This window comes from Salvelinus alpinus, chromosome 9 (genome assembly GCF_045679555.1).
Source record: "Salvelinus alpinus chromosome 9, SLU_Salpinus.1, whole genome shotgun sequence".
Taxonomy (NCBI): Eukaryota; Metazoa; Chordata; class Actinopteri; order Salmoniformes; family Salmonidae; genus Salvelinus; species Salvelinus alpinus.
Window position 1 is genome coordinate 60,999,058 of NC_092094.1, and position 144,179 is coordinate 61,143,236.

The 144,179-nt window shown below is 43.2% G+C and overlaps 2 protein-coding genes across 2 annotated transcripts in view; one reads left to right on the forward strand and one right to left on the reverse strand.

The window, feature by feature from the left end:
* Window positions 1–640: 640 nt before the first annotated feature.
* On the reverse strand, window positions 641–84,626 carry LOC139530424 (SITS-binding protein). Its single transcript, XM_071326827.1, has 10 exons — window positions 83,566–84,626; window positions 74,148–74,319; window positions 29,450–29,657; window positions 28,839–28,989; window positions 19,996–20,202; window positions 19,269–19,513; window positions 19,048–19,184; window positions 17,673–17,794; window positions 9,149–9,328; window positions 641–8,212 (listed from the first exon to the last, which is right to left on the reverse strand). Exons 1-10 carry the CDS (start codon window positions 84,034–84,036, stop codon window positions 8,036–8,038), a joined length of 2,070 nt encoding a protein of 689 aa, XP_071182928.1. The 5' UTR covers window positions 84,037–84,626; the 3' UTR covers window positions 641–8,035.
* Window positions 84,627–141,149: 56,523 nt separating this feature from the next.
* Window positions 141,150–144,179, forward strand: part of igf2b (insulin-like growth factor 2b) — a 5,229-nt gene continuing 2,199 nt past the window's right edge. The window contains exons 1-2 of the mRNA XM_071326828.1: window positions 141,150–141,356; window positions 142,323–142,473. Of these exons, the coding sequence (XP_071182929.1) occupies window positions 141,282–141,356; window positions 142,323–142,473 (226 nt within the window). The 5' untranslated portion in view covers window positions 141,150–141,281. The remainder of the gene's footprint in view (window positions 141,357–142,322; window positions 142,474–144,179) is intronic.

A 144,179-nucleotide genomic window follows, 5' to 3' on the forward strand; every position in this document is an offset into this window, starting at 1 on the left:
TTGAAAAAGGAAGCACACAATCATGAATATGAGCACACAGAAATACACAAGCAAGCAATAGAAACACACACACACATTTGTTTTGCTATCCTTGTGGGCACCAAACGATTGATTCCCATTGAAAGTTATATTTTAACCTTAACTCCTAACCCTAACCTTAATTATAACCCTAATTTTAACCCTAACCCCTAAGCCTAAAACAGCCTTTGTACTTGTGGTAATCGACAAAATGTCCCCACTTGTCTGAATTTTCCATGTGTTATTTTTCAGGACTTCTGGTCCAGGACTTCTGGTCCCCACAAGGATAGTAAAACCACACACACGTGCACACACACACACACACACACACACACACACAAATATAAGGATGACTGCATCAGCACACACATACACTGACAAATAAGAAGACAAGCATGCACATGAGCACAAAACACAACACACAATCACACACAGCCAAGCATACAGAAACAAGTAATCACACATTATTTTCTGTCCAAAGGCACAGATGAAAATACTATAATCATGCAATAACTACAGACAAGCGCTCTGACAAAGAGACACACATTGACCATGTACATAGTAACACAATCTTGAGATATCATGATCTGTCTTGTCATCGTTTAACAAAGTCAAAAACAGCTTCTGTAAGAAAATGTAAACTTTATTGCAGTTTTGTCGATTCTATTTCTCCAATTTACAGAAGAGAAAAATAAAACATGTGATTGCACAGTCATTGAAATATGTACATTGCTGATGTGGTTATAGTAATACCCGGTCCGTCCCCCTACTGTATAAGAGAGGGCTGACAACAAAGTACATATGATCACGCTTGCTCAGCGTGTGGTGGGAAAAGTGTCTCCAAGCTTTTCTTAGCAACTTACATCTACAGTACCATTTAACAGCATACACTGAAAAACATAAGCAGGAAAAAAGATAAGCTCTTTACATAAACAGTTAGTTTTACTGCATTGGGGCCATAACGGTTAAGTACATTAATCTCTAATAGGGTTTAAGACGTTTAAGACTCATGCTCACAATGTGCTGTGGCACTAAGACATTGTGTGATTTGATTAGCTACTGACAGTAGACATTGTGTGATTTGATTAGCTACTAACAGTAGACCTGAGTGTTCTTTCTGTATACAGTAAACAAGTCAAATTAAAGTAAATCAATTAAGTTGTCAAAATTAAAGGTGTAATTAAATGACGGAGTTCAGGTCCCAGAATGGCAAACAAACCAGAGAGAATCCGTACCGAGGTTTGATTTGTTAAGCAACGACTGTTTTTTGATTTCTTACGAAGGAAACTTTTTTATTAGAAAATTACATCACCGGAAGTAATTGCTGAAAACCTTTTCTATCTTTCTGACTACAAAACTTAGAAATGTACCGTTTTCACATACACTGGTATGGTGCTGGATATAAAGAATGAGGTTAAAAATCGGTTTGTGAACTGAGGGTATAGTTACAGTAAATCAAATAATGAATGCACTAACCAACTCATTTAGCAGGTCCGTAATGTGTGGAGACATTGCTTTGCTTTGTTTGGACAGTCTCTATACAAATCACATGCTTTCTAAACCAGATTGGCTGTCTATCTAACTGTATAGCAGGTCACTCTGACAATTCAGTCAAATGTTAATACAAAATCTTTACAGTAGATCCTTCTTTCAATTGCTGTGTAGCCTTCAAAATATATTTGAGAATATTAATATAAATATTATCTTGATAAGGGCACTGATGCCAATTCATGGATCCAATGAATGGTTCCCACCGGCCCTTTATGTTAGACAAATATGCTATCATATTACGAAATAATAATACAGAAACACTGAATTTCTACTATGAGCAACCAAGATGTAGCTGTGTGAACTATCTCTTTAAAGGGATAGTTCAGTGAAATTACATATTTAGAAATTCTTACCTTAAATGACCGCAATCCACAATTTGGTTTTGTTAAACTAGCTACGGGTAATATTAGCATTTTGGGACCAAATAGTATCCCCATTTGAAATGTTCTGCCAAAATCATCTGAACCATTGAGCAACACAATCCATTTAAGAGATGATTTGGATTGCAGTGTGGATTGCAGTCACTGTACCTAGACTGCTTTCAAGGAAACATATCTAAATATGTCATTTCCCTGAACTATCCCATGAGAGTTAGGGTCACTGGAAAGAGAGAGAGAGCGCACACATTTGTTTGAGACTGAATTGTTTGTAGAAGAAAGTTAAGTTTAATAGGCTGGAGTCTATTTTGTTTAATATATTTTTTTGTATTTGGTGTATTCATATATTGGGCCTATTTACCGACGGCCTGTATAGGTCCGGAAAATCAGTTATTGTCTATTTTATTACTCTGCCTAAAATCGCTATCTCTTTAGTTCCTATGTCTCTTTCCATGGATGCTTTCCCGTTCAGGGAAAAAAGCGAGCATTATTTACTATGCTCTCTTCCCGGAACAATGTGGACTGACCGGAGTTTCGATGCAACAATTGTTTACTTGCAGAAGACTATAGGAAAGAAGTGACTACTCTTAGCAAACAGATTAAAAACTTGCACAATCTACTGGGGAAAGTACCCATGCCTATCTTCTCCACACCACAGGCTGGACGTCGTTTCAATGTGTTGAGAGTATCACCACCATGTCAACACTCCTTGACTGAATGGCCAATGCCTTTCAGGCACCCCTCCCCAAAGAAGCCTCCCACTCCCCTGGGAAATGGAGCAGGAACGTTGCTTCACCAATTCTGCTGCCCAACCATGGAAGCAGGTCACCCACCATAGGCCAAATGGAGGGAAGTGGCCTGTGGCAAGTGTGGTTTCTTTGGTGCTGGGAAGCCCGACCCAAATCCAGTTTTCAAACAGCTTTTACCATCTTGGCTTCCCGAGACTCCAGCGCCATCGCCCCCTATCCGGACTCCTTCCGAGGGGGATCCTGCCTTGGATCCTGTAAGTTCCCGAGGGGACTCTGTAACAGACTCCGATCCGCTGCGCTCCTCCTCTCACCGGACCTCAAGGGTGTCTTGACGCACCGGCTCCTCCGTCAGCCATAATGGGTTTTGTGGCCGGCGGGAGGCACAAAAACACTCCGGACCTCCTCTGCCATCTCACAAGCCTTTATCATCGCCAGCTTATGGTGTGAAACATCTCGGTTCCCGGGGCAAAAGCCTTGTGCTGTCCTGGGGCTTGGCTTCAGGACATTACTAGGCTGCATCCTACTGTTTTATGCCAGAAAACGGGGGTTGTCGCTGTAGTGGTCCATGTAGGTTCTAATGACATTAGGAAGGCAAGCTCAGAACTGCTGAAACGGAATTTCAAAGAACTGATTATTTCAGGCCCAGTGCCATCATGGAGTCATGGCAGCGAAAGATTTAGTAGGTTGCTAGCACTGTACGACTGGCTATGAGTCTATTGTAGCTCTGATAGGCGGAAAGATATCTGCATTGAGCTAAATCTAACTCAGTTGATAACTGAACAAACTCACCCCAACTTTGAACACCCTGAAAAATCTATTCTTTTAGATATTATTGAGAGAAATGCCCCTCATAAGCATAAAGCCAATTTTATTTTTGCTAATGAGTTCAGTGACCATTGTCCCGTTGTCTGCATAAGAGATGCAAAGCTACCTACATCCCGCCCTCGCATTATTTCAAGACAAATTATAGGCATTTCGCATCAGGCCCTAAACTGTTTAACTTCTTTGCTCTACTGCAGATAAGCATGCTCCGTTCAAGAAACGAAGGGTAAGGGATAAAGCTAATCCCTGGTTCACGCATGAACTATCAGAAATACTTCTGGAGAGAAATGTAGCTTGGGCTAAGGCTAGGATGACTGAATTTAAGTCTGACTGGCAGTCCTTCAGACGCTTGAGAAATATGCCTATGTCTGGTTAAAAAGGCAAAATCGACATACTTCTTGAACTGGTGAGAATCCAGCTGCTGGAAGGTAGTCAAATATCCTAAACAAAACTCCATCCCCTCATTACTCCAGCGTGTTACGACAGCCTCTGTTCCCATAACAGATAAGATGGACATTTTTAATAACCACTTTGCCTCAGTGGGTCACCTATTTGATAAAATAGCTTCTGAAAACTCTGATTCCAACAGAGGGAGCCTTTTACTCACCTCGAGCCAGGTTGCAGAGAACAATACATTCCCAGATACACATTCCTCATTTTCATTTCAACCACTGGATGTCTACAGTATGTACTAGGTGCCTTATTGAAGATCGATGTTAAAAAAAATATCCGCTGGAGCTGACTCACTTGATCTCTTTTTGCTGCAGATTTCTGCCCCACTCATTGCAGAATCCTTTTCCCATATTTTTTAACTTGGCAATTGTTTCTGGAGTTATCTGGAAAATGGCATAAGTCCTCCTCCTACACAAAGGTGGAGATCCTTCTGACTTGGATAATTACCATCCAATTTCCAAGCTATCTTGCCTTGCCGAAGTTTTAGAGTCCCTGGCCAACTCTCAGCTTAAAACGGTTTTGACTTCTCATTCTTTTCTTAATGAACATCAATCTGGTTCTATACGCGAACATAGCACTGTTTTAGTGGCTACACTTGTCTTAGATGATGTGCTATATTGTTTAGGCCATAAAAACATGTGTACTGACTTATTTATTGACCTGTCGAAGGGATTTAATACGGTCAACCATTTTTTACTTTTACTTGTTCAAAGTTTGTCTGAAATAGACCGTGATCGGGCGTCTTGCAATTAGTTCACGAACTATCTAACGGACAGGACACAATGTGTGCTTACTGACGCTATCAAATCTAGTTTCCTTAATATTACGAAAGATGTGCCGCAGGGGTCGATTTTGGGCCCTGTTGTCGACTATTTATGTAAATAATATTGGTCTATCTGTTAAGACCTGTAACATTCATCTCTACGCGGATTATAGTTATTTACTTCTGTGCCCCTTCATTACAGCAGGACATTCAAGACCTTCATCATGGTTTTGACTCAATTAAAAAATCACTTAGTGATCTTAAATGAGTGCTAAATGCTAATAAAACCAAATGTATGTTGTTCTCTAGGTCTCGTAATATTGACCCTGAGGACTTTCATATTTGCTAATTGAATGGAGCGCAAAGTTACCCATTTAAAAATACTTGGTTATTTGGATTGACGATAAGCTCTCTTTTAAAACACACATTGAAAAACTGACAAAAGAGTTGACAATTTAGATTGGTTTCTTCTATAGAAATAAATCCTTCCTCACTTTGGAAAGTAGAAGGAAGATTGTTCAAGCAACGCTTCTCCCAGTACTTGACAATGGTGATATAATCTACATGCATGAGCAGCCTTTGCTTTAAACCCTTTCGATTCAGTCTATCATTCATCACTGCGTTTTATCACTGGGGACAATTTTTTTTACACATCACTGCATTTTCTATAGCTCTGTTGACTGGGAGTCTCTGACTACCAGAAGGGCCCAGCACTGGCTACTTTCTGTATATAAAGCGGTTCTTCTAACTCAGCTCACGTATTAATTGGAGATCCAGCCATTTTCAGACCCACTCTCTGGACTGGCTGGTTCAAAGAGGTCCCGTGGGTCTCCACTGACCTGGGTAAAAATGCCTTTAGTTTTTATGTCTTTATGCCCCCAGGTCATGGAATAACCTTCAGGCCACCTTGAAATTTGACTCACTTGTCTGAAATGGACAGTTTAGATGGAGTTTAAGGGAGGTGATATGTGAGTTGTTTGTTTTGATGACTCTTATTGTATGTATTGTATTGATACTATTTATTGTATGTTCCTGTTCCCCCGGGCTCCCTTGCAAATGAGACCCTGGTCTCAATGGTGATCCACCCTGTATACAATTGGGGGAGGGGCTTGCATTCTTTGACAACAGTCATTCTAATCTGCATCCAAACTGCGCTGCAACAGTTGCTTTGACAGCCAAACAGCACATAGGTGTTTCCAACCATTTGGGGGGGGGGGGGGGGGGTTATAGACCCAGAACATCCCTGTCTTATTTTAATCTCCGTTACAACTGGCGTCCACCTTAAGAGCTTCCTCTGGCTATCATGAAAGAGCACACCAACACAGCAGCAATGCCAGTAAAAAATGAACATCCTATTAAAATATTTTAAGACAGACAGCATATTAGAGTAGGAGGTTTGAGTGGGCTAAGCTGCTATAAGCAATATCTGTTGCGTACGGTGCATGCTATTACTGGGACAGTGGTGTAGGTTCAAGTTCATGTATAAAAAAGGCACTCAAATGGGTTGCTTATACCAGAGTAGAGCTTGAAAAGCTACACTATATATATGAAAGTATGTGGACACCCATTCAAATTTAGCAATTTCAGCCACACCCGTTGCTGACAGGTGTAAAAAATAGAGCAGACAGCCACAGAACGGAACCACTGAGTGCTGAAGAGCGTACAAAAACGTCTGTCCTCAGTTGCAACACTCCAAAGTTCCAAACTGCCTCTGGAAGCAACGTCAGCACAATAAGTGTTTGTCGGGAGCTTCACGAAATGGGTTTCCATGGCCGAGCAGCAGCACACAAGCCTAAGATCCCCATGTGCAATGCCAAGCATCAGTTGGAGTGGTGTAAGGCTCGCCGCCAATGGACTCTGGAGCAGTGGAAACGGGTTCTCTGGAGTGATGAATTACGCATCACCATCTGGCAGTCCGACAGACGAATCTGGGTTTGGCGGATGCCAGGAGAACGCTACCTGCCTCAATACATAGTGCCAACTGTAAAGTTTGGTGGAGGAGGAATAATGGTCTGGGGCTGTTTTTGAAGGGAAATGATAATGATACAGCATACAATGACATTCTTGACAACTCTGAGCTTCCAACAATCGGTTGGGGAAGGCCCTTTCCTGTTTCAGCATGACAATGCCCCCGTGCACAAAGCGAGGTCCATACAGAAATGGTTCGTTGAGATTGGTGTGGAAGAACTTGACTGGCCTGTACAGTTCCCTAACCTCAACCCCATCGAACACCTTTGGGATGAATTGGAACGCTGACTGCAAGCCAGGCCTAATCGCCCAACATCAGTGCCCGACCTCACTAATGCTCTTGTTGCTGAATGGGAGCAAGTCCCCACAGCAATGTTCCAACATCTAGTGGAAAGCCTTCCCAGAAGAGTGGAGGCTGTTATAGCAGCAAAGGGGGGACCAACTCCATATTAATGCCCATGATTTTGGAATGAGATGTTTGACGAGCAGGTGTCCACATACTTTTGGTCAAGTAGTGTATGTTAAGGTTGTAAAGTACAATAAAGAATATTAGCATTATATTCTGCATATTGTTTGAGCATGAGTTTAAAAAATAAGTGCTTTAAAGGAGAGTGGTGTCTCGAAGTCTTGAAGTGTGTGTTGATTGACAGACTTGTTAGCGTAGTAAAGCAATGAAAAACTAAAGTTGAGGTACATTCATCATACATCAGCTCTGAGCCTAGGTAAGTTCAAGTAAAAGCTTTTCCAAAGAATGAGAGAGACATACCAAGCTGCTTCAGCCTCTTTCATATTAAGCTAACATCTCATTCATCTCATTCATTTCTTCCAGGCTCTCCGTTAGCAGAAACCATATCCTTCTGTTTCTTTTCCTTCGTTTGGTCTTCTTTAGAAATTCATATGTTTTGTTTTGAAGCGAAAGAGGGGGCTTGCATTGGTACTCCATGTCTCCATGAGAACCGGCAGCAGTTAGAAACGTTAGAAATGAATCATATGTAAACACACAGGTTTCTTTCTTAGATACAAAAAAAGCAAGAACAGCAATGATTAAAATAAACAAAAAAGAAGTCCTGAAACAATCAGCCGAGAGGTACAACAGATTAAAGTTTAAAAAAGGAAGAAGAGAGAAGAAAACGACGTCGATAAAATACAAATCGTTCTGAATTGTAAAGTGCAAGTATAAAAATATTCACATCTAATCTCAAGAACAAGTCTCGAGCCTCTGTCAATTGTCTTTGTGGAAAAGTGCAACTTGAGAACAGCACGAGTCAAACAGAAAATAAAGGATTCAAAACTAGTATCCGGATAGGTCACGTATAAATCACGTGACTTGAGCCTCAAGATCTCCTCCGTAAGAAAATGGCGACCTCCTCGAGGGCGACAGGGTAGTCCTCCAAGAGAGTTCCCCCGTCGAACACCTGGGCGTTGCGGCTGTCCTGCCACTGAAAGCCCCCGTCGGGCAGGTAAATATTTCTCCGTACTGTCCCCCTCTCTATTACCGGGGCAACAAGGACCTGGAAATACATAATAATAACAACAACACATTATAGGAAAAGTTCAGGATTTTAAAACTTAATGTTAGATGGTTCCCCACCCTGAAAGTAGTTTATCGGCCTGGAGAAACTGTACTCCATGGTTTGGTTTCCATTAAACAGCCACTAGAAACATTTGCTAACTTTAGCCACCGCTAGCTACAAATCTATGGGATTGATAGGAGCATGCAACACTGTCCCACTTCTGACATCAACTGTAATAAAGAGACCTAGGGCCTCAGTCTTCTAGAATGGCATTGGCCACTAGTTGATGTTGGTGTTAGAAGTGGAATCCACGCAGGAGACTCTCTGGGATGAATACTGAGGCCCTAGGCCTCTTTCTTACACTTGGAAACCGGGGGGTCTCATTCAGTAGGCCCCAAACGGGATATTTAAAAATAGATATTTTTATTGAACCTTTTGTTTAAACAGGAAAATCTCATTGAAACCCATTCTTCTTTTACAAGAGAACCCTGCAATCAATCATACACATTTACAAACAATTTAAGAAAAGTAGCTTCATGAAACGACCATAATTTTTTTTTAAACTATTCTCAGTTTAAAGGTGCCCTAGCGGTACCAAAACAACCAATTTGAGAGAGTTCTGGAGATCACTGAAAAAGTAAGGTTTAAAAAAACTAAATGCAGATCTACCTAACTCCCAAAAGGATCTCCAGAGTTGGCCATCTCTGAGACCGGGTCTGGTAGCTCGTACGTCTGTAGGTTAACAATGAAGTAAGGTACGGCTGAAGTTCGTGCAAGAGGGCTTTATAAACGGAGGAGGTTGTACCAGAATTTATGCAATAATAATGTTTATTATCGGTGTGCGTCCTTCAATTTGAACCATCCACTTCAATCTTAACCAGCAGAATCAGAACAAGTATAAAACAATGCCACGTCTGAGTGTCATTCGGTCACCTCGTCTCCGATGAGGAACTGGTCATCAATGGTGAAGGTCACGGGGTCATCAGGGCTGAGCCACCACAGTGGCCGGTAAATTGGGCTCCCCGAGGTCATCCAGTCCTCTGCATACCTCGTCACCAGTGGAACCACAAAGTCCTGGTGCCACGCGATGAGAGCCCGCGTCAAGTTCAGCACCTAGGGTGGAGGGACAATTACATAGAAATACACAGAAACAACATACTTTTGAACAATCATTGGAACTGCCAAAGCTGTAAGCAGTGTACCTACTGTACACTGAGGGCCAGTCTTAAAACAGATTAAGCCCTTCCCACTGGGCAAAAACTGATTTGAATCAACGTTGTTTCCAAGTAATTTCAACAAAAGAAATATAATGTAATGACGTTGAATCAACGTGGAAAACTGATTGAATTTGAAAAAAGTAATTAACGTAAGGGACTTAAATATTTTTTTCACCCAACTTTTAACCTAAATCCAATGACATGGTGACATGTTTTGTTGATCTCACATGAATTCAGGTTAGTTGACAACTAAATCAAATGTAAATCAAAAATAGAAGTTGAACACGTCTGTGCCCAGCACTTTCAGTGGAGATTTTCCATTGAGCATGTATTTTAGTCCAGGGGTGAGCTTAATCTGGGTGCAGAAACTGGTCCTCATTGTCCATTAAAAGACCCGTAAATGCATTTGAGTTGAGAGAGAGGTGGGCCAAGTTCAGCTGTCCTTCTCAGACATGCAGGAATAAAGAACAGAGCATTGTTAACATTGTGGTCCAACAGTGTCCGTCTCCTCTGTCCGGCTCGGGCCAAACCTCTCGGACATTCCAGGAAGGGTCACACACCCGTGACGGAAACAAAACCCAACCACAACCATAAAACTATGTATTTTGACAAGGGGGGGAAAACATTTGTCGAAATGAATGTGGAAGAATCATAGCCTGGCTATGACTGGGGCTCTAATTGAGAAAACAGGCATGTGGTTTAAACCATGGTTGTATTCCTATTTGGACTCAAAACGGTGATTGATGTAACAGTCTCTGAAGGGTGTTGCGCGCACACACACACACACACACACACACACACACACACACACACACACACACACACACACACACACACACACACACACACACACACACACACACACACACACACACACACACACACACACACACACACACACACACACACACACGCACACTATGATGGCCAATGCCAATACACCCAAACACACACGCACACTATGGAAAATGAAGGTAGTCCAAGGTATTTCTCACGACAACACAATAATAGCAGTCTACTGTAATTTGTCATGTGTTATATATCCAGCAGAACAGCACTTCATTCAAGCTCTCTGAGACACAAATGACACCCTACTTCCCATACAATGCACTACTTTTGACCAGAACCACATATGGAGGAATAGGGTGTCATTTGAGATACAGCCAAGGACCGACATGGAAAAACTGCAGTCCCTCAATCACTAACTGACCAATATTTTCACATTTCCACATTTCTCCATAATTGTCATGCAAATGATGTTTCTCTCTGGATATTTTCTCTCTCTCTTCGCTTCCCAAAAGTGGAAAAATTAGTTGATCTCCCTCAGCCCTGTCACACTAGTCAATTACACATGGGAACCTTAATGACTGTAATAAAGTATTTTTCCAAGACTTGTCCTCAAATTCATTATCATTCCTGCCGAAGTGGCTCGCGTCATGGCCCGAGAGTGAGAGAGTCATAAATCTAGAGGAAGGCCCTAATGTAGACCAGATGGACTGCTAACCACAGGTGATACTGGGCCGGAGGGAGGGAGGGGGCCAACCGATTGCTCCCATTGACAGAAGGGGGAAAAACACTCTTTCACCACCATCATCACCTCACCCTCTATCCTCTCTAAAAAGACACTGTGCTTTGCTTAAGGCAAAACCTACCCACCCAATCCAGACAATTCCACCCCCTCGCTTCCACTACCACAACCCCCAAACCCCAACACTATCACCCCACCCACCATCATCTCCGAAAAGCCACTGGGCCTAGCTGAAACCCCTTACTTGCATTCTAAATAGTAGGCTCATTGGGTATGAGAAAACAGAACGTTTTATGAGATGTCATTTTTTTTAATGGAGTATGTTTTAAATGCCAGGATGTCATACTCATTTTGGCTTTCATCTAGTATGAATTCGCTGCACACTATTGAGGAAGATAATCTTCTTTTCAGATCAATGTGTGTTTGACAACAGCTGATAATCAAATAAGGGGACGTTCCAGAATGAATGAATTGCAGGGAACAACCCAGTTGTGCATTATATGACAACTTCTTAGTATGGATAAGCAATAGTGTGTTGACCATACCCTATTCAAAGGAATTTAAGTATTTCGTCTTGCCCATTCCCCCTCAATGGCACACATACACAATCCATCTATCAATTGTCTCAAGGCTTAAAATTCCTTCTTTAACCAGTCTCCTCCCCTTCATCTACACTGATTGAAGTGGATTTAACAAGTGACATCAATAAGGGATCATAGCTTTCACCTGAATTCACCTGGTCAGTCTATATCCTGGAAAGAGCAGGTGAGTTATTATTGTTTTGTATACTTTGTGTATTTGTTCCGTTTTTACTAAACAGTATTCTGAAATATAATGAACAAAAATAAACGCAACATGCAACAATTTTACTGAGTTACAGTTCATATAAGGAAATCGGTCAATTGAAATGAATTCATTAGACCCTATGGATTTCACATGACTGGGCAGAGACACAGCTATAGGTGGACCTGGGAGGGCATAGGCCCACCAACTTGGGAGCCAGGCCCACCAAATGGGGAGCAAGGCCTAGCTAATCAGAATGAGTTTTTCCCCACAAAAGGGCTTTATTACAGACCGAAATACTCTTCAGTTTCATCAGCTGTCTGGGTGGCTGGTCTCAGACGATCCAACAGGTGAAGAAGCCGAATGTGGAGGTCCTGGGCATGGTTACATGTGGTTTGCGGTTGTGTGGCCGGTTGGACGTACTGCCAAATTCTCTAAAACAACGTTGTAGGCGGCTTATGGTAGAGCAATTAACCTTAAATTCTCTGGCAACAGCTCTGGTGGACATTCCTGTAGCAAGCATGCCAATTGTACGCTCCCTCAAAACTTGAGACATCGATGGCATTGTGTGACAAAACTGCACATTTTAGAGTGGCCTTTTATTGTTCCCAGCACAAGGTGCACTTGTGTAATGATGTGCACTTGTGTAATGAAAATTATTCAACCAGAAATGTAACTTGTCAATTACGATAATTTAGTGAATACATTTTTAATTGCACACCAATTTTTTGTGGTTGCAATTAAGAAAAATTATGCCTACATCAAAGCTACTCTTCTGCAAAAGTAAAGTTATTGAAGACTAACTTGTATTTCATTTCCACATTGTAAATGAAAGTGATATGGAATGCCGCATCGTGTGATAGACAATTTAAATATCATTATAAAACAAAGCACTTTGCAAAGCTTGATCTTGTTCATTATTTGAATCAGCTGTGTAGTGCTAGGGCAAAAAAACTAAAACATGCACCCATGGGGTCCCCAGAACCAAGTTTGGGAAATGCTAAGTTAAGATAACGACTTCCAAATAACACGAAAGTACTCTCCCATACCACATTTCTTTCCAATTCATTGTTTCTTCAATAAAGTACAATTTGTGCAACTTCATGTGCAACTTTAAATCCTTAAGTGTCTATTGACGCACCTGTGCATCAATCTAAGTAACATAATGACATCAGTTTAAGCTAGAGCTTGGGCTGCGTCTCAATCCACTGCATCCGCCTATATTGGTCTTCCGCATCTGTGGTGGAAGGTGGCTGAGCTACAAACTCTATTTTGCTCTACAACCCCCACAAGTGCCTTAATAACAAACTTGTATGTCATCTGTTAATACAAATAAACATTTTAAATTACGAGCCTAGTTGGTTTAGCCACAGAAAAAGGAAGGAATCTTCCCGCTAGCCATGACTGGACGAGATAATGGCTTCTGTCTATATTGAGCTGCTCCACTTTCTGGAGGACCGAGTTTTAAAATCAGGGGAACGCCCGTTGGAAGCAGAGTATGATAGCTAAGGAGATGGAGAAAATATTCCTCAACACAGGGGGCCCCTCAGGGGTGCGTGCTCAGTCCCCTCCTGTACTCCCTGTTCACTCATGACTGCATGGCCAGGCACGACTCCAACACTATCATCAAGTTTGCCGATGACACAACAGTGGTAGGTCTGATTACCGACAACAATGAGACAGCCTATAGGGAGGATGCCAGAGACCTGACCGTGTGGTGCCAGGACAACAACCTCTCCCTCAATGTGATCAATACAAAGGAGATGGCTATGGACTACAGGAAAAGGAGGACCGAGCACACCCCCATTCTCATCAACGGGGCTATAGAGGAGCAGGTTGAGAGCTTCAAGTTCCTTGGCGTCCACATCACCAACAAACTATCATGGTTCAAACACACTAAGACAGTTGTGAAGAGGGCACGACAAAACCTATTCCTTCTCAAGAGACTGAAAAGATGTGGCATGGGTCCCCAGATCCTCAAAAGGCTCCACAGCTGCACCATCAAGAGCATCCTGACTGGTTGCATCACTGCCTGGTATGGGGACTGCTCGGCCTCCGTCCGCACGGAACAACAGAGGGTAGTGCGTACGGCCCAGTACATCACTGGGGCCAAGCTTCCTGCCATCCGGGACCTCTATACCAGGCGGTGTCAGAGGAAGGCCCTAAAATTGTCTAAGACTCCAGCCACCCTAGTCATAGGCTGTTCTCTCTGCTACCGCACGGCAAGCAGTACCGGAGCGCCAGGTTTAGGTATAAAAAGCTTCTTAACAGCTTCTACCCCCAAGCCATAAAACTCCTGAACAGCTAATCAAGCTAATCAACAGCTAATTTTACGCTGCTGCTGCTACACTCTGTTTAATATCACTTTAACTCTACCTACATGTACATATTACCTCAATTGCCTCCACTAACCTGTGCCCCCGCACATTGATGCTGTACCATTTGATAATCTAGTGGCCAATCTTCGTTGCAATAGGCCCATTGATATCAGTGACCAGCAATGGCGGACTGGCCGTCGGGAGCACCGGGACATTTCCCGGTGGCCCGAGGGTCGTTTTGGCCTGCGCTGTGAATTGTCAACTTGACCAGCAATAATATAGCAAGCAGGAATGAGTTGACGGAGAATCCACGCATCAGGCGCGACTCTCACTCACTCGCTGCAGTGTCCCCGCGCGAGGGTGCGCGCACCAAAAATGACACCAGGTCTCTCCGCGACGCACATAGCAACCGTCTACCTGCCTCTCTACGGATAGCATTTTAGACAAGTCGCACGGCGAAATGGACAGTCAGAAGAGGAAAGGTGAAGCAGAGAGGGAGAGAATAAAAAAGAGAAAGGCCCTCACCACAGACGCTGCAAAATAAGCGACATGTTCGCCAGTAAGGGACCAGGTCAGTCAAAAACACTAGCTAAACCACACACACTGACACACACACACGACACCCAGCATGGCTAGCTAAGTAGCCTAGCTAATAAAAGTGACACAACGGCCGGTAGGCTAAACAGTTTGCACGTCTTCCACGTCGTGGAGGAATTATATTATAGCAATGAGTGCAACATAGCGATCATAATATGACATTGAAGGCAATATGTTTCAACGAGTGAAAAATAGTAAACCTAGACTATGGACTTGCCAGCATTCGGTCATGACTCATGCCATATAAGCTGGGGAAAGTGCACGTGCACTGTACAGCGAAACAGGCTACAGTAACGTAACCATAATACATCCATGAACGTAACACAGTAGCCTGTGTGACACAGCACAGGCAATGACAAAGATAATTAGCACCATTAGTACCAGCATGACAAGTTACTACAATAATATACAGCTCTGGGAAAAAATAACAGGCCACAATTAAGAGACCACTCCAAATTAACAGACCACTCCAAATTAACAGACCACTCCAAATTAAGAGACCACTCCAAATTAACAGACCACTCCAAATTAACAGACCACTCCAAATTAAGAGACCACTCCAAATTAAGAGACCACTCCAAATTAAGAGACCACTCCAAATTAAGAGACCACTCTTAATTTTTCCAGGGCTGTATTAATGTAGCCTACTGATACACTAATGATAGTGAGTATGATAATAGAGTATTTTCTTTGTAAAGGTGGAGAAGGAAGCAGCAGCAGGACTAGAGTATGTCTTGCAGAACTGGAGATGGTGGTCAGTTCAGAGTCAGACTCAGAGCAGGAACCTTCAGGTACAACTTCAGAGTACAAACCTAAACATGTAGGCTATGATTTTAGATTAATATGTACTTTATTTATGAGATTATCAGTAGGACTGTAATCGGGGGGGCATACAATCGATGACTGTACAAGTGATACAAGTTTAAATTTAGGTTATTTACAATGTTAATCTCATTCTGCAGAGCAACCAGAGAGAGAGAGAGAAGTTCAGAGCCCAGTACAGAGAAAATAGAAAGGGACAGCGAAGGCACTGAAAATCCATTTGATTATTTTGCCCGTCCTCAGTCCAAGGATTTTGACTTCTTTTTTCAGTACCACCCAAAACAACCCCCTCAAAGAGTCATTCCCAATGTATTCCACTCCAAAGATGGCACAAACAGAAAATGGCTGACCTACAATGAAGTAACTCACTCCTTGTTCTGCTCAGTATGTCTTGCATTCGCAAAACCTTCAGCCAGTGATAGTGCATTTGTCAAAGGAGGCATGCAGGCCTGGAAACATGCCCATCAGAAAGTACAGGAACATGAGACAAGCAAGAATCATAGAGAAAGTGCAGAAGCCTTTTTCCTCAGAGCCAGCAAAGCAGACATCCGTACCTTTCTGAGTGATAAGCAAATGTCAGGTCAACGAGACCAGGTCAGAAAGAGGAGGCAGGTCACGGAACGTGTGATTGATGTAGTTAAAGTTATTGGTAAATGTGGGCTTAGCTACAGAGGACACAGACGCCGCATATAACTTGGAAACCATGGCCGACAAGCATGGCTAGTTTTTTGAGCTTATATTGTTACTAGTGGTAATTACTTCCTGGTTACTCTGAAGCAGCTATGCTATGACTCTTCCTTAACAGGCTGACATGGGGTGAAAGAACATTTGCTGTGAGTTAAAACTTTTGTACAGAGGCATGTTTTTGGACATATTATACTTGCAGTTATGCAGCCAATGTTCAATTTCATTGACTCAGTGTATAGTTGTGTTTATTGTGTGCTGTTGGCTATATGGGCACCAGTGAGGGAACATTGTAATCTAGTAGAGGCGTGCTTTTTTGACTTTTGTATTATACTTACTTACATTGTTGTAGCTTATGTTCAAGTTCTGTGAATGTGTGCGTGTGAAGTTTTTTGATACTTTTGATATGCTTGATGCTTGAATATAAAGATAATCATTTGAACATTTGAGCCAACTCTGTATATCTCATTCTCTTTCTAAAAAGTGTAGGCTAATTGTTTTGTGTGTCTAGCCTTGTACAATTGTATGTGCTATGATTGGTGTATTCCTAGTGAGTTTTTGAGGGTGCACCCATAGCCATAGCATACCTTGAAAACTCAGTGTTCAGATAGGCTACTTGTTGGTCAGTCCCAAATGTTTGTATTTTGTAATGTGGATAACTTTCTTCCCAGATGAACATAGTGGCCAAATGTATAACTAGTTTGGAACCCGTTACATCAACAAATAGGGTTAGCCTACAAAATTAGCGGTCTGGTGGTTTGCGTGAACAGGGTGGCCTGGGATGGAGTCAAATTCCCGGCCTGAATTATTGTTTCAGTCCGCCCCTGGTGACCAGACACCCTGAGACTACCCTTGGAGCCCTAATCCCTTGTTTTCCTTGCCCATTAGGTGAAGTGTATATTTCTGATGTCCATCAGAGAGGTGAGGATGGGGAGTGATCCAGTATCATGCAGGGAACGCGAGAGGGGAGAGAGGGAGGGAGAGAGAAAGGCCTAGGTTTGGATAGACCCAGAGACAATGTGCTCAATGTACTCTAAACACTTCCACAATCACACAAAAGTGACTGACAAAAAGACAGACAGATGGACTGATGGATGAACGCGGTGGGAAAAGCGCTGAGTGACCCAGAGGCAAAGGGAGAGGCTGCTGGATCAATAAACACACTATCAGAAAAGCAGAGCACACACACCGTAACCCTAAACACACTAGCTAAACTATCCTATAAGAATGAAAGAACATCTCTCCAGCACATCGAATTGGCCAAATTCACTCCCCACCTCTCCACTGTGATAGGAATGTGTGGTGGTGAGTATGTAAAAAGGTCTTTGGTCTAAAGTCCCAAATATTGTAGTCTTACAGGAGGTCTGACCATTTGGGGTGTTTGTGTGTATGACGGTTCAGGGTTGCATTTTCCAACTAGGAGTTTTGAAAACCCTGGGAATGTTTTTGAAATGTTGAAACCCTATTTGGAGTCTTTGTGGTGTCTTGTGCGGGTGGTGTTCACTCACCCGGTCCTCCCCACAGACCCAGGGAGGCGTCTCAAAGCTGATGACGGGGAGGAAGGCTACAATCTGCAGCCACCTGATGAACAGTTCCTCGTCAGTCACCAGCTCCCCAGATAGAGAACCACCTGGAAGAAAGAAAGAGATGGGTGGGGGGGGTATGTAGGGGAAGGGTGTGGGGGGAGAGAGAGAGATAGAATTTAGCAAACCAGCTTGCTATGCCCATATACTGTAGAGGTAGACGGATATTTCGCTGGAGGCGTGAAATCCAACAGTTATTAATATAGCCTTTTAGTCTGAGAGGGTGATAGAAGTTAGTGTGATTTCCAGCCCATCTATCCTTCCTCTCTCTGACAGATTTCTGTTTTCTCCACATCAAAGTAAATACTTGTCTGATATGTTCCCTAACCGGAATTCAGAGTATTTTGGGAATATGTTTTTTTTGTTGCCAAAGCCCAAGGATGTTTCACCTTTGGGAATATGCAGTCGTCCAAAATATCAAAGGTAGTCCGATGGATGTTCATTTAAATAGAATCAGGTCTGACTGCAGACTTTATGGCAGAAATAGCAGTGAACCCATGACCAAATCATCTCAAAATAACTTCAAATCAAGTCATTGATCAACACAATTCATTCAAGAGATGATTTGGGCGGCCTCCTGAGTGGCGCAGGCATCACTACAGACCCGAGTTCGATCCCAGTGTGTCACAGTGTGTCACAGCCGGCCCAGCGTCGTCCGGGTTAGGGGAGGGTTTGGCCGTCCAGGATGTCCTTGTCCCATCGCGCTCTAGCAACTATTTGTGGCAGGCCGGGCACCTGCAAGCTGACTTCGGTCACCAGCTGTACAGTGTTTCCTCCGACACATTGGTGCGGCTGGCTTCCGGGTTAAGCGAGCAGTGTGTCAAGAAGCAGTGTGGCTTGGCAGGGTCGTGTTACGGAGGACGCATGGCTCTCGACCTTCGCCTCTCCCGAGTCTGTACGAGAGTTACAGCGATGGTACAAGACTGTAACTAAACTAAAGTGTGGATTGCAGTCCCTCCCTGTCCATAGACTGCTTTCAGGGCAAGGAAACAAATATGATAACATGTACTTTTGCTGAACTTTCCCTTTACACAGGACTATCCAAACAATGTAAAAGCAGTGAGCATCTGAATCAGACTTACTGTATTCTATAGACTGACTATCTCAGGGTATAACTGACTGATAGTTCTGCTTAAAGGCATGGATTGATAAATCGATTGATGAATAGAGCGAGCGAATGAATGAGTGAGTGAGTCAACATTCACTCGTTTGCTTGCTTGATCACGAGCAAGAGTGTGAGTGTCTTTGGTACAACAATCTGAACCGAAGGTATAGTGATGGTGAGTAGCTGTGGTATTACCTACTGCGTCGGGAATGAGTAAGTTGTACCCCAGCAGAGTGTGGTGCAGCAAGGAGGGAATGAGGCCCTTCAGTCCAGAGGAGCTCCAGTCAGACTGCAAAGGAGGCATCCGCACAAACACAGGCTTGTGACTCGACCTGGGGGAAGAGAGATAGATGATAGTTATGCATTTTGTCAGTGTATTGCGAGTGTGTGTGCGTGTGTCCTCCCTCAGCCCTCACCTCGTCCCTGCATTCATGATAGCCGACTCTTCTATCCTGGCTGCCACATCTGCCAGTTGGCCAATATACTGGTCTCCCCCGCCCAGGTCAAGTGGGTTCCCCTCCGCCCCCTCCAGATGGATGTACTCCATGCCCAGACGGGCCTGCAGCAAGCCCACCCGGTCCAGGAACCAGCTGACCGCCTCTGGGTTGCTGATGTTCAGTTTCACGCAGAACTGCCCTCGCCACTGGGTCAGCACAGGCACCTGGAAAGAGAGAGAGTGGATTGGGCAATATGTCATTGTATGGCCTTTACATACTTAAAACATTAGAACATGCCAGACTTGGACATTCCCTGAAGAAGACAAGCAGGAAATAAACACCACAATAAATATCAAATGCAAAGATGCCATTTATTTTATTTTTTCTTCTTTTTATCATCCAGATAACAACCTCCCGCCACCCCATCACAACGGACACCTCCCTCAGGTCCAATGGATCTCCCATTTACACTCATCGGGAAAAATAGGTGCTAAGTAGAACCATATAGCGTTCTTCGGCTTGTCCCGATAGGGGAACCCTTTACAAAAAAACCTTGTCTTCCAAAAAAGGTTATTCGGATGAAAACGGTTCATGATAAAAAAAACCTATCCCTTCGCAAAGAACCCTTTTGTAATCCTTTTTTTCTGAGTGTAGAGGTCCACCACACCCCAGGGAAGGTGAGGGTTGGCTGGCCTAGGCTGCTTACCAGTCGCCCCTGTGGGGCTACGGGGAGGCTGAGCCAATAGGCCTCAGTGCCGTCCAGCAGGGACTTGTGGAACTGGGTGGTGTCCACGCTCAGGAACGGGGACAGGGTGATGGAAATGTTTAGAAGCTTGATCAGTGAGAGGTCCCTGAAGTCCCTGGTCTGTCTCTTGGATGTCCCCCTTTTCCTGCTGGTGCGGTAATCATGGTCCTGTAAGGAGAGAGAAAGAGAGATATTGGAGCAGAAGACTGGAAAAGAGACAATGCAGGATATGAACTGGGAACTGAAGAAGACCATGTCGGTCAAAACATTGTGGTCATATCACTTCATTAAAAAAATTGCGTTTGGGAGCTGACTTTTTTTCTCTTCCTTTTTCTTTATTCTTTGAAAATTAGAACCTGATTGAAAACAAGAGGTTGCCGCTTTGCTTGCTGACAAAGTTTCCGTTTTTTTTATTGAAGTTACTTGTTTAAGGTAGACCTTATTTTCATCACTTCAATGAATACATTTCAAAGTAAACCATGTACAAGAACTGCTACAGTATCAAATAATAATAATAATACGGTTGAAACATAACCAAGAAAGGGACACTGAAGGACAGAAAAAAGAACAGAAATTCCACTATTCTAAATTCTACTATTGAGTAAAGTAGCTGACTCATGCTGCCTTTGGACTCCGTGGCTGCTATAACTACTAAGTAAAGATGTAACTATGGCAATATGACCTCTGCCACGACTGTTTAACATCTCATTTAATCATCTGGTGATTAGACGTGAGAAAAAAAGGGCGAAGGGGATTTCTGCTTATGTAATGGCATAACTAAGAAAGCCTTTTTTTTTTAAATAAAAGTTGACCTTTTGAGCTTGACACCATGAGGTCAACCATTACACAGTAATTATTACACTTTTGCCTATTTAGACACTTCATAAGCAAATATCACGAAGGGTGGAAAAAGGGTTGTACCGCATTTGACAGAGCAACAGATGTAAGGACTGAGTATATCCCCTTTAATGTAGCTTGTAAATTATTTGAGAAACATCTACCGATATGTAGTGCTTATAAAGACTTTATGAATACTCTATAAAGTCTTTACAAGTTGTTTTTCATTTAAAGGGAGACCAATAGTCCCTTATAGTATTTATCATACTAGCTAGCTGTAAGTCGCTCTGGGATAAGAGCCTGTGCTAAATGACTAAAATGTAAATGTACCATTGAATAATGCTTATCTAACAAAAATGTATGATCCGATTGTATTTTGTTTGGCCAACCTTACATTGGACATAGTTTTTTCAGCAATAAAAGGCAGAAACCTGGCAGTCCTATTTAATATCCCAATTCGCTCTACGCCAAGTTGTTGTTCCAACTCAAGAGTCCGTTGTATAAAAGCTAATATGGAAACTAGAAAATAAAACGTGTGGCTTGACTGATAACTCATGAATACTTGTAAAAATATAACGAGAGAGAAGCACAGTCCTTGCAGCAATTCATTGTTGCCGTTCACATTCACACTTACTCTACTTTGCCAATCGTGCCAAAGTTTCCATACGCTGACTGTACCCTTGGATTATTTTACGTTATTAGCAAAGTGAACTGGGTGGCCCTCGGCAACTGTAGAACGCCCTTTGATCAAGTTGAAAAAACTTTAAATCCGCTTAAGAGACGCTCTTGTTCTGAATCTAACAAAATATTATCCTTCTCTTTCTCTCGCAATGTTTCTTTCTCCATTATAATTATTTTATTTCACTTCTTGGTCTATCTCTCCGTCCCTTACTTTCTCCACCTCTGTCTCCCTCTCTCCCTCTGTTTCTGTCTTTCCCATCTCACACCCTCTCTGTCCCTCTATCCGCTCCCTCTCTCTCTCTCTAATTCTCTCTCTCTCTCTCTCTCTCTCTCTCTCTCTCTCTCTCTCTCTCTCTCTCTCTCTCTCTCTCTCTCTCTCTCTCTCTCTCTCTCTCTCTCTCTCTCTCTCTCTCTCTCTCCATCTCCCTTCCATCTGTGGGAAAGTGACTGGAGATGGAATGCGAACCTGGTGTGTTATGATAGACAGTGAATTTAGAATAACAGGAGATGAACTGGCGACTCCTCTCCCATGTAGCTGAGGCAGATCACTGCACTAGCTAGGTGTCAGGTTCACCTAAACTAGTTTCTCTTGGCTCCCTGCCCCGCCTAGCCCAGCCTCAGTCAAACATCTCGGCTGTCCGACTATCAGCCGGGGGCATAGGACTATTTTTCTTCCTACAGATGTATTTGTTTTAATGAGATGTCAAAGTATTGCAGACACCGGGGGGTAGTACCTGACCAGCACAACTCAACAACTAAGCCGTTACACCAAGATATCAAATCAAATACATTTTTGTCACATGAAATGCGTACTTACAAGCCCTTAACCAACACTGCAGTTTTAAGAAAATCGAGTTAAGAAAATATTTACTAAATAAACTAAAGTAAAAATAATAATAAATAAAGTAACACAATAAAAGAACAATAATGAAGCTATATACAGGGGGTACTGATACCGAATCAATGTGCGGGGGTACAGGCTAGTAGAGGTAGGGGTAAAGTGACTATGCATAGATAATATGAGTAGGACTGTTGGACATCTCTTATGACCGAAAAGAGCTTCTGGACATCAGAACTGCGATTGCTCACCTAAAACTGGACAAAGAGTTCTTCTTCAATGAGTCGGACGGGAGGGATATAATACAGACACCTGACCAGGCCCAGATCTCGGTTATTCGCTGGAGAAGGAAACGCAGATTTCGTGGAATGAGATCAGGGTGCCTTGTGAGGATCAGGCAACGAGTGGCTAATCTGCCCATGCCTCCAGTCCTGCTAGCTAACGTTCAGTTGCTGGAAAATAAATGGGACGAACTGAAAACACGTTTATCCTACCAACGGGACATTAAAAACTGTAATATCTTATGTTTCACCGAGTCGTGGCTGAACGACGACATTAAGAACATACAGCTGGCGGGTTAAACACTCTTTCGGCAGGACAGACGAGCAGCCTCTGATAAGACACGGGGCGGCTTTTATGCTTTTATGTAAACAACAGCTGGTGCACGATATCTGCACCAGCTGATTATGCACGATATCTAAGGACGTCTCGAGGTTTTGCTCGCCAGAGGTAGAGTGTCTCATAAGCTGTAGACCACACTATCTACCTAGAGAGTTTTCATCTGTATTTCTCGTAGCTGTCTACATACCCCCACAGACTGATGCTGGCACTAACACCACACTCAATGAGCTGTATACCGCCATAAGCAAACAGGAAAACGCTCATCCAGAGGAGACACTCCTACTGGCCGGGGACTTTAATGCACGGAAACTTAAATCAGTTTTACCTAATTTAAATGTGCAACCAGAGGTTAAAAAAATTACTCCACACACAGAGACACGTACAAAGCTCTCCCTCGCCCTCCATTTGGCAGATTTGACCACAATTCTATCCTCCTGATTCCTGCTTACAAGCGAAAATTAAAGCAGGAAGCACCAGTGACTAGATCAATAAAAAAGTGGTCAGATGAAGCAGATATAAAGCTATAGGTCTGTTTTGCTAGCACAGACTGAAATATGTTCCGGGATTCCTCCGATGACATTGAGGAGTACACCACATCAGTCATTGGCTTCATCAATAAGTGCATCGATGAAGGTGTCCCCACAGTGACCGTACGTACAACCAGAAGCCATGGATTACAGGCAACATCGGCACTGAGCTAAAGGCTAGGGCTGCCGCTTTCAAGAAGCGGGACTCTAATCTGGAAGCTTATAAGACATCCCGCTATGGCCTCCAACAATCCATCAAACGTCAATACAGGAATAAGATCGAATCGTACTACACCGGCTCCGACGCTCGTCGGATGTGTCTGCAAACTATTACAGACTACAAAGGCAAGCACAGCCGAGAGCTGCCCAGTAACACGAGCCTACCAGATGAGCTAAATAACTTCTATGCTTGCTTCGAGGCAAGTAACACTGAAACATGCATGAGAGCATTAGCTGTTCCGGACGACTGTGTGATCACGCTCTCCGCAGGTGATGTGAGAAAGACCTTTAACCTCTCTTGGGTAGGGGGCAGTATTTTCACGTCCGGATGAAAAGCGTGCCCAAAGTAAAGGATAGGATATGCATATAATTGGTCGATTTGGATAGAAAACACCCTAAAGTCTCTAAAACTTAATATTTTTTTTATCTGTGAGTATAACAGAACTGCTATGGCAGGCGAAACCCCGAGGACAACCCCCCCCCCCCCCCCCCCCAAACAAATTCAGCCTACCACTGTTTTCAATGGCTGTCACTTTTATTATAAGGTGAAAACGTCCCAGATTGCAGTTCCTAGGGCTTCCACTAGATGTCAACAGTCTTTAGAAAGAGTTTCATGCTGGTTTTTGGAAAAATTTGCCAGAAATTGTAGTTCTTCTAGGTGGCTCCCATTTTGGCTGTAGTGTTTCCAAGCGCGTGGAAGAGATTGCGTTCTTTGGTATTTTTCTCCGGTAAAGACAATAACGATTCTCTGTCTTAAATGTTATCATTTATTTACGTATTAGGGTTTGATTATAAACGTTGTTTGACTTGTTTGGAAAAGTTTATTAGTAACGTTTTGGATTCATTTTGTATGCATTTTGATGGAGGGAAACTGGGTGGATTATTGACTGAAGCGCGCCAGCTAAACTGAGGTTTTATAGATATAAAGAAGGACATTATCGAACAAAAGAACCATTTGTGATGTATCTGGGACCTTTTGGAGTGCCAACAGAAGAAGATCATCAAAGGTAAGGCATTTATTATAGCGCTATTTCTGACTTTCGTGGCGCACCTGCCTGGTTGAAATATGTTTTTCATGTGTTTGTACACGGGGCGCTGTCCTCAGATAATCGCATGATGTGCTTTCGCCGTAAAGCCTTTTTGAAATCTGACACAGCGGCTGGATTAACTTAAAGTTAAGCTTAATTTTGATGTATTACACTTGTGATTTTATGAAAGTTAAATATTTATAATTCTGTAGTTTGAACGCTACCGTCGCTACTGTCCCACCTGCCCATAAGAAGTTAAACAGGTAATAATTCACAAGGCCGCAGGGCCAGACGGATTACCAGGACGTGTACTCCGAGCATGCGCTGACCAACTGGCAAGTGTCTTTACTGACATTTTCAACTTCTCCCTGTCTGAGTCTGTAATACCAACATGTTTCAAGCAGACCAGCATAATCCCTGTGCCCAAGAACACTAAGGTAACCTGCCTAAATGACTACCGACCTGTAGCACTCACGTCTGTAGCCATGAAATGCTCTGAAAGGCTGGTCATGGCTCACATCAACACCACTGTCCCAGAAACCCTAGACCCACTCCAATTAGCATACCGCACCAACAGATCCACAAATGATGCAATCTCTATTGGACTCCACACTGCCCTTTCACACCTGGACAAAAGGAACACCTATGTGAGAATGCTATTCACTGACTACAGCTCAGCGTTCAACACCATAGTACCCTCATGGGTCATCACTAAACTAAGGAACCTGGGACTAAACACCACCCTCTGCAACTGGATCCTGGACTTCCTGACGGGCCGCCCCCAGGTGGTAAGGGTAGGTAACAACACATCCGCTACGCTGATCCTCAACACGGGGGCCTCTCAGGGGTGCGTGCTCAGTCCCCTCTTGTACTCCCTGTTCACTCATGACTGCAATGACAACAACCTCTTCCTCAACGTGATCAAGACAAAGGAGATGATTGTGGACAACTGGAAAAGGAGGACCGAGCACGCCCCCATTCTCATCGACGGGGATGTAGTGGAGCAGGTTGAGAGCTCCAAGTTCCTTGGCATCTACATCACCAACAAACTAACATGGTCTAAGCACAACAAGACAGTCGTGAAGCAGACAAAACTAAACCTATTCCCCCTCAGGAGACTGAAAAGATTTGGCATGGGTTCTCAGATCCTCAAAAGGTTTTACAGCTGCACCATCGAGAGCATCCTTCACGATTAAATGTTCAGTAGTCTTATGGCTTGTGGGTAGAAGCTGTTAACCTGTTGAGGACCAGAGGGCGCTGTTTTCACTTTGGGGGAAATCATGCCCAATTTAAAAGGCCTCGTACTCAATTCTTGCTCGTACAATATGCATATTATTATTACTATTGGATAGAAAACACCCTCTAGTTTCTAAAACCGTTTGAATTATATCTGTGGGTAAAACAGAACTCGAGTTGGAGCAAATGTCCTGTGAGGAAGTGAGAGATCTGAAATCGGGCACTCTGTTCTGGGGTCAGTTAAATAATTTGCAATTATTCTATTGGTCGACAAGCACCGCATACGATTTCCCCTATATGTCAGCAAGCGTTGAGAATTTGAATGGTGTTGCTAGGCAGATCTGAGGCCCTATAAATGGGCTTGGCACGAGGTGCGCACCCTTTTCAACATTCGCCATGACGCGAAACAGACCTCAGGATGGCATTCTGAAAAGCTCACTTATCGGCGTTAGATATATCCGGCTCTGATTTTATTCGATATAGTTGTTAGAAACATCATAACGTAGTTATTTTAAACCGAGTTATATCAGTTTACATGAGTATATTGCGTATATTGTGATTTCTGAGTATATTGCGATTTTCGAATCGCGATTTTGTCTTTGTATTGCGTTATGAACGGTTGGACACCTGCGCAACATAGCTAATGTTAGCTGCTACTTCCAAAGATGAAGAGGACATTCTACAGCCGAGCAACGATTATTATGGAGAAAGGACAACTTGCCCAAGATTCTGATGGAAGCTCATCAAAAAGTAAGAAGTCTTTATGCTGTTAATTCGTATTTATGTTGAAAAATGTGAAACAATAATTCCGCCATTAATTTCGGCACGGTCTCGCTGTAACGCACGCTGTATGTCCAGTAACGTTAATTTAAAAAATCTAACACAGCGGTTGCATTAAGAACTAATGTATCTTTAATTTGCTGTCCAACCTGTATTTTTTAGTCAAGTGTATTGATTAGTTATCGATTAGATTAGGTGCCTCTCCAAGATGGCGCTGGACAGATTGCTTGACGTTTGGCTACCTATTCACATTGTATAACCACGATTTGTGCCGCTACATATGCACATTTTCGAACAAACCCTATATGCATTGTGTAATATGATGTTACAGGACTGTCATCTGATGAATTTTGTCCAGGTTAGTGAATTTTTTTTAATATTTTGCTGGTTTATTCGCTATCGCTAACTTTGCCTTGACTGAATGGGGTTGTGTGGTAGGCTATTGTAGTAAGCTAATATAATGTTATATTGTGTTTTCGCTGTAAAACACTTAAAAAATCGGAAATATTGGCTGGATTCACAAGATCTTTGTCTTTCATTTTCTGTACACCATCGATTTTTCAGAAATGTTTTATGACGAGTATTTAGGTATTGCACGTTGGTGTCTGTAATTACTCTGGCTGCTTCGGTGCTATTTCTGACGGTAGCTGTTATTGTAGCTGCAATGTAAAACTGATTTATTGTAAAGTGGTTGTTCCACTGGATATCATAAGGTGAATGCACCAATTTGTAAGTCGCTCTGGATAAGAGCGTCTGCTAAATGACTTAAATGTAAATGTAAATTTATAGCTCAAATATGCACATTTTTCGAACAAAACATAGATTTATTGTATAACATGTTATAAGACTGTCATCTGATGAAGTTGTTTCTTGGTTAGTTTGGTTGGTTCTTGGTTAGTTAGGTTGGCTTTGTGCATGCTACCTGTGCTGTGAAAAATGTCTGTCCTTTTTTTGTATTTGGTGGTGAGCTAACATAAATATACGTGGTGTTTTCGCTGTAAAACATTTAAAAAATCGGACATGTTGGCTGGATTCACAAGATGTGTATCTTTCAAATGCTGTATTGGACTTGTTAATGTGTGAAAGTTAAATATTTCAAAAAAATATAATTTGAATTTCGCGCTCTGCCTTTTCAGTGGAATGTGGGAGGAGTTCCGCCTGCGGAACCCCAGAGCCAGACAGGTTAAGGAGCCTTTTGGACTTAGACTTAGCGCTCCTCTACCACTTACCGTGTGGTAGCAGAGAGAACAGTCTATGATTTGGGTGAATGGAGTCTTCGACAATTCTTTAGGCCTTCCTCTGGCACCGCCTAGTATATAGGTCCTGGATGGCAGGAAGTGTGACCCAGTGATGTACTGGGCTGTACACACTACCCTCTGTTGTGCCTCATGGTCGGATGGCGAGCAGTTGCTATACCAGGCGGTGATGCAACCGGTCAGGATGCTCTCGATGTTGCAGCTGTAGAACTTTTTGAGGATCTTGGGACCCATGCCAAATATTTTCAGTCTCCTGAGGGGGAAAGGCATTGTCGTGCGCTCTTCACAACGTTTTTGGTGTGTTTGGACCATGATAGTTTGTTGGTGATGTGGACACCAAGGAACTTGAATCTCTCGACCCGCTCCACTACAGCCCCATCGATGTGAATGGGGGCGTGTTCGGCCCTCCTTTTTCTGTAGTCCATGATCATCTCCTTTGTCTTGCTCACGTTGAGGGAGGGGTTGTTGTCCTGGCACCACAAACACACATCCGAACCTCTCGACTTGTTTGTGAGGTGCTGTTGGGCTAATACAGTTTGCTATACTACCCCTTATTTTGAAAAACCTTTTTGGGAGTAGCCTCGAGCAGGACTCAAACCTGGGTCCAGCAACTGTCAATCAAACACCTTGGAGGGTCAAAATGAAGACGAGAGAGGAGGCGAGGGTAACACTTTATTTTTCAGGCCGCTGCTTACCAGGTAGTTAATTAGAAACTGCTTGTTATAATGGTAACCATTTGGGTTGAATTCTTTGACGTAAGGAGAGGAGAGAAGGGACATACCATGTCGGCAAGGAGGGCGGTGGAATGTTCGTTGAGGCTGATGGCCCCCTCTCCCAGCTGGTGTCTCCTCAGACGGTTGGAGAAGGTCCTCAACTCCCTCTCTACCTTTGGCCCTGAGTCCACACTGGCCAGAAGCTTCCAGAAAGGCAACCTGGATGGGGGACGGATGGACAGACAGATAGATATTTGGTCAATGAGACCAAAATTCTAACTTGAGATCCACATGCATACGTTTTTGACATCAATTGGTTACGCATCAATTATGCGACTGCTGAGTTAAACACGCAGGCATCTCAAGTTAGGATTCCAACTGAAATGGACATTTGTGTGATCTCGTTGGGTTTCAATCAATCCGCGCTAGCTGACACCCACATAGCTGGTGTCTTGGCAGTGTTGGAAGTGGAACTGCGTTAGAACTGTCATATCCAGAAGCGGCAACCGGCGTCATACCGATCGTAGACATTGCCTGTGGATGCATCTAGTCGCGTTATGAATAGGTAATGATCTCCATCCATAAGTTATCACACATAGCTAGATTTTATGTTAAATGTCCACTGTCATCTAAATTAAATGTAATACAATTCAGGAAGACGAAGATGAGGGAGTTGTACCATAAGACGTCCATGTTGGGCAGCTCCCTGCTGGGCGATGAGAGCTGCTGCAGCACCTCCTGGTGTACAGCCCTGATGTTGTGGCCCACGCACACAGTGTACTGAAGCGGGGTGCGCTCCAGGCTGGAGGGAGACTGCAGGCAAAAATGCTGTCGGCTCTCCATTCCCACCTGAAGAGGAACATCTGGGGACACCAGCACTGCTACACCTGGAGGAGAGAGAGAGACTCAGGTTAAGATCTATAGTAAATATAGTAAGTTAACCTATCTCTTCTTTCTGGGGAGGCTCACATTGCTTGGAAGGCAGCCACGGTTTGTCCTTTATTTAAAGGGGGAGATAAAGCTGATCCTAACTGTTATAGGCCTATTTATATTTTGCCCTGTTTATCAAACGTGTTGAAAAAAACTTGTCAATAATCAACTGACTGGCTTTCTTGATGTCTATAGTCTTCTCTCTGGTATGCAATCTGGTTTACGCTCAGGTTATGGATGTATCACTGCAACCTTAAAGGTCCTCAATGAGATGTCACCATTGCCCTTGACTCTAAGTAACGTTGTCCTGATATTTTTATTGACTTGGCCAAAGCTTTTGATACGGTAGACCATTCCATTCTTGTGGGCCGGCTAACGAGTATTGGTGTCTTTGAGGGGTCTTTGGGCTGGTTTGCTAACTACCTCTCTCAAAGAGTGCATTGTATAATGTTAGAAATTCTGCTTTCTCAGCCACTGCCTGTCACCAAGGGAGTACCCCAAGGCTCTATCCTAGGCCCTGTGCTCTTCACAATTTACACCAACAACATAGCTCAGGCAGTAGGAAGCTCTCTCATCCATTTATATGCAGATGATACAGTCTTATACTCAGCTGGCCCCTCCCCGGATTTTGTGTTAAATGCTCTACAACAAAGCTCTCTTAGTGTCCAACAAGCTTTCTCTACCCTTAACCTTGTCCTAAATACCTCCAAATCAAATGTAATGTGGTTTGGTAAGAAGAATACCCCTCTTCCCACAAGTGTTATTCCTACCTCTGACGGGGTAGAGCTTGAGGTAATCACCTTATACAAGTACAGTCGTGGCCAAAAGTTTTGAGAATGACACAAATATTAATTTTAACAAAGTCTGCTGCCTCAGTTTGTATGATGGCAATTTGCATATACTCCAGAATGTTATGAAGAGTGATCAGATGAATTGCAATTAATTGCAAAGTCCCTCTTTGCCATGCAAATGAACTGAATCCCCAAAAACATTTCCACTGCAATTCAGCCCTGCCACAAAAGGACCAGTTGACATCATGCCAGTGATTCTCTCGTTAACACAGGTGTGAGTGTTGACGAGGACAAGGCTGGAGATCACTCTGTCATGCTGATTGAGTTTGAATAACAGACTGGAAGCTTCAAAAGGAGGGTTGTTCTTGGAATCATTGTTCTTCCTCTGTCAATCATGGTTAACTGCAAGGAAACACGTGCTGTCATCATTGCTTTGCACAAAAAGGGCTTCACAGGCAAGGATATTGCTGCCAGTAAGATTGCACCTAAATCAACCATTTATTGGATCATCAAGAACTTCAAGGAGAGTGGTTCAATTGTTGTGAAGAAGGCTTCAGGGCACCCAAGAAAGTCCAGCAAGCACCAGGACCATCTCCTAAAGTTGATTCAGCTGCGGGATCGGGGCACCACCAGTACAGAGTTTGCTCAGGAATGGCAGCAGGCAGGTGCATCTGCACGCACAGTGAAGCGAAGACTTTTGGCCTGGTGTCAAGAAGGGCAGCAAAGAAGCCACTTCTCTCTAGGAAAAACATCAGGGACAGACTGATATTCTGCAAAAGGTACAGGGATTGGACTGCTGAGGACTGGGGTATAGTCATTTTCTCTGATGAATCAACTTTCCAATTGTTTGGGGCATCCGGAAAAAAGCTTGTCAGGAGAAGACAAGGTGAGCGCTACCATCAGTCCTGTGTCATGACAACAGTAAAGCATCTTGAGACCATTCATGTGTGGCGTTTCTTCTCAGCCAAGGGAGTGGGCTCATTCATAATTTTGCCTAAGAACACAGCCATGAATAAAGAATGGTACCAACACATCCTCCGAGAGCAACTTCTCCCAACCGTCCAGGAACAGTTTGGTGATGAACAATGCCTTTTCCAGCATGATGGAGCACCTTACCATAAGGCAAAAGTGATAACTAAGTGTCTCGGGGAACAAAACATCGATATTTTGGGTCCTTGGCCAGGAAACTCGCCAGACCTTAATTCCATCGAGAACTTGTGGTCAATCCTCAAGAGGATTGACCACAACTCAAAAACGCACAAATTCTGACAAACTCCAAGCATTGATTATGCAAGAATGGGATGCCATCAGTCAGGATGTGGCCCAGAAGTTAATTGACAGCATGCCAGTGCGGATTGCAGAGGTCTTGAAAAAGAAGGGTCAACACTGCAAATATGGACTCTTTGCATCAACTTCATGTAATTGTCAATAAAAGCCTTTTTGACACTTATGAAATGGTTATAATTATACTTCAAATATAATTATGTTTGAATGTTTGAATTATATATTTCTGTAAATATACATCAGTATTCCATAGTAACATCTGACAAAAATATCTAAAGACACTGAAGCAGCAAACTTTGTGGAAATTAATATTTGTGTCATTCTCAACACTCAACACGCTAGATGGTGCACTGTCCTTCTCAGCACATATCAAAGCTGCAGGCTAAAGCTAAATCTAGACTTGGTTTCCTCTATCGTAATCGCTCCTCTTTCATCCCAGCTGCCAAAATAACCCTCATTCAGATGACCATCCTACCCATGCTAGATTACGGAGACATAATTTATGGATAGGCAGAAAAAGGTGCTCTCGAGCGGCTAGATGTTCTTTACCATTCGACCATCAGATTTGCCACCAATGCTCCTTATAGGACACATCACTGGACTCTATACTCCACTGTAAACTGGTCATCTCTGTATACCTGTCGCAATACCCACTGGTTGATGCTTATTTATAAAACCCTCTTAGGCCTCACTCCCCCCTATCTGAGATATCTACTGCAGCCCTCATCCTCCACATACAACACCCGTTCTGCCAGTCACATTCTGTTCAAGGTCCCCAAAGCACACACATCCCTGGGTTGCTCCTCTTTTCAGTTCGCTGCAGCTAGCGACTGGAACGAGCTGCAACAAACACTCAAACTGGACAGTTTTATCTCAATCTCTTCATTCAAAGACCCAATCATGGACAGTCTTACTGACAGTTGTGGCTGCTCTATGTGATGTATTGTTGTCTCTACCGTCTTGCCCTTTGTGCTGTTGTCTGTGCCCAATAATGTTTGTACCCTGTGCTGCTGCCATGTTGTGTTGCTACCATGTTGTTATGTTGTGTTGCTACCATGCTATGTTGTCATGTGTTGCTGCCTTGCTATGTTGTTGTCTTAGGTCTCTCTTTATGTAGTGTTGTGTTGTCTTTCTTGTTGTGAGTTTTGTCCTATATTTATATTGTATTTATTTATTTATTTTAATCCCAGGACCTGTCCCCACAAGAGGCCTTTTGACTTTTGGTAGGCCGTCATTGTAAATAAGAATTTGTTCTTAACTGATTTGCCTAGTTAAATAAAGGTTAAATAATAAATAAATAAAAACAGAGAGAGAGAAAGAGAGAGAGAGAGAGAGAGAGAAGGAAATACATTCCTGGTTCTATGCACATGTACAACAAGCCTGAGACCGGGGTTTAATCCCTGTGTCTACCCTTCACTCTGCATCTCCTGCTCACCTGAATCTCCATTGGAAACTCATCTGATGATAGAGAAAGAGAGAAGGAGGATGAGAGCGATCGTCAAAGGGAGTGAGGAATGAGGGAGGGAACGAGTAATGGGGTTAAGAGACCCACAACATATAGAGCACTTATACACGCAGTCTAAATCAGCCACAGCTAAAGTATTTGACATAATGTGTTAGATGCAGGTCTGCCGCTGACAATGCTTCTCAAATGGTGCATCGTGTTTAGTTCCTATTCGGGGGCACCTGTTTGCGACTGCCTATTCACATTTGATTTGTTTACCTGACGGGTCACCAGAGAACTGTGAGTCACAAATCACGATGCAGGAACATTTGAGAGTCACAGGCTCAGATGCCAGTGAAATGACATAGTGTGAGAGAGCGAGAGGGGTGACATAATGTGTGAGAGAGAAGGGAGAAAGGTGTTGTGGCAAGGGTGGGGGAGCGGGTGGTAGAGTCAGCTGATCTCAGTTCGCGGTAGTGGGAAAAGCATCTTTAGGATGATATCTAGGGGCTCAATATCAATCAAATCCCCATTGGGGTATTCACGCTTGGTCAAATATACTCAAATACTGGTCTTGGGTACTGTGTAAAAACATACAACTACTACCAGTTACACTCCCCTACAGTAGGTGCCCCATCATACATCCTTTCATAGTGCTCAATTCTGCTCAACTAACCAAGCCATCACAATCTTAAACCCCCCAAATTCGATGCCACGCCATCAGTGAGATATAATTAGCATAATCAAAATCTGTCAGTTTAAGCTAGAGATCAGTTTTTTTTGCATTGGATGAGTCTCAGTCCACCGCATCTGCATATGTCGCACTTCTGTATTTACAGTGAAAGGTGACAGAGCTAGAGCAGTGTTTGTCAGACCACGAGACATCCCGAAAATCGGTCTTCTCACAAAACCTTTTCCTCTATGGAAAGAAGAGACTCTCACAAACACCATGGTGTTCTGTGTTTTGCTCTATGACCCCCACAAGCGTCTTGGGACTCGTCTGAAGTCGGTATAGCCGATCTGCCAACTTCTATCTGTAGCATAAAACAACCGTCTCACTGTACATGTCAGTTGTTTTGCTCTAAGATGCCCACAGGCCTCACAAGACTCATCTGAAGGTCCCCCGGTACCAGTTGAAAAAATGAATGGAAGTATATATGGAGACTGTTTAGTTCCACAAATAAGGGGTTTAAATACATGTGTAAAAAAAAAGATATATACATATATATACTTGACTGGTTTCAGGCATATGTCACGTGTAAAAATTTGTTTTTTGGCAGAAATACCTTCTGGAACATGTGAACTTTCATGTACCTTAATAACAAACTTGTATGCCATCTGTAAATACGAATACAATTGTTAAATGACGCGCCTACTTGGTTTAGCCACGGAAAAAGGAAGGAATCTTCCTGCTAGCCATGATTGTACGAGATAATGGCTTCTGTCAATAATGAGCTGCTCAGTTGTTGTAGGTAATCCTTTCAAACTGGGATTTTTTTTAAAGATATCTATCCACTTTCTGGAGGACCGAGTTTTAAAATCAGTGGAATGCCCATTGGAAGCAGAGTATGATAGCTAAGGAGATGGAGAAAATTCAGGCGTTTGATTGCAAATGTGGAGGGAGTCGAAAAGAGAACACAGACGGCTGTTGTATAAAACACCTGTCTCCGGATTACATCTTCAAACTAAAGGCAACCATGGCATCCACGACAGAGAAGGAGAAGCCTTCATCCATGTTTAGAGGAAAAAGAGCAAAATGTTCAGATATTATAAGTTTCTAATTTTGTCAGAAAGTCATTTTTAATTCATGCGTACTGTTAGCTAACTTTAACTGGCTGGCTCGCTAGCTAATGTTACATGTTTGATCTGTGTAGTAATATTATTTGTGTCTCAGAGCCATTTGCATTGCTAGTTATAGCCTAATGTTAGCTAGCTAGCTAACATTGAACCTAGTTTGTTAGCATTTAGCTACCTGTAGATTCTTGCAGGGTAGGAGTTTGGATTATGGTTCATTGTTTAGCTAGCTAGCTACATGTCTATACATAAGACTCCACTATGCAAGTGACCATTTCTCTGTAACGTTTACATCTTAATCCTGTCCATGTGAGAAGTAAACTTTGATTTTATTTGATATAGTGTGTGTTTACCAGAGACAGTAATGTGAAGAACAACATGACCTGCACCAAATTCAAATTAGGATATAACGTTAGGCCAACGACACAGTGTCCATGTTCTAAAATTCTCTGTTAGAATCCCCTGCTATGATTTCTTCACACTCACAACTGTAAGATATTTTCTTTAATATTCTGTAACTTGTAAATAATGATCTTGTTGTGGGTTTATTTTCCTGTAATAATGAACTGTATACAGACATGTCGATAGACGTAGTATAAACCAGCCTTTAGTCTTGAAATCTTTGGTTGTTTAGTATGGCCTCACAAAGAAGAGCTCGCCAGTAGGTGTACCAAAATATTCAAGCCATTTTCTCAAAAGTGGGGTTACACGTTTATCAACTGTCAAAGCAGAATTACTTTCCCATTGTTACACAACTGTAGTGTATGATACACAATTTTCTTGCTCTTGGTCTCTACTTTTATTCAATTTAAAAAACACAATTTCAAATTTTGCTACAAAGACAGAATGGAGCTGGTCGGTCACATATATGTTTCCTGATATTTATTATATCTTTCAGATATAGGACAGACACGCCAGAACAAACTTCCTTGTGATTTTTGGGCTGTCTATATGTTGTTCCATGCAAAATTATCCTTGGTATAGCTTAGTAGAACCCCCCCCCTCCCAAGACTGTTTTGTCACTAAATGCTTCCATGTAGTGAATCTGTTATTCAATGTGTTTGTATGGGCTAATAGCAGGAAGGCCCCATTAAAAAATATATATATATTTGTATTATTTGTTTTTATAATTCTAAATTAAAAATCAAATAGCCAAATTATCCTTGGTATGGCACTCCATATAGCTTAGTAGAACTTCCCAACTTAGACAGGGCTTAAACTCTTATGGGTTTTAAGGGATAGTTAACTTTAGTTGAAGTTAAATCTTATTTCTGAATTAGTGTTATTTCTAAACCATTTTGGCGTTGGAAAGCAGGTTATTTTAACTCGTTTCACGAAGGCAATTCACAAAAATGTTTGCAGAGTGGCCGATTACCTTCGTAATTTCCATGAACAAGCACGAGTGGCACAAGTTCGTGGCACAGGTTTAGCCATTTCTTCTTGCCCATAGCAATTTTTGTGAAACGAGCCCCATAATCTCCTGGCTAGAATTTTTGCAAGTGGAAATGGACTGTATCCTTGCTTGTCACATGCACCGATAACTGATACAATCTGTTTCCACTAGCGTTGCAATATTCTTCATAAATGCTAACCAGGAGATTCTGGACGTTACTAAATAACCAGCTAACGAACTTGGTTAGCAAAAATTGGTTTGCTGCCACCTAGGCAAATAAAAAATAGAAACGTTCAGTTTTTAAGAAATCCACAACAAAGTACACGTTAACAGACCATTTTTCTACACAGCAAAATCAAATCTACTTAACTTCGCAATTGTTTTCTTGAGACAGTTAACCTACAGCATATCTTTCTCTACTCTCATATCCTCTCTCTCTCCCTCACTCCTGTTTGTATTTATGCTGTTCACAGCCTCCATGTGAAATTAGATTATGTGAACCAGATAATTGTGTCCACAGATGTAGCTGCCCTACCAGGAATGCCTCCTGCCTCTCAGGTTACCTCCCTCCTCACCTCACCCCCACCAACCTCCTTTCCACCATCCATGTCTCTACCAGGTCTCTCTTATGAAACTGTCCCATGCCCTGCCCCATACACCAGGACAGAATCCTATATAGTTACCCCTATAAACACTGATCTATTTCCCCACCATTATGGTTTAGGTTACAATCATGGGAGGGAAGGCTAATCCTAAATCTGTGCCTAACTAAGGTCAATTTGGGCCGTGTCCGAGAGTCCGAGAACCCTGAGAACCGAGCTCCTTGTGGGTCTCTCTTGTTTCAATGGCGTTACTGTGATCACACCGGCAATTGATCACAACAAGATCAGATGAATAGTCTGCTGAACATGCTGTACTATATAAAGTCTATTATATGCCAGGTGATCAGAAAAAAATAGCAGTGCCTCTGATTGTTCCTGTGTAACAACAAGGACTATTCTCTCTAACTCATAACATGACTATGCTGATGGATTTTTCTCTGTCTTTATGCGTACTCCAATAACACAGTACCTTGACATATATTTTTTACTTCATTCACAAATTCTAATATCAAATTGCCAATAAATACATGAATTATTCTGTCCAGCACCTCATGAGAAGTGAAACGCCTCGGACCACAAACATTTTCAAAATGTGGTCCGAAAGCACGGTACAAAATTAGTCAACACATTTTCAATAAAATAACAGTGATGGTGCGAGCATGTGTGTGCAATGGAGAATGTCAAAGGGATAGTGGTAACACTTCAGCCGCCTTTCCCAAGGTATTAAGTCACCACCCCACTCTTAATGACCAAATACATTGCATTTTTTAAGTTTTAATTGTGGATCAGCATCTAAATATAACGTGTACAGGCACCCAAATTGATTATGGGTAACTATTTCAGTCCACTTTAAGCACTAATGGTACTCACGTTAACTATAATGTTGTCACGTCCTGACCGTAGAGATCTTTTTATTCTCTATGTTTGGTTGGTCAGGGTGTGACTCGGATGGGAAACTCTATGTTCTTTATTTCTATGTTTTGGCAGGGTATGGTTCTCAATCAGGGACAGCTGTATCTGATTGGGAATCATACTTAGGCAGCCTGTTTTGCCACCTTAGTTTTGTGGGATGTTGTTTTTTGTTAGCTCTGTGAAGCCTGCAGAACGTGACGTTCGTTATTCTTTTGTTGTTTTTGTTTGGTGTTCTGATTAAATAAAGAATCATGAACACGTACCACGCTGCACCTCGGTCCACTTCTTCCGACGAGCGTTACAACTGTAATTGGGTTCATATTTTAAACTGATACTTAACGATATGACGTTGCAGGATGAAATGCTGATGAGCAACATCGCTCATCAGCATTTCATCCTGCAAAACACTTGCAAAACATATCTGCACATGTGCATGGGTGCGCTTCACACTGCTGCAAAGTGATAGCTGTGGGACCAAAACAGCAGAGAAAGTTTAGCGTTGTGATTCATATTCTTCATTGTTGCAGAAATCAGATGATATTACTATTTACTTCATGCATCGCTGACTCTACCTTTAAAACAGGTATTATTTATATTCGTCGTTGTTGCAGAAATCGGATGATATTACTGTTTACTTCATGCATTGCTACCTTTAAAACAGGTATTATTTAAGTATCAGTACTCAGTAGAAAAGAGGTGGCAATACTCTGTACCGTTTAGCTATGACCCACTTCAACCACCTGAAAAGAGTTCACTGTTGAAAAGTATGAACTTGAGTCACCGACAACAAACACTGGCAATCCGTAAACTTTGCCACTTCCAAAGCCTTGCATAAAAATTCAACATAAAAATTTAACCGAGAGCATTAAGATAGAAAGGAAGAGGAAAGGAGAAGATGAAGTGTAAAAATATGTCACACAACTGTGTGTGTGTGCGTGTGATGTCATCTAGAGTGGCATCCACATACAGTGCCTTCAGAAAGTATTTATACCCTTTGACTTATTCCACATTTTGTGTCACAGCCTGAATTCAAAATGGATTAAAAAAAGATATATCACCTTTCTACACACAATACCTGTAACGCTCGTTGTTAGGTGGAAGAGAGGAGGACCAAGGCGCAGCGTGGTAAATGTTCATGATGTTGAATTTTAATAAATATCCAACAAAACAGAACACTGACAAAATACAAAAACAACAAAACGACGTGAACAGACCTGAACTTGAGAACATATAAAACAACGAACAGGAACAAACGAACGAAAACAGTACCGTGTGGCGAACAAACACAGACACGGCAACAATCACCCACAAACAAACAGTGAAAACAGTCAACCTTAATATGGTTCCCAATCAGAGACAATGACAAACACCTGCCCCTGATTGAGAACCATATTAGGCCAAACAATGAACCCAACATAGAAACACATAACATAGAATGCCCACCCAGCTCACGTCCTGACCAACTAAACAATACTGAACAAAATAAATAAGCTCAGGAACGTGACAGTACCCCCCCCCCCCCCCCCAAGGTGCGGACTCCGGCCGCAAAACCTGAACCCCCAGGGGAGGGTCTGGGTGGGCATCTGTCCACGGTGGCGGCTCTGGCTCTGGACGTGGCCCCCACCCCACCATAGTTAATCCCCGCTTCCGTGGCCTCCTCCTAATGGCTATCCTCCATATTAACCCCACTGGATTAAGGGGCAGCACCGGACTAAGGGGCAGCACCGGACTGAGGGGCAGCACCGGACTGAGGGGCAGCACCGGACTGAGAGGCAGCTCCGGACTGAGGGGCAGCTCCGGACTGAGGGGGAATTCCGGCATCACCGGCGTGACAGGTAGCTCTGGCAGCTCCTGGCTGACTGACGACTCTGGCATATCCTGGCTGACTGACGGCTCTGTCAGCGCCTGGCTGGCTGGCGGCTCTGGCAGATCCTGGCTGGCTGGGGGCTCTGGCAGCTCCCGGCTGGCGGGCGGCTCTGGCAGCTCCTGGCTGGCGGGCGGCTCTGGCAGCTCCTGGCTGGCGGGCGGCTCTGGCAGCTCCTGGCTGGCGGGCGGCTCTGGCAGCTCCTGGCTGGCGGGCGGCTCTGGCAGCTCCTGGCTGGCGGGCGGCTCTGGCAGCTCCTGGCTGGCGGGCGGCTCTGGCAGCTCCTGGCTGGCGGGCGGCTCTGGCATCTCCTGGCTGGCGGGCGGCTCTGGCGGCTCCTGGCTGGCGGGCGGCTCTGGCGGCTCCTGGCTGGCGGGCGGCTCTGGCGGCTCCTGTCTGGCGGGCGGCTCTGGCGGCTCCTGTCTGGCGGGCGGCTCTGGCGGCTCCTGTCTGGCGGGCGGCTCTGGCGGCTCCTGACTGACGGACGGCTCTGGCGGCTCCTGACTGACGGACGGCTCTAGCGGCTCCTGACTGACGGGCGGCTCTGAAGGCTCAGGACAGACGGGCGGCTTTGAAGGCTCAGGACAGACGGGCGGCTCAGAAGGCTCAGGACAGACGGGCGGCTTTGAAGGCTCAGGACAGACGGGCGGCTCAGACGGCGCTGGGCAGACGGGCATCTCAGACGGCGCTGGGCAGACGGGCAGTGCAGGCGGCGCTGGGCAGACGGGCAGTGCAGACGGCGCTGGGCAGACGGCAGACTCTGGCCTGCTGAGGCGCACAGTAGGCCTGGTGCGTGGTGCCGGAACTGGTGGTACCGGGCTGGAGACACGCACCACAGGGCGAGTGCGTGGAGGAGGAACAGAGCTCTGGAGACGCACTGGAAGCCTGGTGCGTGGTGTAGGCACTGGTGGTACTGGGCTGGGGCGGGGAGGTGGCGCCGGATATACCGGACCGTGCCGGCGTACTGGCTCCCTTGAGCACCGAGCCTGCCCAACCTTACCTGGTTGAATGCTCCCCGTAGCCCGACCAGTGCGGGGAGGTGGAATAACCCGCACTGGGCTGTGTTGGCGAACCGGGGACACCATGCGTAAGGCTGGTGCCATGTATGCCGGCCCGAGGAGACGCACTGGAGACCAGACGCGTTGAGCCGGCTTCATGGCACCTGGCTCAATGCTCAATCTAGCCCGGCCGATACGTGGAGCTGGGATGTACCGCACCGGGCTAAGCACACGTACAGGAGACACCGTGCGCTTTACCGCATAACACGGTGTCTGCCCGTACTCTCTCTCCACGGTAAGCTCGGGAAGTTGGCGCAGGTCTCCTACCTGACTTCGCCACAGTCCCTTTTAGCCCCCCTCCCAATAATTTTTTGGGGCTGTCTCTCGGGCTTCCTACCGCGTCGTCGTGCTGCCTCCATTCGCCGGTATCCCTCCTCACACTGCTCCAAAGAATCCCAGGCGGGCTCCGGCTTTCTCCCTGGGTCGATCGCCCACCTGTCGATCTCCTCCCACGTAGTGTAGTCCAGACTCTGCTCCCATGTCCATTCCTCCTTGCGCTGCTCCTGCTGCCGCTGCCTGTTACCACGCTGCTTGGTCCATTTGTGGTGGGTGATTCTGTAACGCTCGTCGTTAGGTGGAAGAGAGGAGGACCAAGGCGCAGCGTGGTAAATGTTCATGATGTTGAATTTTAAGAAATATCCAACAAAACAGAACACTGACAAAATACAAAAACAACAAAACGACGTGAACAGACCTGAACTTGAGAACATATAAAACATGAACGCACGAACAGGAACAAACGAACGAAAACAGTACCGTATGGCGAACAAACACAGACACGGCAACAATCACCCACAAACAAACAGTGAAAACAGTCAACCTTAATATGGTTCCCAATCAGAGACAATGACAAACACCTGCCCCTGATTGAGAACCATATTAGGCCAAACAATGAACCCAACATAGAAACACATAACATAGAATGCCCACCCAGCTCACGTCCTGACCAACTAAACAATACTGAACAAAGGAAATAAGGTCAGGAACGTGACAATACCCCACAATGACAAAGTGAAAACAAGGAAATACAGAAATATCTCATTTACATAAGTATTCACACCATTGAGTAAATAAATGTTAGAATCACATTTGTAAGCGATTACAATTGAGTCTTTCTGAGTCTCTAAGAGCTTTGCACACTGGATTTTACAATAACGATCAAATAAATAAATACATTTAAAATTTAAACATGACAAGGCGACTGGTAATATGGCAGAATATAAACAGAGTAGTTATTCACTCCGCAAAGGCAATCAAACAAGCTAAACGTCAGTATAGAGATAAAGTGGAGTCGCGATTCAACGGCTCAGACACGAGACTATGTGCCAGGGACTACAGACAATCACCTAAAACCCTCACAAACTTTTACAGATGCACAATTGAAAGAATCCTGATGGGCTGTATCAACGCCTGGTACGGCAACTGCACCACCCACAACCGCAAGGCTCTCCAGAGTGTGGTGCTGGTCTGCCCAATGCATTACCAGGAGCAAACTACCCACCCTTCAGGACACCTACAGCACCCGATGTCACAGGAAGGCCAAAAAGATCATCAAGGACATCAACCACTGCCTGTTCACCCCGCTATCATCCAGAAGGCGAGGTCAGTACAGGTACATCAAAGCTGGGACCGAGAGACTGAAAAACAGCTTCTATCTCAAGGCCATCAGACTGTTAAACAGCCATCACCAGCACATTAGAGGCTGCTGCCTATAGGCATAGACTAGAAATCACTGGCCACTTTAAGGAATGGAACACTAGTCACTTTAATAATGTTTACATACAGTGGCTTGCGAAAGTATTCACCCCCCTTGGCATTTTTCCTATTTTGTTGCCATACAACCTGGAATTAAAATTGATTTTTTTGGAGGTTGATTTATACAACATGCCTACCACTTTGAAGATGCAAAATATTTTTTCTTGTGAAACAAACAAGAAATAAGACAAATATATCTCTATAAGCTTGGCACATCTAGCCACTGGGATTTTTGCCCATTCTTCAAGGCAAAACTGCTCCATCTCCTTCAAGTTGGATGGGTTTTGTTGGTGTACAGCAAACTTTAAGTCATACCACAGATTCTCAATTGGATTGAGGTCTGGGCTTTGACTAGGCCATTCCAAGAAATGTAAATGTTTCCCCTTAAAACATTTGAGTGTTGCTTTAGCAGTATGCTTAGGGTCATTGTCCTGCTGGAAGGTGAACCTCCGTCCCAGTCTCAAATCTCTGGAAGACTGAAAAAAGTTTCCCTCAAGAATTTCCCTGTATTTAGCGCCATCCATCATTCCTTCAATTCTGACCAGTTTCCCAGTACCTGCCGATGAAAAACATCCCCACAGCATGATGCTGCCACCACCATGCTTCACTGTGGGGATGGTGTTCTCTGGGTGATGAGAGGTGTGGGGTTTGTGCCAGACATAGCGTTTTCCTTGATGGCCAAAAAGCTCAATTTTAGTCTCATCTGACCAGAGTACCTTCTTCCATATGTTTGGGGAGTCTCCCACATGCCTTTTGGCAAACACCAAACGTGTTTGCTTAGTTTTTTCTTTAAGCAATAGCTTTTTTCTGGCCACTCTTCCATAAAGCCCAGCTCTGTGGAGTGTAGGGTTTAAAGTGGTCCTATGGACAGATACTCCAATCTCTGCTGTGGAGCTTTGCAGCTCCTTCAGGGTTATACACTGCTCAAAAAATAAAGGGAACACTAAAATAACACATCCTAGATCTGAATGAATGAAATATTCTTATTAAATACTTTTTTCTTTACATAGTTGAATGTGCTGACAACAAAATCACACAAAAATTATCAATGGAAATCAAATTTATCAACCCATGGAGGTCTGGATTTGGAGTCACACTCAAAATTAAAGTGGAAAACCACACTACAGGCTGATCCAACTTTGATGTAATGTCCTTAAAACAAGTCAAAATGAGGCTCAGTAGTGTGTGTGGCCTCCACGTGCCTGTATGACCTCCCTACAATGCCTGGGCATGCTCCTGATGAGGTGGCGGATGGTCTCCTGAGGGATCTCCTCCCAGACCTGGACTAAAGCATCCGCCAACTCCTGGACAGTCTGTGGTGCAACGTGGCTTTGGTGGATGGAGCGAGACATGATGTCCCAGATGTGCTCAATTGGATTCAGGTCTGGGGAACGGGCGGGCCAGTCCATAGCATCAATGCCTTCTTCTTGCAGGAACTGCTGACACACTCCAGCCACATGAGGCCTAGCATTGTCTTGCATTAGGAGGAACCCAGGGCCAACCGCACCAGCATATGGTCTCACAAGGGGTCTGAGGATTTCATCTCGGTACCTAATGGCAGTCAGGCTACCTCTGGCGAGCACATGGAGGGCTGTGCGGCCCCCCAAAGAAATGCCACCCCACACCATGACTGACCCACCGCCAAACCGGTCATGCTGGAGGATGTATTGCAGGCAGCAGAACGTTCTCCACGGCGTCTCCAGACTCTGTCATGTCTGTCACATGTGCTCAGTGTGAACCTGCTTTCATCTGTGAAGAGCACAGGGCTCAAGATTTGCCAATCTTGGTGTTCTCTGGCAAATGCCAAACGTCCTGCACGGTGTTGGGCTGTAAGCACAACCCCCACCTGTGGACGTCGGGCCCTCATACCACCCTCATGGAGTCTGTTTCTGACCGTTTGAGCAGACACATGCACATTTGTGGCCTGCTGGAGGTCATTTTGCAGGGCTCTGGCAGTGCTCCTCCTGCTCCTCCTTGCACAAAGGCGGAGGTAGCGGTCCTGCTGCAGGGTTGTTGCCCTCCTACGGCCTCCTCCACGTCTCCTGATGTACTGGCCTGTCTACTGGTAGCGCCTCCATGCTCTGGACACTACGCTGACAGACACAGCAAACCTTCTTGCCACAGCTCGCATTGATGTGCCTCCCTGGATGAGCTGCACTACCTGAGTCACTTGTGTGGGTTGTAGACTCTGTCTCATGCTACCACTAGAGTGAAAGCACCGCCAGCATTCAAAAGTGACCAAAACATCCGCCAGGAAGCATAGGAACTGAGAAGTGGTCTGTGGTCACCACCTGCAGAACCACTCCTTTATTGGGGGTGTCTTGCTAATTGCCTATAATTTCCACCTGTTGTCTATTCCATTTGCACAACAGCATGTGAAATTTATTGTCAATCAGTGTTGCTTCCTAAGTGGACAGTTTGATTTCACAGAAGTGTGATTGACTTGGAGTTACATTGTGTTGTTTAAGTGTTCCCTTTATTTTTTTGAGCAGTGTATTTTGTCTCTTTATTGCCTCTCTGATTAATGCCCTCCTTGCCTGGTCTGTGAGTTTTGGTGGGCGGCTCTCTCTTTGCAGGTTTGTTGGGGTGCCATATTTTTTCATTTTTTAATGATGGATTTAATGGTGCTCCGTGGGATGTTCAAAGTTTCTGATATTTTTTTATAACCCAACCCTGATCTGTACTTCTCCACAACTTTGTCCTTGACCTGTTTGGAGAGCTCCTTGGTCTTCATGGTGCTGCTTGCTTGGTGGTGCGCCTTGCTTAGTGGTGTTGTAGCCTTTCAGAACAGGGCCTTTCAGAACAGGTGTATATATACTGAGATCATGTGGCAGATCATGTGACACTTAGATTGCACACAGAAGGACTTTATTTAACTAATTATGTGACTTCTGAAGGTAATTGGTTGCACCAGATCTTATTTAGGGGCTTCATAGCAAAAGGGGTGAATACATATGCATGCATCACTTTTCCGTTTTAATTTTTGTTTTTTGAAACAAGTAATTTTTTTCACTTCATTTCACCAATTTGAATTATTTTGTGTATGTCCATTACATGAAATCCAAATAAAAATCAATTTAAATTACAGGTTGTAATGCAACAAAAAAGGAAAAACACCAAGGGGGATGAATACTTTTTCAAGGTACTGTATCTGGCATTACTCATTACTCATCTGCCCTGATACTTGTCACACCTTGATCTGTTACACCTGTCCTTGTGATTGTCTCCACCCCCTCCAGATGTCACTTATTTTCCCCGGTGTATTTATCCCTGAACCCGCCTGCCTGACCATTTCTGCCTGCTCTGACCTCGAGCCTGCCTGCCACTCTGTACCTCCTGGACTCTGACCTTGTTATGATCTTTTGCCTGTCCACGACCATTCTCTTGCCTGCCCCCTTGGATACTAATAAATATCAGAGACTCAAACCATCTGCCTCCCGTGTCTGCATCTGGGTCTCACCCTGTGCCCTTATAATACTGTATTCTATACTATTCTACGGTATTTTAGTCATTTAATGTTTACATATCTGGCATTACTCATCTCATATGTATATACTGTTTCTTATACTATTCTACTGTATCTTAGTCCGTTCAGCTCTGACATCGCTTGTCCATATGTATATAGTCTTAATTCCTTCCTACTTAGATTTGTGTGTCTTGGGTATATGTTGTGCAATTTGTTAGATATTACTGCACTATCGGAGCTAGAAGCACAAGCATTTCGCTACACCCGCAATAACATCTGCTAATCACATGTATTTGATCACGTGTATGTGGGGGGTGTCCTGTCAGCATGGGACGTAATGGGGTGGAGTGTGATACAAAATGTAAAAAAAGTAAAGACAACCTTGTTGTTGTGTGTTCTGTAGAGTCTAGGACAAAATATTTTCAAGAAGTCAGTCAGCAAAACAATGGGGGAGGGGGAAAATAAAATTTTAAACAACTTTGTTGTTCTGTAGAGTATAGGACAGGTGGTGAAGAGCAATGGCACTGGCTAGGTTAGGTTTAGGAGGGTTGAAGTCAACTGAAATCAACTCCATATTTGTTTTGATGTTCCTTAAAGGTTATATGGCCACAACAAAAAACATGCACACATGCCCCTAAAGTTAGCTGAAGTTTGTAGTGGCGTTAAAAGAAAATCAAAACATGGATCACAGAATTTCAAGGCCAAATCATGACCAATTCAACCCCATATTTGGTTTGATACGACTTAAAGGTGATTTTAACATTAAAATAACATGCACACATGCCCCTAGCAATCACTTCAATTGATTGTTAGCTAGGTTTGGGTAAATTTAGAAAAAGTTTGTGTTGGCTAATTATAATTTTTCCTGGCCCAGAGACTACTTGCAGCATGTGGATCCATCTAACATGAAGTTGTAAAATCCTGAACTTCCCCTTGAAGTCAACCAAAAGCTTTTTACTCATAGTTTTTACATTGCCAAACAGAATCAACTGAAATGCTCGACTGTATTAAAATATGGAAACAAACCCTGTTCTCCTTATGTGAATGGTGTAGTTTCTTTATACTGGCATCATGCTCTTATTTGGTCCATACGTCAAGTAGATGTTTAGGTGCAATACTTGACGGCAAACTATTTCAACATTATTGATTATACAGATTTTTTTTATGGCTTTATCCCGCCTTATTCCAGCTGTAGCTATACCCGTCCTCGTTAATGCCAATTTACCACAGTCTTAGATACACTATACAGTTTAAGTCGGAAGTTTACATACACTTTAGCCAAATACATTTAAACTCAGTTTTCACAAATCCTGACATTTAATCAAAGTAAAAATGTAAAAATGTAAAAAAATCAAAGTAAAAATGTCCTGTCAGTTAGGATCACCACTTTATTTTAGGAATGTGAAATGTCAGAATAATAGTAGAGAGAACAATTTATTTCAGCTTTTATTTCTTTCATCACATTCTCAGTGGGTCAGAAGTTTACATACACTCAATTAGTATTTGGTAGCATTGCCTTTAATTGTTTAACTTGGGTCAAACACTTCAGGTAGCCTTCCACAAGCATCCCACAATAAGTTGGGTGAATTTTGGCCCATTCCTCCTGACAGAGCTGGTGTAAGTGAGTCAGGTTTGTAGGCCTCCTTGCTCGCACACACTTTTTCAGTTCTGCCCAGAAATTCTCTACAGGATTGAGGTCAGGGCCTTGTGATGGCCACTCCAATACCTTGACTTTGTTGTCCTTAAGCCATTTTGCCGCAACTTTGGAAGTATGCTTGGGGTCATTGTCCATTTGGAAGACCCATTTGCGACCAAGCTTGAACTTCCTGACTGATGGCTTGAGATGTTGCTTCAATATATCCACATAATTGTCCTACCTCATGATGCCATCCATTTTGTGAAGTACACCAGTCCCTCCTGCAGCAAAGCACCCCCACAACATGATGCTGCCACCCCCGTGCTTCACTGTTGGGATGGTGTTCTTCGGCTTGCAAGCCTCCCCCTTTTTCCTCCAAACATAACGATGGTCATTATGGCCAAACAGTTATATTTTTGTTTCATCAGACCAGAGGACATTTCTCCAAAAAGTATGATCTTTGTCCCCATGTGCAGTTGTAAACTGTAGTCTGGCTTTTTTATGGTGGTTTTGGAGCAGTGGCTTCTTCCTTGCTGAGCGGCCTTCAGGTTATGTCGATATAGGACTCGTTTTAATGTGGATATAGATACTTCTGTACCTGTTTCCTCCAGCATCTTTACAAGGTCCTTTGCTGTTGTTCTGGAATTGAGTTGCACTTTTCGCACCAAAGTCATTCATCTTTAGGAGACAGAACGCGTCTCCTTCCTGAGCGGTGTGACGGCTGCGTGGTCCCATGGTGTTTATACTTGCGTACCATTGTTTGTACAGATGAACGTGGTACTTACAGGCGTTTGGAAATTGCTCCCAAGGTTGAACCAGACTTGTGGAGATCTACAATTTTTTTCTGAGTTCTTGGCTGATTTCTTTTCATTTTCCCATGATGCCAAGCAAAGAGGCACTGAGTTTGAAGTTAGGCCTTGAAATACATCCACAGGTACACCTCCAATTGACTCAAATTGTGTCAATTAGCCTATCAGAAACTTCTAAAGCCATGACATAATTTTCTGGAATTTTCCAAGCTGTTTAAATGCACAGTCAACTTAGTGTATGTAAACTTCTGACCCACTGGAATTGTGATACAGCGAATTATAAGTGAAATTACCTGTCTGTAAACAATTGTTGGAAAAATAACTTGTGTCATGCACAAAGTTGATGTCCTAACTGACTTGCCAAAACTATAGTTTGTTGACAAGAAGTTTGTGGAGTGGTTGAAAAATGAGTATTAATGATTCCAACCTAAGTGTATGTAATCTTCCGATGTCAACTGTATATACACAAGTATGTGGACACCCCTTCAAATTTCTGGATACGGTTATTTCAGACACACCTATTCCTGACAGGTGTATAACATTGTGCACACAGCCATGCAATCTCCATAGACAAACATTGGCAGTAGAATGGCCTTACTGAAGAGCTCAGTGACCTTCAACGTGGCACCGTCATAGGATGCCACCTGTCCAACAAGAAATTTCGTCAAATGTGTGCCCTGCTAGAGCTGCCCCGGTCAACTATAAGTGCTGTTATTGTGACGTGTAAACATCTAGGAGCAACAACAGCTCACTCGCGAAGTGGTAGGCCACACAGTTCACAGAATGGGACCGCCGAGTGCTGATTCGCGTAGCGCGTAAAAAACTTCTGTCCTCGGTTGCAACACTCACTACCGAGTTCCAAACTGAATCTGGAAGCAACGTCAGCACAATAACTGTTCGTCGGGAGCTTCAAAAAATGGGTTTCCATGGCCGAGCACATACAAACCTAATACAAACCTAAGATCACCATGCACAATGCCAAGCGCCGGCATGAGTGGTGTGAAGCTCACCGCAATTTGACTCTGGAACAGTGGAAACATGTTCACACTTCACTATCTGGTAGTCCGACGGACGAATCTGGGTTTGGCGGATGCCAGGAGAATGCTACCTGCCCCAATGCATAGGACCAACTGTAAAGTTTGGTGGAGGAGGAATAATGTTCTGGGGATGTTTTCATGGTTCGGGCTAGGCCCCTTAGTTCCAGTGAAGGGAAATCTGAACTCTAAAGCACATTCTAAACAATTCTGTGCTTCCAACTTTGTGGCAATAATTTGGGGAAGGCCCTTTCCGGTTTCAGCATGACAATGCCCCTGTGCACAAAGCGAGGTCCATACAGAAATGGTTTGTCGAGATCGGTGTGGAAGAACTTGACTGGCCTGCACAGAGTCCTGACCTCAACCCTATCGAACACCTTTGGGATGAATTGGAACGGCGACTGCAAAACAGGCCTAATCGCACAACATCAGTGCCCGACCTCACTAATGATCTTGTGGCTGAATGGGAGCAAGTCCCCGCAGCAATGTTCCAACATCTAGTGGAAAGCATTCCAAGAAGAGTGGAGGCTGTTATAGCAGCAAAGGGGGGACCAACTCCAAATGAATTCCCATGATTTTGGAATAAGATGTTCGACAAGCAGGTGTCCACATACAGTACTTTTGGTCATGTAATGTAATTTATAGTTTTTTGGGGGGGGGCATGACATATAAAGCATACTAAAAGGGGGAAATTGACTTTGTTTGTAATTAGCAAATGCTAATATTAGCTAGTGGATTGCTGTCTCTACTGGTTCATAGAATGCAGAGTCTAACGTTTTGCGTACATTCAAATAGCATGGACAAATTTGCTATCAATGCATATCACTTTTATCCTGGTCCTTTATACGTCTGGGCTGAGCTGCCATCTCTTATGTTAAAATGTCACCGATTATGTTCATGTAAGTAAACAGTTTTATTAGTCATATGTACAGGATACACATGGTATACACCATCCAACAAAATGCTTACTTGCAAACTCCTCGTCAATGCAACAACAATAATAATTAAGAAAATATAATAATACGAACAAAGTAAATGGCTCAGTAGAATATCATTTTTTTAGCATAAGTATATTACAGAAAGGCACAATTTATAGAAAAAAATATTACACGTGTTTTTTAGAAGGGGGGATATAAGTACACTCTTATAATTAGTGGTGGAGTTCCTCAAGGAACCATTGCTAGTCAATGGTTCATATTTGCACCTTCAGTTAGTTGAGGGGTTCTTGGAGGATCCTTTTAATGGTTCAATGTAGCAACGGGTTCCTGGAGGAACCCTGGAGTGAAGGCGTGGCTTAGTAGGGGCGTGACTTTAAGATATCTTTTTGAATAAATGTCATTCCTGTTCATCTGTTCTGTTCTGTTGTATTGCCATCACGTTAGGGTTGAACACTGACAGTTTTGTAGCCTCGATGAGGCTAACAGAGGCGTATGAGTTTCTCAAGAGCCTATGCAAATCCCAAAGTTGGAAAAGTTACCACTTAATAACTATATGTGATTAGCAATGTTAATATTCTTCGCATTATATTAGAATATGTTATATGAATACATATTTTTTTGCAATGTCCAAACTTAACATGATGAACAGGAATTACATTTACACTAAAGGGTGGCCCAAAATAACTATCTCAGAGCCACACCTCCAATAAGCAACGCCTCCGAGGCTGCCATCTCTACAATATATTACCTTTTTGAACTGGAAAGGTTCTGCCGATGTAGCAAAACAAAAGGTTCTTCCAGGCATCTTTCATTCTAAGAGTGTACTGAATATGTACTCTATAGGGCAGTACTAAATCTAAACAGGTGACCAGGTTTTCAGGTCAGGTCTAAATACAGACTTGCACTAAATACAGACTAAAGACATGCACAACAGAGCTGTTTGAAGGAATATGAAGTTAATCTGGTTTTTCTGTCCACACAGCAAATAACATTTTCATGGTGAAATAAAAACAGATATATTTTTTTACCTCAACCCAAAGTGTTTTCATACCGCTTGCTGGAAAATCTTGTCTGCGTTTTGGATTGAACAGTGGCCTATGATGCGTGTAACAGACAGGAATCCAACCAATAAGAGAATCAATAACTGTCATTTGTTGAAATGTAAGAGTTTTAGGGTTTGAGCCACGTCCAAGGTGGCTTCCTCAGGAGTTTAATGGTATATTGGAGGGTGCTCAGGGGTGTCTTATTTTTAGAACAATTCCCTAAATACTACCAGATTCCATGAAATATTTTCCACTAGATCTTAAAAGAAAAATTGAATGTCAGACTGACCGTATCCTTTTACCTTCAAAGCCGGCAGACGCATAGAAGTAAAAATAAAAAATAAAGTGAATGAATTTTATTGAGCAGACGTGAATGATATGGCACTCACACATGTATCGGTTTTACAGCTGTGGAGCTAGAACATAAATCAAACACCATCTCTCTGTCTCTCACAACGATTCACTCATTGCACACATGTACACACACATGCGCACAAACACACACACTTTAATGCTCTCCCAGTGTTTGAATACAGCTTTTTATAACCCTTGTTCACAGGTGAAAGACTGCAGCCCATCTGGTCCACAGCAGCAGCAGGGAGTCAGGCTGGAGCATTTGCCCCCAATTCCCCCATTCATCGGTGGCTAGCCACCACTGTAAAACCCACCTAACCCTTCACAAGGTGCACAGGGTCACTTCAAATGTCACCTTTTAACTTTGACCTTTCACTACAGAGGGACAGGAAGTGAGGAGTGAAGAACGTTTACTTTTTAATGAGCCTTTCTTGTTTTTCTTGGATGGCTTCGGCATCCCGTTAAAATGTGTGTTTGTGTGTGTGTCTGCATGCACTCTCAAATTTACAGTGCATTCGGAAAGTATTCAGACCCCTAGACTTTTTCCACATGTTGATACTCTACAGCTTTATTCTAAAAGTGATTAAATCCTTTTTTTCTCCTCATCAATCTACACACAATACCTCACTATCACAAAGCAAAAACTGTTTTTGCCAAAAAATTAAAAAAAATACTGAAATATCACAATTACAGTGGCGATTTTAGCATGTAAATCTTGGTGGAGCAAAAAAAAGAAGAATTGATTTCATGCATGCCAGCAAGGCCACTACACAAAACTATAACAGTGACAAACGGTGCCCGCAAACTGTTAGGGCCTACATAAAGCTGTCTCATCAGCAGTCCCAACACCTTACCACTGCTACACCGGACCGGAGCCTTGTCTGGCAGCGAAACAGTTCATTCAGCCTCATTTACAGCCTTTTTAAAAAATATAGCTGATATGGCTGATTTGTTTAAATAAATGTGGTTTCTACTGACAATGGAGATGTACAAACTATGGCATAAGGGAACGATGAGCGGATATAAGGCGATCCGTCATTTTGATTAAGACATTAATGAGCGAGCTAGGACGGACGTTGTCAATATAACTTTGTTCAGCAAATGTACAGAGACAGAATTCAGAACGTGGGTCATTCTTACAGTATTCTCCCTGTACACCAAGTCAGAACCGTAGGATAAATAACAGGGGCATATAAGCAGACAATGAAAGCTCTTACAATATTCAATGATTACATTTCTCTAAAACAGGCTATAGGCTACATGTGCACGTGCACCGCAAAGTCAGAAGAGAAGGCAAAATTAAGAGGGGAAAAGGGACCAAATTATTAGCATGAGGCACATGGGCTACTAACAGCTTACTACACAACATACACCTAGTATTACTTTCTTAGCTACAGTACACATATCTCCCTGGCATATTACATCATTTATGCAGCAGTATACAATACATTTTTAGACTCATCTTGTTGTGCTATGCTCGCTTTCTTCCAAACCACTCATTGTTGAATTTGCGAATTCCAACTTACATTTACATTTAAGTCATTTAGCAGACGCTCTTATCCAGAGCGACTTACAAATTGGTGCATTCACCTTATGATATGAACTTGCTGTGTAATGTTTATGTCCAATGGCCGATGAGCACCGATACGTTTTATCTATAATTTCTCTTCATTATTTATCTTCATATGACAAGGATTCAAAAGGATTTGCCAGTAGATCGTCTACTTGATTCATGATGATGACTGTTAGCTAAGATTTTGAAAGTATGATGTTGACATGATCAGTCCAATCAAAGCTACTGTACATATAACGTGATTTGACATCATTTTATCTGTGGCCAATGACCTTGAGCCTTCTTGGATGGGCACTTCTAATGTAACTCTATGTCAGCACCCAAAGGGCTAGAATTTTTTAAGTCTCCCCTTAGACTTCGCGATGAGGTAATGTCCCCTTGAGTGACAGAATCACTGAGCCAATCATGGCGCAACGCTCCATATTTTCTGCTGGCTTGTCCCACCACCACAGAAAGCACTGAGCTTGGCTGAAACACCTACATTTTGGAGCTGCCTTACTCAAGAAAACAAAAAAGAGATCATGATTGTATGCGGCCTTATTAACCAAATGATACATATATATTTTTTACATTGTTTGCATGATATGTAACACGTATTAATGCCAAAATAACATGCCAAACTTTAAAATGTAACATTTTCTTTACATTTAAATGTGGGGCTCAAAACAAGTGGTGCTCTGCCCCAACTGCCCTGAATGACGCGTCGCCACTGCACATTTACATAAGTATTCAAACTCTTTACTCAGTACTTTGCTGAAGCACTTTTGGCAGTGATTACAGCCTCGAGTCTTCTTTGGTATGACGCTACAAGCTTGGCACACCTTCTCTGCAGATCCTCTCAAGTTCTGTCAGGTTGGATGGGGAGCGTTGTGGCACAGCTATTTTCAAGTCTTTCCAGAGATGTTCAATCAGGTTAAAGTCGGGGCTCTGGCTAGGCCATTCAAGGGTATTCAGAGACTTGTCCCGAAGCCACTGCTGCATTGTCTTGGCTGTGTGCTTAGGGTTGTTGTACTGTTGGAAGGTGAACCTTTGCCCCAGTCTGAGGTGCTGAGCGCTCTGGAGCAGCTTTTCATCAAGGATGTCTCTGTACTTTGCTCCGTTCATCTTTCCCTCGATCCTGACGAGTTTCCCAGTTCCTGCCGCTGAAAAACATCCCCACAGCATGATAATGCCACCATCATGCTTCACCGGAGGGATGGTGCCAGGTTTCCTCCAGACATGACGCTTGACATTCAGGTAAAATAGTTAAATCTATGTTTCATCAGACCAGAGAGTCTTGATTGTCATGGTCTGAGAGTTTTAGGTGCCTTTTGGTAAACTCCAAGCGGGCTGTGATGTGCCTTTTACTGAGGAGTCGCTTCCATCTGGCCACTCTACCATAAATGCCTGATTGGTGGAGTGCTGCAGAGATGGTTGTCCTTCTGGAAGTTTCTCCCATCTCCACAGAGGAACTCTGGAGCTCTTTCAGAGTGACCATCAGGTTCTTGGTCACCTCCCTGACCAAGGCCCTTCTGCCCCGATTGCTCAGTTTGGCTGGGCGGCCAGCTCTAGTAAGAGTCTTGGTGGTTCCAAACTTCTTCCATTTAAGAATGATGAAAGCCGCTGTGTTCTTGGGGACCTTCAATGCTGCAGAAAAGTTTTAGTACCCTTCCCCAGAGCTGTGCCTCGACACAATCCTGTCTCTGAGCTCTACGGACAATTCCTTCAACCTCATGGCTTGGTTTTTGCTCTGACATGCACTATCAACTATGGGACCTTATATAGACAGGTGTGTGCCTTTCAAAATCATGTCCAATCAATTGAATTTACCACAGGTAGACTCCAATCAAGTTGTAGAAACATCTCAAGGATGATCTATGGAAACAGGATGCACCTGAGCTCAATTTCGAGTCTCAAAGCAAAGGTTCTGAATGCTTATGTAAATACGGTATTTCTGTTTTACATTTTTAATAAATTAGCAAACATTTCTAAAAACCTGTTTACACTAAATGGTGAGCCTATCATTGTCTGATGTATTCGTGACTAAACAAAATGTTCTCATGGTATTTCACGGAAAACTTTCATTGTGCATGAACGACTCATTTGTGAAAGGTTCAGTTTGGTGGCTATTGAACACAACCCTGGTTTCCAGTGGTTTAGATTGGGGTACCCTAGAGCAGTGTTTCCCAACTCCAGTCCTCGAGTACCCGCAACAGTTTGTCCGGGGCTATAAGACACGTGTGCTGTTGGGGGTACTCGAGGATTCGAGGAGTTGGGAAACACTGCCCTAGAGGTAAACCTGCTTCTGAAAGGCATTGAAGACAGCAGACCTGAGAAAGAGATTTGAGACCACTTCTATGTATGACCACTCTGTCCTTACTCTCTCTGAGCTGTGCTTGGCAAGGTCTTCTAGAAAAACAACTAAAGAAGGAGGAGAGTATCTCTTTCTCTAGGATCAACAGATGGAAAGATATAGTTTGAGAGACAGAGAGAGTGAGAGAAAAAGAGATGGAGAGAAATAAAAAGATGGGATGGGAGAGAGAGAGAGGGAGAGAGGGAGAGAGAGAGATGGAGAGAGAGGTACAGAGAAAGAGAGGGACAGAGAGCGGGGAATAGAAAGAGCGAAAGAGGAGAGCAGGGAGAAGTGGAAAAGTCTCACAGAGTTGATCTGAGGTCTTGTACATTGTCTAGAATTAATTTCAAACGCTAATCCCTGATAGCAACTTCTTTAAAGAGGGAGAAGGAGGGAATGGCGAAAAAAAAAAAACAGATATCAGAAGAGAGCCGAATGAATTACTTTTATTGGTTCCAGACTGATTCTAAGACAGGTGATCTCTTTTGGAGGAGCTATCAGGCCATCATTTAGAAGAGCCTGCTAGGAAAACAACAAAGGACAGGATCTTTTCTGGGCCTAATTTGTAATGATAGGTTGTGGAAACTTTGAGGAGAGCCAAGCGATCTGTCTTATTTAGGTATGTCAGCATAAGGGGATTTGAAGAGAAACCCTTTGTCTGTGAATTATGGACCTCCAGAAAAAAAAGAGAATGGAAAATAAACTAATTATATTTGAGTGGAAAATAGTAGGCTATGATATTATGTCTCCTAAATGTACGATGTTCAAGTCAAAGCTAATAAAACAAATGCAAACGCACGCACACAAACACACACATGTGCATGCACATGCATGCGTACACACACACACACACACACGCATGCACGCACGCACACACGCACACACCTACACACATTACTTTACTTATCATCTGACAATCATTAACAATCATTAACAGCGTGATCTGCACAATCGTTGTCACACTTCAGAGTTTCAAACACATCAAATATGAAATATTGCAAGATTAACCAAATATCTGATTGCTCTCACAGACAAAAAAACTTTACTTGGCAAAACATTCATTCTTCCATTCAATAATAGTCTTTTCAATAATATTTTGTTTTCCCAGCTCTAGCCCATCTGTGAAAGTTTACCTTACCAATCAGAGATGGACTTGAACTTAACTAACAACCTGAGGGGCGTTGTAGAGCAGTGCGCAATACAGCCGACAATGCACCTTTTAAAGGCAATGTTCCCTGATGTTCACAGAGATCACATTCACAGGCAATGCTGCAAATGCCGGCTAAATCGCAATCACACACCTTTTAATGTCACGCGCTCTACACTACAATGCGCCTTGGATTTAATCCCAGCCTTAGTGAGACCAAGTTCGTGAATCACATACGAGTAGTGAATCACTAACGAATCACATATGAGTAGTGAATCACTAGTGAATCACTAATATGAATAGGTGACCCTGTTTACGTATCATCAACTGTTATAAACCGGTAGTATATCACCTATCCTATAGTATACTTTACACCAATAATGCTTACGTCTTGGTTGTGGTAACCCCCTGTAACGTGTATCTACATTACTTAATGACGTGTAAATATAGGAATAAGCCTTTGGGCTTCAGAAGGCTCGCGTGATAGCTCCAAAAAAAAAAAAAAGGTATCTTGCATCTCAGCGATATCTAATCTGCACTCCAGTACTTCCAGTTGTTCTGTACAGTTTAAGACAGGTGGGCATAGGACAAGCTCCCCCAGTTGGCAACTAGCTCAAATGTCACTTTCCTGCTCTCTCTCTTTCCTGCACTCTCTTCCTCCTGTACTCTCTATTACCCTCTCTTTTTTTCTATCTCTCCTGCACTCTATTTATGTATTTATTCTCCTCTGTGCGCTGTCTGTCTCTTCCCTGTATGCTCTTTCTCTCCTGCACTCTCTTTAGGACTATCTCTATCTCTCTCCCATTTGCTCTCTTCTCTCTCTGTTGCTCTCTCTCTCTCTCAGAACTCAGAAGGAAGCATTACCCACCAAAGTGTCTCAAGGCCAAAGCCAAGCCTGGTTCGGACCAAAGAGAATACTAGGCCACAGTTGACAGGTCCAAGGTTAGACAACTCAGAAACAACAATAGCCCACTGCAACAACAACAAAAGAAAACACACCCCTCGACTGTCCCAATGTCTTAATATGCATGGGGTACCGCTGCAAGAGTTACAAAGGTTACCACTGGGTCGAGGGAAGCTCATTTTACCAGCCAAGACAAAGACATGGTATTAAGCTGCTGCTGGACAGACGGACGAACAGACAGACAGAAGTACAGACATAGAATTAGAAATGAAAATACTAGAATGGACATGAACCTTCTTATGATGGTCCAAAGGTCAGCCATCTTGGTCAACCATGGTTTGCCAGTGCTGTGATAAGTTAAGATATTGTGTGAAACAATGAATGTTTAGAATGTATCTGCACTGTATGTGTAGTATCTAGATGGCCAGACAGTTTTAGAGGAATGATTGCCTACATTTGTTCAAATGAACTGCCAAAATGACAACATTCCATTCAAACAATAGAGAGCTTGCAGTTGCATCACAAATCACCTAGCAACCGCACCAGGTGCCATGTCGGAAGACCAACCGTCCACATGGGTGGCTGCGTTTTGCTATCACCGGAAACCTCAGGAAGATTGCCCATTATTTCGTTTTTCTAAGGACCCAGAAAGTGGAGGCATTTAGAGAACCTATTCAAGTAAGTAAATATATTTTGAAAATGATAGCGACAGGAACTTTGTGTGCAAGCTAATTCAAAAGGGCTGCTAACGTGATGTTCGCTAGCTAGCTAACTTTACATACTGTATAGCTAGCCAAGTTAATTAAATATCACCAGCTAGCTAACTTCATATCAGCTAGTTAGCTACCTATCTTGATGTATTTATTGTTGTAACTCGAAATGCATTCGTAGCTACCTAATAGCCATGTGAAAGGATTAGCTAGCAGTTCCAGCTGTCATAGAAGGGAGAGTAGGCTATTCTAGATAGAGCAGTTACCTTTGTGGGAGGACATTATGAAAAGATGATTCAGTTCCAGTCCCTAGCGAGAAAAACTATGAGGACAGAGCGATATAGCAACATAATATTCAGTGCTGTCTAATTTGAGTATAATAAGAGAGCCATGAAACCCTATCTGTAGATTAAGAGGTCCCAATAAATGTCCCAAGAGAATAAGGGTAAATCCTTGTATACCATGGATTATATGTGTATTATATTATTATATGTGTATTATATGTATTATATGGTTTATGGATTATATGTGGCTGTTACGGTGACCGTATTACTGCCACACCGGCGGTCACGAGTCATGATGGCAGTCAAATTCCATGTGACCATTTAGTCACGTAATTAGGCTTCTCCAAGTTCTGTTGCTGCTGATGGTCATTAGTATCCTACCAAACTTGCTAACTGCCTGGTATTCCAATCTCTATTGTCCCTCTAATAACTCTGACATCAATGCAAATGTAATGGAAAATCTAATCTAACACTTCATGAGAGCCCATGAGCTAATGTTGCGCAACATTTCAATAGGCTATGCAATTGCGTGAGAAAACAGAGTGATGGCCTCTATTAAAAAAAGGAGGATCCCATCAGCTTTGTATAGGCTAGGCCTACTATATTTATTTCTCAACCTTCCTCCTTCCTAAACAGGAGTATAGCTTACCTGGCTGGCATGAAAATTAACCACAGGAAAAACGTCCTCCATTCGGTATTTAAGTGCATAGAATACATGTATTTTTTACGCTGCCCCTGTTTCGAGACAGGTGCATGATAATGGTCCATTCTAAATCAAAACAAATTTCACACATATACTATTTAGTATATGTAAAGACATGATTAAATCAAGAATAGTGTGATGGGTGACAATATTAGCCTATCACTTATGAATGACATTATCACCAGCTTAAGGCAAATAGAGCAGGCTTTTTTGTTGTTGACTTTTTCAAATCATAGTCGCACACCTCATGTAGGCATATATGTTTTGATAAGGTTTGTATCACAACTAAAGTGGCCAAATAACTTCTTAAAATTAAGCACATTAATCCGCTTTACAATGGGTCTAGAGCCTAACTGGCATAAATACAGTGCCTTCAGAAAGTATTCAGACCCTTTGACTTTTTCCACATTTTGTTACGTTACAGCCTTATTCTAAAATGGATTTAAAAAAAAATCATCCTCAGCAATCTACACACAATACCCCATAATGACAAAGTGAAAACAGCTTTTTATATTTTTTCCTGAAATGTATTAAATATTAAAAAAACTGAAAAACCTTATTTACATAAGTATTCAGACCCTATGCAACTCGAAATTGAGCTCAGGTGCATCCTGTTTCCATTGATCATCCCTGAGATGTTTCTACAACTTGATTGGAGTCCACCTGTAGCAAATTAGAATTGACTGGACATGATTTGGAAAGGCACACGCCTGTCTATATAAGGTCCCACAGTTGGGAGTGCATATCAGTGCAAAAACCAAGCCATGAGGTCGAAGGAATTATACGTAGAGCTCGGAGACAGGATTGCGTCGAAGCAGAGATCTGAGGAAGGGTACCAAAGCATTGAAGGTTCCCAAGAACACAGTGGTCTCCATCATTCTTAAATGGAAGAAGTTTGGAACCACCAAGACTTTTCCTTGAGTCCACTTGGAGTTTGCCAAAAGGCACCTAAAGACTCTCAGACCATGAGAAAATAGATTCTCTAGTCTGATGTAACCAAGATTGAACTCTTTGGCCTGAAAGCCAAGCATCACTTCTGGAGGAAACCTGGCACCATCCATATGGTGAAGCATGGTGGTGGCAGCATCATGCTGTAGAGATGTTTTTCAGCGGCAGGGACTGGGAGACTAGTCAAGATCGAGGCAAAGATGAACGGAGCAAAGTACAGAGACATCCTTGATGAAAACCTGCTCCAGAGTCCTCAGGACCTCAGACTGGGGCAAAGGTTCACATTCCAACAGGACAACGACCGTAAGCACACAGCCAAGACAATGCAGGAGTGGCTTCGGGACAAGTCTCTGAATATCCTTGAGCGGCCCAGCCAGAGCCCGGACTCTGGAGAGACCTGAAAATAGCTGTGCAGCAACGCTCCCTATCCAACCTGACAGAGCTTGAGAGGATCTACAGAGAAGAAGTACAGGTGTGCCAAGCTTGTAGTGTCATACCCAAGAAGACCAGAGGCTGTAATCGCTGCCAAAGGTGCTTCAACAAAGTACTGAGTAAAGGGTCTGAATACTTATGTAGATGTGATTTTTCATTTTTTTCTTCTAAAATCCTGTTTTTGCTTTGTCATTGTGGGATATTGTGTGCAGATTGATGAGGGACATTTTTTGAATAAGGCTGTAACTTAACAAAACGTGGAAAAAGTCAAGGGGTCTGAGTACTTTCCGAAGGCACTGTATGCAGCACATGAGTTTCAATTTTGGGGAAGATAATTTTCACCATAGAAATGCCCCTTTATAATAAAAGCATTACATGCATAATTGCATTTGTGGTCACTGTTGAGAATGGTGTTTTCCTGCTAATGGAACATTCGCGCTTGTAGCCTACTGCCGTGTGCACATTGCTGTGCTTATGATGTGAAAAAATAGCATAATAGTTTATCAATTTTAAGCTAAATGTTCTCATCTGCTGCATCAGGCTCATTGCTTAAAACAGGTTTTTTGATGCTAGCAGTTGTATGAATTTGGGATGTATCGCATCCCACAACTGTCCCGGACTATGTTTGGAATATTTATTTCTCGCACAGAACAGAATAAGTCAAATTTTGTACTATGGGGGATAGTAGATTGACATAGGCTAATGCTTTTGCTGTTCGTTAGGCCTACTCATCTTGTTGGCTGATGAAAAGTAAATGTGGACAGTTCTTCCAATATCTTCAATGTGCGCCTCGGAATTGGATAAGGACGTGCGCAGTTGCATCTCCGATGTGTCTTTCTTCACAAAGAACTGATCATGTGACTGAGAGCCATGTGAGTGAGACGTGCTTTGATTAAAAATCAAAACATATAGCTCAACATTTTTATCACAACTAAAGTTACATCAATAACTCTAAATAAAGCATAGAAGAGTACCTGTTCCTTTGTTAACCGGCTCAACACAGAACAGCCGCATGTGCACACCCTCAAATCGTTTGGAGAAAATGTCCTTTCTATTTTATTCAGTTATGTTCAATTGTATTCTTCATACTATAAAATAATGCCACAGAATTCTAAGCAAATGTTGTCTGCTAAATGAACTACTGTAACCCACAGCCATTTGGCATTGCCAGATCAGGGCCTAACATACACTCTAAAAATTAGGGTTTCAACAAGGGTTCTTCTAAGATCCTCAAAGTTCTTCGAAAAACCGTAGGGTTCTTGGTACTGAAAATTGCCCCCAAAAGGTTCTTTCAAGAACCCCATAGTAGGTGGGGTTCATCGAGGAACCTCCTTAGTTGGTGGGGGTTCTTGTAGGAACCTAACTGCCCAACTGAAACATTTGGATTTGGATTTGAAAGGACAGCAGGTGCAGGTACTTAACTGAAAAATGTAAAGTTCTCCTTAATTTAAGGTAAGGTCTATCCCTTGTATGATCTAAAGTGATTTTGTTTTATGACGATACCATCTATTTTTTCATATTTGTGCAAATCTTTCTAAAACAGAAAATGGACACAATTCAATGGATATCAATCAACAAAGAGGTAAGAATATGTACTGTATGCTATGAGAATATGTTGAAGGCTAGCTGTATTGGGTGCAGATGACTGAACTGCTCACTTTTGTGTCTGTGTCTGCAGGTAGCGTTCTCCTGACATCTGCCAAACCCAGATTTGTCTGTCAGACTGCCAGATGGTGAAGCGTGATTCATCACTCCAGAGAATGCGTTTCCACTGCTCCAGAGTCCAATCGCGGCGAGCTTTACACCACTCCAACCAAAGCTTGGCATTAAGCATGGTGATCTTAGGCTTGTGTGTGCCTGCTTGGCCATGGAAAACCATTGAAGCTCATGAAGCTCTTGACGAACAGTTCTTGTGCTGACGTTGCTTCCAGAGGCAGTTTGGAACTCAATAGTGAGTGTTGCAACCAACGACAGATGATTTTTACGCACTAAACGGTTCAGCACTAGGCGGTCCCATCCTGTGAGCTTGTGTGGCCTACCACTTCGGGGCTGAGCCGCTGTTGCGCCTAGACGTTTCCACTTCACAATAACAGTACTTACAGTTGACCGGGGAAGCTTTAGTAGGGCAGAAATTTGACGAACTGACTTGTTGGAAAGGTGGCATCCTATTATAGGATGCCACTTTGAAAGTCACTGAGTCCTTCAGTAAGGCCATTCTCCTGCCAATGTTTGTGTATGGAGATTGCATGGCAGTGTGCTCGATTTTATACACCTGTCAGCAAAGGGTGTTGCTGAAATAGCCGAATCCACTAATTTGAAGGGGTGTCCACATTCTTTTGTATATATAGTGTACTAAGCATTATACTAGAACTAGATGTTGCCTTGTGCTGACAGGAAATTGTTTAGTGTAAATCCAACCCTTGTAATCTAGCTGGTGAAATGTCTGGAAGCAGGAAGTGATGGGATCCGTAGCTTAAAAATCTCCAAGGATTAGCCCCTTTTTTACAATTTTCACCTAAAATGACATACCCAAATCCAACTGCCTGTAGCCCAGGCCCTGTAGCAAGGATATGCATATTCTTGATACCATTTGAAAGGAAACACTTTGAAGTTTGTGGAAATTTGAAACTAATGTAGGAGAATATAACACATTAGATCTGGTAAAAGATAATACAAAGGAAAAAACATGTATTTTTTTGTACCATCATCTTTGAACTGCAAGAGAAAGGCCATACTGTATTATTCCATCCCAGGCACAATTTAGATTTTGGCCACTAGATGGAAGCCGTGTATGTGCAACTTTTTAGACTGATCCAATTAACCATTGCATGTCTGTTCAAAATTTTGTATTAAGACTGGCCAAATGTGCAAAATTGGTTTATTAATACATTTTCAAGTTCATAACTGTGCACTCTTCTGAAACAATAGCATGGTATTATTTCACTGTAATAGCTACTGTAAATTGGACAGTGCAGTTAGATTAAAAAGAATTTAAGCTTTCTGCCAATATCAGATATGTTTATGTCCTGGGAAAGTTTCTTGTTACTTACAACCTCATGCTAATCGCATTAGCCTACGTTAGCTAAACCGTCCCGTGGGGGACCCACCGATCCTGTAGAGGTTTAAAACATACACACTACTACTACCAAGTTCAATTCCAGATACTTTTCTCACAGAAGGTCTGAGTGGCACTTGGAGGTGCCACTGTGATAATATCATTTGCAAGTCTTTTACATGTTGTTCCAAATGACATTTTATATATTTATACTGTTTATTTTGTCATGAAGACAAGGTGAAGGTGCTCTACTCATATGGCACAACGGAATCATTCAGATTAACCAAAGCACAGCATATAACAACCATCTCGTATAATTGAGGGATGTCTCCTTTCATATTTGGAAAAGGACTAAGTATTGTACAATTTGTGTCTCCCCTTTTCATGGTCATGGCTAGAAGGGATCCATCTTTTGTCAAATTAACGTCATTTACGCTGCAGGCTAGGATAATTAACGTAGCAGGTTAGGATAATTAGGTTAAGATAAGGAAAAGGGATAGGGTTAGCTAAAATGACAAAAATGTACTTTTGACATTAATTTGACAAAAGCTAGATCCATTCTAGCCATGACCCTTTTTCATAGGCCTATATTACATGGTTACATTCAAGACAAAGTCGTTTTTATTGATCTGTTGTCAGTGTCAGCATGGTAGGCCTAGGCTACCATCAAATAAAAAATGATTCTGCTAATGTCTTCAGTCATATAAAGTGTAGTAAAAGTGTATGACATTTTTATCAAAGGCCATATTTTTCCTGTACAAAGGAAAGAAAAGTCTCTGATATAGCCTTTAGGTCTTTGCCACTAAGCGCTCGTTAATAGCCTAAATGATGACTATGCAATCTACTCATCACATTAGGAATAGTAGGCTTACATTAGTCTGCAAATGTGATGATAGACGCATGTGATCCTTTGTTATAAAGGTGCATTTTTATGGTGAAAAAATTGCTTCCCCAAAACTTGAGACTCATGGGACACATACTAATAGCTAGACTACCAGCTATCTAGCTAGCTAATTTTAGCTAACTTACTGTTGTTGTTAACACCTGCTTAGCATAACAGCTAAACTACACTCAAAATCGATCAGACTTGACATACCAGTGATGCAATTATCGTAGCAGACCTTGTACTGACAGCTGTCTGGGTTCAGGTCTTGACGGGCAAAAAAATTTTTTTCTCACAATTCTGACAGATCTTGAGACTTATCTTCTTGATGTCACCAATGGTGTTTCATGATTGCGGGGAATCTGTAAACATGTGTTTTTCATATTTTCTTTCCTGCCTTGTTAGAGCAGCCACATACTGCACAGAAAATGACCGTGGTAATAAATCAACTAGTTTAAGGCACTGTTATCATGCTGTTTGGGGTTGTTGCCGGGATAATTAATGCGGTGGTCTTCCAAGATGGCCGCCAGGAGGCATCATACGTCAACTGCAAGCCTTCTATGCAGTCAATCCACAGCCATACACTGGCTCAAATCAGTTGATGATAGGACGTAGACAAGTTGCAAATGCAACAAGTACTGAGGTTGTATCATATAATAGCACTCACAGCTTTCCTGAGACATTTAAGGTCTGTTTACATATATTTTAAAGGCTTTTTATACAGAAAATGTGTATAAAACCTGTATAAACTGCATTAATAATTATATTACAATATTTTAAGTTGACTATAATTCCATTACACCATTTCTGATACATCACGTGCCTTACTTTTATTGTCTTGCATAAGTAAAAGCAGGAAATGCATCACCTATGCCTCTATTGCCATTAATTCCAATTAGACTGGTTTTGGATTTCCATTCTGGAACTTTGAGGATTTATGACATAGCCCCTCTAGTAATTTAAAATAATCTTTATGAGTATAGACACACACACAGACAGACAGACAGCCACACACACACACACACAGACAGTATACACACACACACACACACACACACACACACACACACACACACACACACACACACACACACACACACACACACACACACACACACACACACACACACACACACACACACACACACACACACACACACACACACACACACACACACAGAGTCTCTCACAGCCAATGCCTGAGTCTCAGGGCCTGTTTGAATACCTTTAACATGCATTCTGACTTCCCAGCTGGCAAACCCCATGGCACACGCACTGTAAAACCTAACAGTATATCTTGCTAAAAGAATTAAATACAATTTACTCAAAGGTTACTAAAAGTTAAATTTACTCACTTTCACTCAGTAGTTATTTCTCAATTATTAGTTATTATAGATTGCCCTCAATAAGATTGAGTGTATTTGATAGAACAAATGAGTTAGATGCAAGCTCTTTCAAGTGTGACCTTGATTACGTCTGACGTCATGCACGTTGACGTTCCAAAGGCACATTTGTCAAGTTCCGAATTTTCTTTCCCAACATCGCAGCAAAATCGCCACGATTCCTTAAATTGGTATTATCTCCATAGCAAGCTGTTATCAACTATTGCCGGCAACAGTGGATACTTTCTCAATGGTATAAAGTTATTAATTGTTAATTTGTATCATGTGTGTTAATTTGTAAATTTTAAAGCATAATCTGTCAAGCTAGTATTCAGGCTGCTAACTGGCATGCTAGGGCTAACGTTACGTCGTAATAGCTAACATGACGTCATCAGATCCTCTCTCCTCGCCTCCTTCTCAAATCCCATTGGACGAGAAGGTAAGAGTTCCCTCCCTTCTGACCTTCTCGCCCAATTGGTTTTGAGATGGAAACAAAGAGAGAGGAAATGCAATTGAGAGTCTCCCCATGACACTCAGAACTTCAAGAAGACATTGACAAACAGAATCCAGTACACGATGGACTATCCTTATCATCTCAAGTATAGCCTTGATGCAGATCACATTTGCTCTGTGGCGTCACCTACAGCCCACCTGTAAAGGAGTTCCTTGATCTTTGGCCTGCTCTGCGCATGGAGTCGAAGGTAAAATTGCACAGTTGTTTTTTTACACAAATATAACAATTGTTTTGCTGTGCCAAACTTGTGATAATATTGCTAAAAACTGTCCTTTGCCGTCTGTCATTTCCAAATGCAGGCGTATGCAGTTTCTGCAAATAACGAACCAGGACATGCCGAACACCTTCGATGCTGAACTCGACCGTCACACCCCTTGTTTGATGACCTTGTACTGACAGAGGGCATCAAAGAATGGAAGGATCGCTGACGCTTTGGTTGACATTCTGAGGTGTCATGATCTAGGCTACAGGTAAGACGGAGGACTCAGATCTTTAGGGCACTGCATATAATGCTGGAATCAGATCTGGTTCAAAGGTCAACTACTTGTTATACCTTGAAAGTATAATAATAGTATTTGAAAGGTAGCAAAGAGTTTGCCTTTTTTCTAAATATTCAATTTTTCCAAGCACAAGTGATTTTAGGCGAAATATACAAATGTTTCTCTGGTGGATATTTTGTCAATTTTTACCAATGATATACTGTTGATGTACCAGGTTATATTAGTAAGCCTATGTCAGTGTTTCCCAACTCCAGTCCTTAAGTACCCCCAATCAGCTGTGCTTTTTGTACCCCCTCTCCGGAGGACAAAAGTAACTTTGTTTTACATTACAGTTTTTTACAGCTATTTTGTTTCATATACATTCATTTAATAGGTTTAAGGCAACCGGTTTCCTTAAACCACTTAAGTAGCAGGTTTTCACGTTCAAGTGATCTTAACTCAATTGTGTTTACGTCAACTTCACTCACAAGGGTTACATGACAATAACATAGTATATTTAAGTAAAGTCAACAGCATAATTTAAGCACTTCACTCAATTATTCAAGTAAAGTCAACAACATAATTTAAGTTAGCTTCAATCAATAGTGTTATATTACATTTACGTTGTTTATTCAAGTACAGTTAACAGGAACACTTGTAGTACATTGCTTACTCAAACATTGACAGTACAGTATAATCAAATGATTCATTTGCCAACTCAAATGGCTCAAGGCAATCGGTTTCCTCAAAACCATTTGATCAATTTACCTTATCAGGTTTTAGTGTGACATCTTAATGAGGTCATTGTCTGGTTGTAAACGTCTTACACCATATTACAACCCTCTGGTCTTAACAATGTAACCAATGGTATTTTTAATGACAAGATCAAGACATTATGGGAATGACGTCATATTCTGGTTGTTATTTGTAGCAAAACATCTTTATACAACCAGTATGTAATCTGACCATGATGTCATCTTTATACAACCAGTATGTAATCTGACCATGATGTCATCTTCATACAACCAGTATGTATTCTGACCATGATGTCATCTTTATACAACCAGTATGTAATCTGACCACGATGTCATCTTCATACAACCAGTATGTAATCTGACCATGATGTCATCTTTATACAACCAGTATGTAATCTGACCATGATGTCATCTTTATACAACCAGTATGTAATCTGATCATGATGTCATCTTTATACAACCAGTATGTAATCTGACCATGATGTCATCTTTATACAACCAGTATGTAATCTGACCATGATGTCATCTTTATACAACCAGTATGTAATCTGACCATGATGACATCTTTATACAACCAGTATGTAATCTGACCATGATGTCATTGCTACCAGTTTTGCCAGCTGGGTACCTCTATTCCCATAGAGATGATAGACCACTGATTTGTAAGTGAGTGGATAGGTAAAACCATGGTTTCCACCCTTTTGCTTTCACCAATATCACAGTGACAGATCACTGATTTTCCCAAGACCGACTGCGTTTCAGCTAGATCAGCTTCTGCTATTATCACGTTCAGTAGATACAGTAGAACAATGAAACCTGCTCATTGTTACCGTGGATTCACTCTACAAAATCACTCATTTTCAATGGAGGGCAGAGACAAAGGAGCCAAAGAAATGGATACAATGCATTTAATGTAAAACAAATAGAATAGAGAACCACGTGGGCTCTATACATTATGGTACGCTTTCCTAGCCCTGGACTAAAAAGAAAGATGGCGCCGACAGACATGGCAGCTCTGCTTCTAGCTCCTAAGCAACTTTGCAGTATTTCGTTTTTTGGTGTGTTATTTCTTACACTATTAGCCCAGAACGTTTTTTTGTCTTATTAGATACTGCCGGAAATAACTTTTGGATATCAGAGCGGCGGTAACGCACCAGCACTACGACCAGGAATACGACTTTCCCGAATTGGATAATTTGTTCGCACCCCCCAGGGCAATTGAACTTATCCCAGAGGCTGCTCCAAAACGCAGCCGGCGAAGAAGAGGTATTCGGAGTGGACTTCTAGTCCGACTGAGGAGGCGTGCACACCATCCACCACTTCCAAGTATATTACTCGCTAATGTTCAGTCTCTGGATAATAAAGTAGACGAGCTCAAGGCAAGGATTTCCTTCCAGAGAGATATCAGGGACTGTAACGTACTCTGTTTCACGGAATCATGGCTCTCTCCGGATATACTGTCCCTGTCCATACAGCCAGCTGGGTTCTCAGTACATCGCGCAGACAGGAATAAAAAACTCTCCGGGAAGAAGAAGGGCGGTGGTGTATGTTTCATGATTAACCACTCATGGTGTAATTGTGATAACGTAGAGAAACTCAAGTCCTTTTGTTCACCCGACCTGAAATACCTCACAATCAAATGCCGACCGTATTACCTCCCTAGAGAATTATCTTCAGTTATAGTCACAGCCGTGTATATTCCCCCTCAAGCCAATACCACGACGGCCCTCAAGGACCTACACTGAACTTTATGCAAACTGGAAACCACATATCCTGAAGCCCCATTTATTGTTGCTTGGGATTTTAACAAAGCAAATTTGAGGAAAATGCTACCGAAGTTCTATAAACACACTGACTGTAGAACTCACACTCAATTACTGCTATTCTCTCTTCTGGGATGCCTACAAGGTCCTCCCCCGCCCTCCCTTCAGCAAATCATTTTGCTCCTCCCTTCCTATAGGCAGAAACTAAAACAGGAAGTACCCATGCAAAGGTCTATTCAATGCTAGTCTGACCAATCGGAATCCATGCTTCAAGATTGTTTTGATCAAGTGGACTGGGATATGTTCCGTGTAGCCTCAGATAATATCATTGATGTACACAATGACACAGTGACTGAGTTCATCAGGAAGTGTATAGGGGATATTGTTCCCACTGTGACTATTAAAACCAACCAAAACCAGAAACCGTAGATAGATGGCAGCATTCGCGCTAAACTGAAAGCGCGAAGCACTGCATTTAACAATGGCAAGGTGACTGGGAATATGGTTGAATACAAACAGTGTAGTTATTCCCTCCATAAGGCAATCAAACAGGCAAAACATCAGTACAGAGACAAAGTGGAGTAGCAATTCAACAGCTCAGACACAAGACATGTAGCAGGGTCTACAGACAATCACGGATTACAAAGAGAAAACTAACCACGTTGCGGACAACAACGTCTTGCTCCCAGACAAGCTAAACACCTTCTTCGCCCGCTTTGAGGATAACACAGTGCCATGAATGCGGACTGCTCCCAAGGACTGTTGGCTCTCCTTCTCCTTGGTCGACGTGAGGAAGATATTTAAGCATGTTAACCCTCGCAAAGCTGCCGGCCCAGAAGACATCCTTAGCCGCGTCCTCAGACCAGCTGGCTGGAGTGTTTACGGACATATTCAATCTCTCCCTATCCCAGTCTGCTGTCCCCACTTGCTTCAAGATGTCCACCATTTTTCCTGTAGCCAAGAAAGCAAAGGTAACTGAACTAAATTACTTTCACCCCGTAGCACTCACATTTGTCATCATGGAGAACTTTGAGAGGCTAGTTAAGGATCATATCAGTTCTACCTTAACTGACACCCTAGACCCACTTCAATTTGCTTACCGCCCCAGTTTGCTTACGATGCAATCACCATTGCACTGCACACTGCCAAATCCCATCTGGACAAGAGGAAAACCTATGTAAGGATGTTGTTCATTGACTATAGCTCAGCCTTCAACACCATAGTACCCTCCAAGCTTATCATCAAGCTCGGGTCCCTGGGTCTGAACTCCGCCCTGTGCAACTGGGTCCTGGACTTTTTGACGGGCCACCCCCAGGTGGTGAAGGTAGAAAACAACACCTCCACTTCATTGATCCTCAACACAAGGGCCCCACAAGGGTGCATACTCAGCCCACTCCTGTACTCCCTGTTCACCCATGACTGCGTGACCACACACGCCTCCAACTCAATCATCAAGTTTGCAGACGACACAACAGAGGTGGGCTTGATTACCAACAATGACGAGATAGCCTACAGGGAGGAGGTGAGAGCCCTGGCGGAGTGGTGCCAGGAAAATAACCTCTCCCTCAACGTCAACAAAACGAAGGACCTGATCGTGGACTTCAGGAAAAAGCCGAAGGAGCACGCCCCATCCAAATTGACGCTACTGCAGTGGAGAAGGTGGAAAGCTTCAAGTTCCTCGGCATACACATCACTGACAATCTGAAATGGTCCACTCACACAGACAGTGTGGTGAAGGCACAATAGCGTCTCTTCAACCTCAGGAGGCTGAAGAAATTTGGCTTGGTCCCTAAGACCCTCACAAACTTTTACAGATGCACAATTGAGAGCATCCTGTCGGGCTGTATCCTCGCCTGGTACAGCAGCTGCACTGCCTGCAACCGCAGGGCTCTCCAGAGGGTGGTGCGGTCTACCTAACGCATCACCGGGGGCACACTGCCTGCCCTCCAGGACACCTACAGCACCCGATGTCAGAAGCAGCCCAAAAAGATCATCAAGGACATCAACCACCCGAGCCACGGCCTGTACACCCCGCTATCATCCAGAAGGCGAGGTCAGTACAGGTGCATCAAAGCTGGGACCGAGAGACTTCTATCTCAAGGCAATCAGACTGTTAAACAGCCATCACTAGCCAGCTACCACCCGGTGACTCAACCCTGCACCGTAGAGGCTGCTGCCCTATATACATAGTCATGGAATCACTGGTGACTTGAATAATGGAACACTAGTCACTTTAATAATGTTTACATACTGCTTTACTCATTTCATATGTATATACTCTATTCTGTAAGAACCAACGCTGGAAATGAGAAGCAGGTACGGAGATTGAACATTTCATTTACACAGACATGGAACAGAACAGGAACAGCATCAGAACCGGGTAAAACAGAGACATACGACAATCAATGCGGAAGCGGGGAGCAGAGCTGGGGGACAGACAAGTATAGGGAAGGAAATAATACAGGTGATTGAGTCCAGGTGAGTTCAAATGGTCGCTGATGCGCGTGACGAGGGAAGCCGGTGTGCGTAATGATGGTGTCAGGAGTGCGTAATGCAGGAGAGGGAGAGGGGGAGCAGGCGTGACTGTATTCTATTCGACTGTATTTTGGTCAATGCCACTCCGACATTGCTCGTCCTAATATTTATATATTTCTTAATTCCATTATTTACTTCTAGATTTGTGTGTATTGTTGTGAATTGTTATATACTACTGCACTGTTGGGGCTAGGAACACAAACATTTCGCTACACCCACAATCACATCTGCTAAATATGTGTATGTGACCAATACAATTTTATTTTTATTTGAAAAGTGCTTTCAGTGGAGAAGCTTTTTAATCCAGGACTAGGCTTAATCTGTGTCTGGGAAACCGGCACTACATTTTATTCTGAGTGTTAATTTTGAATGAGGAAATATTACCTGCAAAATGTTAGCATTAGTATCACATTAGCATGTCTGGCATGGTTGTGGATCAGCTTTGCTATGCCCAGAGATAGTGGCAGTAGCTTCAGCCCAGAGAACTTTTGTTATTTGTCTTCAAAGCACAGTGATAGATAGTGGGTTAAAAGGTCCTGGACATTACTGCTGCCCTCTCAGAAGGTGGAAAAGAGATTTAAGTCATGTGACAGTTAAGCCCCTGCTACTGTGTTATATAAGACTCTGTGAGTGTGTGTGTGTGTGTGTGTGTGTGTGTGTGTGTGTGTGTGTGTGTGTGTGTGTGTGTGTGTGTGTGTGTGTGTGTGTGTGTGTGTGTGTGTGTGTGTGAGTGGGGAAACAATGGTCTGATGAATCACAAAGGGCCTTTGTTTGTATCACATGATGATAATTATGGCTTTTAGTTGATGTATTGCCCCATGCTCTGATCTGGACTGGCAAAGCTGTCTGGGACAAAGATTAGCATGTTTTAGCTCCAACAAACACACACAGTCATGGTACACTCTCTCACTCACACATGTGTACACAACACAGTCACACGCGTGCACACGTACACACACCTACAAACCTTGACTCACACACATTGCATTGAGATGTCTTTGTATTTTGTACCCTTTTCTCATTGTGTGTGTTTGTGTGTGTGTGTGTGTGTGTGTGTGTGTGTGTGTGTGTGTGTGTGTGTGTGTGTGTGTGTGTGTGTGTGTGTGTGTGTGTGTGTGTGTGTGTGTGTGTGTGTGTGTGTGTGTGTGTGTGTGTGTGTGTGTGTGTGTGTGTGTGTGTGTGTGTGTGTGTGTTTGGCGTGTACATATGGCTCACTTTAAGCAGAGACTGGGTTTGGAGCTCAGAAGCCCTGTCACACATGCCACACATAGCAGGCGTGGTGGTCTATAGTCCCCAGGGGTCATTGCAATACCCCTCATCACACACACACACATTTACATCCGGCTGGGACCACTAGCATGGCATTCCCCACACTCCTATCCCGATCAAACCGACACCCCCCAAAATAACCTTTCCAATAAAGTAATCTGTTGCTTCTAATAATAGAAACAAAAGGCAATTAGTGCTGCATCCCTAGGAGTTCACGTACAATTGGTGGTTTGCTGCCCTTTGTAGTATAATCTCTCAATGAATAAACCCAGGGACAACCTGTATTGTGTTACACTCTATTTACAGAGCATGTGTCCCGTAGGCCTGTAAGTGATACAGTAAGTCGACAGAAGAACAACGACAGGGCTTTCCCCTGTCCCTGTGACTCATCAAGTCACCAATAACCACAGATGTTGGAATCAGATATCCCTGCCCCTGTCCTAACCATAACCATTAGAGGATGGAATATGTATCAAACCCTGTAACAGTGAATAGAGGCACCTTTTAGCGAAATCAATCTGGCTCAACATTCTCATTCTGCACCCTTTATTAAGCTGACGGACCAGATATTGCGCTCGTGTGTCAAGGCGATGACCCCTTACCTGACGAGCCCAGGAAGTAGCGTTCGAGGACTGAGCCAAAGCCAGAGGGGTTGTCCCTGAGGTTGCTAACAGTGAACGGCTGCATGGTGACATTCTGCTCGTTGATTGGCCAACTCTGGTTCTGGACGCTGGCGCCACCGTACCACGACATGTTAGCCATGGAGAAGCAGTCCTGGGGAGGGGGGAGATACACACACACAGTTAGAGAAGACGCGGTTAAAGAGTGAGTGAAATAGAAGGAGGAGAGAGAGAAGTAGATGGTTGGAGAAGACAGAGGAGAGAGGAGATGAATACACTGACAGGAAGAGGGAGTGAGAGATGGACAAAGAGAAAAAAGAGACTGGGCTTGTGACAGTGGAAGTGGAGGAAGAGAGAATATTCCTCTAAAGAAACAGAACGGGGAGAGAAAGGTGAATTGAAACAAGGTAAAGAAGGAGGGAGGACAATGATGAGCGATAGATGAAAGGTAGTTGAACGATGAAGAATACACAGTGGAAGAAAACAGAGATTGAGACAGAGTAGGAAAATCTAAAGGGGTTGATCTGAGGTCTTTAGTGTCATCTAGAATCAATCTCAAACACTAATACATATCTTCATAAAAAATAAAGGAGGAGGGGGGAGGAGAAGGAGAAGGGGGAAGAGGAGGATAAGGAAGAAGAAAAAGGAGGAGCAATGGAAGAGCGGACGAGCGTTGAAGATCTAACTTAAAAAGTGCTGTCTACAAAAATAATGAGCTGGTTGTGACTGAGGGCAACAGACTTTTCTACCAAGAGCTGTGATTTAAATAAATATATTAATAAATCAGAAGTAGCTCTTTTTGATTTCATACGGCCAAGAGAGGTGTAATACGTAGATGCTGCATAAATTCTCAACAAATTATCCAGACAAATCTGCCATATCTGGAAAACACTTAAGTGTAGCCTGTCAGAACAATTTTACAACAAATTTAAATGAAATCTTAATTATAGTGATCGCTTTATCCACTTGACTTAACTGTACGCTGTGACGTAAAACTGTAATTTATAGAGTCATTTGAGGAATCATCAACAGTAAAATGCTGTGAAACATTTTACTGCAGCATACTGTAAACTATGTTGCATTGTGGGTGGGGAAAGATTTGCTGTATTTCAAGGGTACTGCAATCATACCCCACAGAATACAGCATCGTACCGTATTTTTGGAGCACAAAAATACTTTTGACCACAAGTGGGTGCATTGTATTGTTGTTTCTGGCTCATTAACCTATTTTGAGGCATACTTTGTAAAAAGCTATTTTTGTTGCACCCGTTAGTGAGACTGGTCTACTAATTTAACCCCTATGTGGTTATATTGCCCCATCAATTTAAAATGTATAGGGGATAGGTTGGAGTGGTAACACGTCTTAAAGGCCTAGTGCAGTCAACAATTCAGTTTTTCCTGTGTTTTGTATCATCTTGTACAACAACTGATGAAACTAACACTGTAAAAAGTGTGAACAAATGTGATCAGTGTTATGTCCTTTGGATGATAGACCATTCTTGATACGGGAAACTGCTGAGCGTGAAAACCACAGTAGCATTGTAGTTCTTGACACACTGAAACTGGTGTGCCTGGCACCTACTACCATACCCCTTTCAAAGGCATTTAAATATGTTCTCTTGTCAATTCACCCTCTGAATAGCACACATACACAATCCATGTCTCAATTGTCTCAAGGCTTAAAAGTTCTTCTTTAACGTGTTTCCTCCCCTTCGTCTACACTGATTGAAGTGGATTTAACAGGTTACATCAATAAGGGATCATAGCTTTCGCCTGCAATCACCTGGTCAGTCTATGTCAAGGAAAGAGCAGGTTTTCCTAATGTTTAGTACACTCAGTGTATATAATCAGCATGTTTTGAATGGGTGGGGTTTCAGCTTGCCTATCACCAGGCGGTAAATTAGTTAATAAACCAATAACAAAGAGAGAAAAAGTTGTTGCTAAAATGATATTTATGATTATTTTTTAACCCTTTGAATGGAAAACTATTACAGTAATCTACTTAATTGTTACCCAGAAATGACTTAAAATGTATATAAAAATGGCTGCATTGGGCCTTTAAGCCTAAAATGGTTGAACGTTTTGCCATTTCTTTTTGGTCTGTTTTGCCCTGTAGTCGCTGCCAGTTTGGAAGCCTGAAGGCCTCTAGTAGTGCAAGTGATATAAAACACAAAATATTCATAAACACATTACCTAGCAGCCAACCTGCTTACACCAATCTTATGTAATTACAATACTGTGAAATACAAACCCCTCCCCTCAATGAATTTCATTCATTAATTTATCCATTTATCCATTCATTCATTATGATTACAGTAGCATTTACTTTTTTACAGTATAATACATGCAATTGTATGGTATTGTACTGTGTGTAATTACACAGTACTTGCTTTGATAATGTATTTAGATTACAGTAGATTTACTGCAATATAAAATACAGTAACTTACTTGCCACTTTTCTTCCTGTAAGTTACTGTCAAATTCATGGCATCCTCTTTACAGCGTAACTGGCAAAATATTGCACTCCACATACTCCTTATATACTCTAATCAAATTGTGATAAGTACTGTAGTACTGTAAGCGACTGTGTTTTGTAATTTTTGGGCATCAAAATTAGGTTACATTAAAAAAATATATATATACCTGATCAATATTCCACTTATAGTAAAGTTTGTGAATTATGTGGAATAATAATGGCATGTGACATTGAATCAAATGAAAAATGACAGGCCTACAATATTACATTACATTTTCTTCAAATGTGCAGAGAACATGGTCTGGTGGCCGGTAATATGATTCCACATGGATTCAAGTGCCACATTTGAATTAATCTCCACTTCACTGCTTTACTGTAGCCTAAAGAAGAAGATATGTCCACGTAAACCCCATCACGCCACATTTGTAGTCTTTCACCCTAGCCTCTATGATGTTCATTCTGCTTTTCCTCCAAGTATTTTCCGCTCCGTGCCAGGAATTTATACAAGTGCCAGGCTGAGACACCTGAGACACGTGTGATAGTTCATTTCTTTACTATCAAATGAGGAGAGACAAACTTATCACACAAGTCAGAGTTATACTTAAATGACATCTTTATTCACTTATTAATAAGGGAGCAGATCAAGACAACACACACATATAAAGTGAATCGATTGAGTGTTCTAGATGAGTGTTCTAACAACCCCTTATTCTGTTGCATAAAACTACCATTTGATGCAATTACAGCATTATAACATAATCTTGTAATTTCTCGCACACACGTGATAGGATTTGGGACTTATGAAATGACAATCTTTTAGGATATAAAGCCACTGGAATCCCCTAATGACACGGGACAACAGACTTATGCCAGGGAATGTACCAATACAAGGATTCAACTTTCAAAACATCCGAATTGTTAAGCGTTTAATCATTAGGCAACAGGAGGGACTGAAGGACAGTAATTCTGTGGTCTTAGAACCCAGTGCCATGATGAAGCAGACTGGACGTTCAACATCCTGCTTCCCTTCCACAGCCATGTCTGTGCATCGTGCGCGCACTGGACATCTGATTAAAATGTATTCAAGTTCAACCAAATAGTTTAAATGTCTAGGATAAATGTGACCAACTGGCTCAAATTGGTCTTATGTAGCAAAATGTTTAATTGTGTTTTTTACATTGGATAAAAAAAGAGACTCAGAGCTACATTAATGGTATATCATACAATGCATTTTTGAGGAACAATGAGAAAGTAACTCTGCTTTGAAAGAAACTCACTTTTGAGAGAATGGCCATTGAAAGTGTTGGTACCTAGTGAAGAGCTCTTCTTTGTCTACACCCATTTTCAGCATCGTTCACACCCTCTTAAGCTTTAGCCCCACCCATCTCATTTTGCTCTCAGAGCACACACTTGACACTCTGGCCGATGATTTGTTTACCTCTGGATAACATGAAAACAGCCTAACCAGCTCTGCTGGCAACAATTTCATTACGCTTTTTTTGCCGATGTTTACTAACACTGTCCATATTCAACGGGTGTTATGCATTCATAAATTCATCAGTTATTCTGCACTCTGGCATACTCAGACTGAATTTACAAACATACCTGAAATGGTTACTTGCATAGTGGAGTCTTTTGTTAAGACATGTAGCTACCTAGCTAGGTAAACAACGTGTAAGATCATACACATCGCGTAACGTTAGCTAGCGAGCCAGCCAGCTAACGTTAGCTAGTTAAACAACAATGAACATAGAGCCAAATAATGTCGTTACTACCCTGCATGAATCGGATGGGAGCTAACCAACCAGATTCAATGTTAGCGAGCTAACATTAGGCTCTAACAAGTAAAGCAAATGGCTCTGAGATACAAATAATAACATCATATATGTAATGTTAGCTAGCGAGCCAGCCAGGCAGCTAGCTAACATTAGGCTCTAACTAGCCAAGCAAACGGCTCTGGGATACGAATAATAATATCATACACGTAACGTTAGCTAGGGAGCCAGCCAGCTAACGTTAGCTAGCTAGCTAACAGTACACTTTAGCTTAAGACATGTAGCTAGCTTGGTAAACACAATTAACCTAGCTAGGTAAACAACATGTGAGATCATACACGTCACATAACGTTAGCTAGCGACCCAGCCAGCTAACGTTAGTTAGTTAAATAACAATGAACATAGTGCCAACTCATTACGTTACAACGCCTTGCAGGAATCTGCTGGTAGTGGTAGCTAATCAACCAGGTTCAATGTTAGCTAGCTAACATTAGTCTCTAACTAGCAAAGCGAACAGCTCTGAGACACGAATAATAACATCATACACGTAACGTTAGCTAGCGAGCCAGCCAGCTAACGTCAGCTAGCTAGCTAACAGTACACTTCAGCTTGAAATGAAACCACTTTCTGTCAAAATTAGAAATGTGTAATATCTGAAAATGTAGCTAGCGAGACTATCTTACCTGTATACATCATCATGCATGATGGACTGTCACAGATGCCATGCCAGGGTTGCCCTTAGTTTGAAGATGTCATCCGGAGACAGGTATTTTCTCAATTTCTTTAGCTATCATACTCTAATTCCACTGATTTCAAAACTCGATCCTCCAGAAAGTGGAGATCAACCCTTATGCAGCTCCACTACACGATACATAAAAAAATCTGCGTTCGACAGAATTACCAACACAGACTGACCAGCTCAAACAGACAGAAGCCTTCTATATGGCAGACCAATCTGAACTCCTCTCTCGGCATGTCCAGCCCACTCATTATCTCAGCCAATCATGGCTAGTGGGAAGGTAACTACTTTTTCTGTGGCTTAACCAACTAGGCTCGTAATTTAACAATTTATTCGTATTTACAAATTGCATACAAGTTTGTTATTAAGGCACATAAAAGTTCACATGTTCCAGAAGGCATTTCTGGCAACAGCAAAAAAATAGTTTACGTTCAAATGGCTCTCCTGTGAAGTAGTGACCCGCGACATACGCCTAGTTTGCTGAAACGAGTCACAAATGAAACTGTTTCCAGGGTATATTTTAACAATCAATTAACTAATTTGTCAGTCCCCCAATAATTCTACAAACAATAGGCTACAAACATTAGGCCTAGTGCACACAATCCAAAAAGCTTCCCTGTTATTTATGAAAAATAGGCACAATATTAAAGTATAGAGGAGACGGGTTGTTTGTCTCAGGAGTTGGTTGTCACAGTGCTAATTACTCCCAATCAAAATGTCACTGTGTGTTATTTTTTAATGTTCGAATATGTGAACTCTTTGAAAGAACTCATTCACCTGGTCAATTTATGTCAGCATGATATAAGTGTTTTTCATACACTACGGTTCAAAAGTTTGGGGTCACTTAGAAATGTCCTTGTTTTCCATGAAAACATGCATGAAATGAGTTGCAAAATGAATAGGAAATATAGTCAAGACGTTGACACGGTTATAAATAATGATTTTTAATTGAAATAATAATTGTGTCCTTTGCTTTCGTCAAAGATTCCTCCATTTGCAGTAATTACACCTTTGCAGTCCTTTGGCATTCTAGTTGTCAATTTGTTGAGGGAATCTGAAGAGATTTCACCCCATGCTTCCTGAAGCACCTCCCACAAGTTGGATTGGCTTGATGGGCACTTCTTACGTACCATACGGTCAAGCTGCTCCTACAACACCTCAATAGGGTTGAGATCCAGTGACTGTGCTGGCCACTCCATTATAAACAGAACACCAGCTGACTGCTTCTTCCCTAAATAGTTATTGCATAGTTTGGAGCTGTGCTTTGGGTAATTGTCCTGTTGTAGAAGGAAATTGGCTCTAATTAAGCACCGTCCACAGGGTATGGCATGGCGATGAAAAATGGAGTGATCGCCTTCCTTCTTCAAGATCCCGTTTACCCTGTACAAATCTCCTACTTTACCACCACCAAAGCACCCCCAGACCATCACATTGCCTCCACCATGCTTGACAGATTGCGTCAAGCACCCCTCCAGCATCTTTTCATTTTTTTCTGCGTCTCACGAATGTTGTTCTTTCTTCTTGTCACGCCCTGACCTTAGAGATCCTTTTATTTCTCTATTTGGTTAGGTCAGGGTGTGATTAGGGTGGGCATTCTAGTTTTTCGTTTTCTATGTTGGCCTGGTATGGTTCCCAATCAGAGGCAGCTGTCTATCGTTGTCTCTGATTGGGGATCATATTTAGGCAGTCTTTTCCCACCTGTTGTTTGTGGGATAGTTTTTGTATAGTTGCCTTGAGCACTGCAATACTGCACATTTGTAATTTCTTTGTTGTTTTGGTTGTAAGTTTCACTATTAAATATAATGTGGAACTCTACGCACGTTGCGCCTTGGTCCACTCATTTCAACGACCGTGACACTTCTTGTGATCCGAACACCTCAAACTTAGATTTGTCTGTCCATAACACTTTTTTCCAATCTTCCTTGGTCCAGTGACTGTGTTATTTTCCCCGTCTTAATCATTTATTTTTATTGGCTAGTCTGAGATATGGATTTTTCTGTGCAACTCTGCCTAGAAGTCCAGTATCCCGGAGTCACCTCTTCACTGTTGACGTTGAGACTGGTGTTTTGCTGGTACTATTTAATGAAGCTGCCAGTTGAGGACTTGTGAGGCGTCTGTTTCTCAAACTAGACACTCTAATGTACTTGTCCTCTTGCTCAGTTGTGCACCGGGCGTCACACTCATCTTTCTATTCTGGTTAGAGACAGTTTGCGCTGTTCTGTGAAGGGAGTAGTACAAAGTGTTGTACGAGATCTTCAGTTGCTTGGCAATTTCTCGCATGGAATAGTCTTCATTTCTCAGAACAAGAATAGGCTGACGAGTTTCAGAAGAAAGTCCTTTGTTTCGGGCCATTTTGAGCCTGTAATCGAACCCACAAATGCTGATGCTCCAGATACTCAACTAGTCTAAAGAAGGCCAGTTGTATTGCTTCTTTAACTAGCACAACAGTTTTCAGCTCTGCTAACATAATTGCAAAAGGGTTTTCTAATGATCAATTAGCCTTTTAAAATGATAAACTTGGATTAGCTAACACAACGTGCCATTGGAACACAGGAGTGATGGTTGCTGATAATGGGCCTCTGTACGCCTATGTAGATATTCCATTAAAAATCAGCCGTTTCCAGCTACAATGGTCATTTACAACATTATCAATGTCTACACTGTATTTCTGATAAATTTGATTATATTTTAAAGGATAAAAACAACAAAATTTGACCCAAACGTTTGAACGGTAGCGTAGGTGAAAGTAAAAGAAAATGGGGGTATCAAATCAAATCCAATTGTATTTGTCACATGCGCCGAATACAACAGGTGTAGACCTTACAGTGAAATGCTTACTTACAAGCCCTTAACCAACCATGCTTTAAGTTAAGAAAAACATTTAAATAAGTGTTAAGTAAAATATAGAAAATAGAAAATCAAAGTAGCAAATTATTAAACAGCAGCAGTAAAATAGGACCGGACCAAATCTGTACCAATCATAGACATCTATGTTTCACAGGTTTGGACATCAAAGAACAGCACAGTAGAGAACAGTACAGCACAGCACAGTTTAGTACAGTACAAAAGAGTACAGTACAGTAGAGTACAGTACAGTATAGTACAATACAGTAAATTATACTGTACTCTACGCTAGTGTGCTCAAATGTGCTCTACTGTACTAAACTCTACTGTATTGTACTGAACTCTAGTCTACTGTACTGTACTGTATTGTACTGAACTATACTCTACTGTTTTCTAAGACCCCTCTTTCATATGTTGTTTGACCAGAAATCATTAGGATGATAACATTCAAATAATGTTTTTGGATTAAAAAATAAAGTAATATTAAAATTAAATATCCTTGGAATGTTGTCCTAACATTCACTAAAATGTTGTGCACAACATCTGTAACAACCACAAAAGAACATTCCCCGAACCCAAACGTTCTCATTAGGTTTCTAGGTAATGTAATAGCACAATGTACCAGTGACGTTTTTTGGACCGGATTAGTATTATCGACATACTGCTGCAACAAAATGTGAGAGCAACATTCTGTGAACATTCTTGCAACATCAGGAAAATGCTTTACACAAACATTGTGTAATCATCAGTCCAACTGGACAGTTTTTGTGTTATGAAAATATCTGCCACAACCGAACGAATGTTCTGCGAACTTTCACAGAACCAATTTTGGTTTGCTGGGCATATTGCCCAGGGACACTACAATAAATCCTAAACTCTTTTTTGCTTGTACTATAGAGAGCTCACTTCCTTGCCTCCCTCTCACGCACACATTGTTTAGAACAAAAATAGGACAGCACTCTTAAATTTACATTCACACACACAAATTTACTCAATATGTCATGTTATTATCAAGGGATAAAATGCTGAATGTTGTTAGGAATATTGTTCAATCATATGCTGTAAGCTACATGCTATATTGCTTAATTTCCTGTTACAAAAGGAATAAGCTACTAGCAAACATTGTGACAACCAACCCCCATACTGTGTGACAACCAACCCCACAATGGCGCTGGTTGTCACAAGTGGACAGATGGTTTGATGGCTTATAACTAACTCCATGTTAGAATAAGATATGCAGGATAAAACGGGACCCCGTTTCAACCAAAGACCTTGGTCTTTCTCATAATATTGAAAAGACTCTTGTAAGATATACTGGTGCTGACAAATACACACAAGAATAAAAAAGTGTGACAACCATCACTGGTCTCCCAATAAGAAAAGCCACTTATGCATGTAAATTGATTTGATTTGGAAACGACAATTTTGGAAAATATATCCTGATGGGTTTATGTGAATAAAACGTCTCTGAATAGTCTGATATCTGTCTGACAGTATGAATCGGCTGTGTGTATGCCACAGAGAGAGAGAGAGAGAGAGAGATAGAGAGAGAAACCGTTCCCGTACCTTCAGCTCCACATGACAGTGCACCGGCGCCCATGTCATGCTATAACACTCCGTCTCCGTCTCCTCATTCACCTCCAAAGAGATTTTAACATCCGCCACCGAATCCCATGTATAGCAGAACTCCGTCTTATTGAGCCAGCACAGGTTCCTGACAAACGGCACTTCAATATCAGGGTTCCCCACGTTGCCCACGTCAATCTCCACGTAGGTCTTGTCTTCTGTCAGAGTCTGTATGACCAGAGAGTGAGTCCGTCTCTCCCAGATTAGCCCGCTATAACTCCCCTTTAGGATCCAGTTCTTGTTGGGCTGATCCACCACTTGCCAGTATATGATCCCAATGGTCATGACGAAAAAGACTGCCACCCCGAGACAGGCAATAGCTCCCTTCCAAGTTTCGTTCATCTCCTTCAATCCCGTATCCCATGTTACCTCAGGGATGGGGCTAGGGTTCCTATTTCGAGCATGAGGCATGTTTGTATTTGAAATGATCAAGACTCAAATTGAAAAAATGAAGAAAAAATCTCTGCAAGTGGTTGTTGAAAAGCTTGGATGCCTCATCATCATGTCATGTTGGTTTCAAAGTGGCTGAACGTTTGTTAGTCTACGTCTGAACAATCTCCAACACACGGTGTTACCGCAGTTTTTGCGCAATTATGCCAGCCAGAGACCACTGGTCAAAGTGTCATGTGAGTGAAAACGGTCAAAATCCCAACGGCTGGAAAAATTTATCAGAGAAAAATTGACTTACCACATGCTGCCGCGGTTTAAAAGTGTTCCTTTTTAATGACATTGAACGCTGAGCTGTGAGTGAGCAGCCTTAACCCGGGTTTGGCAGCAATGCCTAGCTCCTTAGACGCCGACTTGCTTGCCCTGCGGTTTTTGCCCGGGTCTGACGTAACGCCAGGCTGTTTCTGCAGAAAGGTAGAGTAGAGAAGATATAGTGAGTGATAAGGGAGCCGGTAGACGCGAGGAGCTTGGCTTGACAGGCAGTCCCAGAGCAGCCGGTTGGGGCGAGCAGGCCATTGGCGGTGGGGAGTGACCGGTGCTCGCTCCCCTTGCATGCGCTCCAACTGGCAGGCTCGCCGTTGCACGTTTTGACAACACTGCGCTTAAATTAATATCACCCGAATAAATATTAATTTGGAGAGGGGTAAAATTGTGTAGCTTAGCGTTTGATTGCAAATTTTGGAACTGAATGTCTTTAGGTTGCAATTGACTTGACTTTCTATGGATTAGGCCTAGGCCTATAGTGGGCGAAACATCAACAAGTAGGCTACATTGAGTTGCAATTAAAATTTACCATAAAAGCGGATATTCACAGGAAGCTATCTGGATGCAATTTATGTTGCTTGCAACAAAGTTGCATCTGGGTTGGTCAGTGTCTCAACCCCCCAAAAATTGCCTGCAATTGAATTGAATTGCATCACAAGAAATATAAATCAATCATAGAGCAATTAGCCTAATGGTCACTTTTTGTAGGCACTAACCCTGCCATGGCTCGTTGGTCAAAGCCTATTGGGAAATGAATGTGTTTTTCTGTAGGGTTTTTGGATAAATGCTGAAAATAAGGTATGTGATAAAAACAGGTGTAGGGGAGATCTTATACATTTTGTTCTATGTCAATCTTCTTCAGCTAACATAACTTTTTGTGAATTTTGAAGCATTTATGTAAATCAAAACAAGCACATAAAGGCTTCATAATTCATATAGGTCATGTTAACTGACTGATATTATATCATAAAACAAAATGTGTAAGATTTACTAAGTCTGTGTTCACCTCAGACCTTATTTTTGGTGTTTATCATAAAACCCCATTCTTTTCCCATTCATTTCCCCCCATACAGTATGAATGGCTGAACGAACCAGAGGTAACTCATTTCCGTTTTTTAGGACCACAAGCTGGTCGGCGCTATACCATTCTGTTCGGAACCCATTTGTCATGTCAACACAGCTGTAACTGCTGCTTCAAACCACAACAAAAGAGATATGCCAAATGGGAAATGTATAAAAAAAATCTAGACCCCATGGTTAGTCAAGGTTTATGTACGTGGTCTAGCTGTCAATAAATGTCATTTTAAAAGTGAACCCAGACCTTTCTCGTTCCAGTTTCAACTGAAATTGTCCAACGTGAACTGCACTAGCTAGATATCTAGCTTAGCTCATCACGAGCCTGGTTAGCTAGCTAGCTTGGTAAAACATGGTTGCAAACAGGCAACAAATGATACATGAAAGTGTAATAACACATGGAACTCCTTTTGCCTTGGAAGAAGTGGCTCTTTATAAACTGTGTGCTTTATTACTGAACCGGAGCATGACGTAACAGACAGGAAGTTGCTGCTTCACTAACAACGTGTGTCTTGGGTGTGTCACAATTAGGTGGTGAGCCATAGCAAGCTATATGCTTTAGTTTGGGAGATGATTGATCTCTGTTGAGGGAGAAGCTGGTTTTTACATATGTGACTGGTTTTCAAAATGCGTTTTTTTAGTTTTTACAAAAATACCTTCTGGAACATGTGAACTAGCTAGCTAGCTAACATTGAACCTAGTTTGTTAGCGTTCAGCTACCGGTAGATTCATGCAGGGTAGTATTGTTATGAGTTGAGATTATAGTTCATTGATTGTAGCTAGCTACATGTCTAAACAAAAGACACCACTATGCAAGTAACCATTTCACTGTACCGTTTACACCTTCTGTATCCTGTGCATGTGAGAAATAAACTTTGATTTTATTTGATATAGTGTGTGTTTACCAGAGACAGTAATGTGAAGAACAACATGACCCGCACCGAAGTCAAATTAGGACATAACGTTAGGCCAACGAGACAGAGTCCATGTTCTAAAATTCTTCCAGTAGAATGCCCTGCTTTTATTTCTTCACACTCATAACCGTAAGCTATTTTCTTTAATATTCTGTAACTTGTAAATAATGATCTTGTTGTGAGTTTATTTTCCTCTAATATTGAACTGTATACAGACATGTCAATAGACGTAGTATAAACCAGCCTTTAGTCTTGAAATCTTTGGTTGTTTAGTACACAAATGTAACCCCTGTTTAGCACATGGCCTCACATGTGAATCCTTAAAGAGATGAGTGGGGGTATGTATATAGGTTCAGAACTTTTGTGAAATAGCACAGTTACAAATAGAAATCAAACTGGATGGACATCAGAAATAGAGGAAGGACTAAAAACAAACAAAATATAACTATTGAAAAATAGATTGTGTCTGTAAAATGTGTATAAGATATGTAAACTGAAGGTAGAAGCCTAAGTGTTTATTGGTTTACTCTAATTGGGGGAAGGGTGGTAGGGTTTGCGGGGAATAATAAAGGTATATTCTAAAAAAAAGTATGTCTATATGGGTATGTACTGTATATATGTGTATATGTATGCATGCATGTAGGTATATGGATATATATATTTACAAAAAAATTATATGGGGGATTGGAAATGATGCAGACAATTACATTGATGGAAGCAACATTCTTTCCGCAATATTAAGCTGATCCACCCTTTAAAATAAAAAAATAAATTAAAAAAAGAGATGGGTGGGGGTAAGGCTTAAGAGGGTGTGATTGATGCTGAATGTGTGTAGACAAAGAAGAGCTCTCCAGTAGGTGTACGAAAACATTCAAGGGACATTTTCTCAAAAGTGGGGTTACAAGTTTACTTTCAAAGCATAATTACTTTCAAAGCATAATTACTTTCCCATTGTTCCTCAACTGTTGTGTATGATATACAATTTTATAGCACTTAGTCTCTACTTTTATTCAATGTAAAAAACACAATTTCAAATTTTGCTACATAAGACCGAATCGAGCCAGTTGGTCACATATTGTCTTTACAGTGCCTTCGGGAAAGTATTCAGACCCCTTAACTTTTTCCACATTTTGTTAATTAAGTTACAGCCTCCTTCTAAAATGTATTTGTTTTTAAATTCTCAGCAATCTACACACAATACCCCATATTGACAATGCGAAAACAGGTTTTTAGAAATGTTTGCAAATCTATTAAAATCTATTAGTATTCAGACCCTTTGCTATGAGGCTCGAAATTTAGCTCAGATGCATCCTGTTTCCATTGATCATCCTTGAGATGTTTCTACAACTTGATTAGAGTCCATCTGTGGTAAATTCAATTGATTGGACATGATTTGGAAAGGCACACACCTTTCTATACAAGGTCCCACAGTTGACAGTGCATGTCAGAGCAAAAACCAAGCCATGAGGTCGAATGAATTGTCCGTAGAGCTCCAAGACAGGATTATGTCGAAGCACAGATCTTGGGAAGGGTACCAAAAAATGTATTTAGCATTGAAGGTCCCCAAAAACACAGTGGCCGCCGTAATTCTTAAATTAAAAAAGTTTAGAACCACCAAGACTCATTCTAGAGCTGGCCAGCCGGCCAAACTGAGCAATCGGGGGAGAAGGGCCTTGGTCAGGGAGGTGACCAATAATACGGTGGTCACTCTGACAGAGCTCTAGAGTTCTTCTGTGGAGATGGGAGAAACTTCCAGAAGGACAACCATCTCTGCAGCACTCCACCAATCAGGCATTTATGGTAGAATGGCCAGGTGGAAGCCACTCCTCAGTAAAAGACACATGACAACCCGCTTGGAGTTTACCAAAAGGCACTTAAAGACTCTCAGACAATGAGAAACAAGATTCTATGGTCTGATGAAACCAAGATTGAACTCTTTGGCCTGAATGCCAAGCATCACATCTGGAGGAAACCTGGCACCATCCCTAAGGTGAAGTATGGTGGTGGCCGCATCATGCTGTGGGAATGTTTTTCAGCGGCAGGGACTGGGAGACTAGTCAGGATCAAGGCAGGGATGAATTGAGCAAAGTACAAAGAGATTGTTGATGAAAACCTGCTCCAGAGTGCTCCGGACCTCAGACTGGGGCGAAGGTTCCCCTTCCAACAGGACAACGACCCTAAGCACACAGCCAAGACAATGCAGGAGTGACTTCGGAACAAGTCTCTGAATGTCCTTGAGTGGCCCAGCCAGAGCTTGGACTTGAACCCGGTCGAACATCTCTGGAGAGACCTGAAAATAGCTGTGCAGCAACACTCTCCATCCAACCTGACAGAGCTTGAGAGGATCTGCAGAGAAGAATGTGAGAAACTCCCCAAATAGAGGTATGCCAAGCTTGTAGTGTCATACCCAATGATGCTGTTATCGCTGCCTAAGGTGTTTCAACAAAGTACTGAGTAAAGGGTCTGAATACTTACAGTTGAAGTCAGAAGTTTACATACACCTTAGTCAAATACATTTAAACTCAGTTTTTCACAATTCCTGACTTTTAATCCTAGTAAAAATTCCCTGTCTTAGGTCAGTTAGAATCCCGACTTTATTTTATGAATGTGAAATGTCAGAATAATGGTAGAGAGAATGATTTATTTCAGCTTTTATTTCTTTCATTTCATTCCCAGTGGGTCAGAAGTTTACATACACTCAATTAGTATTTGGTAGCATTGCCTTTAAATTGTTTAACTTTGGTCAAACGTTTTGGGTAGACTTCCACAAGCTTCCCACAATAAGTTGGGTGAATTTTGGCCCATTCCTCCTGACAGAGCTGGTGTAACTGAGTCAGGTTTGTAGGCCTCCTTGCTCGCCCATGCTTTTTCAGTTCTGCCCACATATTTTCTATAGGATTGAGGCCAAGGCTTTGTCATGGCCACTCCAATACCTTGACTTTGTTGTCCTTAAGCCTTTTTGACACAACTTATGCTTGTGGTCATTGTCCGTTTAGAAGACCCATTTGCGACCACGCTTTAACTTCCTGACTGATGTCTTGAGATGTTGCCTCAGTGCATCCACATAATTTTCTTTCCTCATGATGCCATCTATTTTGTGAAGTGCACCGGTCCCTCCTGCAGCAAAGCATCCCCACAACATGATGCTGTCACCCCCGTGCTTCACGGTTGGTATGGTGTTCTTCGGCTTGCAAGCCTCCCCTTTTTTCCTCCAAACATAAGGATGGTCATTATGGCCAAACAGTTCTAAGTTTGTTTCATGAGACCAGAGGACATTTCTCAAAAAAGTACAATCTTTGTCACCAAAATTGTGGAGTGATTGAAAAACGAGTTGTAATGACTCCAACCTAAGTGCATGTAAACTTCCTACTTCAACTGTATGTAAATGTAATATTTTTTATTTTTTGTAAATTTGCAAAGATTCTAAAAATCTGTTTTTGCTTTGTCATTATGGGATATTGTGTGTAGACTGATGAGGGGAAAAAACGATTTAATCAATTTTAGAATAAGGCTGTAACGTAACACAAACGGTGGAGAAAGTCAAGGGGTCTGAATACTTTCCGAAGGCACTGTATTTGTTTCATCTGAACACATTTCCATGTGTTGGCAATGTCAGTTCTTGCACATTTTTGTAAAATTCTTACTTTTATGTTTGCTAGCTGGACAGGCAAATGCTGCCGAGTACTAAACTGTAAACCAATCAAAACGTGTGTTCTATCCATGGTGCGATCTCTGCTGATCACGTCTGCTAATCACTTTATCCATACCTAAGGTAGTAGACAGCTGGTGACAGGCAGAGTTCTGTATATAATTATGGGATGCTCATGTTGCCACACTAACAGTGGGAGTCGTTGTCCCAAAGGCCGGAAGGAGGTGACAAGCTTAGGTCCAAAATAAGCACATAGAAATGCATTGGGCTTATTTTGGACAGATTTTGGCGATAGTGAAACCTCTCACTTCACCTCTTCCTGTCCGTGACAGACTGCTATCAGGTAGTCTTTTTTATTTACTGTATTGTTAACTTGACTATTTAGTTATTTGTACCTGATACCATCAATGCAAGCTGTAAAATGACCCTTTTTTCCAATGTTTGCCTAAAATGACATACCCAAATCTAATCTAATCTATAGTTCAGCACCTGAAGCATGGATATGCATATTCTTGATGCCATTTGAAAGGAAACACTTTGAAGTTTGTGTAAATGTGAAATTAATGTAGGAGAATATAACACATTAGATCTGGTGAAAGATAATACAAACAAAATGACATGCGTTTAAAAAAAAAAAAATCCCCTATCATCTTTGAAATGCAAGAGAAAGGCCATACATTCAGATAGAACTTTAGGCGTAATTTAGATGTTGTCCAAATGATGGCAGCAGTGTGTGTGCAAAGTTTCAGACTGATCCAGTGAAGAATTACATCACTACACAACATTTTGTGTCAAGTCTGCCAGGAATTTGCCCAAATGTGCCAAATTGGTGAATATACATTTTCAAGTACATAACTATAGAGAACATACAAAAATGCTATGGTAAGATGGGGGGGGGGGGGGCAGAGACAGCAGTGGGGTCAAACTGTAAAACCCAGTTCCTACATTTGAATATAAACATTTCTTTCTTTTCAAACAAAACTACACTAAATCTTTTCTCTGGGGCCCTCAGGATGAAAAATCAGAGTAAGATTACTGAATGTATGTACATTATTTAGTTGCCGTGATAAAAGTGTTTTGTTGTCGTGCTCTATCCTCAAACAATAGCATGGTATTGTAATAGCTACAGTAAATTGGATACTGCAGTTAGATTAACAATAATTGAAGCTTTCTGCCAATATAAGACTTTCTGCCATGTCCCGGAATTGGCTGTTGTTTACAACGTCATTCTAGTAACATTATCGCATATTGAGCAACAACTGTCCCGGTTTAGGGACACCAATCCCGCAGAGGTTAAAACGCAGCAACCTTAGTAATGTAGCTAGCTTGCTAGTTATCTAGCTAGGTACAACAAGTAGATCAGTTTCTAGCTAGAAGAATCATGTTTATTCCATTTAATAAATTAAGACTACAAAATATATAAAACAAGTAGTGTAAAGCAAACACAATCATCAAGGCAGGACCCACTATACTGATAAATAAGAAATCCTACATTATCTCTGTCAGTAGTTGGAGTAGGATGATTGCAGAGCACCCTGCCTGGGACAGTCAGTATGTTCATTTTCTAGCTCACAAACTAAATACATTCCTTTGCTGTGATGATTTATTTGATTCATTCTTGTCTCTCACTTTTGTCTCACATGATCTATTCAGCTTTGCTGTGTCCTGCTCCCAGAGATCAACCAAGTGCTATTCACCAAGCATGGGCCGATTCCCCTTCAGGAACTCAGGCGTTTGCCATAAATGGTAGAGTTCTTGTCTCTAGACCACACAAGCTTTAGATTGCATTCTGCTAAGGCACTTGTCTCTCTCTCTACATCAGACAGCTACAAAGCCTTCAGATAGTAGTCATACCCTTGATTTATTCCACATTTTGTTGTGTGTGAGCCTGAATTGAAAATGTATTAATTTGATTTTTCTTCTGACCCATCTACACACAATACCCCATAATGAAGATGAAATACAGAAATATCTAATTTACATAAATATTCACACCCCTGAGTCAATACTTTGTAGAAGCACCTTTGGCAGCGATTACAGCTGTGGGCATTTCTGGGTAAGTCTCTAAGAGCTTTGCACACCTGGTTTTGTTCTGTGCCAGATACAGAAAGACTTGTGCTCCTGAGTGGCGCAGCGGTCTAAGGCACTGCATCTCTGTGCTGCACAGTTCCATTAGCAGCACCCACTGTGTCTACTCTCTCACCTTACATGTACAGATGCAGAGGACAAGTCTTTAAGTCTGGAACTTTTGCACTGTCCCACGACTTTGAGTACTCTGACCTGTTCATTATGGTTTCACTGCACCTTGTATCAACTTCAAACTCCACATCTGACTTTCAATTTCAATGTGATATGACCCACTTTTGGAAAATAAGGTCTGTGTACACTATAAATGTATCCTCCTATTCATCCTCTTTGTTTGTTCATCTTCCCTGCTGATGTGATGTATCCCATGCTTTTTCACTAATTTTCCTTGCTTTTGCTTTGCTTTCCTCCCCCTTTTGGGTTGGAACTCTCTGAAGGTGATTTTGCCCTACATGCTCGTTGATATGTCCTTGTTTACCACAACTATGTAACTTTTCACCCTGAAAACGTCACTCACTTGCCATGTGATCACCTTTACATCTGTAACATGTTTGCATGAGCTCACCTTGTGCCGGTTCCTCTCTTTGACGTATGCTTAGCTTGTGCACACTTCCCTGGCCTGTCCCTTGCTTCCAAGTCACAGCACTGTCCACACATTTCCCCTGGATTTCTTTTACATCCTTGTTGGCAATCTCCATTGCTTGAACAAGGTCCAATGCTCTATCAAACATAAGACAAGTCTTGGACAATAACTTCAGTTGAATTTGGTCATTGGTTATGCCACAGACCAGCCTATCTCTCAGCAATTCCTTCAGATTGTTCCTATAATTACAATTTTGTGCAAGTTTAAGCAACACAGCTACATAGTCCACAACACTCTTATCTGCATTTCTGTTCCTTTAATTAAACTTAAACCTTTCCACAATCTCACTTGGCTTCGGGTTGAAATGTGCTTTTAGCAAGTCCACTTGCTCATCAAATCTCCAGGCTTACCAGGACTAAGCAGATTTCTCATAGATTGTAGGTTTGGCTTCCCACTAAACTCAACAGAATAGCTATTTTCTTTCCATTATCTTCTATTTTGTTCAACTCTAAAAAATGAACAAGCACTTCACACTATTCCTCCCACGCTTGCGTCTGATGATCAAAGGTAAATAACGATCCTACCGCGGCAACCCTTTCTCTGTTAGTAGCTAGCTTTAGCCTTCCAGCTCGTGAAGTCCCTGGAACGTGAAACTTGAATTTTTCATGCACCAGACGTTCTTTTCATTGACTTTTTACCTTGTTGCTACTTGTAATAACCAATGGAAAAACATTGTTTGATCAAATAAAAGTTTCCAAGAAGTTATCCCTTCTTTTTATAATGACAATTAGAGATATATGCATCTGATTACGGAGAGCAAGAGACATTTTAAACACATTCAGAGTTCATATCCAAGGTAATAACAATATTTTAATAATTACGCAATTTGGCTTGGAACCCAATGTGTCCGTGTTCGAGCGAATGGTTGGCATTGTATTTCGTGCATTGTAATAGTAGGACCCAATAAACGTTGTTTCGGTGACAAACACGTGTTAGATTATCCTCCGTGTCAAATGAACCCTTGATGCACAAAGTGGGCAAGTGGGCCAAAAAGCGTATATATGCGTTAAAAGACTAAAATAATGAACACTTTTTCTTGGTAACTATGAGAAGTGTAGCTTTTCCTTAACCAGCCCTGTGTCAACAGAGGGGACCAGTCAATTAAAGGTTTTGGGGTATGATTTAGAAGCATTGTGTTGGGGTATGACTTAGAGGTTTGGGGTCGAATGTTCTTTATGACCGTTTTGAAGGGTCATGTGGGGGTATATGTGGCTTGCAGATGGTGGCATTTGCAGGTGTTTTGTCTGTCAACAGCTATTGTGTCTGGAATCACAGTGCCGTATAGCTGAAGTCCTGTCACTCCGCTTGTCACAGTAATACTGTGGTCTGGGGACATGCACATTACCACACGCATGTCCTGTTGAAGCACACACATAGAGCTATTAGCACACATACCGGTATTCACATTACCATGGTAGTCTACTTACACACCATCATCGGTGATCACTTAAGTCAAGTATGATTGTCCTCCATTGTGTCTTCTAGTTGTGGGTCTTCAGATGGCTGTAGAGGCCAATCCGAGAGCCACATATTTTGGTGCAGTGTGGGCAGGGGTGGTGGTTGGGCCTTCCTGGTTGGGCCTCTACTTGTGTAGCTGCCACTTGTCCTCCACGGCATGGTGGATATCTTTTTTTGTGTGGTGCAATTCCCTCAAGTGTTTTTTCTTCAGTTGTGTCTGTTTAGTGCAGTGTCCTGTAGACCAGGAGTTTCGTTTGGACCTGTAGGTCCAGCCAGGTCACCTGTGATACAAGTCATTATTCAACGTCCATCCATGTCTGAGGACGTCGGGAGATGTCGTAGAAACCAGCCACTAGGGGCAACAGTGAGCACTGTTATCTTCAAGTAGGTTTCGGTTTTGCTAGATCTTTGTGGACAGGGATGCCAGATGGGTGTAAGAATCTGCCTCTGATGCCAAAGGTTGTGTGTTCAAATCCCGCAATAGAAAGTTGATTTAAAAATGTTTGTTTTAAGCCTATCCCAAACCTTAACCCTTACCTTAACAGTTTGGATGTAATGCCTTAACTTAACCCTAACCTTAAAAATTCTCATTTAATGACTAAAACTAACCTTAAACACTTTGACATTTGATGTTTGGAAGAACTTCGAAATTTGACGTTTGAGAAACATGAATTAACATCATTCTGACGTGAGAGCAAGTTGTATAGGTCATGGTCTTCAAACACAAATGTTCTTTGTTCTTGCATAAGCTTCATAGGCACAACTCAGGGGGTGGTTTATCGCCGAGTCAATGTCGGCTTTGGAGAAGATAAGGCTGTCGAGGTATGGGAAGTGATCCACATTTTCAAGGGTGTTATCGTCAACCTGTATTGTGGGTGGAGTAGAGGGCTTGTTGGGTGGTGGTTGGTGAAGATTTTAGTATTCTTTAAATTCAAGGCTAGACCCAGGAGCCTGTATGACTTGGCAATGGCATCCAGGAAACACTGAAGGTCTTCTTCGGAGTCTGCTGCGATGACATTGTTGTCGGCATAATGAAGCTCCATGAGGTTGAATAGCCTGCCATCTTTCCGGTACAGGATTTGAATTACCAGTGGCAGGTATTGGCCAACAAGGTGGAGGAAATGGCAGCAATGAAGATTGCAAACAGCATAATGATGCAGCCCTGTTTGACCTCTGTCTCTACCGTGAAGGGCTCTGACTGAGCCACTGTTGCTGAACACTGTGGCAGACATGTCATCAGTATTCTGAAAGGCTTGTCACGGAAGCCGTATTTTGAGAGTATCCGCCAGAGAGCGTGGCGGTCAACTGTGTTGAAGGCTTTTGTAAGGTCTATGAAGGCCATGTATAATGGTTGCTTTTGTTCCTGGCATTTCTCTAGTAGTTGGCGTGCTGTGAAAATCATATCTGCAGTACCTCTGGATGGGCGGAAGCTACACTGCGATTCTGAGAGTACTTCCTCAGGCAGGGATAGCATTCGGTTGGCAAGAACATGTGCAAGTACTTTGCCTGTGGTTGACAGGAGGGAGATGCCTCTGTAGTTCCCACACTCTGCCTTGTCTCCCATTTTGAAGATGGACACTATCAGAGCATACCTGAGCTCTGAAGGTAGTTCTTTCTTGTCCCAGATCTTCAGGAGCAGGGCATGTATGTGGTGCAGGAGCTCTGGTCTGCCTTCCTTTAGGATTTCTGCTGGAACCCTGTCTGGTCTGGCGGCCTTGTTGTTTCTCAGGGTCCTGATGGCATCAGGCACCTCGGTCACACCGGGAGGATCCCCCATGTCACCATCTCTGGGGGATTTGGTTGATAACCTTCAGTTCAGCGGTGCTGTTGTGGTTGAGGAGTTCTCGAAAGTGCTCTCCCCACCAGGTGTTGATTGCCTCATTGTCCTTCAGCAATGTTTGTCCATCCTTAAAGCGCAGGGGGTTTATGTCGCGGTAGCTTGTACCATACACTGACTTGGTGGCACTGAAGAAGCCTCTGGCATCACCGGTGTCTGCCAGCCATTGGATTTCCAGGGCTTTTTCATTCCACCACATGTTTTTGAGATCCCTCAGCCTGCGCTGGACATCAGCCTTAGCTCTGGAGTGTGCCTCTCTTTTGGCCTTGCAATTGATGTCGTTCTGCCAGGCACAAAAGGCTTTCCTTTTTTTGTCATGAGCTGCTCTATTTCTGTGTCATTCTCATCAAACCAGTCCTGTTGTTTGTTTGATTTGAGCAGACCCCAGTGTTCTCCGATATCCTCTGGATACTCCTGTAGGAGTTTTTCAGCAAGCGAGGCCTGGAGGTGTTGCCGAGTCTGCGTCTTGTAAACCGCACTAGTCTGATGGACATTATGGAGCAGATAAGACAATGATCTGTCCAGTAGTCGTCTGCGCTGATCATGGCCCTTATGGTGTCTATGTCACGGCAGTCCCTAGCTCGAACAACGATATCATCTTCTCAGAGTATCGCCACCTTGCCTTGGTGGAGAGGCTTACACAGTTCCAATGATCCCGAGAGCAATGCCGTCTGGAGCTAAGCTAGTTCCTGGTAGGTTCACCCATGGTGGTAAGGTCAAGGGGGAGGTTCCACACAAAGCGCTATCCAAACAAGACCTCAACGGTGAAGCAGGTAAGAGGATTATGGCAAGTGACAACGGCTGTAAAGGCGGAGGAATGCTGCAGCAGAGAAGGGTCCCCAGTCGTTTTGGAGTCCATGGCACTGAACTCGACCCCCATCTATCAAGGACCGTGTGGTGGCTGCCCGTTCATCAGTCTCTCCACGTTAAACAATGTCACGCACAGGCGTCCTCTGAAAGGGAATCTCCCCTAAACATCCAGGACCAAAGTCCTATGTCGTTCAGCAAGTGGAGAAGGGGGCAGGATTGTGAGATCTCAACAGTGTTCATTTTGGTACTCTTTTTTTAGATTTAGTCTAGTCTTAGTCATTTTGACTAAAATATCATTAAGTCTTCGTCACATTTTTGTCATTTGAATAATGATTTAGTCTAGTGGGCCATTTTAGTCAACTAAATGCCCTTTAATTTTTGTTACATTTTAGTCATATCACATTTGTATTGCCTCATTAACCTACAGTAAACATAAATCACTAACTTCCATGTGCACAAACATACATAGCCTTGTCCTACCAACATATTTTTGGGGGATAACATCCTATTCTCTTACCAATAGCAGAAATATGACAAACATATATAAGAATATAGAACAATTATCTGGCCATGTAAATTCCTAATTCAGTCTACATAGATATTGCACATTACATACAAAACAAACAGACACACACAAGCGCAGAGAGAGAGGGACAGAGAGAGACAGATGGAGAGAGAGAGAGAGAGTAGCACAATCACCAGATGGTTCTGCAAAGTATTGGCAAAGTAGGATTGCCATTGTTATCAACGTTCAACAGACGCCGCATGAACAATGTCCAAAAGTAGAATGGGGGTTAATGACTGTTTCGCCCAGTCACTAAAACTTAAGTCCCAAGTCCCCGTGTGCTCGAGTCCAAGTCCAAGTCACCAATGATCGAGTCACGAGTCGAGTCACGAGTCCCTATGGCTGAAGTCCGAGTCCCAATGATTGAGTCCTGGTCCAAGTGCTCAAGTCTGAGTCGCTGAGTCGACGCTAACTCAAAATAAAATTATTTACCCAGTCAGATATAGTGTAGTAGAAAGAGGAATTTAGTCAATAAATTGTTTGCTATCCCTTTTCCTTTCATTCTGTGCTACCAAATATTTGCATATAGGCCACTGCTAATGTTACCAGGGCCATGTTCAGTTGCAAAACATCCTCGAATGTTGCAGATAGAAATACCACGAATAAAGCCAACGTTATTCCTCATTCAACACGTCAGAGAGGCATGTTTGTTCTACATAGCATATTTCTATCTGAACGTTCCAAAATATTGTGTCCTATAGCTAACTAATGAGTTAACATGACTGAACAAATGGTTAATGGTCCGGTCCGCAAGTAGCCCGGTTTTGGAACGGTCCGCCACATGCTTTATGAATGTAAAATGCAGCCCACCAATGTATGATAGAAAGAAAAAAAACGTAGTGCCGGTAACATGGGTCCCATTTTTTTTACGGTAATCTCTCAAGCTGTTATCTCTGAGGGATAGAGGGAGACTTGACTACAGAACCTGGATATGAAATGCAGTGGGAGGGTTGAGCGTGACTACAAATTCAAAGACTACGTTTATGTCCTCAAGGGAGAAAAAAAACATTGCTATACTGTTGTTTTACTAGTAAACTCAATGCTGCAATTTTTTTGTTGTTGTAAAGCAGCTTGTGTTTCTTAACCAGGCAAAGGGTAGCTAACTAGAAATCTGGTGGTGACTGGTTAGCTACAGGGAAGCAAGAGAGTTGCCTGCACAATGTGTTTAATCGGAGGTGGAGCCGGAGCGGAGCCGGTCTGCAAGTCTGGCTACAGTCCTCACTTGCTCCCCCGCTGCTCACCAGCTGATGTAGGCTGAGTGTGCCGGGTGTGGTGCGTCCTTCCCACTGCTGAACAGGACTGCGTTGCATATCTGAGCTGCTAATATTAATTGTGCTTATCACCGAAAAGCTCTCAATATCTCCATAAACTCTTGTCCAGTCCACTTAGTAGTCAGATTTTAGTCAGAGATCATTTTGTCTCATTTTAGTCAACAGAAAGTTTAGTTATAGTTTTTTTCTATTTAGTCAGTTATAGTCTCGTCAATTGCCACTGAAAAATCTGTTTTTTTAATTAATATTTTAATCACTATTTTTGTTGATGAAATTAACACTGATCTGGAAGCTCCTAGTCACGAGCTGGCACATCAAGCGGTGGGTGTTAGATTCAATTCCTGGGCTCTTGGACTGTAGCAGAACCCTTCGGCAGCTGCGCCCATGACTGAGCAGCCCTCTTTAGGATCCACTGCTCACCCCAGTAGGGGAAGGGGCTAGAAAAGGTGCCCTAAAAATAGCCTGCCTCAAAAAATCCTGACTGGATCACCACGTCCAGAGGGATCACCTACATGCGGTCAGAAACAAAGGAAAATATATTTTGGAGCCTGGAATGTGTGCACCCTAATGGATAGTGCAACCAGTGATCGACCCGAGAGGAGAACTGCGATCATAGCCAGAAAACTTAGTAGTTGCCAGATTGACCTAGCTGCCCTCTCTGAAACCCGTCTGGCAGGTGGAGGGCAACTAAAGGAGGAGAAGGGTGTGTACACCTTCTTCTGGAAAGTGAAAGCCGCTGATGAGACCAGGATCCATGGCGTTGGATTCGCTATCAAGAACCAGCTCATCAGCCACCTCTCTGAATTTCCCGTTGGGATCAGTGAGCATCTCATGAACATCCATCTTGTTCTTGCTAACAATGAGATGGCAACAGTTTTGAGTGCCTATGCTCCAACTCTGGACTCACAGCAGGAAGTAAAGGAGACTTTATATGACAGCTTAAACGCAACACTGTCAAGCATCCCAAATTAGGATAAGATAATTTTTCTTGGGGACTTCAAAGCCAGGGTCGGCCGGGATCACAACCTTTGGACCGGAACAATAGGAAAGGAAGGCATTCCCTTGAACTAAACTAGTAAACATGATGTTTGGCCGACCTTGCGGTTCTCCATTACAAACCAAAGTGTAGATAAACAATTTCTCATAATAATAGTCCAATAATGTAGTACCTCTGGACTCTCAGAGCTACGTGACACATCCTTGGGTGGCATATGCCGCACGTTTTGGTCAATACTGGGCAAGATTGAAATCCACCGGAAATCTAGATCCACCAAACCGTGACTATGTTGGAGAGACACTCTTATTCAATTGGATTAGTGCAGCTGATGTTGACTCATTCATTGCACTGCCTAACTGGAGAGATGTCATACTTGTTTTCAAGGAAGAACCTCCAGTATGCCTCTTCTTATAAGTCCAGTCAGCCCAAGAGACAGCTGCAAAGTGGAAGGACTGGACAATGGAGTCTTCCATTGAGCTGGACGTTAAGATGGCCATGTAAAGTTCTGGACGGAAAGAGTTCCAGATCACAACGATTAAGTGTTTCTAAACAGGTACTAAACTATTTTACAACCTGCAGTGAAACCTGTGGATACGTTTGGGATATGGTAGATATGGTATGGAGGTGGCTCTTGCGCAAAACCACCAGTGGGCAGTCAATAACAATCCCTAACTAAATCTCCCTGGGCCTGTACAACGGGAAGTCCCTACCCTGGACAGATCCCTCGGTGTTACATCTGCCAGGGGCCGCAGCCAGGTCAAGGATTGCCCACATATGAAGTGTGAGATGCGGAGATGCGGAGACTTTGGACACAAATCCAGGTACTGTGATACTCCAAGCAAGTGGACCCCCGTGTGCAAAAGAGGACCACGACTTCTTCAAGTGTCCCCAGTCGTATGCTTACAAAGCGAGGGCTGGTCCCCCATCTAGCCCAGAGGAAGAGCTGAAAGATGCGAGAGAGCGAGAGAGTGGCAGAGCCACTGACCCCGGGAGTGAGTTCCATCCCCCGTGCCACAGCCGAGCTGGTGGTCACCACGACAGGTCCGAGTGCAGCTGAAAGTCAGGTGCCAAGTGAATGAGAGAGGGAGCTGAATCCAATTGTGAGGGTGACCAGCTCTCAGACGAAGGTGTCGACGAGGGTATCCGATCCTCCAGGTCCAGCCGCAGTGAGAGTGAGCAAGAAGTGTCCTTTGAGGACATGAGCAAATCAGACTTCAGCATTAATTCCCCAACCCCGTGAAAGAGAGAGAGAGAGATGACAATGATTCCCTTCCCCCATTTCCCCCCTCCCCTCTGCTCCCTTCCCTGCCAGAGTTAGTTCCCACCATCACTCCAAAGCCAAGTTAAAAAGAACGGTGAGAAACAAAGTCTCCGGTAGAAGGTACGCATCTAAACGAGCTTAGAATAACAGACTTTGCAGACATCGATCATTCAATATTGTACTGCTTCTTCAGAGGAACAAAATGAAGAGGGATAAATGTATATGGGCCAACAGCACCAGATGCAAATAAGAAAACTAAGGGGTTATTTACAGTGCATTTTGTCACGTTACAGCCTTATTCCAAAATTGATTAATTTTTTTTTTTGCAAATGTATTAAAATAAAAAACAAATGTTTACGTGCTGCCTATGTTTGTCTATGGAGATTGCATGACTGTGCTCGATTTTATACACCTGTCAGCAACGGGTGTGCCTGAAATAGCTGAATCCAGTAATTTGAAGCGGTGTCCACAAACTGTTGTATATGTAGTGTATGTATAAATCCCAAGTCTGTCTTTCACGGTGTCTTCGATACTCACATGGTTGACATGACTAAAGAATTATTGTGGACAATAAAATTGGTAAGACACGATGCATTAAGACTACAAAAAAAGAAAGGAAGGCATTGGCGACATCAACTCCAATGGAGTTCTTCTTCTCACCAAATGTGCTGAGTACGACCTTACCATCACGAACACTTTCTTCCGCCAGAAAATAATTTACTCAAAGCATCTCGGAGGCACCCCCACTACAAACGGTGGCATCTCATTGATTATGTAACTGTTCACACTTTCATTGTACTTGACTCCCCTCCTCCCCCGCTCTGACTCGTTCTCTCTGACTCTTCTCGTTCTGCCTCCCCTCTCTACTGTCTCTTTCTCCCATGCATTCAGAGTACGTTTCAGCGGAGGTTTGTTGTTTCGTGCACACTGTGCATGGGCTAGTATAAAATGTACTGACTCTAACTCATAGATAGCCTACATATACGTTTATGAGCAACTAAGAACGAACAAACAAATATTTTATCTTGTAAGTCATCATCCGTTCACTGTACATATCGCTGATGTTTTGTGCATGGACGAGAGAACGGGCTGGGGTGCGTCATTAAACGTCCTAAATTGACACCTGGGTGTAGTAATTTAATGTCTGTTAGGTTTGGAGCTGTCGTGGTACGGTGCTGATGCAGTGCGGCGTGTAGCCAGTGAGTGTTGGCTCAAATGCCTTAAAAATCAGTGTCCCCCTGGCCCTGTTGGTGCATGTCAGGCTTCCTGATCCACCACATACTGTACCTCTGGCACGTTCACAGTCAATGGATGAGGCTGTGGGAACCTCACCCCTCTGTGAGCGCCCTACTTTATCATCCCAACCATCAGTGTGTGTGTGTGTGTGTCTCAGCACCTAGTCTTTTGAACTGTACTACATTCCACAGCCATTACAGAGAGAGAGAGAGAGAGAGAGAGAGAGAGAGAGAGAGAGAGAGAGAGAGAGAGAGAGAGAGAGAGAGAGAGAGAGAGAGAGAGAGAGAGAGAGAGAGAGAGAGAGAGAGAGAGAGAGAGAGAGAGAGAGAGAGAGAGAGAGAGAGAGAGAGAGAGAGAGAGAGACTGTGTGTGTGTGTGTGTGTGTGAATATGTCTGCGCGTCTGTGTATAAAAGTGTACACGAGTACATAAGTAAAATTTGCTGCATCTATACCGTGTGTTTGTGTTGTACACATGCATGTATCCATCTCTGTATGAGTGTGTATCTCTCTCTTTCCCCTGAAATTCAAGTTCCACATCAGCCGTGTGGCTGCCCAGCTCCCGGGTTAAAGGTCAATGTGATGACATCAACGGAACCCCCCCCCCCAAATCGCCCCAGACTAAATATAGGCGGGAAGCTGCCGTGTGGCATGCATACACTCGCTCCCTCTCTGAGTGTTGTGGCATGCCACACGGCTCTAGCACCTTTACACTTTATATAGGGGCTAAAAGAAGAATATGCCAGACGTAACAATTTATCGTGACAATGAATTTAGAAAACGACATTTGATACATCATGCCTGTACTAGTTACAAACTCTCACTGTCAGAAAGCTCACACAGCTCTCACTGTCAGACAGGTCACACAGCTTTCACTGTCAGACAGGTCACACAGCTCTCACTGTCAGACAGGTCACACTGCTCACACTGTCAGACAGCTCACACAGCTCTCACTGTCAGACAGCTCACACAGCTCTCACTGTCAGACAACTCACACAGCTCACACAGCTCTCACTGTCAGACAGCTCACATAGCTCTCACTGTCAGACAGCTCACACAGCTCTCACTGTCAGACAGCTCACACAGCTCACACTGTCAAACAGCTCACACAGCTCACTGTCAGACAGCTCACACAGCTCACACAGCTCACACTGTCAGACAGCTCACACAGCTCACATTGTCAGGCACAACATCACAAGACAATAATTATTATAGGATACTTGACAACACCACATATTTACCTGTCCGTTATAGTTATTAATGTGTTACTAATGTATTAATAAGCTTACCATGAAGTTAAAGCTCATTGTCACAAACTCACAAACCATTGGCCCCAGTAAAACCCTTAGTGCAGTGCCTAGCTGGTGGCTGTGGCTGGTTCAGGTCAGATTCCTCTGTTTTTTAGCCCATATATAAAGTATAAAGGTGCTAGAGCACTTCCAGATCAAAAATGTAGTTGCAATTAAATAATATAATCAGATTTATTTAATATATCTAATTTAATGTAGTCTGATGAGATTGGTTTAATATAATATCTTATTCTCAAGTCACTGTTTTCAAACTGCCCCACACCCACCATCAACACACCGTCTAAAATAGCATCCAAGCAACCTCCACCAAATCATTAGAAAGGCGATGCACGCATTGTCCCCCCACGTCAGCCTCATCCCTGGCTGTGACTCATAGCTCAAATAGCCCTTCCTCTGGGATTGGAGAACACACCGTATTGTTGCCGCTCCAAGACCACACCCTACTGTCTCTGACTCTGTCCCACTTCCTATCGTCTCTGACTCTGTCCCAAACTCACACCCTAATGTCTCTGTCCTAACCCCACCCACTACTGTGTATGACTCTCCCAACCCCACATCCTACTGTCTTTGACTTTGTCCTAACCCCACAGCCTACTGTCTCTGGCTGTCCCTACCCCAAATCCTACACTGTAAAAATAGAAAGACTCAAAACACTATGATTGTGTAATGAAACCATGATAAGTAGTACATCTAACCTGAAATCTGGTGTTGGGAGGGTGTTTGAATGTAAATGTAAGTGTTATGATACACAAAAAAGTGTTTCCAAACGGAATAGACACTCTGAAACACTCAAAAGAGGTTATTCAAAGTGGTTCTTCAAACTCAATATTGGTGTTTTTAAGACAGTGTTGTGAAACACTTTGGGGAGTTTTCAGTGGATGAAAAAGGCAGCATCTAAAGATGCAAAATATTTATTTTTGTCATAGAATCAACTGATTAACAAATGCAAAATGTGTGAAGCCTAAATATTGATTCACGATAAGGGCCTATGGAGTGAAAGTGGGACAGGCGGAAGTGGGAATTGGACCCTGGATTTCTGGGGCAGTTCATTGGAATTTTACCTAATGAATTTATTTAATGAAGCTGCCAGTTGAGGACTTGTGAGGCGTCTGTTTATCAAACTAGACACTCTAATGTACTTGTCCTCTTGCTCAGTTGTGCACCGGGGCTTCCCACTCCTCTTTCTATTCTGGTTAGAGACAGTTTGCGCTGTTCTGTGAAGGGAGTAGTACAAAGTGTTGTACGAGATCTTCAGTTGCTTGGCAATTTCTCGCATGGAATAGCCTTCGTTTCTCAGAACAAGAATAGACTGACGAGTTTCAGAAGAAAGTACTTTGTTTCTGACCATTTTGAGCCTGTAATCGAACCCACAAATGCTGATGCTCCAGATACTCAACTAGTCCAAAGGTGGACAGTTTTATTCCTTCTTTAATCAGGACAACAGTTTTCAGCTGTGCTAACATAATTGCAAAAGGGTTTTCTAATGATCAATTAGCCTTTTAAAATTATCAACTTGGATTAGCTAACACAGCGTGCCATTGGAACACAGGAGTGATGGTTGCTGATAATGGGCCTCTGTACGCCTATGTAGATATTCCATAAAAAATCTGCCATTTCCAGCTACAATAGTAATTTACAACATTAACAATGTCTACACTGTATTTCTGATCAATTTGATGTTATTTTAATGGACAAAAATGTGCCTTTCTTTCAAAAACAAGGACATTTCCAAGTGACCCCAAGCTTTTGAACGGTATATATTTCCCCTCCACTTCTAATACCAAAGTTGCCCCCCTGTGTCAATGTGTAGTTCATACATGCATAATCTATGATCAGAATGACTGTCATCTCAGTTATGCCGGAAATCCCTAGTTTGAAAATGACTATTTTCTTGAAGCTGCAATGCCATTTCTTCTACATTTACCCCCACGTGGGCTAGCCTTCTAGCAATTTGAGTTCTAGCCAATGAGCTGATAGCTAGCAAGAGGCTTGTCCAGCGTTATCCAATGAGGTTGCAGGGCAGGCCCAACGGCTCAGTGGACACAGCAGAGAGAGAGAAAGAGACAGAGAGTGAGCAATGACTTGGTGCACGTACACTGCTTTCAGAAAGTATTCATACCCCTTGACTTATTCCAACATTTTGTTGGTTTACCGCCTGAATTCAAAATGGATTAAATATATATATATTTTAAATCTTTCACCCATCTACACACAATACCCCATAATGATAAGTGAAAACATGTTATTATAAATGTTTGCTAATTTATTGAAACTGAAATATAGAAATATCACATTTACATAAGTATTCACACACCTGAGTCGATGCAGTTGAAGTCGGAAGTTTACATACACTTTGGTTGGAGTCATTGAAACTAGTTTTTCAATCACTCCACAAATTTCTTGTTAACAAACTATAGTTTTGGCAAGTCGGTTAGGGCATCTACTTTGTGCATGACACAAGTCCTTTTTCTAACAATTGTTTACAGACAGATTATTTCACTTATACCTCACTGTATCACAATTTCAGTGGGTCAGAAGTTTACATATCCAAAGTTGACTGTGCTTTAAACAGCTTGGAAAATTCCAGAAAATGATGTCATGGCTTTAGAAGCTTCTGATAGGCTAATTGACATCATTTGAGTCAATTGGAGGTGTACCTGTGGATGTATTTCAAGTCCTACCTTCAAACTCAGTGCCTCTTTGCTTGACATCATGGGAAAATCAATAGAAATCAGCCAAGACCTCAGAAAAAAATTGTAGACCTCCACAAGTCTGGTTCATCCTTGGGAGCAATTTCCAAATGCCTGAAGGTACCACATTCATCTGTACAAACAATGGTACGCAAGTATAAACACCATGGGACAACACGGCCGTCATACCGCTCAGGATGGAGACGCGTTCTGTCTCTTGGAGATGAATATACTTTGGTGCGAAAAGTGAAAATCAATCCAAGAACAACAGCAAAGGACCTTGTGAAGATGCTGGAGGAAACAGATACTAAAGTATCTATATCCACAGTAAAACGAGTCCTATATCAACATAGCTTGAAAGGCCTCTCAGCAAGGAAGAAGCCACTGCTCCAAAACTGCCATAAAAAAGCCAGACTACAGTTTTCAACAGCATTCGGGGATAAAGATCGTACTTTTTGGAGAAATATCCTCTGGTCTGATGAAACAAAAATAGAACTGTTTGGCCATAATGACCATCGTTATGTTTGGAGGAAAAAGGGGGATACTTGAAAGCCGAAGAACACCATCCCAACCGTGAAGCACGGGGGTGGCAGCATCATGTTGTGGGGGTGCTTTGCTGCATGAGGGATCGGTGCACTTCACAAAATAGATGGCATCATTTGAAGTAAAATTATGTGGAGATATTGAAGCAACATCTCAAGACATCAGTCAGGAAGCTTGGTCGCAAATGGGTCTTCCAAATGGACAATGACCACAAGCATACTTCCAAAGTTGTGGCAAAATGGCTTAAGGACAACAAAGTCAAGATATTGGAGTGACCATCACAAAGCCCTGACCTCAATCCTATAGAAAATTTGTGGGCAGAACTGAAAAGCGTGTGTGAGCAAGGGGGCTTACAAATCTGACTCAGTTACACCAGCTCTGTCAGGAGGAATGGGCCAAGATTCACCCAACTTATTGTGGGAAGCTTGTGGAAAGCTACCCGAAACATTTGACCCAAGTTAAACAATTTGAAGGCAATGCTACCAAATACTAATTGAGTGTATGTAAACTTCTGACCCACTGGGAATGTGATGAAAGAAATAAAAGCTGAAATAAATCATTCTCTCTACTATTATTCTGACATTTCACATTCATAAAAAAAAGTGGTGATCCTAACCGACCTAAGACAGAGAATCTTTCCTAAGATTAAATGTCAGGAATTGTGAAAAACTGAGTTTAAATGTATTTAGCTAAGGTGTACTGTATGTAAACATCCGACTTCAACTGTACATGTTAGAATCACCTTTGGCAGCGATTACAGCTGTGAGTCTTTCTGGGTAAGTCTCTAAGAGCTTTGCACACCTGGATTGTAAAATATTTGAATATTAGTATTTTTCAAATTCTTCAAGTTCTGTCAAGTTGTTTGTTGATTATTGCCAGACAGCCATTTTCAAGATGATTTAAGTCAAAACTGTAACTAGGCCACTCAGGAACATTTAATGTAATCTTGGTAAACAACTCCAGTGTAGATTTGGTCTTGTTTTTTATGTTATTGTCCTGCTGAAAGGTGAATTTGTCTCCCAGTGTCTGTTGGAAAGCTGACCGAACCAGGTTTTCCTCTAGGATTTTGCCTATGCTTAGCTCTATTACATTTATTTTTATCCTAAAAAACTCCCTATTCCTTGCCGATGCCAAGCATACCAATAACATGATGCAGCCACCACCATGCTTGAAAGAATGGTGAAGAAGAGTGGTGCTCAGTGATGTGTTGTTGTCTTGGATTTGCCCCAAATGTAACGCTTTGTCTTCAGGACATAAAGTAAATTTCTTTGCCACATTTTTTTCTGGGTCTATTGAGACACCATCCAAAGTGTAATTAATAACTTCACCGTGCTCAAATGGATATTGAATGTATGCTTTTTTATTTTTACCCATCTCCCAATAGGTGCTCCCTTTGCGAAGCATTGGAAATCATCGCTGGTCTTTGTGATTGAATCTGTGTTTGAAATTCACCGCTCGACTGAGATAATTGTATATGAGTGTTACAGAGATGAGGTAGTCATTCAAAAGTAATGTTTAACACGATTATTGCACACAGAGTGAATCCATGCAACTTATTATGCGACTTGTTAATTAAAAAGCAAATTTTTACTCCTGAACGCATTTAGGCTTACCATGGCAAATGGGTTGAATACTTATTGACTCAATACATTTCAGATTTTCATTTTTTATTAATGAGTAAAAATTCTAAAAACATAATTCCACTTTGAAATTATGGGGTATTGTGTGTAGGCCAGTGACACAAAATCTCAATTTAATCAATTCTAAATTCAGGCTGTAACACAACAAAATGTGGATAAAGTCAAGGGATGTGAAAACCTTCTGAAGGCACTGTATCTGCACGTATGTGACATAGTACGCAATTTTCGCAGGGCACTTTTGGCTCATGAGTGCTACTTTCAGAATAACAGGCTAAAAAGTATACAAAAGTACCAGAGAATCTCTTTAAATCAAATGAAATCAATTTTTTTGGTCGCATACACATATTTAGCAGATGCTATCGCGGGTGTAGCGAAATGCTTGTGTTCCTAGCTCCAGCAGTGCAGTAATATCTAGCAGTTCACAACAATACACACAAATAAAGGTAAAAGTTAAAAGATTGGAATTAAGAATATATCAATCAAATATCTTTATAAAGCCATTTTTACATCAGCAGATGTCACAAAGTGCTATACAGAAACCCAGCCTAAAACCCCAAACAGCAAGCAATGCAGATGTAGAAGCACAGTGGCTAGGAAAAACTCCCTAGAAAGACAGGAACCTAGGAAGAAACCTAGAGAGGAACCAGGCTCTGAGGGGTGGCCAGTCTTCTTCTGGCTGTGCCGGGTGGAGATTATAAGAGTACATGTTTGTTCTTCAAGATGTTCAAACGTTCATAGATGACCTGCAGGGTCAAATAATAATCACAGTGGTTGTAGAGGGTGCAACAGGTCAGTACCTCAGGAGTAAATGTCAGTTGCCTTTTCATAGCCGAGCAATCCGGAGGTCAAGACAGCAGGTGCGGTAGAGAGAGAGCGTTGAAAACAGCAGGTCCGGGACAAGGTAGCACATCCGGTGAACAGGTCAGGGTTCCCTAGCCGCAGGCAGAACAGTTGAAACTGGAGCAGCAGCACGGCCAGGTGGCCTGGGGACAGCCAGGAGTCATCAGGCCAGGTAGTCCTGTGGCATGATCATAGGGCTCAGGTCCTCCGGGAGGGGAAGGAGTGCAGCATAGATACTGGAGACTGAAACCAGGGTGGGTGGCGGGATACTGTGGCCCCGTCCGACGATAACCCCGGACAGGGCCAACTAGGCAGGATGTAACCCCACCCACTTTGCCAAAGCACAGCCCCCACACCACTAGAGGGATATCAACAGATCACTAACTTACTACCCTGAGACAAGGCTGAGTATAGCCCACGAAGATCTCATCCACCGCACGAGCCCAAGGGGGCACAAAACCAAACAGGAAGATCACGTCTGTGACTCAACCCACTCAAGTGACGCACCCCTCCTAGGGACGGCATGGAAGAGCACTAGTAAGCCAGTGACTCAGCCCCCGTAATAGGGTCAGAGGCAGAGAATCCCCGTTTAGAGAGGGGAGCCGGCCAGGCACAGACAGCAAGGGCAGTCACCTTTGCATTCCTGGGCCAGACTACATTCGATCATGGGACTGTCACACCCTGATCTGTTCCACCTGTCTTGTGCTTGTCTCTACCCCCCACCAGGTGTCTACCATGTGTCCGCATTATCTCCTGTGTATTTATAACTTTATAACTTTGTTTTCTTTTTTTGTCTGTTGCCAGTTCGCCTTGTCCCATCAAGTTAACTTCTTGACGCTAGGAGGCAGAATTTTTATGTTTGAAAAAATAACGTTCCCAATATAAATGGCCTATTTCTCAGGCCCAGGTGCTAGAATATGCATATAATTGACAGATTAGGATAGAAAACACTCTAAAGTTTCCAAAACTGTCAGAATATTGTCTGTGAGTATAACAGAACTGATTTTGCAGGCGAAAACCTGGGGAAATCCAACCCGGAAGTGCCTCTTATTTTGAAAAATCCCTGTGCCATTGCCTGCCTATCCTACATTTAAAGGGATATCAACCAGATTCCTTTTCCAGTGGCTTCCACAGGTTGTGAACAGGCTTTAGACATAGTTTCAAGCTTTTATTCTGAAAAATTAGCGATTTATCAAATCGCGTCAGTGGATAGCCAGGTGTCCTTTGATTAGTTCTTGCGCGCGAAAGTGGTAGCTCAACATTTTCTTTCTCTATTGTATTGAATAGTTTACCGTCCGGTTGAAATATTATCGATTATTTATGTTAAAAACCTCTTAGCGCTAGGGGTCAGATTCTTTTTTTCTTCTTCAAATAACGTACCCAACGTAAACTGAAATTTTCTCTGGCCCAGATCGTAGAATATGCATATAATTTACAGATTAGGATAGAAAACACTCCAAAGTTTCCAAAACTGTCAAAATATTGTCTGTGAGAATAAGAATACATATTCTGCAAGCGAAATCCTGAGAAAATCTAACCCGGAAGTGATATTAAAAAAATAAATAACTTTGTTTCCTGGCCTGTCTAACCTCCATTTAAAGGGGTATCAACCAGATTCTTTTTCCAATGGCTACCTCAGGCTGTGACCAGGCTTTAGACATAGTTTCAGGCTTTTATTTTGAAAAATGAGCGAGATGTTTCAAAAGAGGTCAGGTGTCCTCCGAATAATTCCTGCGTGCGAGGGAGGGGCACCCCATTTTCATTTTGTCTCTTAATGAATAGGTTATGCTCCGGTTGAAATATTATCGATTACGTTGTTAAAGACAACCTGAGGTTTGATTATAAAAAGCATTTTAAATGTTTCTACAACCATTTCGGATACTTTTTGGGATTTGTCGAACGGAACACGGCTTTTGATTTTTCATCATAACGCGCAACCCAAATGGCGTTTTTTTGTGATAAAAGTAATATTTATCGAACAAAAAGAAGATTTGTTGTGTAACTGGGAGTCTCGTGAGTGGGAACACCCGAAGATTATCAAAGGTAAGCGATTAATTTGATTGCTTTTCTTACTTTCGTGACCAAGCTAGCCAAGCTAATATAAGGATAAACTGTTATAGCATTGAAAGCTACACTCACAAAAGCTTGGATTTCTTTCGCTGTAAAATATATTTTCAAAATCTGACACGATAGGTGGATTAACAACAAGCTAAGCTGTGTTTTGGTATATTTCACTTGTGATTGCATGATTATAAATATTTTTTGTAATGTTTTTTAATCTGATACGTTTGGAAATTTCCATCTTCCTTTCAGGACCGGAATGAGGCTGTGGTTTTTTTCATCATAACGCGCAACCCAAATGGCGTTTTTTTGTGATAAAAGTAATATTTATCGAACAAAAATAAGATTTGTTGTGTAACTGGGAGTCTCGTGAGTGGAAACGTCCGAAGATTATCAAAGGTAAGCGATTAATTTTATTGCTTTTCACACTTTCGTGACCATGCTAATTTGGGGCTAGCTGATGTAGCATTGAAAGCTACACTCACAAAAGCTTGGATTGCTTTCGCTGTAAAATATATTTTCAAAATCTGACACGATAGGTGGATTAACAACAAGCTAAGCTGTGTTTTGGTATATTTCACTTGTGATTGCATGATTATAAATATTTTTAGTAATATTTTGCGCGCTGCAATTCAGCGGTTGATAAGGAAAATGATCCCGCTAAAGGGATCCATAGCGCAGAGAGGTTAACATAGTGATATATATAATTTGGTCAATATAAATGACATTTGGACATTTCTTATGCCATTTAGACATGGTTCACTGACTTTTGTGTTCGGAAGCCGAACCCAAAAGTCATATGTGGCAAATGGACATAACATCCTGATTTGGTACTTTCAATAGTTATATATGGCATTTGGACATTTCTTATGCCATTTGGACATGGTTCACTGACTTTTGTGTTCGGAAGCTGACTTTCTATGATTATATATTGCAAATGGACAAAACATAGGCCCTATGGACAAACTCAATAAAATAAGACAAATGTAAGTCCATAAGGTTATTACATATGTATAATTGACAAAAAAAAGAAAAGATTTCGAAAAACGGTCCAAAAAGCACTTTTTATGATGTTTCAAAATTTTCCATTTTTTTTCAGATTTTCACAATTTCACCCTTGGGACCTGACTTTGTGACCATTTGCCATATGAAAATCTACAGTGGAGCGCGCTCACCATCTTTGGGATTTTTGGAGTATGACACTTGAGTGGTATTTGCGATTGTGTATATGGTTCACCCAATGCCAATAAGTTGCCATTAACTTTTGTCCATTTCATGGGGGTCTTCCTTTACCTAGAAGAGAGCCGGGGCTGCTCTTTTCAAGACCACCTCCAAGTATCGACGACAGGCAGACCGCCACCAGACCCCTACTCCCCGCTACCATCTTGGGCAGAGGGTATGGCTTTCCACCCGGGATCTGCCCCTCTGGGTAGAGTCCCGCAAATTTCAACCCGTTTTATTGGCCCTTTCCCCATCTCTTAGGTCCTTAGCCCCTCTGCAGTCCACCTTATGTTGCCCCGCACTCTCTGTATACATCCCACTTTTCATTGTCACGAACCGGCTCGTATCCCATAACAAAGAGGGGGACAACGTAGAGATCAAGGAATAACAAAAATGTATTTATTAACTAAAGTAAACTATATACAATTAACAATGGTGTGTAGTCAGTAATCAATAGTGTTAGTGAGTGATTGCGTTCGTAGACGGTGCATAGGTCCGCCTGTCACCTATAGGGAGGAGGTCAGAGACCTGGCCGTGTGATGCAAGGACAACAACCTCCTCCTCAACGTGATCAAGACAAAAGAGATGACTGTGGACTACAGGAAAAGGAGGACCGAGCACGCCCCCTTTCTCATCGACGAGGCTGTAGTGGAACAGGTTGAGTGCTTCAAGTTCCTTGGTGTCCACATCACCAACAAACTAATATGGTCCAAGCACATGAAGATGGCCTATTCCCCCTCAGGAGACTGAAAAGATTTGGCATGGGTCCTCAGATCCGCAAAAGGTTCTACAGCTGCACCATCGAGAGCATCCTGACAGGTTGCATCACTACCTGGTATGGCAACTGCTCGACCTCTGACCGCAAGGTACTACAGAGGGTAGTGTGTACGGCCCAGTAAATCACTGGGGCCAAACTTCCTGCCATCCAGGACCTCTATAGCAGGCGATGTCAGAGGAAGGCCCTAAAAATTGTTCAAGACTCCAGCCACCCTAGACATAGACTGTTCTTTCTGTAACTGCACGGAAAGCGGTACCGGAGCGGCAAGTCGAGGTCCAAGAGGCTTCTAAACAGCTTCTACCCCCAAGCCATAAGACTCCTAAACATCTAATCAAAGGGCTACCCAGACTATTTGCATCCCTTCCTCTTTTATGCTGCTGCTACTCTGTTATTATCTATGCATAGTCACTTTAATAACTCTACCTACATGTACTTATTACCTCAATTACCCCGACTAACTGGTGCCCCCGCACATTGACTCTGTAGCGGTACCCCCTGTATATAGCCTCGCTATTGTTATTTTACTGCTGCTCTTTAATTATTTGTTACTAATATTTGTAACTTAAAAAATATATATTCTTAAAACTGCATTGTTAGTTAAGGACTTGTAAGTAAGCATTTCACTAAAAGGTCTACAACATCTGTTGTATTTGTGACAACAGATGTCATTGGGATTTGATAATGAGGGGTGTTGAGAGGTGCCAAAACAAACAAGCCACAAAATGCCACAACCAAAAATACAGTGTGCCTGTGTGGCGAGAGTCTCCTCAATGAATTGGGGAAAGGTCTATTTATCCCTGGGACACACCCGAGCACACACCCGAGCACACACCCGAGCACGGGACAAAACTAGATCCAGGGTATGACTGTGGCAATGAGTAGGTCTGGAGACATGTTGGACAAAACCCAGTCGATGATTCTCCGAAAGCCTTTTAAAGTGGGCCTGTGGACTTTTCCATGTGAATATTAAAGTCACCAAAAATGTGAAAATTATCTGCCATGACTACAAGGTCCGATAGGATTTTAGGGAACTCATTGAGGAATGCTGTATACTGCCCAGGAGGCCTGTAAACAGTAGCTATAAAAAAATATTAAGTAGGCCGAAAATATTTCATGACTATAAGATCAAAAGACATATGCTGAAATATGCTGTCAAATATGTTAGCGACACCTCCACCTTTGCGGGATGCGTGGGGGATATGTTCACTTGTGTAACCAGGAGGAGAGGCCTCATTTAACACCGTAAATTCATCAGGCTTGAGCCATGTTTCAGTCAGGCCAATCACATCAAGATTATGATCAGTGATTAGTTCATTGACTATGACTGCCTTGGAAGTGAGGCATCTAACCTTAAGCAACCCTATTTTGAGATGTGACATATCACAATCTCTTTCAATAATGACAGGAATGGAGGAGGTCTTTAATCTAGTGAGATTGCTAAGGCTAACACCACCATGTTTTGCTCAACCTAGATCGAGGCACAGACAGTCTCACTGGGGATAGCTGAGCTGACTACACTGACTGCTAGTGGTAGACTCCACTAAGCTGACAGGCTGGCTAACAGCCTGCTGCCTAGCCTACACCCTACCTAGGAGTTAGAGCCCTGTCTATGTTCATAGATAAGATGAGAGCACCCCTCCAGCTAGGATGGAGTCAGTCACTTCTCAGGAGGCCAGGCTTGGTCGTGTTTATGGGTGAATCCCAGAAAGAGGGCCAATTATCTATCGTTTGGGAGTGGCTGAAAACAGTTTTCAACCAGCGTTTGAGTTGCCAGACTCTGCTGTAGAGCTCATCACTCCACCTAACTGGGAGGGGTTCAGAGACAATTACTCAATGCCGACACATCTTTCTAGCTGATTTACATGCTGAAGCGATGCTGCGCTTGGCGACCTCTGATTGTTTCTTCCTAACATCTTTGGTACTGACGTGGACAACAATATTCATATACTCTCTACACTCGCCAGTTTTAGCCTTAGCCAGCACCATCATCAGATTAGTCTTTACGTCGGTAGCCCTGCCCCCTGGTAAACAGTGTATGATCGCTGGATGATTCTTTTTAAGTCTAATATTGCAGGTAATGGAGTCACCAATGACTAGGGTTTTCCATTTGCCAGAGCTAATGGTGGGAGGCTTCGGCGGCTCAGACCCCGTAACAGGAGGCGTAGAGACCAGAGAAGGCCCGGCCTCTGACTCCGACTCGCTGCTTAATGGGGAGAATCCGTTGAACGTTTCTGTCGGCTGAATGAGCAACACCGGTTGAGTATGCCAACAGCATTTCTTTCCAGAAGCCTTGAGAAAATTGTCCGGCTGCGGGGACTCTGTGGGGGGTATTTATACTACTATCTGTACTTACTGTTGGTACAGACGTTGTTTCATCCCTTCCTACACTTAAATTGCCCTTGCCTAACAATTGCATCTGAATCTGTGCTTGCAACACGGCTATCCTCACCTTAAGGCGATAGTTCTCCTGTATTTTATGAGTACAGCGACTGCAATTAGATGGCATAGTGTTGATGTTACTACTTAGCTTCGGCTGGTGGAGGTCCTGCAGAACCACGTCCAGATAAAGCATTGAGCGAGGAAAAAACTAAGACGTTGGTAAATGTATTAAAAGTAAAAACCCGAGGGAGCACATCAAGTTTGGCAGATAGCCAAGTAACGAAAAACAGCACAACAGCACTGTGACAAGTCTGGAAGTTGCACTGGGATAAGCTGAGATAAATATTTAAGCAATGTCGGAGTCCGGAGTAAGTAAATATACATTGGGGAGAACAAGTATTTGATACACTGCCGATTTTGCAGGTTTTCCTACTTACAAAGCATGTAGAGGTCTGTAATTTTTTATCATAGGTACACTTCAACTGTCCAGAAAATCACATTGTATGATTTTTAAGTAATTCATTTGCATTTTATTGCATGACATAAGTATTTGATACATCAGAAAAGCAGAACTTAATATTTGGTACAGAAACCTTTGTCTGCAATTACAGAGATCATACGTTTCCTGTAGTTCTTGACCAGGTTTGCACACACTGCAGCAGGGATTTTGGCCCACTCCTCCATACAGACCTTCTCCTGATCCTTCAGGTTTCGGGGCTGTCGCTGGGCAATACGGACTTTCAGCTCCCTCCAAAGATTTTCTATTGGGTTCCGGTCTGGAGACTGGCTAGGCCACTCCAGGACCTTGAGATGCTTCTTACGGAGCCACTCCTTAGTTGCCTTGGCTGTGTGTTTCGGGTCGTTGTCATGCTGGAAGACCCAGCCACGACCCATCTTCAATGCTCTTACTGAGGGAAGGAGGTTGTTGGCCAAGATCTCGCGATACATGGCCCCATCCATCCTCTCCTCAATACGGTGCAGTCGTCCTGTCCCCTTTGCAGAAAAGCATCCCCAAAGAATGATGTTTCCACCTCCATGCTTCACTGTTGGGATGGTGTTCTTGGGGTTGTACTCATCCGTCTTCTTCCTCCAAACACGGCGAGTGGAGTTTAGACCAAAAAGCTCTATTTTTGTCTCATCAGACCACATGACCTTCTCCCATTCCTCCTCTGGATCATCCAGATGGTCATTGGCAAACTTCAGACGGGCCTGGACATGCGCTGGCTTGAGCAGGGGGACCTTGCGTGCGCTGCAGGATTTTAATCCATGACGGCGTAGTGTGTTACTAATGGTTTTCTTTGAGACTGTGGTCCCAGCTCTCTTCAGGTCATTGACCAGGTCCTGTCGTGTAGTTCTGGGCTGATCCCTCACCTTCCTCATGATCATTGATGCCCCACGAGGGGAGATCTTGCATGGAGCCCCAGACCGAGGGTGATTGACCGTCATCTTGAACTTCTTCCATTTTCTAATAATTGCACCAACAGTTGTATTATCAAATACTTGTTCTCCCCACTGTATATGTAATCTGATGTATAGACATTAAAGACATTATGGACAGTATGTGGATAGAATATTTGGTATATCTGTAGAATACGTAGGAGTAAAATTAAATGAGTAAAACAGTATGTAAACATTATTAAAGTGACCAGTGTTATATTATTGAAGTGACCAGTGATTCCATGTCTATGTACATAGGGTAGCAGCTTCTAAGGTGCAGGGTTGATTTAACCAGGTGGTAGCCGGCTAGTGACAGTGACTAAGTTCAGGGCAGGGTACTGGGTGGAGGGCGGCTAGTGATGACTATTTAACAGTCTGATAGCCTTGAGATATAAGTTGTTTTTCAGTCTCTCGGTCCCAGCTTTAATGGACCTGTACTGACATGGCCTTCTGGGTGATAGCGGTTTAGAAAAATCTGTTGCAATTTTAGAAAAAGCTGTTGCACAGCAACTCACTGCCTTCCTGAAGACAAACAATGTATACGAAACGCTTCCGTCTGGTTTTAGACTGCACTCGTGAAGGTGGTAAATGACCTTTTAATGGCGACAGACCAAGGCTCTGCATCTGTCCTCGTGCCCCTAGACATCAATCAATCAAGTTTATTTTATTTTATATAGCCCTTCGTACATCAGCTAATATCTCGAAGTGCTGTACAGAAACCCAGCCTAAAACCCCAAACAGCAAGCAATGCAGGTGTAGAAGCACGGTGGCTAGGAAAAACTCCCTAGAAAGGCCAAAACCTAGGAAGAAACCTAGAGAGGAACCAGGCTATGAGGGGTGGCCAGTCCTCTTCTGGCTGTGCCGGGTGGAGATTATAACAGAACATGGCCAAGATGTTCAAAATGTTCATAAATGACAAGCATGGTCAAATAATAATCAGGAATAAATGTCAGTTGGCTTTTCATAGCCGATAATTAAGAGTTGAAAACAGCAGGTCTGGGACAGGTAGGGGTTCCATAACCGCAGGCAGAACAGTTGAAACTGGGACAGCAGCAAGGCCAGGTGGACTGGGGACAGCAAGGAGTCATCATGCCCGGTAGTCCTGACGTATGGTCCTAGGGCTCAGTTCCTCCGAGAGAGAGAAAGAAAGAGAGAAGGAGAGAATTAGAGAGAGCCAAGATGTTCAAAATGTTCATAAATGACAAGCATGGTCAAATAATAATCAGGAATAAATGTCAGTTGGCTTTTCATAGCCGATCATTAAGAGTTGAAAACAGCAGGTCTGGGACAGGTAGGGGTTCCATAACTGCAGGCAGAACAGTTGAAACTGGAACAGCAGCAAGGCCAGGTGGACTGGGGACAGCAAGGAGTCATCATGCCCAGTAGTCCTGACGTATGGTCCTAGGGCTCAGGTCCTCCGAGAGAGAGAAAGAAAGAGAGAAGGAGAGAATTAGAGAGAGCATACTTAAATTCACACAGGACACTGGATAAGACAGGAGAAGTACTCCAGATATAACCAACTGGCCCTAGCCCCCCGACACAAACTACTGCAGCATAAATACTGGAGGCTGAGACAGGAGGGGTCAGGAGACACTGTGGCCCCATCCGATGATACCCCCGGACAGGGCCAAACAGGAAGGATATAACCCCACCCACTTTGCCAAAGCACAGCCCCCGCACCACTAGAGGGATATCTTCAACCACCAACTTACAATCCTGAGACAAGGCCGAGTATAGCCCACAAAGATCTCCACCACAGCACAAGCCAAGGGGGGGCGCCAACCCAGACAGGAAGATCACGTCAGTAACTCAACCCACTCAAGTGACGCACCCCTCCTAGGGACGGCATGAAAGAGCACCAGTAAGCCAGTGACTCAGCCCCTGTAATAGGGTTAGAGGTAGAGAATCCCAGTGGAGGGGAACCGGCCAGGCAGAGACAGCAAGGGCGGTTCGTTGCTCCAGAGCCTTTCCGTTCACCTTCACACTCCTGGGCCAGACTACACTCAATCATATGACCTACTGAAGAGATAAGTCTTCAGTAAAGACTTAAAGGTTGAGACCGAGTCTGCGTCTCTCACATGGGTAGGCAGACCATTCCATAAAAATGGAGATCTATAGGAGAAAGCCCTGCCTCCAGCTGTTTGCTTAGAAATTCTAGGGGCAATTAGGAGGCCTGCGTCTTGTGACCGTAGCGTACGTGTAGGTATGTACGGCAGGACCAACTCGGAAAGATAGGTAGGAGCAAGCCCATGTAACGCTTTATAGGTTAACAGTAAAACCTTGAAATCAGCCCTTGCCTTAACAGGAAGCCAGTGTAGGAAAGCTAGCACTGGAGTAATATGATCAAATTTCTTGGTTCTAGTCAGGATTCTAGCAGCCGTATTTAGCACTAACTGAAGTTTATTTAGTGCTTTATCCGGGTAGCCGGAAAGTAGAGCATTGCAGTAGTCTAACCTAGAAGTAACAAATGCATGGATTAATTTTTCTGCAACATTTTTGGACAGAAAATTTCTGATTTTTGCAATGTTACGTAGATGGAAAAAAGCTGTCCTTGAAACAGTCTTGATATGTTCGTCAAAAGAGAGATCAGGGTCAAGAGTAACGCCGAGGTCCTTCACAGTTTTATTTGAGACGACTTTACAACCATCAAGATTAATTGTCAGATTTAACAGAAGATCTCTTTGTTTCTTGGGACCTAGAACAAGCATCTCTGTTTTGTCCGAGTTTAAAAGTAGAACGTTTTCAGCCATCCACTTCCTTATGTCTGAAACACAGGCTTTTAGCGAGGGCAATTTTGGGGCTTCACCATGTTTCATTGAAATGTACAGCTGTGTGTCATCCGCATAGCAGTGAAAGTTAACATTATGTTTTCGAATAGCATCCCCAAGAGGTAAAATATATAGTGAAAACAATAGTGGTCCTAAAACAGAACCTTGAGGAACACCGAAATGTACAGTTGATTTGTCAGAGGACAAACCATTCATAGAGACAAACTGATATCTTTCCGACAGATAAGATCTAAACCAGGCCAGAACTTGTCCGTGTAGACCAATTTGGGTTTCCAGTCTCTCCAAAAGAATGTGGTGATCGATGGTGTCAAAGGCAGCACTAAGGTCTAGTAGCACGAGGACAGATGCAGAGCCTCGGTCTGACGCCATTAAAAGGTCATTTACCACCTTCACAAGTGCAGTCTCAGTGCTATGATGGGGTCTAAAACCAGACTGAAGCATTTCGTATACATTGTTTGTCTTCAGGAAGGCAGTGAGTTGCTGCGCAACAGCTTTTTCAAAAATTTTTGAGAGGAATGGAAGATTCGATATAGGCCGATAGTTTTTTTATATTTTCCGGGTCAAGGTTTGGCTTTTTCAAGAGAGGCTTTATTACTGCCACTTTTAGTGAGTTTGGTACACATCCGGTGGATAGAGAGCCGTTTATTATGTTCAACATAGGAGGGCCAAGCACAGGAAGCAGCTCTTTCAGTAGTTTTAGTAGGAATAGGATCCAGTATGCAGCTTGAAGGTTTAGAGGCCATGATTATTTTCATCATTGTGTCAAGAGATATAGTACTAAAACACTTAAGTGTCTCTCCCGATCCCAGGCCCTGGCAGAGCTGTGCAGATCCAGGACAGCTAAGCCCTGGAGGAATACGCAGATTTAAAGAGGAGTCCGTAATTTGCTTTCTAATGATCATGATCTTTTCCTCAAAGAAGTTCATGAATTTATTACTGCTGAAGTGAAAGCCATCCTCTCTTGGGGAATGCTGCTTTTTAGTTAGCTTTGCAACAGTATCAAAAATAAATTTTGGATTGTTCTTATTTTCCTCAATTAAGTTGGAAAAGTAGGATGATCGAGCAGCAGTGAGGGCTCTTCGATACTGCACGGTACTGTCTTTCCAAGCTAGTCGGAAGACTTCCAGTTTGGTGTGGCGCCATTTCCGTTCCAATTTTCTGGAAGCTTGCTTCAGAGCTCGGGTATTTTCTGTATACCAGGGAGCTAGTTTCTTATGACAAATGTTTTTCGTTTTTAGGGGTGCTGTCACGATCGTGTGGAGGAGAGACGGACCAAAACGCAGCATGTGGAAAATAAGCCATCTTCTTTTATTTTTCCTACGAAGATGAACATGAAACGAAACACTATTACAAACTATACAAAAACAACAAACGACCGTGAAGCTATAAACGTAGTGCACACACACAGGCTACAAACGTTCAACATAGACAATTCCCCACAACCAGCTAAAGCCTATGGTTGCCTTAAATATGGCTCCCAATCAGAGACAACAATAACCAGCTGTCTCTAATTGAGACCCAATTCAGGCAACCATAGACTTTCCTAGATACCTACACTCAACCAAAGACACAGCTAGACTACTATACTAAACATAAACCCAACTACTCTAATAAACCTCCTAAACCTTACAACCACCCTAGACACTACAAACACCACATACATTCCCCATGTCACACCCTGACCTAACCAAAATAATAAAGAAAACAAAGAATACTAAGGCCAGGGCGTGACAGGTGCAACTGCATCTAGGGTATTGCGCAAGGTTAAATTGAGTTCCTCAGTTAGGTGGTTAACTGATTTTTGTCCTCTGACGTCCTTGGGTAGGCAGAAGGAGTCTGGAAGGGCATCAAGGAATTTTTGTGTTGTCTGAGAATTTATAGCACGACTTTTGATGCTCCTTGGTTGGAGTCTGAGCAGATTATTTGTTGCGATTTCAAACGTAATAAAATGGTGGTCCGATAGTCCAGGATTATGAGGAAAAACATTAGTGTTGCTTTTGATACCATTAATCACCACAATCTTATGGAGAGATTGGAAACCCAAATTGGTTTACACAGAGTTCTGGCCTGGTTTAGATCTTATCTGTTGAAAATATATCAGTTTGTCTCTGGATGGTTTGTCCTCTGACAAATCAACTGTAAGTTTCGGTGCTCCTCAAGGTTCCGTTTTAGGACCACTATTGTTTTCACTATATATTTTACCTCTTGGGGATGTTATTCGTAAACATAATGTTAATTTTCACTGCTAATGCAGACGATAAACAGCTGTACATGGTGAGAAAAAAATGTTTGCCCTCCCTGGACACCTGTGTTTCAGACATAAGGAAGTGGATGGCGGCACATTTTTTACTTTTAAACTCAGACAAAACAGAGATGCTAGTTCTAGGTCCCAAGAAACAAACAGATCTTCTGTTGGATCTGACAATGAATCTTGATGGCTGTACAGTTGTCTCAAATAAAACTGTGAAGGACCTCTGCGTTACTCCGGACCCTGATCTCTCTTTTAACGAACATATCTAGACTATTTCAAGGACAGGTTTTTCCATCTTCGTGACATTGCAATATCTGAAACATTCTGTTAAAAAATGATGCAGACAAGTTAATCCATGCTTTTGTTACTTGTAGATTAGACTACTGCAATGCTCTACTTTCCGGCTACCCGTATAAAGCCCTAATAAAATCCAGTTAGTGCTAAACACGGCTGCTAGAATCTTGACTAGAACCCGACAATGTGATCATATTACTCCAGCCTCTAAGGCTTCCTGTTAAGGCAAGAGCTAAAATCAAGGTTTTACTGCTAACCTACAAAGCATTACATGGGCTTGCTCCTACCTGCCGTACATACCTACAGGTATGCTATGGTCACAAGATGCAGGCCTCCTTATTGTTCCTGGAATTTCTAAGCAAACAGCTGGAGGCAGGACTTTCTCCTATAGAGCTTCATTTTTATGGAATGGTCTGCCTATGCATGTGAGAGACGCAGACTCGGTCTCGACCTTTAAGTCTTTATTGAAGACTCATCTCTTCAGTAGGTCCTATGATTGAGTGTAGTCTGGCCCAGGGGTGTGAAGTTGAACGGAAAGGCACTGTAGCGTCGAACCACCCTTGCTGTCTCTGCCTGGCTGGTTCCCCTCGCTTCACCAGGATTCTCTGCCTCTAACCCTCTAACCCGAGTCACTGGCTTACTAGTGCTCTTCCATCCCGTCCCTAGGAGGGGTGCATCACTTGAGTTGGTTGAGTCACTGACGTGATCTTCCTTTCCGGGTTTGGCGCCCCCCTCGGGTTCATGCCGTGGGGGAGATCTTCGTGGGCTATACTCTGCCTTGTCTCAGGGTAGTAAGTTAGTGGTTGAAGATATCCCTCTAGTGGTGTGGGTGCTGTGCTTAGGCAAAGTGGGTGGGGAAATATCCTGCCTGGTTGGCCCTGTCCGGGGGTATCTTTGGATGGGGCCACAGTGTCTCCCGACCCCTCCTGTCTCAGCCTCCAGTATTTATGTTGCAATTGTTTGTGTCTGGGGGCTAGGGTTCATTATATCTGGAGTATTTCTCCTGTCTTACCCGGTGTTCTGTGTGAATTTAAGTATGCTCCCTCTAATTCTCTCTCTCTCCCTCTCCTCCCAGAGGACCTGAGCTCTGGGACCATGCTTTAGGACTACCTGGGCAGGTGACTCCTTGCTGTCCCCAGTCCACCTGGTCATGCTGCTGCTTCAGTTTCAACTGTTCTGCCTGCGGCTATGGAACCCTGACCTGTTCTCCGGACGTGCTACCTTGTCCCGGACCTGCTGTTTTCGATTCTCTCTCTCTACCACACTTGCTGTCTCTAACTGCGAATGCTTGGGTATGAAAAGCCAAATAACATTTACTCATGAGGTGCTTACCTCTAAAACGGCAGGTAGCCTAGTAGTTAGAGCATTTGAACTACTACATCTCAACCCGGCACAGCCAGAAGAGGACTGCCCACCCCTCAGAGCCTGGTTCCTCTCTAGGTTTTTCCTAGGTTCCTGCCTTTCTAGGGAGTTTTTCCTAGCCACCATGCTTCTACTTCTGCATTGCTTGCTGTTTGGGGATTTAGGCTGGGTTTCTGTACAGCACTTTGTGACATTGGCTGATGTAAAAAGGGCTTTATAAATACATTTGATTGATTGAGGCAGTGGCTCCGGTGGTTGATGTCCTTGATGATCTGTTTGGCCTCCCTGTGACATCAGGTGCTGTAGGTGTCCTGCAGGGCAGGCAGTGTGCCCCCGGTGATGCTTTGGGCAGACAGCATCACCCTCTGGAGAGCCCTGCGGTTGCGGGTGGTGCATTTGCCGTACCAGGCGAGGATACAGCCCGACAGGATGCTCTCAATGGTGCATCTGTAAAAGTTTGTGAGAGTCTTAGGGGCCAAGCCAAATTTCTTCAACCTCCTGAGGTTGAAGAGGCACTGTTGCGCCTTCTTCACAACACTGTCTGTGTGAGTGGACCATTTCAGATTGTCAGTGATGTGTATGCCGAGGAACTTGAAGCTTTTTACCTTCTCCACTGCGGCCTCTTCAATGTGGATGGGGGCATGCTCCCTCTGCTGTCTCCTGAAGTCCACGATCAGCTCCTTCATTTTGATGACATTGAGGGAGAGTTTATTTTCTTGGCACCACCTGGCCCTCACCTCCTCCCTGTAGGTTTTCTAGTCATTGTTGGTAATCAGGCCTACTACTGTTGTGTCGTCTGCAAACTTGATGATTGAGTTGGAGGCGTGCCTGGCCACGCAGTCATGGGCAAACAGGAATTACAGGAGGGTGCTGAGCACGCACCCTTGTGGGGCCCCTGTGTTGAGCGGCCCAGTCCTGAGGATGGGTTTTTCAACCTTTTACGTTAGTGCTCTCAGTCCCTGGCAGGGTGTTGCACAACACTTGATTAAGTGGTGTGTCAACACACCGTGTCATTTCTCAAAACATCTCAGGATGATGTGTTTCAATACTCCAGAAAAGTTAAGGTTTTGTCTCCCTTCCGTTGCCTCTAGTTTTGATGTTACAAAGTACCTAATTTTAACAATGTACTGGCTCTACATATAGCTGTCAAAAGTAATTACATAAATTACAATATGTCATAACTACAGTTCATGTCCATGGCTTGTTGACAATTGCTACTAATTGAAGCCAATTTAATTTACCATGTTCATTAAACCCCAGTCACTTTCACTCAGTCAAGGTTGTGACTATCAGCAAAGAGCCTTGTCTGACTCTCTGTATGGGAAAAATAGTACAGAGCAGCACACCATCAATCAAGAATACGCTAATGTCTTCTGACAAAAGCACTAAAACCCTGGGTCCCTTTACAAGAAAAAGTATTCACTTCAACTGACAAAATTTTCCATCTTCCTGTCTGGATCTTCAATTGACCATTTCCTCCTTTTTCTCTGCGATATTCAATACCGGCAGCTCTCTCCCAAGCCACCTGACTGACTGAGTGTGTGTGTGTGTGTGTGTGTGTGTGTGTGTGGGGGGGGGGGGGGGGTTCCATGCAGCTCTGCTCTCTTGGCGGGACATTCCGGGTATAGACCCAACCGTTTCCATCCATCCACCTTTCTCCCTCTCCCTCTCTTTCTCCCGCTCTCTTTCGCACTCCTTTTTTTTCTTTCACCAATTGAGGCATTTTTACAATGCCCAAACCCTGACACCACATTCCACACACATGAGAGCAGAAATGAAGAACTTGTTGGTATTATTTAAGGTTACTTTGGCACACCAAGGGCTTAAATGCAGGGAAATATTCTGCACTCACATCTAGGCTACACTTGAGACATCTGTGGCACTGTGTTGTGTGACAAAACTGCACATTTTAGATTGGCCTTATTGTCCCCAGCACAAGGTGCACATGTGTAATGATCATGCTGTTTAATCAGTTTCTTGATATGCCACACCTGTCAGGTGAATGGATTATCTTGGCAAAGGAGAAATGCTCACTAAATGGGATGTAAACAAATTTGTGCACAATATTTGAGAGAAATAAGCTTTTTGTGCATATGGGACATTTCTAGAATGTTTTATTTCAGCTCATGAAACATGGGACCAACACTATATATGTTGTATTTATATTTTTCTTCAGTGTACATTGGAAGATAGAGGAAGATAAGTGTTTCTGATGACGTCACCTGGAAACACTTTTGACATTATCTGGGTCTTTGCCTGCACATAGTTGGTTAAAATCACAATGCACATCAGATGATGTCAAAAGTATTTTTGATGACATCATCAGGAAACCTTTTTTTTTTTAACATCATCTAGTGCACATCGTTTTGACTACAAAACACGCAAACCTGCCGTTTTCACATATGTTGATGTTGGGCTGGTGCTGGAGATTATGAATATGAAGTTGAGAAGGATAAAGATATTCTCTGGTACTTTTGTATACTTTCTAACCAGTGCCCGCCCACGAGCCAAAAGTGGTCCCCGAAAATTGCGTACTACATCACAAATGCGCAGATAAATGCACCACGTCATCGCTCTCTCTCGCTCGACTGTGTCTGCAGTCCTGCTAGCTGCCACTCAAATGGCGAGGGGCTGAAGCTCATTGGTTGAAACTGGATTTGATAAAATGGTGCCGCACAGCTTCCATAAAACATGTGCTTTCAAACTAGGGATTTCGTGGCTAATTGAGGTAAGATAGTAATTCTGCATGTATGAACTACACATTCACACATCCAGCGGGAGGTTGGAAAAAGACTTACTAGTCGCCAGAGTACCAGAGTATGTCTTTAATTGATATTGGGGAGAAGCTGGACAACTAACTAACATTGCTTATATGTGAATTTAAAGTTTGGAGGAGTCTTTTTATCCTATTCCCCCTGAGAATCTTGTTGCCCAATCTGCTGCCATCCCGCTACATTTGCACACTCCATGGAGAACCATCAATCGCAACAGTATGAATTGTGTGTCAGCCCGTTTGGGAAAAACCTCTAAGGTGTCGGGAACTGAGGCTTTCTTCCTGAGTTGTTTGTATTCTAATTCAGCTGTAGACCCAATGCGAGTGATCAAACACACCAAAGCTGTCATCAAGGCGAAGGTGGCTACTTTGAAGAATCTCAAATATAAAACGTAATTATTTTCCTTATTTGTGGCATGTGGTCATGTGAACAGAAATAAAAAACGATTTACAGCAACCACATCCACATATTTCTGATGTCACAAACAGTCGAATGAGATAATATAATCCACTTTACCATTTTATTTCCCCACAGTCTAACAGAGAGCTACTGCTGGACACAACAGACTGGCCATTCAGGGCCTTCTGCGTCTATAAATGGCAAAGTTGGACAACGGTGTATGAGCAGACCTTTGGCTGAAGGTTGAGAGGGGTCGTGTTGCATCCCCCCCCACCCCCCACCGGGGCTGAAGGTTGAGAGGGGTCGTGTTGCACTCCCCCAACCACCCCACCAACCATCCCACCCCCACCCTGCCACCACAAATCTCCCCCTTCTCTCTCTCGGCTTGGGTCTGTGGCCTGTCCTGGCCAAGCCCCTCACTAAACATTGGCAGCCTTACAGGGCCACCTCTGCTACTGCTGCAGGTCCCATAGTAGGCTCCAGGATCCAGGGATCAGGGCCAAGGGGGCCCCAAGGAACCTGGTTCAGGCCAGGCTCAGAGAACCTTTCTCTGGACTGATCCATTCTGACTCTGGCCCTCTCATGTCCCCATAACAGAACTGCTCTAGGATACCTCCTGTCTGCTTTAGCCCACCTCTGTCCCCCCCAAACAATACGCTGGTTCCAGGTCTGCCAAACCCAACTCTCTTTTTCTCAGACACATCCAGACACACATGCACACACACAGGTACACACACACCGGTTGTCTCTCAGCTCTCCTCACTCCACGAAGCCACCGATATTCTGACCCCTCTGCTGCTGGTATCCCTGCTGGTACCTCACGCCTACCCCCCACCCACTTTTCACCCATTTTGATACCCTGATACCCCTCTCCTCTCCAGTGATACCCCCCTCTCCATCCCCTTCCTCTATGCTGCTCTAGTGCACTCTCCCAGGATGACCCATAAACAAACACGTCAGCTATGAGATCAACAGGCACAAATGCAAATCTCCGACACCTGACCTAGGGTTCTGGTAGCACAGATCCAACACAAGTCAATGGTAACTGTATTAGCATTTTCACGGTTCATGTCTAAATCATCTATAGGTTACTTCTTTAACCCTCCTGCGGTGTTCTGGTCGAATTGGACCGATTTACAAGTTTTCTCTCTGAAAATAATGTAGTTAATTTAATCTGATTGTCATAAGGTTCCATGACTTTGTCCACACAGGGCAAACTTTCCCCAATATAATCTTTCCCCCAAGGGAACCACCACACCTGTTGGCATTCTCACAAATAATTGCAACATTGTTTCAATAATATATAGAACTTTTCTCGCAGCTCTGGTATATAAAGCTTTTTTGAGGCCTTGCTCACGATTCATTCTGTGGCAGCACAATGACCAAATGGTATATTGCATGTTAGGCTCTTGATCATATCTTTGATCATGACACCGGTGAGGAGGAGAGAGACCAGGAGACTGACAGTGAAGATGCATTAGAGGAGGAAGTGTCAGAAGTTGAAGACAACACAGAATATGATCCAGACCAAGAGACAACCGATGTGGAACAATCTAGTGATGAGGAAGAGGGCCCTGCTGAGGTTGTTGTTACATTCCGGGTCAAAGAATGGGAATTTGTCCTGATCTTCATCCCCAGCTGAGAGGAGAGGTCGGCTGTCAGCTGAAAATGTTATCAGGATGACCCCAGGGCCAACGAGATACGCCATATCCCGGGTGATGACATAAAATCCTGCCACTATTTAAAAATTTGTCCTTGTTAGACTTTGACACAAAGGAGTCTGTGATAAATAGCACAATATGTTTCATCTGAGTATTTGTTATAGCCAAAATCATCCATACATTATGCTTTTTTTACTCAAAAACGAGTTGTATGAGCTCAGGTTAATGATGCCTACAGGCCATAAATACCACATAGAAGTTCAAAACGTGTAATGTTCACAAGAACTTAAGTTAATAAAAATATCTAACACAACATTAGGTGATAATATATGTATTATTATGGATTTATAATCAGCTATAATGGAGCGGTCATTTTGGACCGGGAACACAGAATGAATTAACATGAAACGAACACAACAGGAGGGTTAAGTTACACAATCCATTTTTAGACACTTTAGGATGATTTGGACTTTAAGCCTGAAAATGCTAATATCGGTACTATTGTCTTGCATTGGATTTGGGATTAGAAAGTTAAGCGTTTAAAACAGCAACCAGCTAAACAAAACCAAAGCATGGATTGCTGTCATACCTTGTCCATAGACTGAACAGGGTAAGGAAACCTATTCCTTTTCTAGTCAGAAGATTCTGGATGTTGCTAAATAACCACCTAACTAACTTAAAAACTGTTTGAACACCCTATGTAAAAATAAGCTAAAACTTTTAAAAAGTGAACTATTCCATGATAATAATAATCTGTTTCCAATGTAAAACATGTTTACGACATTTTCATTCCAACAAGCAATAGCCATCACAAACTGGTCTTGCTGGATGACTATTCATATTAAATGTCCCTGTTTATGAATCTAGTAATAAGATCTGCCCCAAGTGGGTCACGTGTTGGCTGATATAGCACTGCTGGAGAAGACTGTTGTGTCTGTATTATGTGTCAGAGGGATCACACACTATGGAATAACTGCATGGATAGTGGTTAATAGTTACACCTAATTTGAAGGTCCGCTTCCAAACTGCTTCTAAAACAAATTCGGATTAAATTAAGTACATTATTCATTACCCCCTTTAAACAACAAAAACAAATATATAAAATGATGTACATTGATTAATACATAAGTTGTGTGAGTAACATTTTGTATGTTTAACATTATTAAACATTATTACACACGATTAAATATTACTAAATGGTTCAATCAAATAAGTATTTCATGTATTCAATAATATGTATAACTCTTACAAGTTACTTGAGAGTCCATATATTTTGAAAAAGCATCTGTTGATCTGTCAGTAAATAGAATAACGAGAGCTTTAATTCCATCAGTAAATAAAGAGAACGACAAAAAGGGGAATATCACTTTCCCTCTCACTTCTCGGGTGCAATTGTCCCTATGTACAAAACAACATCCTAGAGGAACCCTGTTCAGAAAAAAGAAAAAAAGAAATACGTATGTACAGTAGATCTGAAAGAACTTGATAGGTAACAACAATAAGGTGGTAGCACCACCTTTCCCTCTCATAGGCTAGGTACATAGAATGCTGCATTGCTTATACCTATCCAGTCCTTTCAGATCTACACAACAAGTGTATCGAGGCCAGGGGCTAGGGGCTGTTTCTGGCCTAGCTCTCTCAGCTGATGGAAACTTCCCTGACACAGGGTTTGTCGGTGGGCTGTAAGCTATCTTCCCCTACCAGGGCTAGAACCAGTGGTGACAGGGACTCATGTTCCTCTCAGGTTGCTCTGCATCATTCTTACCCCCCACAGCAGGCTCCCGGGATCGGGGTGTGAGGGTCAGAGGCAGGGGCTGGAGGTATTGGTGGAGGTTTGAGGGGAACGATGGGACGAGGTCTCCCTCTACTGCTGCTGCTGATGTCTAATGTGGCTTTTAGGTTTCAGCAACACCTTACATGACATAGAAATTAACCATTAGCAAAGGGTAAATACAATGTAGCCTAATCAGCTATTTAATGACGTTGTATCAGATACAGTATGTAAATACAAGTTACAGAATACTTGCCACTTAGTCCCGTTTTCTCAGTTCACATCTGCCCAGACTGTCACGACTTCCGCCGAAGTTGGCTCCCCTGCCTGTTCGGGCGGTGCTCGGCGGTCGTCGTCACCGTCCTACTAGCCGCCACCGATCCCTTTTTCGTTTGTCTGTTTGTTTTGTCTTATTAGTTTCACCTGTGTTTCTGTTGTTTTCGGTTAATGAGCTTCCCTATATTTAGAACTAGACCCGCCCGCCCTTGTTTTGGGCGGGATTGTCTTTATTTTGTTACGTGTGTGCATTGTAGGCTGAGGTGTATTTTCTTTCTTTCACTTGACACCCTGTGGTTTTTGGGTTGTCACGTTATATGTCCGCGCCCTGTATTTGTTGGGCTTATATTTTATGTGTGCCTTATTAAAGAGCACTATAACCCCAGTGGAACTCTCTCTGCGCCTGATTCCTGCACCCACCTAGTCCCGCGTGACAGAATCCCGCACCAATCATGGAATCAGCAGGAGCAGCCGCATCTCCTCTCCCATCGATGGAGGAAGAGTCCTCCATCATACCAGTGTTCTCCACAGGATTGGTTCAGCTATGGACCAAATGATGGAGAGGATGGATCGATGGGAGAAGAGTGGCCTTCCCACCTCATCTCCAGCACCCCCTCCTCCAGCACCTCCTGTTCCTGCTACCGCATCCGGCTCCGGGGCTCTTCGGCTGGCGCTCCCACGGGAGTATGATGGAACGGCGGCTGGGTGTCAGGGTTTCCTTATCCAACTGGAACTTTACCTGGCGACCGTTCGCCCTACTCCCTCCGGAGAGGAGAACGTGAGCGCCCTCGTCTCCTGTCTGACTGGACGAGCTCTCCAGTGGGCCAATGCAGTGTGGAATGGCCCAGACTCGGCGAGGGATCATTACCCTGAGTTCACCCTCCGATTCCGAGCTGTGTTTGACCACCCACCAGAGGGTCGTGTGGCAGGTGAACGGCTGTTCCACCTGCGTCAGGAGACGAGGAGCGCACAGGACTTTGCCCTGGAGTTTAGGACCTTGGCCGCAGGAGCAGGGTGGAACGACAGGGCCTTAATAGACCATTTCCGATGCAGCCTTAGGGAGGACGTCCGCAGGGAGCTAGCGTGTCGGGACACCACCCTCACGCTGGATGAACTCATTGACATGGCCATCCGTCTCGACAACCTGCTGGCTGCCCGCGGACGTTCGGAACAGGTCCTGTCGTTTCCACCTCCCAGCCCTCCTGCTCCTATCCCTATGGAGTTAGGGGGGGCAGTGTCGAGGGGGACCGGAGGGGGAGTGTCCTCCTGCACCAGTTGTGGTCGGCGAGGGCACACGGCCGACCGGTGCTGGAGGAACTCGTCTGGGAGTCGGGAGGGCAGGCGGAGCACTACTCGATCACCCCAGGTGAGTCAGCACCAGACTTACCCAGAGCTTCCTGTCGGTCATATGTATGTGTTAACCTCTTTCCCCGGGTTTTCTCCCTCTCTACAGCATAAGGCGCTAGTCGGTTCAGGCGCAGCTGGGAATTTCATAGATCGGGGGCTCGCGTTAAGGCTAGGGATTCCCCTTGTGTCATTAGACCTTTCCCCGTGCACTCCTTAGATAGCCGACCATTAGGGTCAGGAATGGTCAGGGAGGCCACGGTACCACTGGACATGGTAACGCAGGGGAGTCATAAGGAGCAGATTAGTTCCTGTTCCTTATCGACTCACCTGCGTTTCCAGTGGTGTTGGGAATTCCCTGGCTAGCTCAGCACAACCCGGTGATTTCCTGGCGACAGGGGGCTCAGAGGAGGGGTGGGGTGGTCAGAGGAGTGTTCAGGCAGGTGTATAGGAGTTGCCGTTGGTGCGACTACGGTGGAGAGTCCAGACCAGGTTTCCACCGTGCGCATTCCCTCTGAATATGCCGATTTGGCTATCGCCTTCAGTAAAAAGAAGGCCACCCAATTACCACCCCATCGTCGAGGGGACTGTGCGATAAACCTCCTGGAGAACGCTGCACTTCCTAGGAGTCACGTGTATCCTTTGTCCCAGGAGGAGACAGTAGCTATGGAGACATATGTTACTGAATCGCTGGGACAGGGGTACATTCGGCCCTTCGCATCACCTGTCTCCTCGAGCTTCTTTTTTGTGAAGAAGAAAGATGGCGGTTTACGCCCGTGCATTGATTATCGAGGTCTAAATTCCATCACAGTGGGGTTTAGTTACCCACTACCTCTCATCGCTACGGCGGTGGAATAATTTCACGGGGCGCGCTTCTTCACAAAACTGGACCTGAGGAGTGCGTATAATCTGGTGCGTATCCGGGGAGGAGATGAGTGGAAAACTGCATTTAGTACTACATCTGGCCATTATGAGTACCGCGTCATGCCATATGGGTTGAAAAATGCTCCAGCCGTCTTTCAATCCTTCGTAGATGAGATTCTCCGAGACCTGCTCGGGCAGGGAGTGGTAGTGTACATCGATGACATCTTGATCTACTTTGCCACACGCGCGGCGCATGTGTCTCTGGTGCGTAAGGTACTTGGGCGACTGCTGGAGCATGACCTGTATTGCAAGGCGGAGAAATGTGAGTTCTTCAAACAGGCCGTTTCCTTCCTGGGTTATCGTATTTCCACCTCCGGGGTGGTGATGGAGGATGACCGCGTTACAGCCGTGTGTAATTGGCCGACTCCGACCACGGTGAAAGAGGTGCAGCGGTTTTTAGGGTTTGCCATTTACTACCGGAGGTTTATCCGGGGTTTTGGTCAGGTGGCTGCTCCCATTACCTCACTGCTGAAGGGAGGACCGGTGCGCTTGCGTTGGTCAGCAGAGGCGGACAGAGCTTTCAGTCGTCTGAAGGAGCTGTTCACCAATGCGCCCGTGTTGGCGCATCCGGACCCCTCTTTAGCGTTCATAGTGGAGGTGGACGCGTCCGAGGCGGGGGTCGGGGACGTGCTGTCCCAGCGCTCGGGCGTACCACCCAAGCTCCGCCCTTGTGCCTTCTTTTCGAGGAAGCTCGGTCCTGCGGAGCGAAACTATGACGTGGGGGACCGGGAGTTGTTAGCTGTAGTCAAGGCTCTGAAGGTGTGGAGACATTGGCTTGAGGGGGCGAAACACCCTTTTCTCATCTGTACTGACCATCGTAATCTCGAGTACATCCGGGCAGCGAGGAGACTAAATCCGCATCAGGCAAGATGGCCCATGTTTTTCACCCGGTTTCAGATCACCATCTCATACCGGCCAGGCTCCCAAAACACCAAAGCCGACGCGCTGTCCCGCCTCTATGATACCGAGGAGCGGTCCGTTGAGCCAACTCCCATCATTCCACCTTCATGTCTCGTGGCACCGGTGATATGGGAAGTGGACGCGGAGATAGAGAGAGCCTCACGGTTAGAGCCGGCCCCCCCTAACTGTCCAACGGGGGCTCAGTACGTGCCGGGGGGGTCCGGGATAAGCTAATCCGTTGGGCTCATACTCTCCCCTCCTCGGGTCATCCTGGCATCGAGAGGACAGTGCGGAGTCTTAGAGGGAGATACTGGTGGCCCACGTTGGCTAAGGACGTTAGATTTTATGTCTCCTCCTGCTCGGTGTGCGCTCAGAGCAAGGCTCCTCGGCACTTGCCTAGAGGGAAGTTACAGCCCCTCCCCGTTCCACAACGGCCGTGGACACCCTTATCGGTGGACTTTCTTACCGATCTTCCCCCGTCCCAGGGAAGTACTACGATCCTGGTCGTTGTGGATCGGTTTTCTAAGTCCTGCCGTCTCATCCCGTTGCCCGGTCTCCCTACGGCCCTGCAGACTGCGGAGGCCTTGTTTACCCATGTCTTCCGGCACTATGGGGTGCCTGAGGACATCGTTTCTGATCGGGGCCCCCAACTCACGTCCAGAGTTTGGAGGGCGTTTATGGAGAGACTGGGGGTCTCGGTCAGCTTGACCTCGGGTTTTCCCCCGAGAGTAATGGGCAGGTGGAGCGCGTAAACCAGGGTGTGGGCAGGTTTCTGCGGTCATATTGCCGGGACCGGCCTGGTGAGTGGGCGAGGTATAACTGTGGACAGTTAGGGGGGGCCGGCTCTAACCGTGAGGCTCTCTCTTGGGCTGAGCTCGCTCAGAACTCCCTCCGCCACTCCTCAACGAACATGTCCCCTTTTGAGTGTGTGTTAGGTTACCAGCCGGTCCTGGCCCCATGACATCAGAGCCAGACCGAGGCTCCTGCGGTAGAGGAATGGGTACAGCGCTCCAAGGACACCTGGAAAGCCGTCAAGGAATCGCTAAGGTTAGCGAGACAACGGCAGAAGAGGAGCGCTGACCAGCACCGCAGTGAGGCCCCCGTGTTCACACCGGGGGACAGGGTCTGGCTCTCGACCCGAAACCTGCCCCTCCGCCTGCCCTGTCGGAAGCTGGGGCCGCAGTGTGTGAGGCCGTTTAAAGTCCTGAGGAGAATAAACGAGGTGTGTTACAGGTTACAACTTCCTAGGTATTACCGTATTAACCCCTCGTTTCATGTGTCTCTCCTCAGGCCGGTGGTGGCTGGTCCCCTGCAAGAAGGTGAGGTGCCTGAGGTCCCTCCGCCCCCTCTGGATATCGAGCGGTCCCCGGCGTACACAGTACGTGGCATTCTGAACTCGAGAAGCCGGGTGAGGGGCCTACAGTACCTCGTAGTCTGGGAGGGGTACGGTCCGGAGGAGAGATGCTGGGTTCCGGTGGGGGACATTTTGGATCCTTCTGTACTGAGAGACTTCCACCGCCTCCACCCGGATCGCCCGGCGCCTCGCCCTCCGGGTCGTCCTCGAGGCCGCGCGTCAGGAGGGGGGTACTGTCACGACTTCCGCCGAAGTTGGCTCCCCTGCCTGTTCGGGCGGTGCTCGGCGGTCGTCGTCACCGTCCTACTAGCCGCCACCGATCCCTTTTTCGTTTGTCTGTTTGTTTTGTCTTATTAGTTTCACCTGTGTTTCTGTTGTTTTCAGTTAATGAGCTTCCCTATATTTAGTAGGTAGACCCCCCTTTGTTTTGTGCGGGATTGTCTTTATTTTGTTACGTGTGTGCATTGTAGGCTGAGGTGTATTTTCTTTCTTTCACTTGACACCCTGTGGTTTTTGGGTTGTCACGTTATATGTCCGCGCCCTGTATTTGTTGGGTTTATATTTTATGTGTGCCTTATTAAAGAGCACTATAACCCCAGTGGAACTCTCTCTGCACCTGATTCCTGCTCCCACCTAGTCCCGCGTGACACAGACAGAATGGAATTGTATTGACTTTCTGAAATGTGAAAAATATGTGATAAAAATAAACGTTGAACATGCATCAGGCCTATATCATCTTAGAATTTGCCACAATATTGCCAGTCATTGCCAGTGTTTGGGTCAAATTCCAGCAATGAGGAAATGAGACGAGGACAATTGTGTCATTTCAGTTTTCTTCAGGAATTGGCTGAATTCAAATGGAATTAACCCCAACCCTGGTAATCAGTGTAACGAATCACGTAAAGAAGTAAACAATTGTCTGTTGGACTAGGAGGGCTTGCAGGACTTGAGGTATCCGAATGTAGCAATTTTAGGGGGGAAGGGAGAATGTCATCCCAACACATTTTTATTTTACATTTTAGTCATTTAGCAGACCCTCTTATCCAGAGCGGCTTACAGTTAGTGCATTCACGATAGCTAGATGGGACAACCACATTTTTCAGTAGAGTCAGAGCCATTACACCAAGAGATCCCAACCTCTTGACGAGGTCCTAGGTGTTGGCTTATGGTCGCTTCACTACCCTCTTCCTGGTTACAAGAAACACAGGTGTGAGTACCCCTGTCTACCGCTAGGGGGGGGTGTCAGCACAGGGATCTCGACACAAATCAGGCTGCAAGTCAGTCAATACAACTGTCTACTGTCAATACACTTCTGAATGCATGTAAAATGGTTGTTTTACAAATTATTTGAGATTTAATTTACAGAGAACAAATAGCTAAACATTTGAATTGAAATGAAATGTTTTTGAATGTCATTGTAGGATACACTTTTTTTTACAAGATATGTTGTACATTTTCCTTGGTAAATCATTACAAACAAACCACTAAAGATTTCTCTTCAAATCTATCGCTATTCCGTTTTTTTCACCTAGTCAAACAACAAGTTAAAATATTCATCATCAAGTCACTAAAAATGTACTGTCACCACATTCTCTATTAGGTCTCATCCATATGTATGAGCTTTCTGACTAATTTGTTTAAGAGCAACAAGTAATTTGGCAACAGATTCTAATTAAAACACATCTCTTGGTAGTTGTTGCCCCTGGCCACAGATCTAGGATCAGATTACTCTACCCAATCCTAACCACTGCTGGGATAACAAAATATTGGACCCTGTTTTAGTGGTTATGAGGAGCATTGTGGAAAGATTTTTACATCCAGCTTGCCACAGGAGCTGGACATAAAAAAAGACACACTACAGAGAATGTTTGCTGCTCCCAGTGAGTGGACCTGGGCCTTGATCGAATGCTTAAAAAATGCGTTCCTCCTAAGTAATCACTGATTTGACACCATTGGATAGGAGAAAGTAAGGGTTCTACCACACAGCTTCCACCAATCCACATTATGTCAGAGTAGTGATTTACTTTAAGAAAAGTAGGAAGGAGGGACACATTTTTAAAGTACGGGGCCATTGTCTTTTCAAACAGGGCCATTGTCTTTTCTCCACAGGCTTTTACAGACAGCAATCACAGCAAGACAAACAAGCAGGAATTCCTATCACAGCCACTAGGTGTCAGTCTAAAGATGTGTACATGGGGAGGCCCTCTCTCTCTCTTTCTGTCTCTGTCTCTACTCTCTCTCTCGCTCCTGTTTGGGAACGTACACCCTTTACTCATCCCCACCAATGGCACCAATGGCAATGACATCATCAAAATAGAAAGCTGGTGTCATCAGCGCCATATACACCTCTATATGACTCTGAATTACGTATCAGTCTGTGACGTATTACCTTGTCAGAAAATGTTACTCATCTACCAAATTAGAATTATTTAAAAGCAAATTATTGCAAACTGACTTAAACTTAGCACTTAGGCCTTAGTCTAGTTGCATGACAATTATTACAGTTAATAATGATATTATAATAAGTAAGTACTCATGTTTTGCAGTTATTAGTACTTCAAGATTTTCAATGATGTTATCCACTTATTCAGCACACTTTGGGGAGAATATTCTGAATGTGGTTTTGTTATTTCCATACACTTTAGCTTGCCTGTATTGAAATAATTATGGGTATAAAATATGCATATTATTTATTTATTTATACAGTGGGGAGAACAAGTATTTGACACTGACGATTTTGCAGGTTTTCCTACTTACAAAGCATGTAGAGGTAAAATCCAGAAAATCACATTGTATGATTTTTAAGTAATTAATTTGCATTTTATTGCATGACATAAGTATTTGATACATCAGAAAAGCAGAACTTAATATTTGGTACAGAAACCTTTGTCTGCAATTACAGAGATCATACGTTTACTGTAGTTCTTGACCAGGTTTGCACACACTGCAGCAGGGATTTTGGCCCACTCCTCCATACAGACCTTCTCCAGATCCTTCAGGTTTCGGGGCTGTCGCTGGGCAATATGGACTTTCAGCTCCCTCCAAAGATGTTCTATTGAGTTCAGGTCTGGAGACTGGCTAGGCCACTCCAGGACCTTGAGATGCTTCTTACGGAGCCACTCCTTAGTTGCCCTGGCTGTGTATTTCGGGTCGTTGTCATGCTGGAAGACCCAGCCACGACCCATCTTCAATGCTCTTACTGAGGGAAGGAGGTTGTTGGCCAAGATCTCGCGATACATGGCCCCATCCATCCTCCCCTCAATACGGTGCAGTCGTCCTGTCCCCTTTGCAGAAAAGCATCCCCAAAGAATGATGTTTCCACCTCCATGCTTCACGGTTGGGATGGTGTTCTTGGGGTTGTACTCATCCGTCTTCTTCCTCCAAACACGGCGAGTGGAGTTTAGACCAAAAAGCTCAATTTTTGTCTCATCAGACAACATGACCTTCTCCCATTCCTCCTCTGGATCATCCAGATGGTCATTGGCAAACTTCAGACGGGCCTGGACATGTGCTGGCTTGAGCAGGGGGACCTTGCGTGCGCTGCAGGATTTTAATCCATGACGGCGTAGTGTGTTAATAATGTTTTTTTTTGAGACTGTGGTCCCAGCTCTCTTCAGGTCATTGACCAGGTCCTGCCGTGTAGTTCTGGGCTGATCCCTCCACCTTCCTCATGATCATTGATGCCCCACGAGGTGAGATCTTGCATGGAGCCCCAGACCGAGGGTGATTGACCGTCATCTTGAACTTCTTCCATTTTCTAATAATTGCGCCAACAGTTGTTGCCTTCTCACCAAGCTGCTTGCCTATTGTCCTGTAGCCCATCCCAGCCTTGTGCAGGTCTACAATTTTATCCCTGATGTCCTTACACAGCTCTCTGGTCTTGGCCATTGTGGAGAGGTTGGAGTCTGTTTGATTGAGTGTGTGGACAGGTGTCTTTTATACAGGTAACGAGTTCAAACAGGTGCAGTTAATACAGGTAATGAGTGGAGAACAGGAGGGCGTCTTAAAAAAAAACGAACAGGTCTGTGAGAGCCGGAATTCTTACTGGTTGGTAGGTGATCAAATACTTATGTCATGCAATAAAATGCAAATTAATTACTTAAAAATCATACAATGTGATTTTCTGGATTTTTGTTTTAGATTCCGTCTCTCACAGTTGAAGTGTACCTATGATAAAGATTACATACCTCTACATGCTTTGTAAGTAGGAAAACCTGCAAAATCGGAAGTGTCTCAAATACTTGTTCTCCCCAATGTATATAAGGCATTGCTGATGCTTTCAGGCATCATTAATTGCACCTGTAATGTCACATCATTTCAATGTTTTAATATACTTTTGATGTTAAACCAACAACTTGTGATAAAATCAATGAATGTTTAGAATTAAATATTCATGTTGAAATATTCATAAAAAATCTATTAGAAAAGTTTGGTATAATATTCCAAAATGACATCAGCCGTCAGCCAAGTTTGACCTTTGATGGCTGTTAAAATGATTAGTTAGAAGGGGAGTCAATAGGGTAAAATTATCGGAGGACACAGACAGAACATTATAATGGTGCACAAACAAAAGGAATTTGTTTAAGAGTCATTGAGCCATAGTAGAGCCATAGGCACAGTGCATATTCATGTTTTTGATTCAATTGATTTTTGCAGATACAATACTCAATGAATCTGTTGCACAGCTTGTCATAAATTGCTGTGTGATAAAACCTCTGGAACTGGGCTGGAACAAGAAGAGGAGGCGCTTTCTGATCGATGTTCCAATATTTCATTTTAATAGAGTTTGGGTTGCCTTCCGATAACAACAACAATTCGATTTTTTTTCCTGGGGGAACATCACTTGCCATTGAAATGAAATAAAATGAGTTTAAAATGAATTATCTAAATGAATTATATTAATTATTTCAGGCAATTGAGCAAAATACAGACCTAGTCCATTGTGCAGATCAAATCTTCCTGTCTAACCACAAGCACCATGTCCTTCCCTTAACTAGAGTTAGATCATAGACTCACAGGTGATATCAAAGTCCACTTTCACATTGCAGAGATCTGTGTCTCTCTGTCTCTGCTTTTTTTCTGGCCTCTGCAACACTGGCCAACGGCTCCTACAGTGTCAATGTCAGTTCCATGTCACAAACTAAGTCAACAGACCCCTTGGCAGCATCCACCTATAGAAGGAAACTAGAAATGCTTTTTAAACCTGCTGCCTCAGGTGACTGCGGTATTGTTCAGCTGGTATTTAAATTTGAATATTTTCACTTCCATTGCCGCCTGACATTTACATATGCTTGTAAAAAGTAGTCATTGTACACTCCATTTGTAGCCTACTCTCTCATTTATCCTTTACAATAAAGAATTAAGTGTCTCACTTGGCCAATCAAGGTGTCCCAATTTGCCAGTATTGACCGAAGAAAATGTGGTCTTAGGACAAGTTATGTTTGAAGAAGAGTCATCCATTCTGTGTTAAATATTTTTTTTTACATTTTGTATAGTGTATTAGAGTTCTTAAGCTATTTAGAATGGTATCATGTTGGGGGTTGAGACAATGGGATGATTCTGTAAGGTGTTCCAGAAAGCACATTTTCAGGAAGAGTCCCACTTTACCAATACTAACACTAAATGTGGAAAATGACTATGGAATATTCTCTCTCTCTCTCTCTCTCTCTCTCTCTCTCTCTCTCTCTCTCTCTCTCTCTCTCTCTCTCTCTCTCTCTCTCTCTCTCTCTCTCTCTCTCACTTTCTCTCTCTCTCGCTCTCTCTCGCTCTCTCTCTCTCTCTCTTTCTCTCGCTCTCTCTCTTTCTCTCTCTCTCTCTCCACACAGACACGTTTGCTCGCGCGCACTCTCTTTCGCTCTCTCTTTCGCTCTCTCTTTTGCACTTTTCCGTAGAGTGTCGTTGGACCACTTATCTTGACCGCGAGCCCTCTCGGTCGGTTCAGACATGCGCGGGGAGTGGGCATGGAGAAGGGGGGAGGTAAGGGGCGGGTTTTGGTATATAATACTTCTCCCTGAGAACTTTTGCCTGTCGCCTGGTCTTTGGGACAGCCTCTCACTCAACATCTCCATAGCCCTCACCAACTGGGAAACTAACTCAACTGCAACCTCTCCAACCAAATAACGCTCAACGTTAGATTACTGCCAACTGACATGGAAACCCAGAAAAGACACGAACACCACTCACTTTGCCACACCTGCCGGAGAACGGAAAACACAAGAATGAAGGTAATCTATGGAGACCCAACACTTCTTGCTCTTCTGCTTGTTTTATGCACGTAAAACAATCCGTATTTCTACATTGCAAAGACATGCGTAATCGAATACGCTGGCTGGGACAACCTCTCTGGGCTTTTACCCTGGCTTGTTTTTTTGTGTGTTTGCGCATTTTGGTGAGAAGGGACAATTTGAGAACACGGTGAAATATAAATAACTTGACGAGGTGAGGTGAGAGTGTCGAAGGTGCAGAAGCTGAGATGGGTTGATTCTTGCGTTTAGCTACCTTTCAGTCGGCTACAATACCGTGACTTTTAAGATCCTTACTCTGGGCACTGTTATGCCGAAACATGATCCTCTCCACTCGCATCTTGTTAGTGCGTCCCTTTGCTGAACTCGGGACAAACAGGAGATACCTCAAAGACCGCTAGGGGGCGAGTCCTGCGGGCGATAGAGCTCAGTCTCCCCGTTACCAGAGGGTGAGCAAGGGGAAATATATGCTGAGTATGGGGATTGAGATAGGCTATTCAATCGGCAACTGTCTTGCAACTTGTTGAGCCGGTTGTGTAAGAGTTCAGCAGAGATATGGTATCTTTTCCCTCAGAATAAGCTGCAAGAGGGCGATAACTAATCACTGCGTAAAACACAGCTCAAATACAAAGTAGGACAGAATTAAAATGTTTCATTGCGCCAGACTTTTAAACCGTAAAAAAATACTTTTGGTTTACGAATCATGTTGGATACGTTTCATGGCGCCGTAGATTATTTGTGAGGGACGCGGTAGATTATTTGTGAGGGTCGTTTATGCAAGATATTGATTGGAAACTTTTCATCTGACTTTTGGGTTTTGATTCTGAAATGTATATTTAACCTACATTTCTGAACAGTGGCTATGGAAGGCACCAACAATTTAGCCTACCAGTTTGTATTGTATGCAGTGAACGTTTGATTTTTAGATGTGTTATGTTCTCTCCTCAGGTCAAGATGATGTCTTCGTCAAATCGAGTGCTGGTCATTGCGCTGGCACTTACTCTGTACATCGTTGAAGTGGCCTCGGCGGAGACGCTATGTGGAGGAGAACTGGTGGATGCGCTGCAGTTCGTCTGTGAAGATAGAGGATTCTATTTCAGTAGGTTTCACTTAAACCCGCTGTAACTTTTATTTAATTGAGTGTTCTCCCTTTTATTTTCTGCTGGCTTTCCAACTGCGTTGACTGTCTCTCACTCTCGTGTGTTCCTGTACTGAGAGTTACATCTTTGTGTCTGTCACTGTGTGTGGTACGCGTGTGTTCGCTCTCTGTCTTTCTCACACACACACACACACACACACACACACACACACACACACACACACACACACACACACACACACACACACACACACACACACACAACCAGCTGTGCTTCGCTGCGATGTGTCTGAAGACGGAACGCCTTTGCGATACTACTGAGTGGACGGATTCTGTTGCTGTAGCCTACCTCAGATTGCATATGAAAGGGCGGCGAGCAGGGAAGGCACACACAACTCAATGCGACACAATGGGCCACTTGTTTACCACGCATTCCGTGGGGGAAAGTAATAGCACCCAAGAGGCATACCAGTCACCTCACCACGAATGTTCCCAGGCTATAGGCAACCACACTGCGTTTGATCTACATTTGAAGGATTCAATTATTTCGGTGGAGGGAGGATTACCACTGTACTCTTATTAATAGCCCTGTTATTGCTCTTCTAGTAGACTTCGTCTAGACTGTAGCATATAGTAAAAACGACGTGATTGTTATTATTAGCTGACCTAAAATTATTTATATTTTTTACAATAAGTACATGCAGTTATCAGTATGTAGAACTAAGATGGTTCCTGTCCTCTCTTCCCCGTCTTCTCCTCTGCCCCTGACACAGACAGCAAAAACAAAAGGTGGACAATTTCACTTTTTAAATATTTGTCATCCTCCCACCCACTGGCATTGACAAAAAAATCTTTGTGCTGCTGCTTGCTAAGAGAGGTCATTATCCAATTTGGGCCAACATAGATGGGCCCCCCCCCCCCCCCCTCTGGTTCACCCTTTCTTTTTCTCTCGTGTTCCTCTCTTCCTCCTGCAATGAAATACTGGTCTGGCCTCTCCTGAGGTTTCTCCAACATTGTGTAGGGGGTGAAGAAGGACTTCAAACAAGGCCGTTATTGATCACGGATAGTACTCTCCCCTGTGCTACGTCTTACTTAACCCTCCACCTCTCTCTTCTCACCCCCCCCCCCCTTTCTGTCTCTCTTTTCTCACACCTTTCTCCCTCATATCTTCTCATTCAATCTTTTGCTTTCCCGCCTCCCTTGCACAATCTACCTCTTTGCTGATAGATCACGCAAGGGACTCGCGCTCTGTGTCTTTTAAGTGCATTTCTCTCCATTCAATGTCTTCCTCTCTCCCTCTATCTCTCTATCAGCAGCCCCTCCTTCCCATCTCCTGTCTTTCCCCGGCCTTTCAGATGTACTGTATGTGGACTCCCCCTCCCCCTTCCCTCTGCTGAGTTGGCAAGGGGATAAGGTCAAAGGAGAGTGTCCATGTTGTGTGTTTACTCACCCAAATAGTGAGGGTTTCAGATCTATGTGTCTCTTTTGTCTGTATTTGGCTACGTGTGTCTCTGTTTCTCTCTTCTTGGCTGTGTGAGTATGTGCCTGGCTGTGTGTCTCTAGTCTCTGTGCTCGGTTGTGTCTCCCTGTGCTTGGCGGTGTTGTGTCTGCGTTCTCCAGTGTGCGAGGAGTATTTACTGCTGTATTTACCCTCTAAAGGACTTCTGGATGGCTTAATTAAATACCCTAACAAGATGACCACTTCG

Excerpts from the sequence above, each read along its gene's own strand:
- LOC139530424 (XM_071326827.1), bottom strand. The coding sequence starts at position 84,036 with ATGCCTCATGCTCGAAATAGGAACCCTAGCCCCATCCCTGAGGTAACA. Across the intron at positions 28,990-29,449 it reads CCCAACATGGACGTCTTATG|GTTGCCTTTCTGGAAGCTTC; the intron begins GTACAACTCCCT and ends TCCCCCATCCAG. Across the intron at positions 20,203-28,838 it reads CCGCCCTCCTTGCCGACATG|GACCATGATTACCGCACCAG; the intron begins GTATGTCCCTTC and ends CTCTCCTTACAG.